We start from the raw sequence: 117,429 nt of genomic DNA, 5'->3' as shown, positions 1-117,429 counted from the left end.
CTTGGGCAGAGAACACTCCCAGCATGTCGTATAACAAAAGCGAAGCGTACATGTGTCGAAATCAGAATGGTTGCAGAAAAAATCTAGACTATATTTTCAAACGTATATAAACCTTGCAGAAATGTAATAGCTTTTGTGGCGCATCTAAGTCTATAATCTTGCTCCAGTTATTCAATGGTTGCAAACAAAAATGACAAGAAAATACAATTTCTAGTTTAACTTCTATTTGGTAACATCACAGGGCCTTAAGCTCCAAACACAGCAACACTGCATATCTTATCTCTATGCTTTACACAGGCACACGTGAACATACGGAGAGAGAAACATAAGCAGGAAGAAAGTGAGACAAAACACTGTGCCCCCTCTAACCTTTTCTTAAAGCTTTCCATCTCTGGGTATTTAGGCATCACAAACACAGAAGAGAGCAGTGTGCAAACAGGGAGGCTGCCCCGGTCTGACCTCACTAGAAATGGGATGACTTTGATATTCCCCAGGCACACGACACAAGGTACTCAGATTAAAAGCCTTTTATTCACCATGACCTTTCGCTTGCCGTCTTTCCTCAGAGAAATCTTCCCTCCTTCTACTGCCATCTCAGTGACAGGCCATCCCCACCAAAACAAAAGGCCAAGTGGTAGGGTGACACAAAGTCAATACGGGCGACTTGTTCGTGTTTGAACACATCACACAGTAACCTCAGTGTTATTGTTGTTTATACACCAAACTTGTTGGGGGAGAGAATGCAACCTGAGATGCTGATTAATCGGCATTGTTCAGCGCCTGATGCGTTTCGGGCAAAATGTAGATTAACGGTATTCATTAACGTCAAGTGTTGACGTAGTACCATTTGTGTTCATCGGATTTTTCATCTACTCGCTTAAAACTTTAAATTAACATTTTTGGTCTTTCTGTTTCTTGGTTTTGTTTTAATCAGTTACATTTAACAACAGGTTCTCTATCATCCAGTGGTTGACAGGACTCGGTGTGACATGTACCTGATTGGGTTCCAGTCTCCATCTTTGTCCCAAGCATTGGTCATTATCACCTTCTCTATGTGGACGTGACCCCTCACCCTCGATATGTCCTGTCTGTGGGTGGACATGGAGCTGATGCATTCCTTAATCCTATTTTTTGACACATTATGGAGCTCCTACGAGGTTTTGACAGCCCAACTGAGTCAAAAGTTTGTGAGTGTTGTTGTTGACTGCTGGACTAACAAAATGTAACAAAAACAGAATATCATGTCTCAGCTTTTTAGATTGATTGATTAAATCCTACGGTGTTAGACTGTTTAAAGAGAAAGGGGACAAATGAAGAGAAACCCTGGTAAACATAAGGAACCTCTAGTAATGTTTAATGGCACTGCCACAAATGAAGGTTATGTTTTGACAGTTCCCTTTCATATAAAAGTTACTGAAGTCAAGCACACTTAGGGCAACAGATAAAGAATCACTACCCGCCACCATAACTCTGCCTTAAGGAGAATAAACACATAATGCATCATTTTCTCTGTTTTTACTTGCATGACTATGAATAAATCCCATTAAGTCGGCTTTAAGCCTTTGGAGGTGTTCTTAGAACCACTGAGGAAACATATAGAGACACACCCAGTTGGGCGAATGGATAGATTGACCAAGCAGCAACCCCTTGGGCTGAAAAATGAAGTGCGGAAGTACCAATGACTGAAGTTACTTGAATGTCCACTTGAGGCTCCTAAATAGAGTCAATCACCATAGCCCCTCATGTTAAAATGCCCAGTTGTGCAGCAGAGATTCAGTATGTCAATATGTTTACAGCCTGGTACAAACATATATATATATATATATATATTATCCAGAGGTCACCTCCTCTCCAAAACAAACAGACCAGGTGATTTAAACAGGTAAAAGAACAGAAAGAAAAGTAGTTTCTCATTACAAATCCGTGTTCATACTGCACTGTCTGGCACGGCCCAGAAAGGCTACTAGCTCAGCACCCACTAATCTGTGCTCACCATTTATTTTTCCTGATAACGTCATTTGTGCTCATCTTATATTTGATCCAGATATTCAGGAGGTTTCTACCATGAGCTGCATGATCTACAGAAGTCTCCTCCTCTCCAAAACAAACACACCTGATGATTCAAACCAGTTAAAACAATGAAAAAGCAGTTTCACATTAAGCCACTACAGTGGCTGATGTGAAAACATGAATACACAAAAGACATTTTTTGCTGAATTCATTCTAGGCTACTTTAGAAAAATGGTAGCTTAACATGGTGATCTCCATGGATTAGGACCCACTCCCTATGTAGGTATAAACAGCTCATGCTAAGGTAAGGAAGACGCACCAGTATTTATATATATTTATATAGGGACTTCGTCCGTCATGGTGATACAGTTTATGGCAGCACCCCACATATCTGGAGCTGTGCTGATGACATCATACACTCACTTACAACCCAACTTGACCCTAGCTTAGAAGACGTACAGAACAAACCAATAAAGGATTTATTATAATGCAAATTTTTGCATTTAGTAAAAGATTTCACAGCCTGGAAATTTCCCTGTGATTGGTCATTTTTGTGTTAAAATGTAATCTCCATTCGACTGGTATCAAAAAGTATTATGAACAAAAATCTGTTCTTGCTAGTGAAGTGCCTCTGTGGGACTTAAATGCCAAATATCAGTCTGCAAAAACAAATCACAACTGCAAATGCACGCTTCCACACACATACAACCATTATCTATCTTCCACCGACACACACTTTTGCTTTCTTTGATGTATGATATGTGATAAAAGATGGAATATAATCAGAATAATTCAATTTGAGCACGCATTAACATGTATGTTGTTCCCCTAAATTCATTACGGCTGCACTTTTGGCTGGAGGCTTTGTTTGTCATTGTCCAATTGGTCCGTGCCACCCGCTAGTAACTTTATCTCTCAGTCCAGCTTTCCCTCCGCCATGGCCAATTCCTCTCTCCCTCCACCCACAAAAAACTGTCCTCTTTGCGCAAGCCCCCCTCATTCATTCTAATTAAGCCAACTGAAACTAAATAGCAGAAGCTTTGTTTACAAGGGGCTCGCTGTGCTCAGCATTCTGTGCACGGAGGCACTTGTCTTTACAGCCAGTCAGGGGGTTTATCTAGAGCTACACTTAGTGCTTACACTAATTTACATTTGTGTTTTCCTTTCCACTTATTTCCATATCTGCCACTGTGGGGCTAGGTTGCCTTCGCACATGGAATTTATCAATCACATTTAAACTATAACTAACACAGGCTGTTCCAGCACCACAAAAGCAATGGCACACACACTCAGCTTAGAGAGACTGAAGGTTGATGCAATAACATCATCGCCGGCAAGGAAAGCTAATGTCAGATGAGGTCAATAATGATTTTGGTCTTCAGAAAAAAAATAAGCAAAAAAAAAATTGCTAAGAAAAAAGATTTAAGGACTGCCAGCCGAGTTCAAAGAAAACATCAAATCCTGAAAATCGCCTTGACGACTTCACATGGTTGATAAGAGATCAAACACTCAACAGCATGGCACCATGCGTTCTGTGCCACCCTGCATTGATGTGGTAAGCGAGGACTCGGTGAAGGGTTACGAAAACAGAAAACTAAGATGAGTGAGAAGATGATATCATCATCTCTCAACATTTCATCTGACGAACAAGAGACGCAACTGTCAAATAATGTCTTCACATAATTAAGCCTTGAAATTATGCCATGCTGGAATGCCAGGCTTCAGAACATCATGAGTCCTTGTACATACCATTGATAAAAATGTATGCAAATATTTTCTTATAGCATTTACAGGCTATGTAGCTGTTATTAATAAGCTAGTTAGCCACCGTGCTGAAATAACTTCATCTTTTATGCTGTGCCTGGTTTCAGCCGACAGTGACGAGTCTACTGTATGACCTCCCCAGTGTATCCTGTTCCCACCCAGGTACATTTTTGCTTGTTGCTGTATTTTGTTATGCAGGGCCGTGTCTAGGGAGTGACCTGGGGTGGCACCCCCGACATCTGATTGGCCACCCCAGCTGCCACCCCATTAGGACTGGTTCTCTGCCCAGTCTGCTTGAACTGTTAGTTGAGTAAAATGAATTTTCGTTTATAGGTGCAATTCAGTCTTAAACCTGAGAGGCAGTAATGTGCCAGAGTAGTGCCTAGCCTGACTAATTTTTCATACAAATAAACTGATACAACTTTTAAAAAGTTTGTTCACACAGGCTTATTCATTACATTTTTTTGTTGGTACTGTATACTTGCTATTGTACTATTTACTTTCAGATGAACGCTTTCTTGAAAAAATGTATGGAGGCTTTATTTTACATTTGTGTGGTGTCACTCTGTTGTGTTGTGATCGGTAGGTCTATTTATCTTTTAAAACTTCAGGTCACCCCCGCATTTGTCAGTGCCCCACTTGGGTCATCCCAGGAAAAAAAAGTCTGGTCGCACCCCTGTTATGTTGGTTTGGCTGTGTAACTTTGCCAGCTCATGAGAGATATGCCCAAGTCTGCGCCGAACATCCATCTTTCCTGTACCCAACAAAACACAGTGCAGAGTCGAGAGGGTGTGAAAGGAAGACACCCCAGGTTTATAAGTTAAAATTTTAAAGTCACAGAAACCACCATGAAACTTCCCTAGTTAATTAAAAAATAGTGAGACAACACAGACAATTTTTATATTACAAGTTTTCTGAAATGCTATGTTTAAACATGCAAATAAGGCATTATCTGACTAAACATGCACAAATTTGCAAACATTTCCAGAAAAAAATTGAACATTGAACAAAGTCACTTTCAGAATTGTTGTTTCACTTTGTTGACAATCAAAACTCAAAAGTTTATACAAAGGGAATTTGGCCATCTCTTCTTATTACTATAAATAAGAATAAATGGGCATTATGGTGAATATCAGTGTTATCAGATTTTTAGTTTTAGTTGTAGACCCCCTAATAATGCATTACAGGTGAATGGTGTAAAAAAAAAAAAAAAAAGAAAAACCTAATAGATATCCCAATGAAACTTCCTAAGTTGAAAACTTACTGCCACACATTTTTTTAATGACAGGTTTTTTTTAAATTTCATGGTTAAATATGCAAATATCTATATAGAAATGCATTCATTTTAGGATGGATCTTCCCAAGTTAAATACATTAAGAAAATTATTTCTGTATTACAAGTTTTCTAAAATTGTATGTTTAAATATGCAAATGACACATCATTAAATATATGTTTTTGCACATTTCCAGAACAAAAAAAAGAACTAAATGTGTATTTTTGAGGTTTATTTCCACTAGTCTGAAAGAGGGAAGTCAAAAATCTCCAAATAGACCAATACATGAAAAAACTGTTTTCACTTGCCCCCCCAATTTCAGTGGTGTCCAGCTGAAATTCAATTAGTCATGTATGACAGGCAGACACAGCTCCTTGACTATACGTTGCAGTAATTCTTGCACTGCACTCGGCCCAGTGAAAGCTGCACACGTGAAAAGTTCCCTCTGAGAGAGCAGCATTTGCAGTTAAAGGAGAAAGCAACGGGATGAGAAAAACTATAATCTGTTGTGGCAGTAAGCAAAGAGCCAACCCAGAAGAGAAAACAAAGCCCAATACCTGTGAGGCATTTAGCTGTGGCCAATTACACATCAACTGGATCACCAGGAAAGAAGCTCCAGGAAAAATGTTCACCCTCCGTTTCACACCAACAGAAGACTTAAAAAGGAAAAACATTACTCTTGTATGAATACGAAGGCGAGGGTGGGGCGGGGTTGTGGAACAGCAGTGCTCACCTTGCTTAAATTTAGGAGTTAAATTTACACACAATTCAACCATATTTACTAAAAATGACATTTGTTTATCAATAAATTGCCTCATAGTTACGTTGTGATGAGAATGTAATTGCTGCCTGGACTTAAGGGAGTTTTCTTTGACTTTATGAAACGCTACACCTACGTACCATGCTAGTATTGCAGAGAGGTGTCCAGGGTGGATGGTGGACCAGCGAAATGCAGCACTGTGACAAAAAAAAAAAAGCTGTCATCATTCATCATCAACTTTTTTTCACTATCTGATTTCTTTACACCATCTTTTTTTTTTACACCTTCAATTTTTTTTCACCTTTTTCTTCCACCATCTTATTTTTTAAATTCGCCACAGAGTTTTTTTTTCCCCACCATCTATGTATTTTCTCCAATAAGGTTGCTTATTTTGAAGTAAAATAAAGTACAAACATTGCCAGTGAATATTTTGCATATATATCCTTTATCAATATTTCTGCGACTTGCCAGAAATGTTCATTAGAAACATTGCCTCATTATGTTAATAGAAAGTTTAACTTTCTCTGCAGTACCTCAGATGTAAACGCTGCTTCAAATTAGTTGCCAACATAATTCAAGGAGAAGTTTTGCTTAAGTGCCAAAAAAAACCCTGCAAATCACTGAATGGCCACTTGACTCTGACTTCAAAACAAAGTGAATCCCAGTAGATCTCCATTTTAAAATGCCCAACTTTACAGCAAAAAAAGGGTTTTAAAAAAATCACCTTTAGTCTTTAAACCTAATTTGCTAATCTGGCAACTGAAGGGTGAAAACACTTGGCTTTAAATACACAAGGGCTGATTGCTAACTACACACAGGTGAGCAAAACAAGTCACAGGTGAAACACGAGGCAATCAAAAAAGGAAGTAGAGGTTGCACTAAACATGATAAGAACAAAGTTTCAAGATAAAACAGGAAGTGGACGCAAAGACATGAGCAGAGAGTTGACAGAATACAACAGAGGGTGAATTTTCTTTTACAATTCACCCATTTACATTTTATTTAGGCCCAAACCTATGCATATTTAAGGGTGGGGTCACTTGAGAGACAGGCTGTCTGCCAATAGTGTCCTCTGCTTTCAGTCAGTCACCCCTCGCTCTTTCACAGCTCCAGACTTTTGTCCAAATCAGTCACTTCTTGCCCCATAAAAGTAAAATGACAATTGCTGAAATACCAAGCTTTAGGATTCAAAATGACAGCACTCAATCCAGTGGGTGATGTTAAGGTGGCTTCATCCAATATTTTTTTTTTTTTTTTTACAATCTATGGGACTGACGTGTATGCAGGAGCGTGCATTGACAGGAGTATGCATAAAAGACACAAAAGGGATTTATGTGATTTTGAAAGTAATTGTTGTTTCGCCAATTACAACTACAAAAACAAAATATTTGTTTAAAAAATAATTTTAAATTTAAAATATAAGCACACACACACACACACACACACACACACACACACACACACAAAAGCCTAGAAAAAAAAGGAAATGGGCAAGAAAACCACCCCCTGCTCATGAAGTGTAATTTTCTCGATCTGTATCCTAATGGTCATGGTTTTCTTCAAATTTGTGGGAACTGTAATGCACTAAATTGTTCTCTCCATTACAAATCTGCATGAAATGAATGTATGAATTTACAGTAAGTCCTGTGTAGTGTTACCAGTTAACAATGAACAGCCACATCTCCAGCCTGCAAAAGCGGGTTTATGATAACACATTTCTTTTTCTATTTAATGATACATGTTCAGTAGTTATTGGGAGTCGAGCAAAGGGAGCAAACATAAAAGAAGACAAAGCTGTGTTGCATCACCTCGGAGGTGTTTGGGCCACAGCTCCAGAGGTGTCTGCATTCTGAAGGAATGGGATTTGCTTCAAGCACAGCACTGCCTATAAGTTAGAGGATTACTCCGGTCCAGGCTGTGGCTGCTCAGCGAGGTGTGGGCAAGTGTATGGTTGCATGTGAGAGAGTGAATGTCTGAGTGTGGGTGAGAGCAGGGGAGAGAGTCTGAGCCTGTACACAGTGTCGGTGTCTGTAAACAACCTTGTGTGCAGCACATCGCCTCGGGGTGTGAAACTCTGAGGGAGAGGCGGCTTACTCGGAGCAGCTTCAGTTATGCTCTCATGTAGCTTCCTGAATTCAACATGCCCTGCAGGCTTTATAGGCTTCATGTCAGGATCAGTCACAGATTTGTTAACCTGATTCTGAGAAAGGATTTTTAAATGTAGATACACAATAATGTGGACCGCAGACGAGTAAAAACAGAAATCAGATCATTTCCGTAGCATTGTGTTATATGCTGTGGCCAAAATGTGTTTTATGAAGGCAGCAGCATGATAAATGCAATATTTTCATTGCTTGTACACTGCATTGCTTCAAAATTTCAATTATTGTAAATGTGTATGGTACTTTGCTTGACAATGAGGCTCATTGTCTTCTTCTGTTCATAGGCTTTATAATCTGTGTATTCAAAGAGAGAAAAATATAGCACCATCTGCTGGTGGTCAGTAGTAATCCATTTATCAGAGTAATTAAATGTAATGGGATGTTTCCCCGCAGCCACTCATTACAGAGCGTAACCGGCATATCTGACACTATAATGAAAGCTATGCAGGAATAGTTTATCTTCTTAATTTCATTATAGGCGCAGGTCAACTCTACACCATTGACAGTTTGTGGAGTACTTACGCAGTGCTTGGGGACATGCAATTATACACTTGACCTTTACTGTCTAAAATCATATTCGGGTCACTGTTAAATTCAGAAAATGTTAAGACTCACATTTTGTACCATTTGGATATTCTTACTGATTTTTTATTCCATTTTTTTTATGTCTTTTTTTTTGTTTGTTTCCAAAGCACTTTCAATTTTTGTTTTTGAAATATCCCTCCAAAAATTAAAGGATGTTATTGCACAGAAGGTTTACAGAGGTTGTTTATTGGTAATCCAGTGATAGGTTAATTTGCTCGATTATCAACAATAAAGGCAGTCAATTAAAAACATAATCAAATTAATTTGACTTTAAAGTTGGAAATGAACAAAATAAAAGACAAAAATAATAATATTAAAAACATTCTTATATAACAATGTTTTGACTTTATGTTATGAGACATCAGACATTACCTTTCCTTTTTCTTCTTTATGTGAGGTGTGAAGGTTACAGAAAAATACCACATTTTTGTTTCCATTCATCTCCCAACAATCAGTCTAGTCAAACTAATTCAGAACAGGGTTACTCTTTATTTGATCCGCTTTTTCCAGTCGCTTTCTCTACAGAGGCATTTTTCAGTAGTAGCCATTTTCTGTTCGTTAAAACTGAAATCTCCAAAGATACAGCGTGCCTGTTTTCACCTTTATCAGTGGCAAGAAGTTATCTGAATGATGTTGAAGCTACTTAAAAAGATGCAATAGTTAAATGAAAATACAAACACTATAATTGTGTCCTGGTTCCAAACGACATAATAATTAACATTTTTGATTTATAAAGGGCTGACAGGGAAGTTACAAATTAAAAGTACCTAAAGATGGCAGCATTCATAGGCTGTAGCCTAGTTGCTGAAATAGATTTTGGCATTGTACATTTCTGCAAAACATGGATATCTTACATTTGTACTTTTATGTTAAACGTGTTTAATATGTAATGGGTATGTTGAAAATATCTTTTTTAAAATGTATTTTATTATTTTTTTTCAATTCTATGTTGTGACAATTCTGTAGTTAACACCTTAGGTTTAGCTACAAGAAAGTCACCATAAACTCAGCTGGAAATGTCCTGAACTGTCATCCAAACCATTAGGTGATGTCAAAGTAGCTTCGTCCATTACTAATACAGTCTATGACTGCAATTTGTCCATTGATCTAAGTTGAATTTTTTCATCAGTAGGTAAGGCTACACGCTAACCAAATCCATCAGCAGTTACACTCCTGTGTTACTGACTCTGCTGCCTATAAGAGCCTAGCAACACACTGATGCACATGGGCACATTAGGAAGCCACTTCCTGGCAACAACAACACAGCAGGCTACTCTTTTTCCCCTTTTCTTTGGTAAATATCTTTCACATTCAATTTGAAAAGACAGAAGGTTTATAGAATAAATATCCTTAAAGCTCACAGTACCATACAACCCTAATGTCTGTTTATTCATATATAAAAACACAGACTGTATGACGGCATCGAGAGAAAAAGAAAATCCTTTTCTCCTATCGACTCACACCTTAATTTTTTTAGAACAGAGCTGTGAAGCCTGGTTCTGCCCTGAGGTCATTGTCGCATGCTTTATGCACAGATAACAAACACATTTCAGCAGGCACGATTTTGCAGAAAAGAACAGATTTGTCCTGAGACGTAAACAACCTGAATTGGCAAGCGAGCAAGTGAGCACACATACATAGCAGCACACACATAGACACACACGTCACATAATGTATCCTGTGCAAGGCCAAATGGTGCCATGGTCATATTTGGAGATGACGGCAGCCCATAAACATGTATTGTGTGCCTTGGCTCCAGTAGTGAAAAGCAAGATTGAATTTGTATATAAGAGGGAAGATTTGAAACCTGAGGAATGGCCACAGATGGAAAAAACACCATTATTTTCATCATTTCGCCCAACAATAAAGGTTATATATGACTCATAACACCATTATAGTCTGATGTTTTCAATTCCTTAAGCTCATTGTGTTTCAGGTCAGTCATAAGGCAAGCCCTGCTGAATCAGATGGATGTAATACTAAGACATAAAGATATATTTTTCTGCTTTTTTTAAAAACTTTTTTCCTGCTTTTTTTTTTTAAAACATAATTTGACAAGACAGAGTAGGTGCCACAGTCAGTTTTTAACAATTCATCATTGAGAAAAAAAATTAGAAAATTGACAAATAAATAAATAAATAAAACATGTGGTACTCAGTGTTGGGATGCAAGTATATAAACTGTAATGTACTTAAGTAAAATTTTAAATACTTCTATTTTATACTACACTATACTTCTATTTCACTACACCTCAGAGAAAAATACTGCAATTTTTGCATCAACAGACACAGTTATTTACTATGCAGATGATGCTGTTATATCAATTTAGACCCAACTCAGCCAGCTCCAAAACAAAATCCAGCAATAATATTTTATAATATACATTACAATACACAGCTTACAGGTATACGTTAGTACGTAAGTGTTGCATTTAAGGAATATGTTTACTGCTGTACTTATGTTTGTCCATTAAATGCAGGAGTGTTACTTGTCTTGATTGTGGTTTGCTAAGTTTATATATAAAGGATCTGAATACGTCTTCCACCATTGATGAAACAAGTTGATGATGTGAAACAAATGCTGCAATATATGATTTCTACTTTAGGTAAGGTTGTGATTTCTATGCAGGTTTAAATGTCTAATGTTGGAGAAAAGGTTAGCCTGCACACTTTTTTCCCACATGAATGTTGTTTTTTGATAGCCTTGCACCGGGATGTGCGTGTAACTATCTATTTTTCAACGTAACTATCTAATGTGCAAGATTTAGTGGCATCTACTTTGTGAGGTTGCAGAACTGAAACGTCTCCCATTTACCAAGCGTGTAGGAGAGCTATGGTGACCGGCGAGAAAATGAGAATTACCCTATCTAGAGCTGGTTCTGTCAAAACGCTCCATATGAAGATAGTAAATGACTCATTGTATGATGACAAAAACACAACAGTTTCTTCTTATCAGTTTCTGCCATAAATACCCCTATACTACACACTGGACCTTTAAGCACATGTAAACATTTCATAATTATTTTGGAGTCTTTGTTTCGAGATCTTAAAATCTCATCTTTTGAGTTGGAAACACTTCTTAATCTTGTCTCCCTCGGGCTACACACTGTGGCATAAAATGTGGATTTTACTTTGAGATCCTTTGATAGTAGTCATCATGCCAAACCAGACGTGTACTTGAGAGAGACTTTTTCTCTCTGTCGCTAATTTTGTCTCCTCACAATGACACTGCAAATGTGGATGTGTCATGAAGTCAGTAACAGAGTATTCAACAGAGGAAACTCACACCTACTGTAGAAGCTGCGACAAGTCGCCAAGTGACAATGTCACAACAACCGTAGCAGACAAGACCAGTTGAATAACTGGGCATTTTTACCGCCTACATAGAGCATGTTCAACAATATTTCAATTAAACCCCAAGGCTGATTCAGCTTTAATTAAGAATATCCTTCATTGTTCCTTTTGTCACTGTTAATATGTTTTAGAGTGTGTGTGTAGTATTTCTGTCTCTTTATTCTTTGTGAGTGCTCTGCCAAGTGTGCTGTATTATTACTCTATGATATTACTGGGATGAGTTCTCTAACAGTACAGACTACATTACATGCGCTAGTTCTACCCACTGCAATGTAAGAAAGACATCTAAAAACGCAACTAATATTTGTCATATTCATTTTATTATGATAATTTCAGACAAAAAATACTGTATATTTCTTTAGAGACAACATAGTAGTGACATCAGCTAAGTACTGTCTCAAGAAATGGACCCATTTTAAATGGTGCAAAAGTAACACTGCATTTAATACTCGAAAAAAAAAATCAAAGCAGACACCCTGACGTGTTGTTAAGGTTTCAGATTCTTTGGTACAAATTCAGAATTTGGACATTGTTAACAGACTGGAGGAAGGATCCGCTCACATAAATGAAGGCACAGTTTCTATTGTACACCTACACGCAGACACACATACAGTACACATACTGCCTACACGCACGCACAGACACGCACATATTTCGGTAACTGTGTAGAGTGTCTGAGGAGGAGGAAGCTGTTGTCAGAGGTAACGAAGGGAACTGCAGGGTTAACAAGGGAATTAGCTGGCAGCCTGTCTGATTTTACCGTCAGTGCTCAGACAGAAGCTGTCCATCACTGGGGCCGGTTTAGCACAGATACAGAATAACTGACATTTAAAAAAAAAACTAAAAAAAAAAAACTAAAATTAAATATAAAAGTTCTCACTAACCAGAGCATTTTCACTGTTTTAAGTTTGAATGTTCCCTGCAAACGACAAGTTCGTGAGTGCTGAATATTTTGCTGGGATGCTTCTCCGCGGTGAGACATTCTGTCTTTCAGAATGTACTTCCCCATCACACCCACTGAAGATAGTACAATGAGCGCAATACAATGTCAGGATGTCAGTATCGGCAGAGATATGCCATGTTTTTTGGACAGGAGGGGAATCTTAGAGCAAAAGTCAAACAGGGGTTAAAACAGCGAACCAAATGTACTGTCTTTGATATGTGAGGTGACACGCACTGTCTGCGACTACAATGTAATCTGAAAGCATATTTATACGAGAATACGAAACAACGAATACAAAACAAATCTTATGCATTTGATAAGTGCCTTAATTAGGAATTGTCCCAGTTCTCCAAAATATAAAGAACAAAGCATGATAAGAAAATGATTCAAAGAAAATAATACAACACTTACAAAAAATAAAACATGGTAGAAAATAACTACATATGGACATGACATCATATTGCACAAATACTCAAGTGGCAATTTGTACTGGCCCTCTTTGTTCTCTGCCTCTACACAAATACACAAAGAAAATCAGGCATGCACAGAGACATGTACATGCACACACACGCTGAGTTAGAGAGGGGGAGGGAGGGGTTAATAAGCTACACAGCTCACATACAATGAGGAGACATTTTACAAATGCAGCTAGTTTGGAACATATTTTTGAGATTAGGTTCGAAGGTGAATAAATTATTTTTAACCAAATCAGAAGGTGAGTAACTACTGGGAGTGTGAATAAATATGCATGTAAATCGGTGTGTCAAACGTATATAAAGGTTTAACGTCACAATTTTGGTGGCTTTGTCAAAGCAAAGTGGATACAAATTGCTCACTTTGCACCACAGGACTTGACGTGCGATGGGAGTATTTTCAAAGAGGTAAAAGAGTGGCGATAAAAAATATAAAATACATTTACATTTGTACATTGAAACAAATTCACTGGGTTCACGGATCAACCGTCACTCTACAGCTGCAGCCCTCATGAGTCCCCATCATGCATCTGTGCAGCTTCTGTCTAGCATTAGCACTGCAGTGGCTGATGCAGCCCATCAAATGTAGAGAGCAGAAGTTACTAATCTGAACAAGAAACTCATCCGCCTCAAGTGACAGTTTCCATATGCTTAGACGTGTCATGTGACAGCTGGAAATAAAGCTAGAGCTGAATTTTGAAAGTCCTCACGAGGTTACAGCAAAACTGGTTGTCAAATGTGCTTTTATTACTATTGATTATACTATATCTTCCAAATAGGCTGTATTCAGAGCTGGTGATTTATGTGGGAAGTTTAAGTTCAAGAGGAGGGTAGGGGAGCTTGCAGGCTTTTAACTTAGTTTTAGACAAATAGATACATGTATATCAAAAATACCTATTTACAGTCCACATCTCTGTTTGCCATGGGGTTTTATGGAGTTTTCAAGCTTGTCCGTTTAAAACAAACTTTTACCTCAAATCTCACATGGAATTTCGTTTTACAAAAGAAATTCTGACTGAATTTCATTATGGAATATTTTTAGCCTATTGATTGGACCTAAAGTAGGGCTGGCCCGATATCAAAATTTCATTACTTGATTACTGTGTTCAAAAATGCTTACGATAACAATATTATCACAATGTCAATAAACACTTTTTGGATGATACAATAATATCTAGACACGTACATCACTATCTTAAAATATCCCCTACAAGGAATAGAAGTATAAATAACCTGGATTTGAAAATCCCATGTTTTGCTTTCCAGGATCATCTTATCCATTTTACTTTTGTGCCGTTTTCAACGATGACCAAATACACCCAATCCAATCCAGTGCTCTACAATGAGCAATGTAGGAAGAACAGCTAGAATAATCAGTGTGGTTTCACTTTCAGTGTTTTTCATTTGAAGAGACAGAACACAGCAAGGAGAATAAAACTGCTATGAACTTTTTTTGATTGTGTCATTAAAATGAATATCAAGTAATGATAAAAGTTCAAATTAAATAACTTTTGTTTGATATTGACTGCTATTTGGGGGATTGTTTCTGGGGAAAAATCTTTTTTCTATTGTACTGAAATGTTTTGACTAATTTAAAACTTTTATTACATTTTTTTGAAAATGTCAACGAAATCTAACTTGAATCCACCTTCCTGCTGGGATCAGGATAATTCAAATTTTGGGGGATTAAAGGTATCCCATTGCTACTATAAGTTTCAAACAACACTTATTTATGGTTTGATCCAGATCATGATCCAAACTGGATTGAGTGATTCAATCCAATTTCAGAATCCCTTTTGAAAAAACTCATTTATATTTTAATAAAAATCCAATCTGATCAGATTGCTCCTGAACAACTTGAACCAAGAGTTTGGTCACACTGATCCATAATATCCATAAGAGCTCTAAAAACTATTTCCTTTCTGTGCAGTCATCTCCAATCACAAGGGAGCAAATTAGCTAGCTACATTTTGAATGACAAGACACTGAATATGAGCCAGCAGGTTTGACACTTGATAATATCTTGATCTTTAAAGATAGGAAGTTACGGTTTATACATAATAAACTTCTGGTTCTTCCAGGTTATGCTTAGGCCTGCCTGAAAACACTTTATTGCTATAGATATTCAAAAAAGGTGTTTTTGTATGTATGTATTAATGTCAATTATGACATTATCTGGGAATGGTGATGGACAGAGAATGGACAATGTGCAAAGGAAAAGTACTGGAATTTCACCTCCAGACAGACTATTTTGGGGAAACTCCACCCTGTGGGTGTAGCTGCATGAGTGGTGCTTAAGTCCATATAAAAGTCTGAAGACTGATGTGCAGAGTTTTGGAAATGATTCCTCATTATGGGCCCATTACTCAGCTCTGAATACAGCCATGTATCTCTGCATGCTGTGCTGTACATTAGAAAAGTGATTATTCCTCAGCTCACATAAATAAAAGCACATTTTTTTCTCCTTAATGATTCATAATTTATAGCTACCTTTGGGCCATAAATATGATTTTAGGATTGGTTTTGTTGAGTAATTAGGAAATCAAGTAGTCTCCTCTGAAACTTTCAGAAAACACAGAAACACTTGACTTTGGTAAGAAGGCCCTGACACGGCTATTGGATAGCATGAAAATGGCACCATGACTTTGTTTCGTGAGCTACACATGACCCAGAGGGTCAAAAATAAGATTCACTTAAAGTGACACAGAATAAAAACAAAGGCAGAAAATAAGATCAATTCACCAGAGAAGTCTAGTGTTAAGTTTAAACTCACCTACTGACTTCTAAATAATAGGAGGTAGCTGTTAACTATTGACCTCGAACTCCAATTAAGACAAACACCCCTTGAAGTGAGCATTTCATTGACTGGTATGAGATCCTGACATTTTGAGCTTGTCCGCCCCCAAGATGTCGTTGATAACTTTTTGGGACTGACCTAGCCAAAAGCCCTTCTTATTTTTGTAGCTTAGATGTGAATGCAAAACAGCTTTTCATCTGTTTTTCAAAGTCGGTCTTTTGACTGGTCTGTCTCCTGTCTAACTATTATTGTGCTGCCATCACACAAGCACAATTCATCGAAAGGAATGCAGTGAATTTCCTGTTAGCTCTTGGGGGATATGGTTTGTTTTTCCTGTTGCTGGGAGCCAATTTATTTTTTTTTCTCTTGCCCTCTTTAACTTCCTGTCTAGGAGCTTGACTTTACAGAGAGGCTGCAGAGGTGAGCGTCAGAGGCCATTGATTACACTTCTGTTATCCGTCACCCAGCTCCCCCCCCGATCCACCATTACAAACTCCCAGATCACATCCATTTCAGGCTTGGTGAGTCTCAGACGTGGGTTGTGCTTTTTAATGAGAATTTGATGGGGGCGGGGAAGGGAGAAATGCTTTTTAAGCATTATTAAAGAAAACAAAAGCACAAAACCCGTATAGGTGACTTTGAAGGGAGACGGTGGCTCTGCTGGTGGTGGAGATTACCATAATCTCATGCCATGCTGCTGGTCGGTGTGCTTTGAGTGCTTCCAATGCTTGCGTTGGCGCTGCTGTTCTCAGAGGGGGAAGGGTTGGTAGAGACAGGTTGTCGTTTTGCTCCTGAGCAGGGGCATCCTGAAGAAGGATGAGAGGGAAGCCAATAAGAACCTGATGAAAACGAAAGAAAGGACCAATAAAAAGACAAGAAAAATGCCTTACCAGGAAGATTTGCTGCAGTTGAGCTTATGTCCAGGCTAGTAGGGTACCCTGAAATAAGCAGACGAGACTATTTGAAATCCAGACAACTCAGATCTTTATTCAACCAAAAGCAGCATATTGTTAGTCATACATACCTGTTTTTATTTTGATGAACCACAGCGCTCCAATAAGTAAAACTCCAATCAGGAACCCTCCAAAAGCAATGCCCAGAACACCAGGTAGACCAAAATCAAAGCATGGTGGGGCTGAAACATATAAGAAAAACAACAATGTATGCAAGCTTCAGGTAAACAACAAGAATCACAACAATAAGTCAGAACTACAGACTGTATATAAAGATCGACAACAAGACAGCTCCCTAAAAGTGAATCTAAAACATCTTATCACCCCCTTGGTGGTTGGCTGCAGTATAGGTGAGATCCTGCACCCTCCATGTTAGGAGATGGGACAAGGGCCAAACTAAAAACTCAAAGTACATGTGAAATACATTTTTCCCCACAGAGGGTTTCTGTAATTTTAGGTGGGTCATATCATGCTGATGTTTTTTTTTAAGTTTCATATTTCCGCTAAGTTTTAAGTAGTTATTTGATGCTATAAAAAGGTGGTTTGACGTCATGATCGAAAGCTGTTTGTGCCAGTTCGTGTTCTTGCAATCAATGGCACTGCTCGCCGTTGTTTGGGTGTGTGTATGGGCAGGAACTTAATACTGCGAAGATTGTCACTGCACAGATTGTTACTACACAGTGGGAGGAATTTGAGACATGTCCTCTATCTTATATACAGTCTCGGTCAGAACTGATGGTTATTATTCAGGCCAGCATGAAAAAAGAAAAATTGAGATTTGAAATGTTCTTGGTATACAGTAGGTGGTCAGTCACAGCAAGCATTCTGATATTGTTTGTTTTGTCATCAGACAGACTTTATTTTCATGTGAAGTTATAGTTGCAAGTTGTCAATGCAACATTTAAAATTCAGAGATATAATATCATGTATTTGAATATCATTATGTTTCACTTGGGAACAGCAAAAAGTTCAAGGATTTCAACAACCTTATCAGATTGGCTGATTTCTCCAGAGAACTGTAACTAACAAGAAGTACCAGTTGCCAAAACCAAATTTTCTTGCAGTCTAACAGAACGCCCACGCAGTAATTGTACTGGCATGTCAAGTGAATACTATGTTTTTAGGCAACAAAGTCCTGAATTCAAAATGTAGGAGTTTCCTGGCATGCACCAATACAAGTGTGTGTGTGTGTGTGTGTGTGTGTGTGTTTTAATCGTGCTTTGAAGTACATAATCATGCAAGAACAATTATTTTTTGCCAAAAAAGTATTTCTAATTCCTAACTATGATGGAAAGATAACTTACAAGTTTTAAGTCTCTACAAGATAATTTTCATCCCACCAACAGCTGCCTCAAAGGTCAATTTACAGACTGATGGCATAGATTCTAAAACGACTAGCAGTAATATGGTCCTTTAATGCAACCCTTTTCTCTTTCCTAGTTGCCATGGCAATAAAAGCAAAATGCAGTAAATACAACCGTCATTACTTTTGCACTGGTAGACAACAAAGTGGAATGAAAAAGTAAATGTGTGCTCATTGTCTCTGTCCTAATTTAATGATACAAATTTCAATATACAATCAAGTTTGGCATTAGTGATGTTCTGTATGCTGGCTTGAACCGCGCAACGTGCTTCACTGCTGACAAACTCAATATAAGGCATAAAAAGCAGAGCCAGCAGCAATAAAAAAATAATTTTGCTTTGAATCGGTTCTGAAAGGGAAAAGAGCACAGGCAAACACTGAAACTCGCTCCAGCACATGACATACAGCACTGTGGCACAGACATCCGGCGCGAACCCGGCAAGGCTGTCCTGCAGTTTTTCCTCGCTCATTGTAGTCTGGCAATGCAGTGAACGTATTACCTTGAGACGGACATTATTTTTCGAGAGGGCTGTACAAGAGATCATTGACGGTTTTCCCCTTCACTCAGATGTCACCTTAAACTCAGTTGTTATCTGATTTTGCTTCTGATATTTGTGCAGAAATAAAAACATGATATTCTGAAATTCCTGAAAAAAACTTATTGAAAAAATGTTCACTGAGATCAGTTTTTGACAAAGGAAGCAGTTTGAAGGTTTGGAACATCATATGATCTAAAATTCAGTATGCTTCGTATCTGACTAGGCCAAAACGACTGACCAAATTTTTCAATTTTGTAACAAAATCTTAATTTAGGAATGTAGTTTGACTCTACAAGGCCACACAAACACAAACACAAACACAAACACACACACACACACACACACACACACACCACTTTGTCTGAAACCATGCCAGTAAGCTGTCAAAAGTCCCTACTTGAACCTAACACAGCCAGAGTGTGCATGTTATGTGTTGCATATACAAAAAAAAAACAACAAAACACGTGCTTTTCCTTCTCTCCTTTCTTTTGCTACCTGAGGAGATCCTCCCACAAGTATCTAGAACATTTTGAAGAATCTAATCATCACCTTGGCACGAGTTCCTCTCACCTGCCTCTGCTGCCTCCTGTCTCCTGGTGGTGTGTGCTAGGCTAAGCACTATACTTGGCTTTATACAATACAGCTCCCCTTTCCTGAAGTACATTAAAGAGGAGACATGAAGAACGGGACACAGTGGATTTGTTTTGTAGAAAATTACCACCACTCTGTGCATCATTTGTATTTGAATATGTGTCTAATAATGTACAATGCAAATATGTGTCTAGTTTTGCTCATATCAGAACGTGCAACATTTTAAGTGAAGTACGTGGACATTAGGAAAGTACAAAGCCTGATACTGTGCATGTGGCTCTATATGGTTTCATTTATTTGTTTTTTTTTAATGTTGAAATTTGATTAAGCAACAGCATATATCAACTGAATTAAACATGACCCAGAGCACTGAAACAGTGACATCTTGTGGGCATTTGGACCGACTGCGTCCCAGACAGCCATCTCAGTTTGTTGATCTGTCATAACATTCCACGACCCCGAATGAGCCACAAACATCACAGCAACTCCAGCCGGCTTTCTCTCGAGACTTTTTTTTGTCTGCAATCAGTCACTGTGTTAGTTTGTACAAGTGAGGCTTTGACAGCAAAGCTGAATAAACAAGAGCAGGAAGCAGAAGCTCCAGTGCAGGTGGAGAGGAGGAGGCAGACAGCAGGCCTGCGCTGTGACTCCCTGGAGCCCTCTGGATGAAAACTACCAAACAGGAATGATCGCTGAATGGAGCTCTCAGTCCTGCCCAGTGAGGGGTCGCTCCAGTCCTGCTGATATAACCCTTGCATAGCTGACACTTGGTAATTAATGGAACAACATTAACGGACCTACCACACCACAATGTTAAAATGTGGGCTATTCCTGTACTCGTCTCCAGAAAAACATTTTTTAAGTGCGTAAGTTACAGCAAAACAGCAAAGCGGAGGACAAACAGGACACAGGAAAGCACGGATGAGTAGTTTAGTCTGACGTACCAACCTTTATCTTTCTCCTCTAAGAGGAAATTGAGGATAAAGGAAGCTTAAGGAATAAACAAATCCATTATCAGCCTCACAAAAGAGGTCCGACAACTCCAGGTGATTCCACATTCAATCAACATTGACTACCTTTTTTTTTAAAAGTGAATAATTCGAATTTTCCTAGAAATTAATCATCTCTCTGAGAACAATTCTGTCTTTGAGGAAAGACATCTCTCCATGTCTGCCTCCACTGCGTTGAATGGTCCGACAATAGCAGCAGGGCCAGTGGCTGTGTTTGGACAGCAACACAGTTAGACCCCCTTGGAAACACAAAGGACTTCACCTCCCTCCCCTGAGGGCCATTACTTCTGATTGTGGCCACAAGGTCAGCCTGCAGACCTTCCTAAAGGACGAGGCCCAGCCCCACAGCCCCTCTCTGGCTTCACTGCATATCCTGAGTTCACTGCTATGACAACCGCCTGCGCAGCGCTTGTTGTGCACTGAAAGCAACAATTGGAATGGAAATCATAGCAGCGAGCAGCAATACACTGGCTGGGCACAAGCCTAGCAATTAAGGCCTGAAGGCCAAAAAAGGTAATTCAAAAGCTTTAGTTTTTCTTCTGAGAGTTCATAAAGTTTATAGCCGTAGAATTGATTAAGAAACTTTCCTTTTTTACAGTAAGACTTTGTCAAGAAATAACACCTTTTTGGGACAACTTTTTTTGTGGATCAATGTGGAGACAGGAGCTTTCTGCATTTGTTGTGTGGGATGCTTTTTTAAATTAATTTGAAAGCAATTTGTTTCTTTTGTTTGTTGATTGCACTGTTGAAACAAACAAACAAACAAAGAAAAAAGATTAAACTTTCATGTGAACTTTCTTTTTTCACCGAACTGACTTTTTCTTATTCCGAGCATTATATAACATTTATATTATAATATTTATGCATTTATATGACAAAGTGACTAAAACATGTCACATTTGACTGCTTTGTAATGTTTTTTTTTGTCTTGGAAGTTTTAATGAGCAGGTTATTGCAGGAAAAGAAGAGAGAAAGAAGTCTACTCGGTCTAGTCACGTGATAAATTGGAATGCAGTCCAAAGGAGGCTTTAGCAGCATCTGATTTGGACTTTGAAAAAAGTTCATATTTTGGAGTTTAAACTGAACTCACATGGTGGTTGCAGACATGGCTGGGTAACCTCCAGATTCCTCTTCACTCTTCCTCCATCTCCACATTTCTAGTAAAATGGTGAAAGAAAATACTTATCAATATGTGTCAAAACTGCATTCATGCTTCAGTTTTCTGATCCTGCTAAATTTGAAGAGAGGCTGAGTCCTATCAAAATGCTCCCATCACAGCAGATCTTCAGACACTCGATACAAAATATTCGACACAACCAAAGGAAAGTCAAATACTGTGTAAAAGCCTACCTCACTGTAGCAGAGTTTGACGGAGCATTCGAGGTCCCATGTGGTAGACGTCAGCTCTTGGAGCTGATCTAAGGAGAAGCTGAGCCGGGTGCTGTTGGGACAAGAATTTAAGGAGCAGGCCTCTGGCATGAAGGGCAGCTTTTTCTCTACAGGGCATGAGCCCGTGGAGCGCACAAAGCAGCTGATCACCTTGATGGTCAAGACAATATCCCCTAAAGTGTGCCCTGAAATCTAAAGGAAACAGAGGGAAGATCAAATTAACCAAGAATCTGTTGAATGAGCATTATAGCAACAAACTTCAAGTGTAACAAAGTCAATTATACACCAGAAATATGTGTCACAAAGTAGTACATCTGTTAGTAATGGGGGTTAGGGTTAGACTCAGTTTCTGTACCCCTACGTTTACTTCCGGGGGTCCTCCCTATATATGCGTGTCCCGCCTTTACCTTTGCCCTTTTTGTTGATGTTCTCCATGGGAGAGGTGAACGACAGCGTGGTCACAGAAATTTCCTTGTTTTAGCCTTTCTGTTGTAGTCCATCAACTACATTTATGAGTTTACCTGCTAGCTTAAACCTATTATGTGGCACATTAAACGCATTCCTGTGTCATTTAATTTGTCTAGGGGCTCAAGTAACATAAAAGATGACTGGTGGAGGATTCTATTATTCACGTCATTTGTCAGAATTAACGCCTCCAAAGATGTCCTGGTGGCCTTTTCATCTAAACACAACACTAAACACTACCGGTTACACAAGTGCAGTAAGTTTGAGCTTTGATCTCCCCTCCCGAAACTGACTGGACCAGGCCCAACTCTGCAGGTTCCAGAGCTGCACTCAGCTGTGATTTCTCAACATTCCTCTGGGCTTTAAAGGGGTCAGGTTCTCAATAATTTCCCAGAGTTAAAGCACTGCATTTCTGTATGAATTGACAAACGGTTAAGTTTCATTTTCACTGTGTTTGATGTTCTGCTGCTTCGCGTCCAAACTACAATCTGCCGTTCCAAGAGTGTAGTTCTCTGATTCAAATGGTATATTCCAACAGTGCACCAAATTCACAAACACTCCAGTTATTGCCAGATTGCGCTATTTATGAATGTACCCCGTGAAACAAATGTCTGTTACCACACTTAAAAGATTCTGTTGACTGTAGTTTGTGATAAATATTTAAACAGGCTCGGGCACAAAGATGCTTCTGCAGTTCGGGCTCAGGCCTGGCTTGGACTGACACTGTGTGGGTTCATGTAGGGACAGGCAAGTTTGTTTTTGCACCCGATCAAAGTTCTGCAATCAGTATAAAACTATGAGCTGTGTGTCAGAACAAAACACAGAATTGGACAAAAGTGATTTTGAAATGTTTGTCACAAACTGATCAGTATTATATATCAGCTGCTAAACAAGTTTTTATTGGACATCGCCCACCATATTTAGCTGTTTTTAAGTAGGAGTTGAGTTAGGAAACGTGAAATACAGCCGAGTGAATGAATTATTTCTTACCTCTGCATAAATTCTCTTGTCGCTCTGCACCTTGGTGTTAGCATCCAGGGGGGAACGATAGTCTGGGGAGGTGTACAGCTGCATCTGCAGCGGCATCTGATGAGGGGCATTAGTTGTAATGGGAGGGATGGGTGGTGTTACTATTTCTAAAACGAGGAGAGAAATGGCTAAGGTTAAAAGAAAGATCAACGAAAGATAAATAATTTATATTGATTTTTTTCTTTTATCAATTTATAACTTTATACAGATACCACACTTAAGCTGCCCCAAGACAAAATCTTGTTTTTTTGTAGGATACAATGAAAAGGATAAGAACTTGAAGAAATCCAGACAGGTATTCAAACTGCAGCATTTGATATTATGTATGTGAATAATGTATTGAATGTACTACTGATGATGATGAACACTACTTTTATTATTATTAAAGCTGTCATTATCATTAAAATTTTCCATCTCACTGCTGGCATTGTGTAGCATGTATAATGTGTGGGCTTTGGCTTTTTGCAGGACTCCATCTACTCTGCTAAAAAAAATGCCTCAAAGTTGAAAACACTCTTTTTTTTTTTACTTTTTATCATCTTACCTGCAGCGCTGTCTTTTCTTCCGAGAACCAGTAAAACCATAGAGTCCTCTGATCTGAGTTCAGTGTAGCTGGTGAAAGTAGTGGCTTTGAAATGATCTAAAGCCTTCCTTTGCACATCCTCTGCATTGTCGCTGTTCAGTGTAAACAAAGGCTCAATCTTGTGTGTGATGGTGGGCAGCAGGATGTCATTGTTAGACTGTGGAAAGAGAAGACGAGTCAAAATAAATCAATAATGACTTGAAGATCTTGTATGATTAGTCACTAAATTACAGGTATGTTTTTACAAGCATCTTATGAGTGAGAAATGTAACTATTTTATTTCATGAGCTAAATCACTCAAATGACAACAAAGTAATCACACAGAGTGGAGGTAATAAATCGTATCTCATGGTTGTGAGGCAATACATACGCATACTCTCTGCTTTAACTACCAGAGTGTGTGTGTATGTGTGAGCTTACACCAAACTGGGTGTGTTGTGGGTTGAGGAAGGTCCATGTGGTGCCCTGAGGGCCTCTCAGGAGCACGCTGGTCTTCTTAGAGTCAACGCGAAGTGACACATTGCTGATTAAAAAGAAAAAATATTATAAGGGGAATTTTTGCCAATAAAGGCAATAAAAAAATGCATAAGACTACGTCTTATAATGCTCAAGGTTTACCGAATGTTGGCATTCTCTGGGATGTTTATGATGTGAAGCTCAGAATCATCACTGGGGTTCTGCTGCTGTGGGGAGCAAGACTTGAGCGAAGAAGCCAGGGGTGCTGTTTCAATCTTCATAAAGTGCTTCTCTAATGCATCTTCATTTCTGAGTATGCAATGGCCAGAGCCAGGTTTGGTTCCTGTAAAACCACAAACATTCATGTGCATCATTGTTCATTCATTGTTTGCGAAACAAAAAATGACATTTCAGGGGAAGTTGTGGGTAATAAAATGATTTCTGCATGCATAATCTCATATAATAAACAAGACAACTGCTCCAAAAGTGGACCAGCAGCAATTCTGTTTAAATGTTGAATTGTGGCAGAGGGCTTGTGGCAGCAATAAGCAATTACAATTAAAGCCTATTTTATTTAAATATTTATTCAACAGGGTAGTTTTACTTAGAGTGATGCTCTGAGAGGCTGTTTCCGTTCAGTGTGGCTAATAACAGAAGTTTACAGTGTTTTCCTCGGTGGACAGCACTGGGGAGCTGTAGCCCAGTTTGCAGCAGAACACCAAACACCAAACTGCTGGAGCAGGCACATTATCACCTCGCCTTTCTCACTGTGGGAGACGTTCCAGTGGCAGTCTCATGAGGGTACGCTATGCTCAGCCTTTGACCAAATAACAGTGACTGATGGATTACAGGTGCACCCTGGTGCAATGCTCAAATTGGTACAAACATTTTTTTTTTTTTTTCAAAATACTACAGTGGAAACGGGGGTGATATATCCCACAGCATCTCATATAACCTCATCACACCAAGTATGAAGAGCAGCACCAACACACAATGGCATATTTGTGCCACATTTTGACAAGAATGCCAGTGCTTGGAACAGTGGTGCCCACAAGGGGGGCCACCAACTGTCACTCATTGGCCCCCATTGTAGAGAAAATTGGGGGCTGACATTACTGTCTCAATTGGCTGTGGTACTCTCATTATTTAAGATAGAACAAAGTTACCTAGTTCGCAGTACAATACACTGGCGATTTTAAATGTTTTACAATACGTTGAGTATTGTGACAACACATATTGTGATTTACTGCAATTCATTAGCTTTTTTCATCCGCAAATTAAGGAAAAACTTTGTCACCATTTGTTTTATCTTGTAAAATAAAGTTTTAAGTCTGTTCGTGTGATTTTAGTCATTTTCATTGAGGCGACATTTCTGTATTGGACTGAAAAAATAATTGATTTTAAAAATTTAACTTTTATTTTTCAGTCCTTTTTCAAACTACCTACTCCAACCAGTAATGACTGCAAACGTATTTTTAAAGTTGATTTTAAATAATTTGAAATAAATATATGTATTTTATCTTTGCACATTTTGTCTGGACTTTTGCTATATGAATGATGATTTTTCTCAAACAATGGTATGTGATTCTTTAAACCCCCATACTAGCATTGTTTTCCACTAGTCTATAAACTATAACAGCATAACCAAATTCCTGAAACTCCTGAAACTTCCTGAAAGTTATGGCTGTGTCAACCCATGATTTTCAGTGGCCCCATTTGGCCACCCCTAGGAAAATTTCTGGGGGCACGACTGGTTTGAAACATACTGAGCAAATGTAAAAAGTAGAGAAAAAGTGTATGATGCTGCAAGCTTTTTTTTTGAGAGTTTTCCCCACTGTGAAAGTTTACTACCATTACAGTTAATTGATCGCTGAATTTAAGCCAAGCACTGCAATTCTCCATGCATATATGAAACCAGCTTTTAACCACCTCCTTTGAAGCCTAAAAGGGGGAAGCATTTGCGACTAGAAAGATTTCGGCTGCAACATCACTTCTACTTTCAGTTACTATAAGTCCTGCTGACTTGTAGCTGTTCAACAAGAATTTAAAAGAACCTTCTTTAACACTGTTTAACAAGCCTCTTTTGCACTAGCAATAGCGTGACCTGAATTTTTAAATCACATTGAAACATTCAAGAAACCTGAAGGACATTTACATATTTTCTTCTCAGCGAGCTTTCAACTTGGCAGTGCACTGTTGTGTAGTCATCACACAGACTTTTCAAACGCCTACGACAAGGCCTACGCAAGTTCACCTAACACCTCAATACGGGCCAAGGGATACAACAAAATAGCGATGTAAACCACTGCACTGCTTGAGTAATTTTAATGCCCTTGTGTGGTATGAGTCACTGAAAACACAAACTAAACTAACACTGGCTAAAAACACAGCATTTCATCACAATTTTAAAAACACATCCGTAATGGGAAAAGAGCAGTAAGCCATTGCCAGAATGTAACACCCTATAATTGATAGACCTGTAGGGGGACAGTCAGTCATGAAGAGAGGGGTTAAAACTAAATACTGTAAATGGCATGGCACATACGAGCAGCCACCACTATTCCAGCATCACCCGTTAAATCTCAAAACTCCTGTCAGAGCTCTGCTATGGCTCTGACCGCCTTAAAGAGGCTTTGTTAGGAAATAATTGTGCTTGCATGGAGCATCCTGCTGCTATTGCTGCTGGCAAGAGCAGCCAATAACATTCATAACGTCCATCCTTTAATCAGCCATGAATTCTCACTTCAAATCAGTGTTTTTGTGCATCTGTCTTTAGTATTGGTGGCTTGTCAATGTACAGGTATTTATGTTTTAAACATGCAGCAAAATCAATAGTAGTGCTGCCTATTACATAATTTCAAATGCAAAAAGCTTTATATATGTTATAGATTAAATGAGTGCAACTTTTTGTTTGGGAGGTTTGTTTAAGTCTACACAGATTCTCTCGTTATTAAATTCTGTTTGGCTGCTCTTATTGCTCATGCTGCTGTTTAGGTCACTGCTGTTTATGATAAAGGATTAGTAGGTACACATAGCACTCCCATGGAAATGTCAAGAAGGGACAAACATAAGACTTGTCCAAATTAGTATGGATAGTCTTCGTGTGTAATTATAAAACATGAAAAGTATGAGAGACAAGGTTTGATTTTTAGAATTGTATTCAGTGTGATGAAGTCATTATGATAAGAAACTTTTTCAAAAAAATTAAGAACTTTCTCAGAAACAAAAACGAAAGCTTCACATTATTTTAATTTAATTTATTAAGCTTATCACTAGTTTGAAATATAAAATCAGTATTTTGAGATACTAAGTCAATATTTTCATTATTTTTACAAAGCATCTCATTATTTGGAGATAATAAATCACCACTTTGAGCAAGGTTTTACTTATCTTTAGATATTAAGTCATGGTTTTAAAATAAATCATTATTTTGAGAAAAGTCAGTTTTTAAATTATCTTGAGATACTAAGTTAGAATTTTAACTTAATTAACTTAATTTTAAGGTTTCTCATTATTTGAGATATAAACTCATTTTGAGAAAGTGTTTCATTATGTTGAGAAACTAAGTCATTATTTTTTGTTATCAATCATTATTTTGAGATACCAAGTCATTCTTTTGTGACAAGTCATGATTTTAAGAAAATGGGTTATTATTTAATTATTTTGAGATATCAAGTCATTATCTTGTGATATATAAGTCATTATTTCTAGAAAGGTTTTTATAATGTTGAGCTATCAAGTTGCTATTTCGAGTCATTTTTGTGACAAGTAGGTCATTAATAATTTAATTTCACTATTTTGTTTCTCATTGTAATGACTTACAGGATTTAAAAAAAAAAAAAAAAAAAGAAACCAAAAGAAATGGGCTTCTACACTAAAAGATATACTATGCCGGATTTTCCTAAAAAATGTGTACAGAATCATACAGAACTAATCTCTCCCATTCATCACTTTCTAACACAGTTCAAGTTTGTGGCAGTGTGGTTTTTCTGCAGGGACTCTGTCCTTTGCCCATTTTCGTATTTTCTTCTATATTCTGTGTTGGGGATGTTTTGGGGGTGTAACCCCCACAGTGCTTTATAAAAAGCAAGCGACCAGGTGCCAGACTGTAAACAGCAGGCTTTGTAGTGTGCATTTAGAATACAGAACTGTGACACAGTATTATATTTGGGAGGACAATATATTCTCTTATTGGTTTAAGGTGCCTTTGTGGGAGAATGGCCATATGGCAGCTGGTGGTGGGCCCATACACCTTATTTAAAAACAGCATGGCATCTGGTTCTGAGAGTATTGTCAGTCAGCTCTCTACCGTCATCGTCTGATCCTTACAAATTTTCAGAAGTCAGAATCAAAAATGTGAGTATACAGAGCATGCAAGAATAATAGTATGCTTTTTTTCATGCTATGTGGTTTCATCAAAGCAGAATGTTTTCTCTGCGATGTACACTGGGACAGGATTTCACACACACACACACACTAATGATAACAGAAGATTCATGATTAATTTTATCGAGAGAGCTCTAGAAACAAACCCTGCATCCATCCCTGATTACTGTACCGCAGACTCACTGCTGAGTTATGTAAGTTGGGGCTGTGTGTTGTGCCTCCTGTAATTGCTTTGCTCTCTTCAGCACCAAAAATATTTTTTCAGACCAAAGATGCAGATAGCATATTTTAGATAAAAGTCATGGTGTAAGGGCTGATAAATCTTAAACTCTTCTAGGCAGGCAGAAAATCTTTTGCAGTATTTTGGCGATCTGATAGAATCTTATACAGCTGTCTTACATGCGTCCTCAGTTCATTACCAGACCTTGTAATCGACTCCCTCCAAACTAGCAGACACAGCCCACAAGTTATTACGCAAGAGAAACCCTGTTTGTTAATAAACTTTCAGCCAGAAAAAAAAATTCTCACCTTTTGTTCCTGTCGATGAGATTGTTTTCAGATTACGGACCGTGGTGAATGAAGTCACACCTCCAAACTTCTGTCTTGCCCACTTGACCAGCTCCTCTTCTTGAGTGGGGAAGTGTTGCTTGTGGACGTTGTCTTGTTGTTGATTAGCGAGTAGGGTAATTATGGAGTCATTGTTTATCTGAAAAGTAGAGCCCAAGGCATGCTTATGAGTCATTTAATACTATTTCCAGAAAGAACACAGTCAGACACACCTATATCCTAAAAGTCTGTCTGATACCATCACTACTGAACACAAAATTAAGTGAGCCAGCTTAATATATATTTATATTCTCCTCATGTCTGCTCACAATGTGTCATATCAAACATGTTTGCCCATCCTTCTCACTTCCCACTATTACTTTTTTTACCCTCCACCCAACTCTCCCTCTATTCTCTAAGCAGGGTGCTGTTAAAAAGAAATGTTTATTATGGTTAAGTGTCCACGAGCCCAGTTGCACAACCCTGTTGGAGCCATGGTCTTTCCTTTGCTTCCTGAGTGGGGCCAGGAAATGGGACCTTTTTTAGCTTTGTGCGTCACCACAGTCGGCTGGAATCTGGCTCCATACAAGGTATAAATATATACATCTATCCCATCGACTAGACACTGCTGTTTCCTCGTCTGGGCCAATGGGAAATAATGGAGTTTACATTAAGCTCTGCATGAATATGAAGCCGGGGGAGGGGCTTTGGGAATATAGTGCAGATTATCTACAGTCGGCTTCTTGACAGTTAGACTTTTTTTTTCTTTTTTTAAAATGTGTTCAATAAATAATGATTCAAGAAAGACAACATGTGCTCCAGGTTTATTTTGGGCTTGCCCTTCAACAGATTTTAATCGACACCAATTTGTCCTTCTTTTCTTCAGCGGACCAAAGGCCTAAGTGCTGTACAAGTACAGGGCCTCTTCATTTTGTAAATATTTCTCTTCACTGACACACAAGAATAGCTCTTTTCGCTCTATGTTTTTTTTAGGATGATACAATAAAATTGCAGAACAGAAATGTTGAAGATTTTTTTTTTCCAGGTGAAAATTCAAACTCAACTCAAATATACTGAGCTTCATTGACCATTTTATGTGCTTTATTTAAACCCTTTTCTTCATCATTTTCATTTCGTTTTCTTCATTTTTGAGCTACAAATGGCCACTAGAAAGTATTTTGAGGGATGCATTGCCAGAAATAATATACGTATATATATATATATATATTCATCTCGGGTCCTCATTCATGGCCGTCGCCATGTTGCACCGCCATGTTTCTACAGTAGCCCAAGACAGACAAACAAAACACTGGCTCTAGATAGAATCGTTTGCATTTTCGCATCGGCCACCGTAATAAGCAGCTCCTCCATGACAAGAGCATTGAAAGAAAAACAGAATTTTTTCCATGTGAAACTACTTAATTCTGTGTTTGCTGGTTTTAACCACCAGGTCTGATGTTTTTGAGAGGATGACATCAGTGCAGACTTGACCTCTTTTTAACCTCCTACAATCCTAGATTTTACTTTATAAGAGAAGAAAAGGTTCGAATATTAGCAGGTACTAGGCTAGAGGCCTGTGTGCGACATGCCAAACGGTGCAGCAGAAACATTTATTTTGTGTCTGATGTCTGTCTGATGTCATAATGATGTCTGCTGCCAGCTAGGATGGTCTAAGACTGGGGCTACAATAGTTTTACAGTTCACAGCATTTCACCAAAATTAGGTGAAAATGTAAAAAAAGACAATAGAAGAGTGTTGTTGTGTAGAACTGTTTTTTTTCTGTAAATCATCCTGTTCATGTTCATCAAGCATGCTTGTTTAAATGATAAAAAACCCCTTTCCTGGCCTGTCTAGTATGTGCGACTATTTATGTGTGTGTCCTTGCGTCACGAAGCGAGACAGAAACAAATGGTGAAAGCAGAGTAAGCCTGAGGGAGTCATTGGTCTTTCTACATTAATATTTGATTGACGCGCGATCAAATATAGCGTGAAGGGAAACTACTGAAATAAAAGAGGGAAAACTCGTCACGACAGAGCCAGGCAGAGGACAGGAAGAAAAAGGGAAATAACAATGGCTAACATTTTAATGATTACAGTGGAATTTAACTGAGATTAGTCTCTGTGAAATCGGTTTGATATTCTGCAGGCTCACAGTAAAGTTCAAGGAACTCCAATGTTTTGAGGGAGATGCACATTTCTATCTACCAGATATTACGGAAAATGCTGATGATACTTCATTCCCATCAGTCTGCCTTAGGATAAATACATGCTCTTTAGATTCTCCATTTTCTCAAATGATCAAAAATCTGTATCTTAGTTTTATATTTATATATGTGTGTGTATATTAAACACCGCATAATATGTGAAATGCAGAAAAAAAAACGGCTTTTGAGACAAACACAGTGTTAAGTAATATAATATATACTGAATGAAAAAAGTATGAAGACTTAACAGACAGAAATCTTGCTGTCTCCATGTTTTTTTTAACAACCCTGTGTACCGAGGCTAGCTTTTGAAGGCCAACAAGAGCTGTGATTGTGACACTGAGCCAAGCTGTCAAGCTGGTGACGTACTTTCTCAGACGCAGAACAGATGCTGTTTCTCTTACACTGCAATCTGCAGTAAAACACTATTATCCCCCAGTGATACTGCTCATCCCACGAAAACATCCTGTACTCACAGGCAATGTTGTCCAGGCTCTCGACAGGACATGATACAGGATGTGGGATCACACTGCTGTCAGCATATCAGTAACTGGTGACATTTCTGTAAATATGTCATCATTGTGACTGGTTAGCCCTGTTTTTTCCTTTATTTATTTATGTATTTTTTAACATGTATATCTGCCTATAATGTACAATCCTGCTGACCATTTCCGAGCATATCATAGATTTTGTTTTCGCCCGTCAACCAGTAGTTTAATTTCACGTCAGTATGACAAGTAAATTGACATATATGCTATGAACACGGCAACATTAAGTCATGTTTACTTTTTCTGTTAGAGTGAAATTGTTTTTGTGTGCTGAGGCAGATAAAAGAGATGGTTTTGACAAGTGATGCATTCGTGTGCAGGAGGAACGCTCTGACGTCAGCTGCCAAACAGATTTGCACTCATAAGTGCAAAAAATGGAAGACAAACAACCAGCTACAACATCAAGATAGAGGCAATGTGTGGCAGCCGACTGTCAAATCTCACATCTTTCCAAGATGACTTTTGCAAGCAATCTAAGATTACATAATTACAGTGTAGTGTTTGTGAAAAGAAAAAAAAACTTGTAAAATGTTTATTGCAATTCTCAAGGAAGCTTCTAATCGCAATTCAACTTTCATGCTGTAGTAATGTGAACTGACACCAGTGACTGTCTCTTAGTCAGCCCTCGGACCAATGGTGGCCCTCAGACACATTTTGCATGGCCACCAATGTGAAATGAACTGATGCATTATCTGCAGCCCATTTCAATACTTTCACTTTCAGTAGTTTACATGTCAGTGTATTAGTGTTCCACTATCAGTGCTAGTGCTGTTAGCTAAAGTTAGGAATATCTGTGGACATCTCGCAACTGCATTTTAATTGTACAGTCCTCAATCATTTCCAGGCTCCCTTAATTGTTTCTCAGTCATCAAAACCTTGTTCTGGGGTAAGAAAAACATATTAATTGTATTAATCAGAGGAATCAGATGCTCTAAAACAGACTTAATCCATTTAAATATAAGCCTCTGATTATTGTTGATATTGTGGTCAACGGATGTCTTAAAATCAACATCTGAAAACGTCCAAAACCTGCACTACTTTCACCCAACTTTGACAAAAGGAAACTGACAACAATATGTGCAATATGTCGTTGCAACAAAACCACACAAGAGGCTGAAATTGCTTTCTTCATGGACTGATAAGATTTGATAATGTTTGGCAAAAATGGAACCTATAGAACCGATAGACTATTTGCAGTTCTTTAACAACCCTAGATGCCTCATGCTTTAAATATTGGTTTGATCATAATTATGTAACATCTCTTGCGAATTAAGTCTACAGAAACTGGTAATCCATTTCTTGAGCACAACCGAGACTAATCAATATTTTTTTCATATGACATTAGGTCTTTCCATCAGTAACATATTGGAATTAATAGTTGACAGAAGAGTCCAATTTGAAGCGATCCCATTTAATTTGAAGCCCCAGTCCCTTTTAATATGATTCCTGGTTTAAGACTGGCTATTTAGTTTGATGATAAAAGGCTATGACATATTCTAAGAAGCCTTTTCTGTCAAAACCAAATGAAGGTATCAGGGGTTTATTTCAAAAACCATTTTGTTTCATTTTTTGTGTTTGATTTAGCTCCTTAGGTTTATCACCAATGCCAAATGAAACAGTAATGTAGTAATAACCAAAAAAAAAAAAAAACAACAAAAAACAGCCAACTGTAACAACCGTAGCAACACTTTGTCCTCATAACAGTAATATTCCTCTATTTAATTGGATACCCAGGCAGCTGAATAAAAGTTGTTTCCTGGGCTCCCAAAATTTAATTCTCAGATATAATTTGAGGACACTGTGTAAAAGTTGCAATGCCCAGTTTCATTGGGACATTAATTTTACAGCCGACGCCATCAGCCCCTCTCGTTGCCGACCACTCTAAAACTTCTCTTACCGATTTAGAGTGTGGATGATAAAAACACAAAAATACAAACTGCCTCTTGCAGAGCAGCCACTCGGGAATATCTATGGAAAACCAACATGGTTCATTGTCTCACTCAAGCTGCTATTTCCAGAGCTGCACAGCTGTGGCAGTTTGACTGTATGTAAAACAGCTGGCACTAGACAGAAGCTAAGTACATCTGGAGAAATTTGAAAATTATACAATACTGGAAAAATCACCACTTACACTTAATTTTTCATGATTAGTTAGTTCTTGTATACAATCTCTTATATCAATAGCAGGCTGAGTAATGGAATCATATACAACAGAATAGGACATGAATGAAATTTAGCGGCATGTTGCACGATCAGCATTTTGTTTTCCCTTCACAACAAGAGCGCCGCACACATCCACCCAGCCAGGCATAAGCACAACCTGAGTGTTGATGTAGAAAAGCAGAGACATCACTCACATAAATGTTTACGTCGTTGTTGATGGTGTGTAGGCCATAGACCGCATCTGTTGATGTGAGGATGAGGTTCATCGGCTTGGCATTAGTCATCTCAAGAGAGAACATCTTGGCATCCTAAGAGGAAACAAAAGCAAAAAACAACGTTACACGAAATGTTGCCTCACATGAGAACAAAAGTAGAAAACAACATATTCCGACGCAGTTACCTTTAAAATAATCCTAATTCAGTAATATTATTAAATTGTACTAAATATTCAGAGTTATACTTAAAGCTGGGGTACGCAGTTTTATTTTGTGTCATTGGGCAAAAATCCCATAATGACCTTTAAGTATATTGTAATTTAAGTGGTCTGGGAGAACATTGGACTTCTGTACATCCTCTTGGCTCTGTTTTCAGGCTTTAGAAAATCTAGCCTGTGATGGGACACTGGCCAATGACAGGTCATTTCAGAGAGAAGGAGTTTCTTTTGGCTCTTCTACAAATGCAGATGCATGTCCACGTCCTTTCGGATGTTGAAAGCCTGATTCAGTGGTGGAGAGCCTGCAAAAATTTTGCTATTCCAGCACTTGCAACGACTCCCTACACTATAAAGCAAAGCAAAAAGGAAGACAGACTTATCAAAATACAGTCGAAGGGCCAAGATGCACAAAACTGACATTGAAAAAAAACCCCTGCTGTGACGCCACACGTTGCTGTTTCAAAAAAAAAAAGGTTGCACACTAACATACCAAACCAACGGCTATCATATAAATTCTGCGCCTAGGAATGAGGAAATACCCCTCAATGCTTACAGAAGACAGTCGTCTGTAATGGACCGTTTTGACGCTAGTTAGTCAAGTAGCAGTATTAATAACATTAATAATAATATTAATCTCCTCCCGTGTGGTAAGCTGAACTGTCAATCAGAGTGATCTCATTCACCACTGGTTTTGCCATCACCAGATAAACATGCTGAATCAGCAAAAACAAGAGCCAACAAAGGTCGACAAGGGCCAATGGTACAGGACACATCACAGCGAGGAGGGCAATGGTAGCTCACCGATGACCCAACATAGATGGTCGGCTTGGCATGTCATGGTGAGTGTCCTACCATGAACACGATAAAAACACATTGGCTGAACATTTCATTTCTGCCTCACTCAGATTTAAGCAAGAGAATGAGTTAACAACTCCTAATTCTGTGTGAAAGCCGAAGACTTTGGAGTTCATTATTGTGTTTCAGACAGAAATAGTTTGGCAGTGGTGAAAATCTCCAGGTGGAACAGTGGGACTGATTAGGAAGACAAAGAAATCAAGTGACATAAATATTCACTCACACCATGAAGCCATTCATATGGGAACTACTGTGCCGCCTATAATGAGTTTTTTGGTAAAGGTACCACACTGAGTGTGTGCCATGTCAAACTAACAAAGAAGAGAAATCAATAAAGAAAAAAACTTTCATGAAGTACATCAAACAATGCCTTGTGGTGCTATTACATAATCATTATGTGTGTTATCACACAGCACAGTGTGGAGATAAATTTATCTGTGCAGTCTTGGAAACCGAGAACACATGACAGTCTCCATTAAAATGTTATATTTTTCTAAGATTCACGCTTTACTGCCAAGATTAAATAACAAAAACATAATACCTGTGATTTAAGCTTTTTACACAAAAGTGTGGGGACTTAAGAAAACTGAGCCAAACATTAGCAGTCATTTTTATGACCTTTTTCAACAGAATGAAAATCTGCCCAGATGCAGACTTCAAGCCAGCATTTGTTTTCTGTATATATGAGGATATAGCTTTGAGTCAATGTGCAAACCTCCCTATATGTGGCACACAGTGTCATTAAGTGAACAGAGCCCAAGTTGACGGAGTAGAAAGACATTTCGCTTGCGGCACTGAATTCAGAAATAGTTTTAACTATTGTATACAAGTTTGATTCCAATCCTAACCTATTGCAAATGTATATGGAGATATGACAGTTCTCCTTGTTTATTATGCAACTAAAATGCACATATACGTATACATACACATTTATCTCCTGTCATTTGAGGAGGACTCAAAGATAGACAGGATGCTGTTTTTGCTTCCTGCCTCCATGTTGACACAGACATTAATGAGGTAATGCAGCTTGGTTCTTTTCTTACACCTCCACACGGTGCAAGCCAACAAGGGAAAACAGTCAAATGCAAATCAAAAGCTATCAAAATCAATTATTTACCCAATGGGCATTGGGCTGCATATTTTTAATTAAGCTGTATGTCTTTTATAGCATTAAGAATGTGATATTACTCTATAAAAAAATATAAGAACAATACAGATGTGCTTGAATGTGAATAATCACACCTATGTTACTCAGAATTATTTTAGGTACAGTAGTCTTTTTTAACAATTTATGTATTTTGTATAACTTATGACCAAATGTCCTCCCACATGTGGCTGATCCTGCTACTCGTTTTGCACTGTATATAAAAAACACATTAACATAATTTAACACATAATGTGATATCTTACTAACCATATTTTCTGCTGAGCGTAACACAATGGTGATGTGATTCGCTAATCACCACCACAGTCACTCTATGAATCAGCCTTAATTACCATGCTCCACATGTGCATAGTGTAAAGCTAGTGCTGCAGAGCTTTATGGATGTAAGTGGAGGTGAGTAAACCTTTTCACTGTGGAATAATAAGTCTGAGTTTAGAGGGGGTTTTTTTTCCCCAAGACTGACTTAATTCCAATAAATCCTGGTCCTAATTACTTTTACTTCTGTAATGGCCTCGAGATAATTGGGTTTAGAAAAGCGAAAGAGTCATGGGTTTGAAATCGGTTCAATTTTATGACTTCATGCATTAGAAATGAACAACAGCTTTATAAGTCCTTGGAAATATCTTTTCATTTGAGGCTTTTGTGGGAATTTAACATTCATAAAAACAAATTTCTGCTTTCATCCACCTGTGATGCCTTTTGACACAGAATACTTTATTCTGTTTATTTGAAGGTAGATTGTTTTCAGAGCTGGGCCTGCTGGGGAGACAATGAGCATGCTGAGGGAACAGTGTGAATCCCTGATATTAAATTCATTTACTTGCTACCTGATATTGCCAGAGCTTGATCCAAGAGAATTGTGATGAGCTCAGGCCTGAGCTATGGAAATTTCCACACCCGTGCAGAGCAAATTAGGTCTGAGGAGACCATCAACAAATTGCCTTTGAGCAAAACACAGATGCATTTGAAAGAGAGGCTCGCACGCCGAGTGCAATGCATAACAGGATCTGTCATTCCCCCTCCCCACACACACACACACACACACACACACACCATATCACCAATGTCTTGTACATAGTGGGCTTTACATAATGACCTCCTGAACCTCACAAATGTGCTCAGTCTTCCTTTTCTTTTTTAATTGGTCAAAGGGGGCAATGCAGTCCCAGGTCAAAACATGCTGCCATTTGATACTGAACTGACCAGGAGTGAGGACCATATGTTGAAGAGGCAGTGTGTCGGATTTAGTGGCATCTAGTGGTGAGGATTGTAGATTGCAACCTGCTGAAACTTCTCCCATGTACTATGCATGAACTCCCGGTTTGGATTCCTTCAGTGTTCATTTTTCAGCCGGTTTTTATCATGAGCTGAATTATCCGAAACAAATGTGCCAGGTAATTAAAACCAGCGTTCCCACAGAATTTCATGGACAACATTTTTCTTTTCCATGACATTTCAGGGTACCATTTTTTTTTTCTGCACCAATTGCCTGGTGTTTGTCAAACACACCAAATTTAAACTTTATTCAAACATAATTTCAACTTGCTAGCATACATGAAGGGAGAGACGAAACAAAACATCACACATTGATATATATTAGAGCTCTGTTACATCAACAACTAGGTAAAATAAATTTCATGTTATGTTACGTTATGTTTTTCAACAGAAGATTATTGTAATAATTTCATTACATTTGTCAAAGTGTATTTTATGACCCTTTCAAAAGGTTTCAAAGATTTTTACTAATTCAATGATTTTTTTTTTAAATGTGACTGTGAAATTCCACGACTTTTTCAGGTTTTCCATGACCATGTGAATCATCTCAAACTAGTTTAAAAAAACAACAACAACAACAACTAAATAAGGCAGTTTGCATAACTAATCAGAATTTCTCCAAAGCTGTTCTGCTTGTTGCAGACGGGCCACTAGTGCAGAACCTGCATTTACTTTTTCTCTGATATTTCAGACCCAGAATTCAGGAGGTTTTGTGAAAATAATCCAGATGTTGTCTACCTGTCCAAAACGAATGGACTCAGTGATTTAAATCAACAAAACTCAACGGTGGCGAATGAGAGCAGTGTTTGGTTTGTCTGTTCTGGGCTACTAGAAAAACATGACAGTGCAACATGCCAGACTGCAAGGACAAGCATCCGCTCCCTATGTAGATATAAACATCTCATTCTAAGGTGACAGAAACAAGACAATTCTTATTTTCAGGTGGTTATACACCAAAGAAAAACATTATTTTATCTTTCATTTCTGCCAAAATATCTCCCTAAATCCTCCATATCCTATCTTAAAGAAACACTGCCTTGCTTTCAGTTATTAGTGATAAGACACTCGCTTTTAGATTGTAGAGCATTCTTCAATGATTAAAAAAAATACAGCTTGATTGTCCTGAAGACTGCAGGAACGCAAGAGGGACTGAGTCACTATATCATGAGTCCCCACTTGTCGAACGAACAGAGTCTGAGACTTACTTGAGTAACACGATATCTTCCGAGAAGAACCACTTTTTACCTGAACCGCGTAGCACGTACAGTAAATGAATGAATGGCATTTCCTGTGGAGTTCATTGTGCTTCATACAGAGATAACTCAGCGGTGTTTTCCTTAAATACTCTTTTCTAATGAGCTTCATTGTCTCTCTGTCTTGCCTCCCCTCCTTCATCCTTTTGTGACTCTCATTCTTTCATTTTGAACTCTGAATCATGACTGCTGCTGACCCTGATCACTCACCTTTCTACTTCTCTTCCTGTGCTTTCAAGATACAATTGTTTTCCTTTTCAGACTTCTCTTTTTTTTTTCTCGAGAGCATTTTTTGAAGGGCCTCTGCTGATGCAGTTTCCAGTTATTCTTTTGGCTCTCTCCCTTAACTTGAATTGGCTCCGTTGGTAGTCTCGGCCTCATGCCAAGGCCCCGACTACCCAAGCCAGTGTGTGACATCAATGGGCCCTGTGCAAGCAGCTCCTCCCTATGAATTCTCCTGGCCTATGCAGCCCCTTGATGCTCCCTCCATAATTCTCTGTGCGGTCAAACTGTGAGAGTCAACCGTCTCTGGCAGGTTGTAAATCAGTATGAAACACAAAAGAGATGGGGAAGAAGGTGATAAGAAAATGGAAAGGACAAAGAAAGGGGGAGGCAAGAGCAAACCTCCCCTCTGACTGGACAGTTTGGCAAGAGATGAAGACGTTCCCCTTCTTCAGTGTTTACAAGAAAAATCTGCTCTAAACAGACAGTCGAGAGCAGATAAGGACTCTGTGTTAGTAGATCTTCTGTCCACTTTCTTCTTTCACTTGATAAAACATCCACTTATAGTCCCACAAGAGAACCGGATATGCAAACTCTGTACAACATCCATTGCATCACAACAGATCCTGAGCCAAATTCCTTTTGTAAACTCCCACAAACCCCCACTCCAATTTATAACATTTGGTGAAACAACTTCTTAGACCATCATTTATAAAAACTTTTTGCAGAAAATGTGTCTTTTCTTTTGCTCCCACAGATGTTAATGTGTCTGGTTTTACTCTTCAGGCCTAATAAGATGACTGAGGGAAGCAGTTCCCTCCTAATATGCTTTAAATCTGTTTTGTCATCAAACAGCTTTTTCCTTCTGATTTCTAGTCCATTAAATATTGCTGTAACACTGCAGCGCATTAAAACAAGACTAAAGACTTGGCAAAACAGTTCAGCAACATTTTTGCCAACAACCCAGTCTTGTTTTGGCAAAGTGTATCATCTGCTTGCACAATGTTTGCACACTTACTTAAAATGAAACAAAAGACAAAATCTTACACCCGTTGTCTGTGAGACCTGCGTTTATGTGTATGTGTAACACACACACACACAAAAAAAATCAGTATCCTTAAACATCAAATCAAAAAAAAAAATTCTGAAAGAAAAACACTTCCACTGTATAAACCAGCTTATCTCACTGCTGAAGGTTTCCCTTAAGAGAAAAAATATGACAGGATTCTTTATAACTTTCCTAAAGGCAACTGAAGGAAATGACCTTGAGAGCTTTTATTAATTTTAAAGGGGTGAGGGATTCAGGAAGGCTTAGTAATTAACATATCCTCATAGGACAGTTTGTATGATATCTTAAGAAAAAAAGCTATGCACATGGTTCATATATTATGAAATAGACCCCTCCTGGTTAGTTTACATTAATGGAGAGAAACATGGCTGGCGGTTCCATGTAACATAGTTAACGTGACGTGACGATGCTCAGCGATGATTCTTTTTTCTTTACATCAACACGACACATTGAGTATGTTTACATGCACAAAATAGTCCAGTTTTTGCCCGTATTCTGAGAAAGACAATGTTGCTACTAAGCTGTTTACCGTGTATACTCTGATTATGTGCAGTAACATGTCCTTTAAATGTCAAAATATACAAAATTAGAATAGAGCCCCTTGCCATTTTGCTTCTTTGGATCAAAAAGGATTTTTTCACAGTCTCCTACCCGTGTTGGACTTGCTGGACTCTCTCTTTCCTTACTTCAGCTTCTTAAAAGGGTCTGTGCTGTGATATTTGTGTACATCCAAACACCTATCAATATCTCAGTCTTTCACAAAGTTTAAAATCAGGAGTTTTTCTCCTTCCAACCAGAAATGTGCAATTTTCTTTTGCATGCAGATAAGAGGCCGTGTGTTGCACACTACGGTAAAACTCCAGCTAAGATGCATATTCCGGATTGGCTGTGTATATGCCAAAATAATGGTCCTAAAACCCCAAAAATACCAGCATATCCGACATGTCTAAATTGGAAAAAGCTAAATTTGGAAAACTGCTAATCCACAATATTTAAATGGAAGGTGCTATTTACATGACTGTATCGAATTTCAAATATTGTCCTATTCTGAATAATAGGAGAATATTGGTGTGCATGTCACCATAGCCATTTTCAGGTCAATAAGTGGGTTTTAGACAAATTACTAGTTAATTATTGTGTGGGAAATTTGGTTCAATAGCTACTTTTCATAGGTATACATGCGAATGGTGCATAAGAACAGCCTGCTTACTGATGTCACTTAAAATAACTCAAAATCGACTCTTGGTTTCACATAGGACACTAATCTTAGTCATCTGGGTCAAAGTCCTGTGTTTGTTTAACCCCTCCACCACCCTGACCTTCCTCCTCAGCAGACTTCTAACCTCTTTATACTTCTTCGCCTGACTTATTCCCTAGCTCCCGTGATATGCGCTGCCTCAAGAGCATAGGTCACTTTAACACAGCCTCCAGGCTCACAATTACTTGGGGTGATATTGGAAATACAGTGCATTACTTTTTGTAGGTCTAAGTTCGAACAGTGAATGAGAACATCCTGCTGTTTTGCACCATCCTGTGATGGTGCCTCAGCTAGACTGCACAGAGCACATCTGCTTCCCTCCTCATAATCACTACCAAATGGAAAAGAATGGCCAATGGAGTGAAAAATAAAAAGAGACAATAAATAAACAGCAGTTGCTTAACACAAGTTATGTGAAAGTACTACATAAAGAAGTCTAAGTGAGAACAAACAGAAGAGGCAAACAAACAGAGCATGCTGATAAAGAAATGACTAATGTGAACTGACCGACAATGTTGGACAGTGAAAAATGGAGTCTGGCAAAGCAATAACAACATATAGATTAAAAGTTTTCTGGAGGTTCCTCCCAGTGTCTGCTAAGCTAAAAGTTTCACAATCAAAATGACACAATACACTATCTGCAATTATGGTTTGTGTTTGTTAAGCTGAAAAAGGAATTCTTGAACACACAAACTTGCAGAGCTGGTTGTCATCGAGGCCTGTTTAGTGCAGGAAAAAAAAAAAAACTGTAGTATGTTGGGAAATTTTTCTGAGAGGTCTGCCATCTTTAGCTGGTTATTTGGCTGATAAAAGCTGGTGATGGATGTGTTGAGATTTTAAAGTGTGAGAAGAACGTTTTTGGAGCCTATTTTTTTAAGGGTTACAGTTAGAGTTTGCACAACGACAAATTAAAATGCACAACTCTATTATCAAACAAAGTAAAGCTAAAAGAGCACCAGACTACAGACGGTTTTTAAAAGGATGAAAATATTATTCTTTTACGCATTGATCTATCCTGTCAAAATCTGGGCCTACAATACCGTCAATGCAACTTGACCTCAGAAAGTTCAGAAAGAGATTCTGGTGCGTTACGATAGTAGCAGCTACTGCAGTCTTGAACAGCTAGCCTCAAGTAGAAGTGAAGAGCTAGCGATAGAGGTCTGGTGAGCTCACTTATTTCTTATTATTCACCAGATTATAAGATTTTTCACAGGCTTTTGTCGACTTCTTTGGTGCTATGCTGTTGTTCTGACAGCCTAAAATACCAAAGCCCTGTTAATCCGACAAAATGTCCCAATAGACCAAAAGTCAATTTCTTTGACAGCCTGATATCCCCAAAACAAACTGCCATTGACCCAAGGTCCTGTTTTCCCAAAAATGCACAATCCCTGCAGTTGGTTTCAGTTTACCAACAGCATTTAAGCCATCAGTCTAAATGTTTTTACCAACCCTTTGCGGCATTTCTCAGGGACGTTTTAGTCATTGATCAGAGTCTTCGCAGTGTTTCCCAGTAGGATTTCAGCCAGTCACCCCCTTTTTTTCACCAATCCATCCCTGCTTTTCAAGCAACTTTTATGCCACCTAACATGGGGTATAAAGTTAAAACATGATTTTTTCCCAACCACAACCGAGTGTTTTTTTTTTTTGCCCACACATTCACCATAGCACTGTTGACACATGTAACACATCTGTGATTTACAGAAATGTACAATGCAAACATTTTTTCAGGTGATCAGGTTGTTTAACTGCAGGAAGAGTGTATTTTTGGAAACATGGAACTTTGGAGCAATGGCAGTGTGGTTTAGGGATAATGGGCTCTTGCAGAAATGAGCTTTCAGTAAGTTTTTCAGACTAACAGCATCAGAATTTTGGGTCATCGGAACAATGGTCAGTCTCCTACTTTTTAACATATGCAATAATACTCTTTGACCTGTAAGCAGACTGTGATGTGTAATATCAGCGGAGTTACTCCTTGAATTATTGCCACTTCTGACTCTAGTGGATGTAATTAATCTCTATGCTGTGCACACCAACCTCCCATTAGGTCATTTTGAAGCTGCCATTTTTTCTCCTGCCTGCCGACCATCACTTTCCTGCCTCAGCTCATCACATGACCCACTCACCTGCCCACACATCTGCTCCTTGTTTGCAATTAGCCTCAGTATATACAGAGGGGAGCTATCAGTCAATCTCTGTCAGATCATCTGTGTTGCCTTAGCATTTCAGCTTTTGAACGCCTTTTCCACAGCAGCCATTATTTTTTACTTGTCAGAGTAAAAAAAGCAGTTTTAACCAACAACACTGAGCTCTGCTTAAATGTGTTAATAAGCTGTGAGTGAGCCAACATGCACAATACCAAGACCCTGTAACTACAGTAGCTAAATGCAGTTCAGCCATCATTCATTCTGTCATTTACACCTTTATTTTTACCACTCTGAATTAAAACTGATCCCTTTGTTTGTAACAATGACAGACTTATTTTGCAGTTTAAAAGGTGTACAACTCATACAATGTGTGAAATGGATAGACCAGCACACTGCTTCTTCATTTTAAGCGTGACATACTGTACTGTGCACTGAAAAGGACCTTTAATTACTGAATGATGACAAACCAATGACAGGCCAAGGTATTGGTTTTCAATGACAGGTGGTGCGTGGTGTCAGCTTGATGGATAGCTATACAGCTGATTGTGCTGCATTTTAACTCTCTACATTCTCTTGCAGTTCAGCTTTGCATATGTCATCTGGTCTACTGAGCAGGTTTCATTTGCCTGCTGAATATCACCTCCACTATACAAGTTAGTATTGTTTTTCAGTTATAATATTTCTATTTTTATAGCATAGCGTCTTACATTTTACTCGCTATCCCGCTGATTTTTCACCTCTTGACTTTTACATAATTAGCACTAGCTCCTCAGCATCTCATTTCTGCAACCATGACATGCTTACCGTGGCGGCAAAGTTCAGGTTAAGGATGTGGACCTCTGCCTTGTCCTCTGTGATGAAGCTAGTCCAACATCCAATTAGCATCTCGCTCACGTACACCCATGGGTTGTCATTAACCTCCGTTGGATCACATGTCTGACTTGAGGCTGAAAGAAATCAAGTGCAAACGGTTAAGCAGCATCAGCAGCATAAAATCAAGTTCCACTACATAATCCCTTGCCTCCAACATAATACCCAAATTCCTGTATTATGGAGTATGAAAATGCCAAATAGTGTGAGATTATGGCTCTTTCCACAACAATCCTGTCATATTTGGACATGCATAGCACATGAATGAAGACCACTATTTAAAAGATGGATGAACCCAGCGATGCCACAGATTTTTTGTCTGAAAGGGGCTAAATTTGTTATTAGTCATTCTGAAAGCTTCTCCCTGGTCTCAGAGTATGGATGTTAAATGTGTGGGTAGGACTACATTGTTTAAAAACGAATCTGCCGGTTCACGTTTATCAGACATGTCAGGATACCGGGCTGCAGTCATTCATCAAGCCTGCTCACTCTGCTCTCTGCTATGAGCCTGCTGTTTAACCTGGGGATCCATGTCTCTGGAGGCTGAATTAATCGAGCCGAGGCTGTGCGGTCATGGATGAGGTTGGGTATAAATGCCTGGTGTTTGACCTGGTCTATGAGTGTGTGTGTGTGTGTTCTATTGTGTTACATTTAGAGCATGTGCGTGCACAATCCTGCTTTAGCCTGAAGTTGGCAGGGACAAAATATTCTCCAGCAAACTTCCTCTTTCCTCAAGAACAGAGGAGAATATAGTGTAGAGGGTCAGATATCTTTTCCAACTCAATCAGGGATCTCTTTCCTGAACCATCTCCCTTTCGTTGATTAGAGATGAAAGGGTCTGACTGGGGCATTGTGGGAGTCCTGCAGCATTGCAGTCTTGGTGGCAACCATCATGGCTGACAGAAGTCGTATTTACACCGCATTTTCAAATAGTAGTCTCACTTCTAAGCCAGGAACAGAGGTAATAACAGCCCCAAAACGGGGTCAGAAATACGTTTCAAAGACGTATTTATGCATGCGACACGCCGCAAGAGATTTAAAAAGCAGCTGTTAGCACAGCAGTTAATACAAAGAAGAGGAACACCATGCGTAAATGTGCGCAAACTGGGAAAACAATGAGATTCGCAAGCTCCTAACCCCATCGAGCAGAGAACGACATCAGCCACCATATAACAGAGTGTAAATGACTGTGTTGCCGACTCACATGTTTTAGGTCCCGCAAGAGGCTCGTGTGTTAAACATTACACTCATCATGCCTCCTTTAATTGCAGGATGACACGATGCAGTGTATAATCACACACTAGAGTGCAATGATGCCGCCATCAGTTGGTTCTGTGTAAAAGTGCAGATGCAGTAAAAAGAGGGAACTTCATTGCAGCCCTGTAGCACGATCCCTGTGTAAAATGGGCTATGGTCTCCCATCTGGATTTGCTCAACACAGCCCACCTTTACTATGGAGTGAGCTCTCATGGCATGGGATCACAGTGTTTACCACAGAGAAACTGGGGGAGTGGGGGTGGGCAGATTAACAATACTTTCTGTTGTTCCTATTGCATGAGTCCATTTGTGTCCCCTCTCTGAATTTGTAGGTTTTTGTAAGTCTGAGGATACAGTGCAGGCAGAAGTTTTTTCTCAGCAGCAGTTTGTTGAGTTTGAGTCGCAGGGTGGAGAGCAGATCAATCAGTTTTTGGTCAGATTGATCAGAGATGTTACAAATCAGATCAATGAATTAGAGGAGCAGCTGCTGTAGAGGCAAGTGAAAGCAAACTTTTAGACCCAGTGCTAGACCATGGGTTGCACAGTTTCCATGGGTACATAGCTGGTTTCATTTAAAGTAGGTTATAAAAACAACGAACACTAAAATGAAATGAGTATTGTTGCTATAAGAAATAGAACTTTCTATTTCTTTATGAATAACATAAAAGTTAATTTTCATTTTTTTAGTGTGCCTGGCATTCTGCTCCTGCGTCCCAAAGTACAGTCTTTGCTCCAAGTATGCGATGCTCTGAATATTTGAATGATAAATATATATTACAACAGCGCTCCTAACCAATGGTCCAACTCCAAAAATAAAAAAATCCACATATGAACATAGAGGCTGATATTTTGGCCAGGCACTGCAAATAAACAAATGTGTTGGAAACCTTGGGATCAGTCAGAACTACTCTATCCTGTACCTAAGCCTTAGATAAGCATATCTACAGCAAGATGAATATAAGCAATATATGCCTAAGCATCCACTACTGTGTGCACGCCTCAATCACCCCCAAAACAGCTGGTGCTGAGGCATATAAGCGGGCAAGACTGATATCATAACAGAAACAACTAATTTAGTAAATGCTGCATGACATACCGCTCCACTGACTTTTATGATGTATTTGGTCTGTTTACCCAGGCGGCCATAATCCCTCAGAGAGGAGACGTAGAGTCAAACAAGTGAGATGAGAAAAAAAAAAGAGGAAAGGGTTAAAAGGAAATTGCAAAGTTTGAAAGGTCAACAGGATGTGCCGTATATAGAAGTAGCACTAATCAAAGACTTTGGTTGAGGCAATTTCATCACTGACGGTGGAGGAGAATGGACAGAGATAGAGAAAAAATGGGATAGAAAGTGATGAATGCAGTGGAAAAACAGCAAGAAAAGATGGAGCAAGAACATGTTACATAATCAGCTTTTTCTCCTGTTTTTGTTGTCCCCACAATGAAAGCCGGTTGGTATTATGAACTCTTAGTCATTTGTTCAATTCATTCATCTGTTCATAACAGCTCTGAACTGCATTATCACTGATGGAAAAAGAGCAGCTGATGAGATATTATTTTAATTTGATCACATTTTTAGAATTAGCTTGTCACTTCACAGTATCCAAGATACTTCTTAGTGTTGCAAATTTTGGAAATAATGCATCTTTTGTTTGTGTCCCATTAAAACCTTTTTTTTTTTTTTTTTACCCCTTTTTAGTTGTATTTTATTGTCAAATCAAGGACACATTTGGTACTAATCAGGGGAATTGAGGGGGGTGTATCATTCCTGGAACGACCTCTTCACTGTTTCTTAGTCTGCTCGGCTTTGGACTGCAGCTTTTCTAGCAAATCGAGATGGAGAGCCATCCATGCTCCCTTGCCATCTCTTTTTTCCCTCCCTCGCCCCAGAGGTCAAGGCTGGTTTCCTGTTATTTTGGCCCTCTGTGTTAATGTCTGTTGCTCAATATCCACATCCATAAAGTTATTTCTCTCTTGTTCTGCTGTGACAGAGTCAACGGCCCATGACTGTCGCCCAAGAGGTCTTGGTATAAATCACACTGACTGCGTAAGACTGTGCACGCGTGTGTGAGTGTGTGCGTACATGCGTGTGCCACTGGTCCCCTTTTTACGAGTCACCATAGGATATGAAGAACATTCATTTTGCTCTCTTGACCCCGGAAATGCCAATGGCCTCGCTAAGCGGTTTGCTGGTAAATGAGGTATAGAAGAGCCATTCCATTCCCTGTCCTCTTCATCTACTTATATCAGTCCCCTCCATTTCCCATTCCACGAGAAGACATGTTTATGGATGTTGATGATTTCCATTAAGATGTTAGGTATGAGGGGAAGATGTGAGTAGAAAACATGAGGGAACATTGAGAGGACAGAAAATGGGCTCATATCATGGAAAGTTCATGTAATCAGATTTGATCTTTGATCTTTCTTCATGCAAATTCTATTAAACAGGTATTACTGAATGTGTACACCTCAATAGATTCCTGCTAATACCCAAATTAACAACACTAAATGGCCAAATTACCAGACTTAATAGGCACTTTTAATTAACCGGATACATATTAAAAATATCATAGCAAACTAAGTGATCGAATGCTTACAAAATCGAGACCAGCGAGAATGCAGCCAAAATCGATGATGGCCAATATGCTGTTATTGCAGCAGCTTTTGGAGAAAACACATTTTGGTGGACTGAGCCAATATCTGGAAGCAATGAATAACTTACAATATGATGCACTTAAAACTGCCTTCAGCAATCTCCTGGTTATCTCCAGCATCCTTGAGCCAAAACTAACAAAAACAACAACAAAAAAACCCATCTGGTATCTTTGCATGTCCAGGGTCTCTCTGCTCTGTTTTCTAACCTCCATGGCATGAAAAAGATATGAGACTAGCTCACCAAATCAGAGACATCTGTTTTCCGCATGTGTTCAATTGTGCATAGCACCATTAAGGCAGCACCACTACTGTGACCATTTTAGGGCATCACAGGATCAGCTGGACATGAACTATTATCTGTTTCAATTAGGCTTTGGCCATGTCTGCTCAAGTTGCATATTACAATGTCCACAGTGATCATGATGGACAACAGGGTTTCACACACTCACACGGCTCACCAAAACATCTGCCACCACTTATCCATTTAATATTTTTGGAGCTGGACCATTCAATAGAAGCGCTATTGGAATATATATTTGGTTAGTCATTCAGTTCACTTGTACCCGCCTCTGCAGCAGCTGCTCTTCTCATCTATCCATCTAATCAGCTCTTAACAGATCATCAGATCAGTTATCCACCCCGAGACTCAAACTCCTAAAACTGCTGCTAAGGGAAAAAAAACACAAGTTCCACTGTGTTCACGGATCCGCAAAAATGTTTGAATTTACAGAGACCACATAGAACTGCAGTATATATAATTAAAGAATGTGGGTGGATATATATTGATCAATGACTGTGGCAAATCTTCACCACCGCAACAACTTGGTTGCTAAAAAGGGTGCCATTTCACCCATCTGGCAACAGCACCACTACAAACCAGTGCCCCAGTGTTGGTGAGGGGTGGATGGGGTACCATGTCCTGGACTATGGCATCATTCATCAGCCCAAACCTAGCTTCAATCAGCCTTTGGGTCTACTTTGTTGAGTTTAACTCACTTCTGATAACTTTGTGCTTCATGCTAATATGTTATCATGCTAACATTAGCACATGTGAACTACGCACAGCAGAATCTGAAGTGCATCTGAGTCTCGTGGTTGTGGAATGAATTAGAGCTCAGACTAAAAAGCAGATTCCAGTCTAGAGCTGAGCCTGACCAGTTGTGCTTGGGATGTGTCTCACATTTTATCATTGTGGTATTAATTATAGTCATTCCCATAGCTGGCTGGACAAAATCAACTAAAAGATTTATGGACTACAGCTCTGACAAGCATCATCCCGGTGAGCGACTGTCCATGTGTGCATTAAAGTGCTATCTCCACTGTCTCTAGATTTAAATTAAAACACTCTGTAAAAAAGTAATTAATTCAGGATGCCAACCTGAACTTCCTAAATGAAGTTTCACTGTCCACATAATTATGCAGAGCTTACCATAGCTGCACTGGGGTCAGTGGCTGTGCATGGGCGTTACTGGAGACTTTGAGGTGATTTATCATTATTAGGGATCAAAGTAGCCCCACACAGTGCTTACGTCCTGAATTTCTTCTTCTTCAGCTGCTTTTTTTTTTCCTCAGAAATGCTTGAAGACAAAAGCAACAAGTCCAAGCAACTGTCACGACATGCTAATGGGAGCACATGCACCACTTTACCAGTATACAAACCGTCTCCAAAAGACAATAATGAAACACTGCTCACTGATTGTCCAATCATCACTAAATTTGCAATAAATGTGAAGTAGCTTTCAAGTATGCAAAAACAGAACACGTAAATTTCTAAGTTGGGTGGACCAACTGGCATTTTATTGTTATGAATGCTCTAGGAAATAGGTTTTCATAACGTGGGCACTCATTGAGGCATCAGCGAGGCCAAAAATGCATTGTAGGATATGTGAGCAGTGCTCTCACAGCTCCAGCCCACAAGCATCACATTATGCTAACAGCCCATAATCCAACTTCAGGGTTGCAATCACGTCATTGTTACACTCTCTGTTAACATTATGGTGATAAGGAAAAAGAATCTGTTTTAACTCCTCCCGCAAAGCTGGAATGAGTTTTCTCTTTCTGTGAGTGGAGAGAAAGAGAGGAGCTGCAAGAAGAAAGAAAGCCTCGAGTGGCTGAGAGCGAAGTGGTGACAGAATGCCTTCACCAACAAGATGAAACTGCTGTCGCCCCTGTCACTTACATGAGCACTAAGTCAACACACAAGTTATATATGACAAAGTGAGACAATAATAATTGAGAAGTCACATCCTGTGTCTTTAAAATGGCACACTGTGGCTCCTGACTGTCTACAACTGCACGAAAAGCAGAAGCATGTACATGTAGAGGCAACGTTCATTTTTCATTCTTACGGTATATATAAGTATCTGATTATCACTTCTTGTTTTGAACATCTTCTAGAGTGTCAGCATGTGATTGGTCAGCAGACGTAAAAAACTACTAATTTTAACTAAAATTAAATCTAACACAAAGTCGCTTCTTGGAAAAAGGCCATTTCATCATTAGCTTGTTTGCAATCACGTGACTATTATGACACATGAAATTCAGACGGGGGGCAAGGAGTGATAAATCCATTTACTGTGTGAATAGGAAATGCAGGAGGGTGACTATGTAAAAGAGTTTTATAAACGTCTAGGCTGCCAATAAATACAACATAAACAAAAGTGATTTTTCCCACAGCTTGACCAATTTGCCTTGTATGGACACAATTTTCAATACACATTACATTACACATTACCTTGTCCTCCAGGCCTACTAACATTAGCAGCTGGGTCTACGACTGAAATGACTGCCGTCTTCTTTTTGACCAGATGAGTAAATGTACAAAGGCATTACTGTCCATTATAATTCAACTCTGTACATGTTATGTTTAACACAACGCTTTTACATAAACGTCTGACATTAGTCGATTCTGCTCCTCCAGACTGAAGCTGGCTTTAGGTGGCCCTTGTTTCTTTTCAGTTGGATCAATTGAAACAGCTTTGTACTGCATAAATGATATGTGCAGCGCTGGTATTCTTTGCATCCAGCTACCTGCCCTCCATCTGGACAGCGCACCAATGTATGGCGTCATTATTCAAGAGGCTATAGGCTTCTTAAAAATCTTGATACTACTGAAGTTAGATTTCTGCTGAGATTGTTTATGCTGTAATTTATGCTGTTTATGGTGGATGAGCTTTGAGGTTAGCGCTACTGCCGGTTGTCCTTCCGTTGGCAAGCTACTTCTGCCAGTAAATATAAGACCGGTCCGTATCACTGTTGCACCAACTTTGAGAATCAGTGCCGTGCCGACATTGTGGAGTACTGAAAAGCAGCAGTAAGGCCTTGAATTTTAAATTTCTATCACACCTTAACTAAATGTTGATTTAGATTCAAGGGATTGAGTACCTGCGGCCCAATAACAAGCTGCCTTTTCACTCACCTCAGGCGAGCAAGCAGGCAGACTTGATTTCATGCCCTGTCTTTCATGCCTTCCCTCATTGTAAGTCACTGTGGAAAAGAGCATCAGCTACTTGCCTGGAGTTTAGATGCAAAAGGGGGAGTTGCAGAACTTGAAGCTACAGTGCATGGCTGCAGTTGAAAGAAAGAATGAAAGAAGGGGAAAAAAAACAGGAGGGGAAATTCTGACAGCAGACAACGTCAAGACCAACTGTCTCCCTTGGTCCCTCGGGGTAGAGTAAACTGTTTGTGTCCAGGGTCGGGCGACGGAGTCATGATGGGGAAGGGGGTAGGGAGGGGTCAGCGGTCCTATCAGAGTTAGCCGGAGAGGGAAAGGGGAGCTTCAAGGCTGGCTCGAGTCTCTCTTGACTCCACATACACGCACACACATATACACACACACCTATTGTCCCGGCGTTTCCGCGACTGCAGATTGAGGCCTGACCATCCACAGGAAGGTAAACAAGCCCTTATCAGTGCTCTGCAGGGGCCTGCACTGTCCCCTGGCCTCTCACCCCTGCATACTACACATAACACACTCCATACAACACACAAGCTTCCTGACCATCTCACCTCCCTCTCCTAAGTCCTGAAATTCTGTTCCAAAAAATTTTGCTGATTAGTCTTGTCAGTTTAATGGCTGACGACTTTTTCGTGTGTGCCAAGTCCGGCGTCGAATGTTTGCTGGAGAGGAACTGAGGATGTGATAGCGGGTCTGGAGACAGCCTGTCTTCACACTAGTTCTGTTTACACCTCTGGGAGCCATTCGGCCGTCGTCTCATCGTTGTCGGAAGCCAGCGGAACAACAATTCCAACGGTGGCGCATGGAAGGTCTATGGCTCACTTCCTCCGTCGTTCGCTCACTCACTCTAAGCCCTGTCTGCTGCTATGGCAATTATGCATTCATAATTTTTTTGTTGCACGTAAATTTGATTGTATGGATTGTGGTTCTCTGTAAGCAAACAGAAGCTGCACGCATGGAAAATATACCATCACTTTTATGTTGACGCCTTGTGTGCATGTTCAGGTGATCTGTTATATGCCAGACAACATCAGTTACTGGGTATAGTGCATCTTTACCATTCATATATAAGTATAGTTTTTCCGTGAATACACTGAAAGAGCACTAGCAAAACACAATTAATCATCTCAGTGTTAATTGGTGGATAGACAGACTAATTTAGCAAGTTTCATGCTAACTGCGTGCAACTGGAGCAGATTGAAGCTTTAGAGATTCATTGCACAGTGGTTGCTCCCAATCATTCAAGATTGATGTAGCTTTGCACAACATATGCTTCGTGGAGAACCAACAGAGATTAGCTCGTTTTTCTTGACTGATTTTTGCCAGTAAATATTAATGCTTTCCGATACGAGGGCGGCATAGTAATGAAGGCTCTGTGATTTATTGGACATATTTAAAGTGAGTGAAGTCAAAAGTACAATACATGAGCCAAGTTTACACGAAAGAAAGAACGACAGAACTCCAAAATGCAATATGCCGGATCAGAGAGGCAATCACTAAATTGACTGACGGCTCTTTTATTATTCTCACACTCCAGAAAACAACCAAATATTGTTTTCTGATGCTGCTGACACCAGTATAAGAAGCCTATTTTCTATTACGATTAGTTGAGGTACCAAAAAATGTATATTTTCTATGCAGTTCAAAGAGTACAATTATATATATTAGAATTTATATGGTCACAAAAAACCTACCGGGCCTCTAAGAACATAAAGGTTTTTGAATTATCTCATAGAAAGATTGGAGACAGCTTCAAGTTTATGATTTCATTTTCACTATTTAACTAATGGAAGTGTCTGGACTTGGGAGAGTTCTCTGACAAGTAGAACTTCATCCCCTCCAGCGTCTGTGAAAAGATTAAGTATCCCGAGTTTGACTGTTGGATTTGTTGTAGTTACAGTGCATGAGCAGATTAAAATAACCTGTCAGATGTCCCAAGGCTTTTTCTTTGAGTCACAAAGTCTGCTTTCTAACATATCACAAAAAATACTCCAAATGGAAAAACCCAGTGTCCAAACTCAGCAAGGATTCTCTCATCGCATCAGACACGCACACACAGTGAGCGTGCACACACACACACACACACACACACACACACAGAGTCAGACAGACAGAGAAAGATTCCAGCTCTCTAAATACAGATTGACCGGTGTGGCACCTGAATCAACAGGAAAACTACCCACCCAGTGCTTGAATCAAGAGGCTCTGCCATTATACAACACTCAACTGCACACTACACAGGACTGACCACTTTAGCAATCTGAATATGTGTATGCAGAAAGACGTTTTCTGGAGGAAAAATGCTGTTTTTCTGAAGTACTTACAACAAAATTGCATTAGAATGCTCTAAAATGCTATTTTGAGGTTTGTTGGGATTTCCTTTAGGGCATGAGAAAAGTTCAAAGGCTTTAGTTTGTGCAAAAACATGACACGAAGCATTTGAGCTGACATTTTCGCTGAGAACATTTTGTCCGTAGCTATTCTGCCATGGACAGATTAAGGGGCTGATTCTGCCCTGCATAATAATACCCTCATTAGTTAAAGTCACTGGTGAATGAAGTTTCAATTAAATGAAGACATATGAGGTGAAATACTTTGTTTTGCCAGAGATCGGAAACCCTCCCTACTTTGAGCACCTTTGACTTAAAGTCTTAGGTGAGTCAGCTAATCCAGCAAGACTTTTCCCTCCAAATTCTGCCCAGGTACATTTCCTGTGTTTGTGCAGACCCCAGGGTCAACCATGGGTAGACAGACCTAGAGATAAGAGTACATAATGCCATGCCTTATCTGCGCAGACAGCGGGCATGTTGATATGAGCATAAGTGGCCGCCATGCTGACGAGGCGTTTATCTCGCCCACTACTAATGAGCCATTCAGTGCTCATGCGACTGCATAATGAAAAGTATTGGGCTGGAGGGTGCGAGACCTTGTAGTCACACAATGGTGATTTTCGGGAGACATTCAGACAAGATACAGCAAAAAGCCATAATGATCAAAAATGATGTGTATTATGGATCTCTAACCTCCTCATACATATTAAACCCTTTCTGTACTTACATTATTTAGAATCAGGCTTGACTATTAAAGCAATGCTGGAGTGCCCTTTAAAATAAGACCCAGTTATGTAACACAGAAGTTAAGACCACACTATATACAGGTTGGACTGTTTTCAGCTTTTCCCCTCCAACTTTTTTTTTTCTGTTTTCTGCACGAGGACACTGTTTAACACGATTTACAAAAACAGCAGTGTCCTCTCATGGCAAGGACAGCCTAAAATGTGTTTCTGGTAATAGAACGGGGAAAGAAAAATGGGTAGATAACAGAACAGAGCTGCTGAGTGTGCCGCAGATTAGCCAGAGTTCTTGGGAGAAATAAAAAATAATAATAATATTGGCTCTAGAGATTGCAGGATTTAATCATTTTTATCAGATTTTCAGCTGTGGTTTTATTACTTAAAACAAACACCCATAAATTTCTGGAATTATCTCCAAATTTTACTCAGGAAGAGAAATACAAACACTGAATGAAATACCCCCCGTAGCATTACCTATCATACATAATATATCGCCACTTAAAACTGAAAACAGACTTTCATGAAATGCCATTAAATCTTTTTTTTTTCTTCTCCTATCTCACAAAAATCCATATTTACATGCCACACAGCATGCTAGAACCATGTTGATAAACAGTCAGGTGTTGGCTGGTGAAAAATCATGTGGGAACGAGCAGAAGAGGGGAACACAGCGTTAGCGGCGCGCTCTCACACTGCATTCTGTTTTCAAACAGAGGAAAAGCACGGCAGTCAGAAATGGATTGTTATTTGGGAGGGGCATAACATTGGAGGAGATTGAAATCGGTCTGAGGCAGCGACAAGTGGTCGCGTCTCCCTGCCACCCAGTCTGACTGCAGGCAGAGCTGGCTCACTACAGTAAAACAGGGGAAGTGGACTGTTTTGACTCTCAACGCCATTTTTAACATGACGTTTTTTGTTTTTTTTTTCTTCTTTTTTTGCTCTTGGCTTATTCTACTACAGCACGCCTTCCGAGAAACCTTTTTCATCTCTTTCCATTTCTTTCCTTTCTTCCTTTTAAATACGTGACACCCTGTTGCTGTCGCTTCATTTCTTTGGTATTTTTCTTTGTCTTTTGTCTAATTACTCAGTCTTTCATTTTTACTTTTTCTTACTTATCATTTAACTGAGTCTCCATATCTCCCAGCCTTTATCTCTGCCATGTCCTTTTCCCTATCTGTGTTTTTTTAATCCCCTATTTACTTCTCTTTCCCCACATCTTCCCTCTGAACTACTTATCTGCTATTTGACAGTCACATAAATTTGACCCCCCACTCCCTTACTGTCTCCATGAATCAGTCTTTATGTATTCTGTTATCTCTGTTAGTCTGTCTGTCTGTCTGTCTTGCTGTCTTTCCCTCTCTATGATTCATTTTTCAGACGGCCCACCCTCCTCCCCGCCAGCGGCTTGCTAATCACTTTTGTGCTTTTCCTTCAGTCCATGGAGGAGACTCTGGGGTAGGCAGAAATACAGCAGGGGGTCTGGCAGTCAACATCATGATGCCGGGCTCCCACTGGGAAAGTCGTCGCAGAAAGGTGGCATATTCAACACTACTTCCCTGCCAGGAAACGCTGCGAACGCAGTGGATAAAAATCACTGAATACAAAGACTTCTGTCAGATGCGTAGATAATTGCGTATGTGTCCAACTGCTACATCCGGCTTAAGTGGAAGCTGTTATTGTGCTTGCAATAATGAAGTGGAATGGAAATAAAACATATAAAATCTTCTCCTAAGGTGGTCTTATGCAACTTATTCCCACATAATAAGCAGTTAGGCATACAGAATCTGATAACTTCAATTTCTGCAAAATAACATTTCTTAAAGGCCAATGAGCCTAACAATGTTAGAAAAATGCATATACCTGTATGCTCAATTTGTCAGATATAAAACCCATAAAGGGACATAAATCCACTTCACATATGAAGATTTGTTTACTCATCATGGGCAGTATTAATAATTAACGGGTTTTTCCACACATTCATTTATTTGTGGCAGCCTGCCATGATCAAGACATCTGCCGCCACAAATAAATTTTCTATTTTTGGTGCTAGACTGATCATTAAGAGCACTGTTGAAATATATGTAACGTTCTATTATTCATAGCATCACACTCTTGGAGCAGAGAGTGTACTCTGGGTACAGACGGAGCAGCAGTCTGTGAGGCACTTTGAAAGTGACACTTTACTGTTTATTGTACTGGGTCTAAAAGTTTGCATTTACTCGCAGCAGCTGATCCTCCCATCCATCAATCTGATCAGCTCTGAACTGATCGACAGATCAATTATCCACCCTGTTAGTCACAAACTGCTACTGATGAAATAAAGACCTCAGGGAGAGCTCTGCCTGTGTGGCATTCACAGACCCGCAAAAACCTCAGAATTTAGAAAGGGGACACAGAATGATGTAAATGGGCACTCATGCATTTAAAACACACACACACACACACACACACACACACACACACACACACACACACACACACACACACACAAACCCAAAGGTCTGCTGTCATCATTATCAAACTGAGGGTAAATCATGGGCATTTTGTTGCATTGTGGGAAAGTCAGCCGTTTCTGGAGCGGTTTTGGGGCTTGAATCATAATGTACTACAAGTCAGAATTTCTCAGCCTCTTTTGCTCCAACTTTGACTATTCTTCTCCATCTGCCACCCGCAACTTTAAAGAAGAGAAAAACTAAATTGGTAGTTACTTTTTAAGAGATACGTAAAAATGTATTTAGAAGTAAATTATGTACATTGTCCTTTCTGAAGCAGATGTTTCCACATCCGTGAGGAAAGATGCAAAATTAAACACTTTATCTCATGCCTTTTATGTTCTCTAAAAAAGAATGTACTCAGATGACCGCATATAGAGGCAGAATTAATTCCACTATTGCAAAGCCATCACCGCCTCCACGATTTTGGCACAAACAAATATCCCAGTTAAATGACTAAAGGGATTGAGACGAACTGCGCTCATAGATAAACCCGTAGGCTGGACCATGGAAGGCCTTCAAAACAAACAGCAAAAATTTTAAACACAATTAACCTCACAGGGAGGCAGTGTAGTGAAACTAAGACTGGTGTGATGTTGTCTGTTTTATTGGAGCCTGACAGAAGCCTGTCCAGAGATTGTGGATGAGCTGTGAACAAAAAAAAAAAGGCCTGACTGATCCCAGCACATAGGGAATTTTAATAATCAAGGTGTAAGGTGAAAGCAAAGATGATCTTTTCAAGTTCTGAAAGAAAAAGGCAGTGGTTGATTTTATAAATAATCCAGAGCTGATGAAACCACGATCTCATGTCAGATTCCAGGGTAAAATCGCTTTAGTCTGTGGTTTTAGAAAATCAGTGTTGGAATTTAACAGGTTGACTCTGGTGGGTTTAATCACATAACCGGAGTTTTTCTCTGATATCGCAGGATAAGGCTGTGAACCATCAACTTCCATCAAGTATAGTCTTTAAATTTTGCAAAATTGGTCACATTAAAAGTAGACATATTTCAATTGTTTGGCATTAAGACAATTAGAGATGATTCAGTACCATTTTTTCCTTCTCAACTGCAATCAGATCACTGAACTCGCATATCGGGTGAAATATTATTTGAATTCCACCGCATTAAAAGACAAAAATTACAAGCTGTATACTACTAATCCTGTACAGATGTTAAATCATTGTTATCATTTTTGTATGCCATAGCTCCAGTTAATCCCTTTTAATCCGATGTAAAATATTACATTGCTGACATTTCCTCTCCCAAAAAATTGCTATGTTGTTTCTCCAGTTGCCCAGAATGGACAAACTATACACAGACTCTAGAAAGGGCCACTCGTGTCAGTCACCGTAGTTCTCCTACACGCTTGGCACATGGGAAAAGTTTCAGTCTTGCAACCTCAATGCTAGATGCCACAAAATCCCACACACCTTTAAAGTTTATGAATAAAAGGGTGGTTTTGGATTGGTGCAGACTTGATGACCAATTCAGTATTTCAGGTAGTATCGGAGGCTTTTCAGGCAGAACGTCAGGCGAAACTTCATGTTCATGTTCAACGTTCATTCTGCTGGGTCTAAAAGTGTACTTTTTCTTGACAAACTGCTCCTCTCATCCATCCATGTGATCTGATCAGCTGTGAACCAATCGACATATCAATTATCAACCCCGCGAGTGACAAGCTGCTGCTGAGGGGAAAAAAAGAACTCATGGAGAGCTCTGCCTGCTGAGCTGCACTCATGTACCAAAACCATCCGAATTTAGAGAAAGTTGATACAAAGGGACACACAAGACCCCCCCCCACCAACGCCGCCGTCATTCCATGGGAAAAACTGCACTGCATTTTAAGTGTTGGCATTGGAACAACCCTCCACTTCACTGTATTGCAGCCTTTAAAATAAAGAAAATACAACATGGTTTTATGACATCCAGAATCTAAGATATCTAGTCTCATATCACAATATTGTTTTAATATTGATATATACTACCCAGCCCCGATGCTGCTCCTTGACCACAACACCAGTGTTTCCCAGTGGGAACATTAAAATTGTGCAACAGTCTATAGCCATGTAAGAATTACATCACTGAAACTACTGCCAAGTAATGTGATAGTGTTGAAACTGCACAACACTCGCTCTTTCACTAAATGGTCAGTCGTCATACTAAAATAAATAAATGCACGACAACAAAAAACAGGGCGGGGGAGAGGCTAAGGACGTATTACGTTTACAGTTTCAAAAACTTCTAATTTTATTTAGACATCATTCTTTGCCTTTACTGGATCACTTGTCAAGGCCACATACATACATACATTATTTATCTAGGATATCTATAGATACAGTATATATGGCCAAGAAGTGTTTGGGTTACTTAAGTGCAAATGCTGTTGTATATTCAGTCTATTAAATGTATATATATATATAAGTTTTAAAAAGCTACAGCAAAACTGAGCTCAAATAAGACACTCTAGTTCATTGCCTGAAACTGGCCAAGAGTGTCAAGGGATTTGTTGCAGGCTGCAGGCTATTCGTGATTTACTTTTACTTTTTCTGTGTTTACTTCTTCTTTTGAGGAACTTTCACATCGTGTCTGCTCCCACAGTGACTCGCAGCTGGCGAGGACTCTATGAAACAAGCAGACCTCAAATCCCAGTGAATATATAGGTGCTGTTTTATTTCGCAGCACCTTACTCAGTCTGGGAATGTGCAAATTTAATTTCGCACAGAGTACACTCTTGGCCTTGGTGTGTCACAACTGATGTTTGTGCTTGAGTTGTTCAACAACAACACAGTACTAAGCCCAGGAGACTGTGTCAGAGAAAATTTCAAATTAATATGACAATACTGGACTTTATAACGACGACTAAACAATGCCCGAGTTAGAGGGACTCATACATGTCACACCAATGTTTTGATTAACGCTTCAGCATTCAGTGCACAGGGTCAGAGTACCCTGCCGTCTGAGAACAGTGTCACAGCTCCCTCTGGGACTTCTCTTAAAGCTGCTGGAGCCGAAAAAATAAGAGGAAGAGAGGAAGAAAAATCCTTGGAACCTCTTTCAAGAGAGAAATAAAATGATAGTGAATCCAGGACTATGTGTCACAGAGGCAATTAAAGCTGAGCTAAACAGCTCCTTGCAGACTCCACCAGCAGACAGTGTGACTGATCCTCCGCAGTGGAAGCTACACAAGGTCAACTCTCCGCAGGTCCGCCAGTTGGCCAAAAAAATACCTCTGTATCCCCGCCACCAGCACCCCTGCTGAGACGGTGTTTAGCACTTGTGGCAATATTGTGATTTGTCATACAGTAAGTCAACGCTGAAGGCAGATTCTGCAAACAGGCTTGTTTTTTCTGGCACTAAATCTTAACAGTGATGTATGCTTGCCAGCGCCAATTTGCCTTATTTAAAAAGCAAGTTGGAAATGCCAGTTTGTTTTTCTCGTGTATGTTTATAGACACAGACAGAGTGTGGAAAAATAAAGGTTATTTGGCACTTGAGTTTTTGTTTCACCTTCAAGTGCATGGTTGAAAAATGAACGTGTACGACCTTATTTTGCTGAGTTCATGTTTAAAACTGTATTACAAAACAGCAGGGTGCATTGTGCTTTCTTTCCTGGTATTTAGTCTGATCAAAATTGTACTATATAAAAAGCTACTCCTTACATGGAGTTTGTAAAAATTTGTCACAACTTAGTACTTTCAGATAGTGTCACAGTTCATTTGATCTTGAATAGATTTAAAACTATATCCTCTACCCTGGAAAAATATATAAGCTTAACTAAAACTGCGTGGCATAATGCACTTTTGACACTGATTTTTAAAATCAGATCAGTTCATTTGAGACATAATGTTGGGGGCATTTGCACAAAAAGGAATAATAATCAAAAGAATAAATTCAATAACATTCTTTTATTAATTGAAAGCCATGTGGTTGTGTGGCCCCCCCTAAACGCCAGATCGCTGCAGGGAAGCCAGACCAAACACCCCGTAGCAGCAGTGCCGAGCTCTGGTAAGAGTGTGAGGCTGGATTATGGCCTGCAGGCACAGGGAGGGCTTCAGATCCCTTTGCCACCTTGTAGGGATTACATGTTTGAATTTGATATGGGCAGCCACAGGCAACCAGTGGAGGGGAGTGTTAGAGGGGGGGCAGCAGAGGAGGATGACATAAAATCTATGAGCAGCCCACATGTTTTCTTGTTTCCTGTGCCTGCATGGACTGTCTTTAAATAAAATATTGTTTATCACTAAAACCCACACAAACAAATGCTTCCCAAGAGTACTCAGTAATTCAATAGTCTGAATACAATTTGGAGTTGCATAGGTTTTATGTCATCACATTTATCTCCCTACTCTTTTAAAATATGCTATATAATCTGAGTCGTTGTAAAGATAAACCATCATTCAAGCCAAAAGACTAAACAGCAACTGTTTTGCTTTTAACCTCTCTCTGCAGACTGGTTGTAAAATCCTGATTTAGTGTGCAAGAAAAAAAACCAGCTATCACAATGAAGTTATGTGAGAAAACGGGCCAGGGCAAGACTAATATCTGCCTTGACTTTAGGTTGAAAAATACGCCCTGAAGGCTCCAAATCCAGTACATCCAGCGGCCTTCAGTCTGCTGTCTGAGGTTATACACTTATCAATACATGCATTTTTAGCCTGAAACCCAATAACATAAGCTCTAAAAGCTGAAAACTCGTAATATCAGCTGGTAAACTTACCAGAGGCTGCAACAGCGACGCACAGAAGAAGGGCAAACCATGCCACATAAGCCTTCATCTCTGTAAAGTTCAAGTTTGAGGTGTTGGTGGAAGCTGAGTCTGGGTCTCTGGGGTGTAAAGAAACTCGGACTGAGGTCGAAGTGTCCTTGTCGAGTGGCAGAGCGGCAGTGACTGTGGCAGCGGAGGCGCAGACAACTCCAGTCTTTGAAAGGTTGAAAGGTCAGGAAAAAGAGAAGCCGGAAATCAATGAGGAGATATGACGGTTGATGAGGATGTGATCATGTAATGCATGTCGCTCACATACTCAGCATACAACGTTAAAACAAGCATTGTGTGTAATCTGTCTCCTGGTAAAGGTTAACACACACATACATTCTCCAATGCTGAAACATATTGAAAGTGACACCTCTGAAATTTTTGATTAAACGCCAGCATGCAGCTACATCATGGAGAACATGAGGGCATGGGTCATTTACACAACCTATTCTACACTGACAGTGAAGGAAATGTTGCCTAAATGTCTTAAATTCCTTCAGAGGACAGGATTTTGCCCCCAGAGACAAACCCAAAATATGTCTGTCTGCCTTCCTGGTGCACAATGAGGGTCTGAACCCAGGGGTTATCTGCTGGTCACTAGCTTCTGGCCCACTGTTTTCAGGAAGCACTACGGCATCGCTTTCTTTAAATAATATCACAATGCCGAGATCAGATAAGGAGGAGACTGCTCTTGTTATATGATTCATATAGAGGGAAAGGAAGAGCCTGTGTAAACTGTTTATGCACTTCCAAAGGGAAACAGTCACGTTATTTCCCTGCACTTCTTACTGCAGGAGAAAAATGTCTCGGACTAGCAACATAGTTAGCTAAAAGGGAAAGTTACGAAAAAACAACAAACAAAAACGACGGCTTAAATGGTAAAAACAAGCAATTAAGACAACCTGTACACTAACAATGATACAATATATAAGGAAAATTATTGTTAATTAAAACGTAAAGTCATACGGCTATCCGCCTTTTTAGCCATAACTCTTTTTTTCCCAAATATTTAGCTATCACTTTCTACCGCTGTTTGAGCTTAGCATTGGCTAATCACTTCAAAACACACATGAAACGGACTGGTCGAGAATAAAGGAAAGAGTTAAGTTACTGCCCTCTGTCAGGGAACTAAAACAGACAACGCACTCCTGTGGAAACACGATATTAAAAAATAGAGTTATGAATTACAAAACTTACTTTTGAGGAAGGGTCGTTTTCTTTGAATAAAGCAGGTTTTGTAATCCAGGGGCGAGGATGTGGCCGCAGTCAGCGATATAACGATGTCAGGACTTTCCAAAGTTTGTGTGCTGCTGGGCGGTGCTGATTTACTTTTGTACCCCTCCCACCGCTGTTGTCCGGCCTTTCTTTTTTTCCCTTTTCCTTGTTAAATGTTAGTATGCTGCCCCTGTCATGGCATTGTCTGATCTGGTCAGCACTGTCCAATAAAACACGTGCAAAACTCAACTCGGTTTGTGTTGTGATTTTATAGCACTGGATTTTATTTTATAGGTTTACTATGTATAGATGGATTTGCCTTTTCTTTTCATTGAATTACTGTCCAATGTTACACCTACCAGTATTCAACATTTAGGTCTCAGGGTGATATTACACACACACACACACACACACACACACACACACACAATCTATGGCAAGAAGAGCTGCCTCAATAATGCTTTTTAAGCTCCTTTAAAGGAAAAGTTAACCCCACAATCAAAACTGCACATTTTGTCTCTTTCCTGTAGCACTAATTATGGGTCTAGATTGTTTTGGTGTGAGTTGTGGAATGTTGGAGATATCAGCAGTAGAGATGTCTGCCTTTTTTCAAAAATAATGGAATTAGATGGCACTCAATTTGTGGGGCTCAAAGTGTAAAACATAAATATATATATATATATATTTAAAGGTATAGAATTTTAATTTGAAAAACTCAACAGCAATATTTCTTTCAAGAAAGCATGACTTGATAAATCTCTGCAAAAAAAATGTAAACTTAAGGAAATTCTTGGATTAAAACAGAAATCAAATGTCAAACATTTAATGTTTAGGCTAGAATTGACCCACATAGTGATTATAATAATGATGGGTGAAAATAATAATAATTTATCTTGTTTCCAATGAATACATTGGCATGTGGAAAGTAATAGTTCTTTCTGAAGTGGTGTAATATCAGGATTTTTGGACAAAGGGTGGATACAGTAACTTGGGTTTCCCCACAAAGGACATGGATTTTGAGGAAGCACCTCATGAGTCATGGTTTATTTTGGCATCAAACCGTTTCCAACAGAACATCAGTCACCTATATTAGTTATATCCTATCTCTGATGTCACAAATGTTGGATTCCTGTGAGGAAATGACAGAATTTAACATTTAAATGACTATATTGTTGTAGTTAGACTACACTAAACACACACACAAAATAAACAACAAGCAAACAAGAGAGAAATAATTCTCAATGTGAGAGATACGTTTCCAACACTGCAATGACAAGTGACAGTTGCATATTTTAAAAGTGTTAAACCCATTAAATTTTACAATGATTCAATAGTGCATTTGAGTCAGTTAAGTTATTATGGAACCATAAATATAAGATCTTCCACACTCATAGGTGTTTTTTAGATACTGTTCTAATGAACTGTTCATACGAATAAAGACAAAAAGTAATTCACCAGAATTTGTAAAACTCACATAATCATGAGCTAATAGTTCATATACAACCCACATAAACGAGAAGGTTACGACCACGTGACCAACGCACTGACAAGAGAAGTAAATAATATGAAAAGCAAAAGCATGCGTAATCAGGCAGGTTGGAGTGGTGAATGGGTCAAAACATAGGACTGTCCCCCAGGAGACTGGTGTCTGTGTCCCACGTGAAACCAGCTGAACTTTGAGTTATTTTAAGATATGTCGCTATCATGATTCTTCTCCTAAACCTAATCTAACTTATCATGAACTACATAACTTTATATTGACCACATAATGTGTCAATGCTTTCCACCATGTTTCCTAACCCAATACATACCTTCACTTCACTAAACCTAAATTACAGAACTTTAATTGCCTAAATCTTTCGTATATATAACCCTCCATTAAGTAAGTAATGTGACCACACCCAAACATGTTTCTTCTCCTAAACGTAAATTATGTAACTTTAATCGCCTAACTCTAACATAGATAATGTTACTTTAGGTGTGTAACTTTACGATGCCCAAAAATGTCCTAAATTCTAAAATTTATGTAACTTAATTTGCCTTAATCTAACCTAAGTAACTTAACATTAAGCATACGTTATAATGGCCGTCATGAGGCTTAAATTCATTAGATATCATACATCATCTGAGGTATCATATGAACCGTTGTATAAAAATGTATTGTTTGATTAGATGTATGCCTCAGTCTAACTTGTACAGAGCTACACAGGGATCTTACACATGCATCTTAACACTGCTTGGTCATCAGCATAAAAGTAGATTAGCGCAATAGGCGACCAGTTGGACATCAAGGTCACCATGGGTTCCAGTGACCAGAGTAAAAGGAGACAGAAACAACAGAAATGGATGTTGAGAATTTTAAATTTTGAAGAAAGGGAACTTCAGAAAAGAGAAATAAACTGAAAGTGGATTCATTGTAAGAGGGAACAGGATAAAGAAACCTGCGTGGTGGGAATAAATCCAGGGTTTGAAAGAGGGAGCTGGATGTGGAGCTTTGTCAGGAAAGCACATTATGGCAAGATGGATTAAGAACAAAGTGAAAGAAGATAAACAGATTGATATAAAATGATCTGGCTTGATAGTCATCGAGGGCATGTCAAAGAGTCAGATGGAAAATGTCTTGAAAGTCACACTTCTGGGGGTTGAGATGGATATGTACCCAGTGGTTTTCCACTTAGCGAGAGAGCTTCAATAAAAGGTTTAGTTGATGGAGTCTCAAGCAGAGTGGATGCGAGGAGATTTAAGGAGTGTAAAGGGGTGACAGACAGCTTTAGAATGAAGAGTTTTGACAAAATAAGTAATGAAAAGTTTGAGACTAAGTCTTTTATGCTTCACTTAGATTTGGAGTACTTGCTGGATAGAGTTTTGGGATTGTGTGTTGTATTGAGTAAGGTGGCTGCATGATTCTTGCAAAGGGAATCATGCAGCATAGGAAGCTAACTGTCCAAAGAGAGTAAGGAAGACAGAAGTAATCAAGGCTTGATCTAAGAACACACATACGTGTAAGGAAGAAGGAAAAACAAGGTATGGTGTGAGACAGGAAGCTAAGGCAAACAAATCAGTCAGGGAGCATGAGGAATTTTACTTTTGTCAGGATCAGGAGATGTTTTTTGACCTTTTTGTGTAATGGTAATTAACTAGAGTTGAGAGGATTTCCAAGCAAAAGCGCCCCTTTTCTCTGTTTTCTCTGGTTATGTAGCACCGACTTCAAAAGTGTTTGCATCTTTCTACTGCAGAGATGGACCAGTTTTATGTGAGGCCCTTCTTTACAGCGATAAAATACTGCTTTGAGAGAGACTTTAAGGCTCTTTTTAAACACCAGGAAAATAGATAATTTATAGCAGGGTGAGAAATGGATGGAAAAGATCGCTTATATAAGTGTCTGAAGTGATTTTTTTTTTGTGCTCACTATAGAGTACATTTTTTAGTGTCTAAGATATTGGGAGCAGTGAAACAATGAACGAGGGAGTAATTTCAGAAACAGTTCAACAAATGATAAAGGTGTAAGTTTGACAACTGCAACAGGAGAGTGATCAAGAAGTCATTTGGTCTTTTTCTATGTCATACTAGAAAAGGGACAGGTTTTACTAATGGCATTAACAATGACTTTGCTCCATTCGAGTGTCCCAGTAAGTCACACTTTGTTCTCATTGACACAACAACTTTCCAGCTTCAGCCAAGTGAAAAAAATCTTTTTATGTGCAAATCGAAAATGCATGTAAAAACAGTTGGATGAAATACACTTTGTGAGCCAGCATGCACGATGGGACTTTAAATGGCAGACGTTTTGACTTAAAGGAATACTTCACTCACAAAATAATCTTTTGTATATCAAGTACGCACCTCGTGTCATGTTGAAATGTTTTTTTTTCTCACCAGCCTCCACTGTCAACGAAGAATGCAAACACAGAGAAAAAGTTTTTCATCTCCTGCATTGATTTCCTAAATGTTTCCCCTGAAACTGGTCTATCAGGCCCATGCTCACAACCCTGAGAGGTCAAATCAGCCCAAAGTGAAATCACCTGTGTGGATGTGCTATGAGTGTGTGGGCCTTATATTCAAAGTCAGAGCTACAATTGTAAACTGGATCTGTATATAAACTGTGACCTCACAAGCTGTAACTAGTGGTATGTGTTGTGAATTGAACAATCTGCCTAATAACCTCTCACTGGCATTACTGGGAGATCTAGACATTTATTTATTTATTTATTTTTAATCAACATTTTGGTAAATTAATTCATCCTAATGTACGTGAAGTGGGGAAGAAGCAAAGGCTCCTCTTGAAAGAATAACATTTATCTTTGTCTACTGCACAACTAGTACTTTGTGGGGGGAAAACAGACTGGAACAAAGAGTAGACACAACATCCTTTCTGTACTGAATAGACTCAGAGGAGTCATCATCCCGTCAAATCAACTCTCCACACAAAGTCTACTGGCAGGAGCGGCAGAAAAGAAAAACAGACATATGGACCAGACTTTAACAATGCTACAAAAGCATTTGGAATAATTACAAAACTGCTGCAGCAAACAAATTTTCACACACTGCAACTCTATCGATTTCTTCTGTTTCTCACTGTGTTTTGGCTCCATATGTGTTATGTGTTGTACTTATTAACAGTTACATTGTTACACAGCAGAAGAGCAGAAATAAGCTCTATCTCAGTCCATTAACATTCCCAACTCTGCCAGACAAACAAGTCAAGCTATTTTTGGCCAAATATGTTCCTTATCCTGATATTTGGAGGAAAAAAATAATGTTGAAAGGAATGTTTGAAGTGATCTCTTCTATGTGGAATTTGTGATTCAGGAAGTGCAGTTGAAGGACAAAACAAAAACAGCTTTGTATTTAGTGGAGATCATACATATGGTTAAAATAAATCTTGATGGTGCAAAGTCAGTCTGGCCTCACTCCCAGGGCATCAAAATCTGCTGCTTGGGCTGTGGCCCTCAGAATCAGTGTACGATGCACCCTTAAGCATCTGAGTATGATGCACCTGGCTTTCAGCCATTCCTAAACCCATCCACATCACTATTGGACAGTCAGAGCAACTTACATATAAAGAGCAAAAAGTCTATTTAGCTGGATGGCACCAATAAGTACGGGACTTTGACCCAGGAGACTGGTATCTGTGTCCTGTGTGAAACTATAAGTCAACATTGATTTGTTGTTGATTTATTTTTTTCAACCATCATGTTGGCAAATTAATGTGATAAGTTGTCACAACCATCGTCATGAGTCTGATATTAATTATTTAGTAGCAGCAGCAACCAGCACAGGTGTCACCTGACAAACTGATCAATATTTTCTTAGTAGGAAAAACTTTCAGCTACTGTTAGTTAAACATAATTGATGTTAGAGAGTGCTAAAATCCCATGCCTTAAAGCAGTTATACATTGAGCCCTGTTCTCTGAGACTAGTTGATATTCTGCTTATTGACTCTGTGAACTTGCCTCAACCTCATTCCTTCAGGCAGCACTGACAAAGAAATGCACATGGGATACAACACTAAGTAGAGACAATTTGCCTCTACTTGTACTCTGTGTTACTTAAATTATTGCAATCCTCTAGTAGTTGACATGACTTGGATTTACTTGCTGAGGCATATGTCACAGTTGGCAGTCATTTAAGATACTTTATCACATCTGAGGCTGGCCAAAGGACACTTCTACAGTAGCACTCTCCTTCAATGGCTTTCCTTTTTATTGGAGCCAACCCCCCCCCCAACTCTCCACCCCTGCCCATGAGTAGTGTTTCAATAACAGGAAACAATCGGCCACCGTCTTTCATCACAGGTTGACGTTGGTTCCCGCACGGTGCCACTGGGTCTCTGTGGTGCCAGCCAGCCAGCCAGCCCTTTGCAGTCTATAGCAGAGGAGAGAGAAAGAATAAAGTGCATGCGCCAGCTGACTCATTTCCTTATCGTCCTCCAAGGGGGGGATCTGACGCGTTCACTTGCAGCAGTAATATCCGAGTCTGACAGTCGATGAACAGAGCCTGTCTGCCTTACAAAGTAATTAATGTACATTTACAACCCCATACGGCAGTTAATTGAAAGGGTTTTCATTTTAGATATATTCCACTGCAAAAGCATATCTCAACTTGCATATCTGTGATTTGCATGCAACAAAGTGCCATTAGGATCTAAATGGGTGATCCTGGTTAATTTTACGCTGAAGCAATGCTGCATCTTACAGTCTGTGACAGTTTGAAAGGGATTGTTTTCTCACTCATCTGTAACAAAGGTATCATGTATGCATGGATGTATTATACATGCATGCATACAATATGTCTGTGACAAGATTTTATTCTTAGTCGCCATGTGCTGCAGTACATTTTCCATCTGATTTATTTTATTATCGCCAACCTCACTGAAAAATGACCTTTTTTTCCAAGTAAGTGATAACAAACTGGTATGTGATATTCACAGCTGATTGCACATTACTGTCCTTGTAATTATGTCCAACTCTGCAGCTAAAGTAAGTACACACAATTATATAGCGTGCACACTATTTTTAGGTTCTTATCTTCCTTGGCTATAGCCTCAAACAGGTTACATTTGCAGTTTGCTTAAAAAACTGTTTCTATGGACTTAAGCCTGTTTCAAAGTTCAGATCATTAGGTCTGCAGGTATGTGAACATGTTCTTTTAAAAAAATCTGTTGACACCTATATGGTAAATGAATAAATGTTGATTGAATGTAAGCTTTTTTTTACATATCGATAGTATCAATTACAGGTTGATTATTTCTTTTAAAACGGTTGAAAAGTGAATAAATCTTCCTTTATTGCACAGTCTTTGCAATTCTACCTTATTTGCATTTAATCATGCAGCATAGATGAGAAGATGTTTTGAGATAGTCAGAAATTTTTATCCTACACATATGGGCCTTAAAGGTAAAAGTTGCTTAATTTCAGACTGCACCATTTTTTGAACTATTTTTTAAATCAGTCCAGTATTGAGCAAGACTGCTGCAAACAGCAAATGCAAAACAGTCTGCATAACCACTAGGAGCAACCACCACACCTTTAAAGTATGCCCAACGACTGTGCTTGCTTTTGCCATTAACTGGCTCAGACTGTTAGTCCAAGTGTTTCACAATCTTATGAAAGGGATCACGAAAGAGAAACACGTTTTTCTTTACCTTTCACTTGATCCAATCTGTTTGTTACTGTCTTCCTGCAACAGCCCAACTCTTGAGACTCTCATGAGACCTCTCCTTGAAGGAGACTTGGTCCAAACAAACGTTACAGAAAAATAAACTGTCTTTCTTTAACTTTCACTTGATCTGGTCTGTTGGTCTGACCAAGCCTTGTTCAAGGACAAGTGCAAGAGAACAGTTTGGATTAATCAAAGGATAAGAAAAACATTTTTCTCTTGAAGGAGCCTTTCCATAACATTGTTTGACACTTAATAATAACAATCGGAGCCTCTCAGTGGCAAAAACAAGCAGTTTCAGTAGACGTATATTGACATTATGTTGTTGCCCCGATGGATTACATTGCAAAATCAAAAACTGTTGTTCCCATTAGTCACCTAGACCTAGAAAAACACGGGAAATAGGGTTTCAGTTGAAAAAAAAGCTTTCCTTTCAAGTAAATTTTCGTTCGAATACTCAGATTTTCTGTTCTTGGTACGAATTCATTATAACTTCATTATAACTAACTGGTGAGTCCACACACACAGCAAAACACATTTCCCTCTCCCCCACATTCACAGGCATGTGTCTCTTTCTCTGCTGTACGTGATAAATAACACTGCCACCTCCTTTCTTCACCTTTGTTTTTGTACCTTTATTAGGTAAGTACTGCATTCCTAGCATTCCAGCCGCATCCTCGATGGCTTTATGAAAGTGCTCACGGACGCCTTTTCTTGATTGACTTTCCAATGGATGCATCCTGTCCCCCTTCAGAAGCTGTTTTCCTCTTCCTCATCCCCACAGCGCAGTCATGATCAGAGCTCTCCTTGGAGGGTAGTCCGGATACCTGTTGCTATGTTTGCTTGGCCAGCTGTGTGTGTGTGTGTGTGTGTGTGTGTGTGTGTGTGTGTGTGTGTGTGTGTGTGTGTGTGTGTGTGTGTGTGTGTGTGTGTGTGTGAGAGGAAGGTGAGAGGTAAAGGAAGACCTGTTGGTCACCATGGGCTCAAAGGAACAGTTATAATAACAGGAGTGAAGTGCGGCTGAGGCAGCATGTCCTGTATCCTGTTGTGTCTACATGCTCCAGCACCTTGACCATGTTGTCTGAATAAAAAAGCGTTTCCTCTTTTTAAACCATGATGTATTGTCATAGTCCCTTCTTAGTGTGTGTGTGTGTGTGTGTGTGTGTGTGTGTGTGTGTGTGCGTGTGTGTGTGCGCGCGCATTTGTCCAGGATTACTCACAATGTCTGTCTATAAAAAGTAGTCATATAGATTGTGTGTCACTGGCATCTCTTAAATATTCAAACACAGTCACAGCTGATAAACTAATTCAATTGATTTTTCGTATACTTTAATTTTTTTGTTATTTTTTCTTTTCTTTTTTTTTTTTTACATATATCACTTTATAGACAGCTGTTACATGTGTGCATCTTGATGAAAAAAGTAGACCATTTCTGTGCTTTTAATATAGTTTTAAATGGATTAATATAAAATATGAGAAAAGTAATTTAAAAATTCTGTGTATGTACATGTATACAGAGTTTCACCAGTTTGTCCACAGTAGGTGATCCCTGCTACTGTTCAATGGCACAGTCATAAATGACTCTATTGTCATTTCCCATAAACTCTGCATTCTATATGGCAGGATTAAAGCAGAGGAAAATATTCTGTAAAGTGCACATAGTGGTGCCTTTAAGGTTAGGGGATGTAGCCTCCTGAAAACAACACCTTTTGTGGTGCCACTTGGACGCATCCACATACATGTTCAGCACAGAATGGAAGTGAGACTCACATAAAGAAATTGATTTCCAGATGCTACTTTTGGCCGTTTCATTGTTGTGTGAGCCTTAAACTTGTAGATTCCTATTGCTGGAGTTGGAGTAGAGTTAAGGCATCTTTGATCCTTAATGGCCTTGACTTTTCTTTTAACCAAGATGAGTGGGAAGGGCTTTCTTTAGTTGCTCATGTTATTTCCCTATGAAATTCATACTGATAAAATAACATTTAAAAAATAAAATAAAACAACAACAACCAGACACAGCTAATCTAGTTATGTTGTTTACTACAGTGCATCAATAGCCTTGGAGACTTGGGTGAAGACCTCATCCACTGGCAGCTCAGAGTCAACCTAGGGTAAATAGAATATATGTTAGATTTTACACACAATTTACATTTTATTTAAAGGTCCAGTGTGTAGGATTTAAGGGGATATATTGGCCAAAATGGATTATGAGATAATACGTGAGTTTTCTTTACTGTATTAATGCCTGAAACTGCGTCATTCAGTGTTTTTATCAGTTTAAAATCGCCTGGTCTGTTTGTTTTGGAGAGGAGGAGACCTCTGCAAATTATTCAGCTCCAAGTAAAAACCTCCTGAAAGTCTGAATCTTTAGTTATCAGAGAAAAAAAGATGAGCACACGCTAGCAGGTGCTGAGCTTGCAGCCTCTCTGCGAAGTGCTGAACACTATCTGAGAAACACTGATTTGTAACATAAAACTTCTTTTTACTGTGTTTTTACTGGTTTTAATAAACTCGTCTGTCTGTTTTGGAAAGGAAGAGACCTTTGCGGATATTTCAGCTCCCGGCAAAAACCTCCTAAACACTGAAGTAATTCTAACTGGGAGAAGGTTTAGCTGGTTGCAATCTGCAATCTTCACCACTAGATGCCCCCAAATCCTTCACACTGCTCCATTAAAACACTCACTATCATCACAGTCATACGCACCTTCCTGACGATGCCACGGCCCTCGTAAAAGGCAATGACTGGCTCAGTTGCTTTGTAATACAAGTCCAGACGCTTCTTGATGGTCTCCTCATTGTCGTCAGAACGGCCGCTAGTCTCGCCACGCTTCATAAGCCTCTTGACCATGGTCTCTCCTTTGGCATCAACGTACAGCAGCATGCAGGGTTTGCCGATCTGGAATCAGAAATAGTTTGCTCATTTAACTTTTTTTTTGTCTTAGTATGTTGCCGGGATGAGTCATAGATCAACAGCTCATGCCCTCTCCTACCTTCTTCTCAAACTCCTCACCCTGCTTCACCTCACGGGGGTAGCCATCAATAAGGAAGCCCTTGGAGACTTCAGCCTTGGCGATCATGGCATCCTTAATCATGTCTAAGACTGTGTCCTGAAAGCACACCCGAGATATTATGATCAACCTTCACAATGACATGGCACTTCTGATAGAAAATACACTCAGTTGGCAGTTTATTATGCTGACAGGTCTTTATTAATGTGTCCTCCCCGTTAATATCAGTGAGAGTAGGCTAAATAGCAGATACACCTCGCTGTATAATGCAGAACCGTTACACAGCACCAAAGCTACCTCCTCTAAAATGATCATAAAGTTGAAGTAACACCTCTCTAAGACAGTTTGGACTGTCTTACCAGGGGCACAAGCTCTCCCTTCTGCATGATGGCCTGGAGCTGCTTGCCCCTCTCAGAGCCAGAAGCCACCTCAGCACGGAGCAGATCTCCAGAGGACAGGTGAGTGTAGCCGTACTTTGCTACTATCTTCTCACACTGGGTGCCCTTTCCAGAGCCAGGCCCACCTGAAAAAGAAAGAGAAAAAAAAAGTATAGCACAAGAGAGAAAAAAGGCTTCCTTTTTTTTTATTTATTTTTTTTTAGTTTTTTAGTATTTAAGTCAAACCTTTGGAACATGAGCAACTTGGCTTAATTTCTTTCAAAAATGTGGGAAAAAAGGCAATGAGAGGGGATAACATTATCCAAAACTTAGCAAGAAATTAGCAAAAGGTATTTTTATAAGTTTAGTGACATAATTTAAGTATGTAAATATAAATATAGTCTTTCCCTAACTTTTTGCTTTTTTACATTAGACAATTTTTCCTAGCTTTTTAAAATAGTCATTAAATCTTCAAAATTCTTTCATATTGTTGAACATGTAAGTTGCCTATTGTCTTCTATTGCCTGAACGCAGCATAAGGAAAGTGATGTTGCTCCAGGTTTTAAAGGGTTAAATTTGTTGCGTTCCAAAATGAGGCAATACTCACCCACAACAAAGATGATCTTGGCATCTTTGATTTTATCTGGAATGAGCGAGCACAAAAAGACGTTATGAGTCTGTACATGGCAAAACTTCCCTCTAACCAAAACAATGATTTTTAAAAAGTTAAATTCACAAGGAAATTGGAACAAACCAGCTTGACAGCCAGATGTGGAGGAAAGGCCTTCAGTGGAATCAGCAATACACGTATTTCCCATGTTTCAATTGCAGGGCACTGTGTTGCCTGGACCACTTGTAGCCTGTTTTGACTGTGCTTGCTTTGCTTTAGGTTTGTGCTATGACTCAAACAGTGTTGCTATGACAACTGTTGTCACCAGAAAATGTTATTTAGCCAGCTATAACTGCTCACAGGGGGACTACAGGAAAAACTATATTGTGTGTTAATGTGAGCAACTATATCATGAGATAACTGTAGTATTACACAGGTCTGTGATGTTCATTGAATTTAATATAACAATAATATTTAAGTGCAGTATCCTCAAATATATAATGCAAGCCCTCCAGTGTATTCTCAAAAATCCCCAGAAGAGGGCAGTAGAGTCTAACAAAAACACCTCGAGTCTGCCTCTGCTTCATTGTAACTCACATCATCCATCATCTTCAATCACTCTCTCACATGATATATTATTTACCTGCCATTGTGTTGCGTTAGATGAGTGTATTCCTTCAACTGAAAGACAGAAAAGGACACAGAAGGAGAAGTAAATAACTTCACTTCAGCATATTTTTGACAAATGCAGACAGTCAAATAGAATTTGTGCAGATTACACTTTATTTATTGCCTGATATCAGACTCTTGATACTCATTTCTATTCATGTCACAATTCCAAACAAATCAGCCACCTCAGTGGAGTCAGGGGTTTCAAGGTCTGGACCCAAGCAGCTTAAATTTGGGGAGTTCAATGTTTTATGGTAAACTAACATTTTGTGAACAAAGTAACACTACGTTAACCATGTTTTCACATTAATATATATATACAATTCACTTTGTACTCTACAAATAAAGGACTTTGGTATTCCAAAAAGAAGTATTCAGATCCTTTACTTAAGTAAAAGAACTAATACCACACTGTAAAAATACTCTGCTACAAGTAAAATTAAAAGTAGGGTACTCAATCTAGACAAAAACCTAATAACATAAAAATAGAAGTAAATTAGAAAACAACTTAAATATTCATAAAACAATATACCAAAAAAATTTCTGTTAAGTGTCTAATTGATGAATGGACTAACTGTTTCAGCTTTACTAAAACATACTTAATAATTTGTGAAGTAACTGGTAACTAAAGCTTTCAGATAAATGTAGTAAAGTAAAAAGTACAATATTTTCCTCTGGAATGTAGCGGAGTATAAGTATTAAGTAACATGAAAACACCACACTAGAGTAAAGTAGTAGTACCTTGAAATCATACTTAAGTACAGTACTTGAGTAAATATGCTTAATTGCGTTCCACCACTGAGCTATACTGGTAACAGTATTAATATTGCTGGTGATGTTATTGTCAGTGTACATATATGCATCCTTCAAAGTATTTCAAGGATGTGCAATTGGAGCAGTAAGAAACTTTTTTTTCATTTATAGAGAATTTGCAATATGGCAATACTTAACTTACACAAAGCATAACAATGAAAAGTAACTTTTACAGTTTGTCTCATCACTGATAAAATGTTTCAGTTCTTCAACATTTATTCGAGACAGGAAGTGCCTAATGACTCTATCGTGACATTACTGTATTTATGGACAGAAGACAACAGCCGTTTCCTCTCTTTTAGCTGACTTACAGATACAAGAATGAGGAAGTAGGCTGATCGAGTCATCAGGGCTGGCATGTGTAAAAAGATATCTCCAAGTAGCTGCATGCCTGTGTCATGTGCCTTGCGTCTGAAAACGAGTGTGTTTGAAAGAACTGACTCAACAGGTGCTGCCTGTGCCAAAATACCCACACAGGTCTGCATCTGCTTCCAAGTTCTCCTGCAAAATGCGACAATTTTCAAAAAATTCAGCTCTACATTTTGAATATACTTTAAATACATTTGATATCTTTAATGCAGCTACTTCCCACTTATGTTTACAAAGAATTTGGAGTGAAAATGTCCCCTTTTGCCACATGTATATGTGCAAAAAATAGATTATGTGAATAATACTATTACATCACAGTGATTTTCAACTTTCCATGCAGTATATATAGTTATAGAGCTACTTGCATCACACACGTGCGCACCATGTTCTTCAAGTAACCTGAGAAGTCACTGGCCTGAGTTTAGTGAAACCAGATTTATGATAAGGTGCTGACTTCTAAGGTTACATGGTGAGATAAATGCTTGGATCTAAGTATTTTGGCACAGTCACCAGGGAGAAAGAACATACTGCACACAAATACATCATAGCTACAAAAAGCTTTATGGGTGGGGAATTAACTATCTTGAATATAATCATAGAATTTTAGACTTATTCTCTAAGTTTTGATTGGTATACTAAACCTTATGTGTTATGAGGGAGGCATTAGATTAGATTTAACAGGACTTGAATTTGACTTTGGGACAATGTGGCTGTTTGCTTACTGCCATATGCCTGCTACTCAAACAAATCTGTCACTATAGCGCCAGATTGATAATAAGCCTTAAGGAATGTGGGGCATTAGAAAGGTTATATGAGCTGTGTCATTGTTGCCGGACTGCAGCAGAGGAAAAAAATATGTGCTGAACAAAAATTTAAACATAACACCCCTGATTTTGCTGCTTTTTTCACAGGTTGAAATAAAATGTTGTTTCCCTCAATTTGGCAGTACATCCAACCGGCCACACAACTGTAGATCACATGTAACCACACCATCTGAGGACCTCCACATCCAGCGTCTTCACCTGCAAGACTGTCCAAGACAAGCCACCCAATCAGCTGATACAGCAACCGGTTTGCACAACCAAATATTTTCTGCACAAATTGTCAAAAAACGGTCTTATAGAAGTTCATCTGGATGCTCATCATCCTCACCAAGGTCTTGACCTGACAGCAGTTTGTCATCTTAACCAGCTTGTGTGGTTGTGAGGTCGATTGGATGTACTGTCAAATTTATGGAAAGGACATTGGAGACGGCTTCTGGTAGAACATTCAGTTCATGGGCAACAGCTCTGGTTGACATTCTTGCAGTCCTCTCACAGCTTGGGACATCTGCAGCATTATGCTGTGTGATCAAACTGCTTATTTTTAGTGGCTTTTTATTGTGACCAGCTCAAGGCTGATATTGGTGACTTATCTTGATATGCCACAACTGTCAGGTGGATGGGATATCTTTGACAAGGAGAAATGCTCACTATTGCATATTTTAACATTTTTTTTGCCCAAATTCTGACAGAAAGACACATATCTCTTGGGTGCATGAAAAAGGTTGTTATATCTAACTTAAACCTGTGAAAAATGGAAGCAAAAATAAAAGTTTCACATTTACAATTCTGTTGAGATAAGTTATATGTTACTGTACATAGGCAAATTAAAGATTTGTATATTTCTACAGCTGACGTGTTTCCTGGTTCACCATTGAGATATACTTTAGCAGAGGATCCACCAAAGCTCCAATTGCAACAAGCTTGTTCTCTGATTCTCACATGCAACACTTCTCAGCACTGGTGGTGCTGCTTCTCAGGTGTCCAGTTTTATGTCAGCCGCCGTTAACCCTGTGGTCAGTGTAAATGTCACTTGGATGCTTGCATCTGAGTCAGCAGAGTGCCTATTTGGGAATCCCTCTTTGGCCTATTATGGTACCTTCCTCTGGGTCCCCTGCTTCTTTGGCACGTCAGATGTGTTCTGGTTCTGATACAGTGCAAATAACATTGCATGGGTCTCAGTGTGTGGCCCTCCATTCTGCCAGGAATTGTGGAATGGAAACAGACTACAGCAGTGTGATTGAGCCGATATATTTCTCAACAGAGGCTATATCAGAACTGGAGATAAATGTGGCAAGACTGAACTGGACTTTATCAAATGTAGACAAAAGAATGTGAATGTGCTGCAGGATTGAATCTATATTCTTTCTCTTTACATGCATGAACTCTCTTACAACTGCACAAATAATTTAACACCATGCAGCTGAATGTGCTGTTAAGCTGAATGTAACCTGATATCTGCGGACACATTTGAACATGGGATTTTTGTAATCATATCCTTGAATTGAAATAGAGATACTAGACTTACACAACCCCACTCCAATGCTAGTGTCTCATCCCACCCTCATGTCTTATTACTGTTTTTTACTCTGCTAAAAAAAGACTCAGCTGTTAAGGGATAGCATGTCAACCATTCTCAAAAAGCACATGGCACTGAAGCTTTGACTGACTGCACTAAGAAGCAGGGGCGGAACCAGACACTGTATACATTTGGGGCTCTTACTCAAACCAAGGGGGTCCGGGGCATGCTTCCCCTGGGAGATTTTATTCCCTATCAACAACAACTTTATGCACTATTTTCTATCTGAGATAATACAACATCTAAGAAATCTGTACATCATTTGAGAAAATTTATTATAGTTACCAAGGTAAAAAAAATCATCCTGTATAGCCTACTACCCCTTTTGTATCTCATTCAACAGTTTTTATCATTCTGAAAACATAATACAAGAAATGATGAGGATGACCAACTTTACTCATGCCATCTAAAGAGAGGCAAAAACTGTGTGATGTTACATTTTTAACATTGCATAAGTAGGGTAGGAATTTGGTGTTACTTATCTTGAAACCTATTTTTGATATACTAGCAGGGGTGAAGATTTCGTTTCAACACCAGGTAGGGGGCTCTTGTAAAACAGGGGGTTATGGGGTCCTCTGTAAGAAAAGTTTGAGCATCTAACTCTTAATTTCCTGCATTCCTTGTGATTTTGTACCAATTTGAGCCCTTTCTGCACCATTTAGAGTATATGTCTTCAATTTTTCTACTTTTTTATTGTTATTGGTGGATGGGGCAACTGCATGTGTTCACAGAATGAATTATTAACAGTTACACTGAAATCCATGCCATAATAACATAATCTGGCCTACTAATTACAAATCAAGGATCCCTAACAATGACTAGTAAATGTTGTCTTTTATTCTCTGAATTGAACATCAGGCCACCAACAGCACATTCACACAATTATATCAGATTTCTTTCGGGGAGTAGCATCGACATGGACAAATATTATTACCTGAACGACACACAGTTAAAAAGGTATTTTAAAACCCTAGAGGCTTTGGGGCTTTTGATAAAACATTGGGGGCTGAAGCCCCAGAGGCCACCCCTCAGCTTCGCGTCTGCGTACAAGCAGCAGGAGTGAAAGCAAAGTACTGAGCACAAGCTCTATTAGTGCATTCTCTCAGTGTACCATTGGTTACTAAGGCACTCTACAAATTAATTGAGCGCACTGTCCCTTTAAGGGAGAACAGGGGACCCTTTGACGTCAGTGCAGTGGGAGATATTCCATGATGTTTGTGAAAGGATGGAGCGAGATCATTTCTGTGTTAGCTGTGGCTGCCGTGGACGTGTTTGTGTTCCAGAGTGCAAGCTTTGGCTCAGTTTAATGTGTTCAAACAAGAATCAATAGCACTCAGCCCTTAATCAGCTGTTAATGAGCATTACTGGGGCTAAAAGCATGGCAGTGGAATTAAAGGCTGGAGCAGCTTGTATGAAAATGTCCTTAAATGGATGTAGGTGGAGGGGAATGTTTGCATGTTATTATAGTGAAGGAAAATCATCTAGAAGGAAATGTCTGCAGGAAAAGATAGGAATCAATGATGGCTGATTTTGATTATTTTTTTAAGCAAAACAATTATGTCATCCAATAAGAGCCATCACTGTCAATGACACACAAGAGCTTCATGCCTTTGCACTATGCAGAAATGTCTGATCTCCTCACAATGTCAACCACTTAAACAGTGTGACTGACCAAAGTGTTGAGAAAGCAGATGACAGTTCACCATTACAGCCTCTGTTTTTCTCACTCTCCATCCTAACATACAGCCCTGCCCACTCTCCTTCTCTCTGAAATCTCTGTATCCGTCACTCCCTCTGAGTAAGTTAGACCCACTCCCTGTCATTTCATGCTTCCTCTATGGAGCCTTTGTCCTCTGTACTGACCTCTCTTTGCGCGCTGTGGCTCTAGATCCCAGTGCAAGGGGCTGCTGTCCCTGGATCCCCGTGTGTGTGTGTCTGCACAGTTCCTACTGCACGGCAGCCCTCCCTCCCCCTTGCTATGCCTTTTTATAGCTCAGCTGAGCCTGCTCAGCCCATACTGCATTCTGGGTAAGAGGGAGGAAGTACAGAGAAGGAAAGAGAGGGAGGGAGGGAGGGAGGGAGAGACAGAATGATGGACAGGAGGAGGCAGGAGCAGTGGAGGGGAGGGCTGTGACAGAATGCCCCACTGTGAGTAGTTCAAGTCATTCTGTTCAGCATTTCAACTTAAAATTTTGTGCCTTTCTTATTATTTGGGTGCAGCAGAACAGTGGAAAATGAAAATATGATGTCATGGAATGGGTGTTGGTGTCATAATCATAATAGTGGGAATGTTGCCATTATTTACATCAATAAAACTGGAATTTAACAACCTACTACTATTTTTATGGTAGAAATGAGCTAGATTAGATGTAACCAGCATGCGCTTGGTTTATGACTTAATCTAAGGATTGCAAATACATATCTTTGTGTTTTAATAAATGATTTATATTAATACTGAGTCTTGGTGATGCAACCTGAACTGAAAGTTAACCAACAGGCTTGCTCAGCCCTTTGTTCTTTGTACCAGCAAAGATTAGAGATTGGGAAATCCAATCCATTGATTGTGTCCTCAGTAGGGACTTATTTTCCAATGCACTGACTGTAAGGATATTTCTGTCCTGTGGAGGTCAGTGTTAGTCATGCAATTTGAATTAATCTGTTCAAACTTTACAAGAAAGCTACCCATTATTTTACCAAAACTATATACAAATAGAGCCCAAATAAACATCTGCAACATTTTATTAAAAGCATGAGGGGACATATTCATGTCCTCAAATGGAACATAAATACAAAATATATTTATATGTACAAATTATGGCAAAGACAAATAGAAGCGTACCAGGTACTTCCTAAAAATGTTAATTCACAAAAAACTGAAACAAGAAAATATTAACTTTAGCTCCCAATGTGTTGTTTATCAAAGGTAGATGAATCAAACATAGCCACTATGAACTTGGTCAGTGATCCATCTCAGTTCAACTTCTCTAAGGTCCATGAGCTTTGAGGTACAAAAATGAGGTATGCACTACTTGATTAAAAAGCAAGCCCATGATAAAGTCTTTTTTTTTTGTTCAGTACCTTTATACAGATTCTCTGTACAGCTAAACTCCTAGCTGATTAAAATTTCCTTTTCGCAGTTTGTACCTCTAATGTTAATTCTGGAACTTTACAGGCAACAAATTGTTAGAAATGTAGCTGAGCTGAAATAACACACTGTAACCTTTATGAAATGACTTGCAAAAATCTCCCAATTTATGGTACAAGTTGGCAAAACTTTGTTGCTGAAAACAGAGGAAAGTTATCAGAATGGTCATAATTGTACTGCTAATACTATTATTATCATGTTTTCCTCCAAATATTCAGGAGTAGGGAATGCCTTTTATCCCTAAGAGATTACACCTGTATTTTACAATGGTAATACAAGTGTTTGACCACAGGGAGGCAGTACATCAGCAGCACAACCCACAATAAGTGTCTCAGTGTTGTTCGTGGTATTATTTTTCTCAAAATGACACAACCATCTCATCCATCTGTCTCTATCTCTATGTTAAGTAATAATAAAAAATGGCAGTAAGCAGTAGTCTGTTATCAGATGTTGAGAACAGTATGGGCAGCAGATAGCATTACTTTCAAAAGCTAAGCAGAACAGTTAATTGGAGCTTGAATTATCACACAACTCTAATCTTGAATCTATAAAAGCAGCAGGTATTTCATATCTTTTGCTCAGTAACCTGTGTTACTGCATTTTGTGTGTAGAGATGCATTTTTATAAATGCAGAAACGCACATAAACTACATTTACGTGGAAAATCTTATCCCACTCAGTCAGTCAATTGTAAATGAATTGCATTAATTTGTTTGAGTCAAAAAATAAAATAAAAATAAAAATATGCGTGGTTATCAATCAGTGGAAAGTTTAAACTGACCTAAGCAGTTTGTTTAACACTGGATGATGATCCCTAATACTGTTACTGCACAAATAACACCAGTATTCTATGAGCAGCGGGAACCACAAAAATTCAATGATAAAAGCAGCATTGATCAGAGTACAACTGAAGCAATGTATTGTTGTTAAAGACTGTTGGTATATAGATTATTATCCGCGTCTTTCTGATTTCAGTGCAAATCTGTCATTTCTGTCATGTTTTCATCAACTCTGTTCCTATCATTCAAGGTCCAGTGTGTAAGATTTAGGGGGATTTAGTGATCTAGTGGTCAAGTGGTGAAGATTTCAGGTTGCAAACAGCTTATACTTCTCCCGGTTAGAATTTTCTTTAGCATTCACTGTTTGGCAGGTTTTATACCGGGAGCAAAATTATCCAGAGAGGTCTCTTCTGCTCCAAAACAAACCGACCAGGTGATTAAAACTGGTAAAACCACTGAAAACAGCAGTTTCCTGTTACAAAACAGCATTTCTGCTGTGCTGTCTGGAATATTGCAAATGGGCTACTAGCCCAGTGCCTGCTATTGTGTGCTCACCTTTTTTCTCTGATAAGATCCAGGCGTTCAGGAGGTTTTTACTGGGAGCTGAGTTATCCACAGAGGTCTCTTCCTATCCAAAACAAATGGACCTTGTGATTTAAGCCAGTAAAAACACTGAATAAAAAAATTCATGTTACATATTGGTGTTTCTCCTATGCTGTTTTACAGTAGAAACATGGCAGTGCAACATAGCTATCTCCACGGTGAAGAAACCACTGTCTATGCACAATCACAGCTAATTCTAAGGTCACAAAAAATCATTCTTATATTCAGATGATTAAACACAAAAGAAAATGTCATTGTTATATCCCATTTCTGCCAATACATCCCTCTAAATCCTACACACTGGAACTTTAAATCTTTGTCATTCCCACAACTCATGCTTTAGATGTCCGCATTAATCAGCCATATTACGCTGTATGCCCCTCATGTGCATCTACAGAACACATCTGACACCAGGGAATACAATCTTGAGTCTGAGAAGAGAGAATGCTGATTAAGGCATTAGATTGAGTACATATTACGTTTGCTTCCTGTTACCCCAAATATACTTTATTCCTCCTCACAACGCCGAGCTTAAATTCTGTTTGTTTTCTTGTTATATTAACACACATTTAGAACATAATACATTGAGCAACATTTAACAGGGCACCGCCTATTGCACATTGATTTTGACTTGTTATTAGAGATCTTGTTAGTTCACCCTTCAGTGCCGTCTTTAAACGTTGGCTCATCTCTCTTTAATTTCTTCTGCTTTTTTATTTTCTTTGTCATGAAGTTGTGCAGCATTATTCACCGAGTCCTAGCTAGAAAAACCACCTGGCGGCTCTGGATCGGGGGACTGAGGGTCGTCCTGGTCGTCTGAGGGCAGCTGGACGCGCTGCTCGTCCATACGCTTGGCCTGCACCCTCTGGATTAGACTGAAGAAGTCTTCATCAGGCACTGTGGGCGCATGCGGGCCGGCTTCTGGCGGGGAGCACCGCTGATCATCAATCCTAGAGGACTACAGCCAGAAAGATTGATACATTTAGGGTGTAGAGGCAACTGTGACGCAATGTGGTGTAAAGACACTAAAGGAATACATCATCCCCTCAAATTTATTCACCCTGTTTTATGTTGAATTTGTAAAGAAATCTTTGTTATTTTCACATGCCTTCGCTAAACGAAGAATCCAAAACTGGTTGAAGTTCTTGTTAAATTTAAGTTGTACTTGACTGCATATAACCACTGGAAAATCCAAACTAAAGCGTCAAAACACCAAAGTCGCACAATTACACAAATAAACTACGAATTGAGGCAGTAGTAGAGCAGCAGCGCCTGCGTTTGGTAATGTAAAATTACTGTTTTTGTATGTACGTTTCATTTTTTGTTCTCACAGATATTTCGAAATAGTTTAGCTGTTGTTAAATAGGGACCCCTATGATTTCAATTCATTAAGATTTTTCTCCATATTCAGATTCTTCTTTCACTGCAGGCTAGAGCTGCACCTATCAATTATTTTAATCATTTTCTCTATTGATCTGGCAATTATATTTTGGATTAGTTGACTTATCTAACGACTAGTTTATTGATTATTATAGAGATGATTTTTTTTATAACTCAATTAATATTACATCTAATTTACCCCCAAAAATATCAAAAACTTGTCTTACTGTTTTTTAAATAATTTACTTCAATAATCTTCTCTTAAAAACAATAAAGTAAATGGAAAATATAAAATGTACGAATAACATCGTTGACATTAGTGGCGGTGCACAAAGTTAAAGTGACTACTACTAACAGAAACATATTTTGTATGTAATATAATAAGTAATAATATATAATCGTAATATATTATGCTTGGGTGGGGACAAAAAGTAAACAGGTGTTGAAGTATTCTTTTAAACAAATTTATCTGAGCAACTTCTTCTCTTCCCTGAACAAAGATCTGCACTGTCTATAAGACTAATTTTTAAGAAATCTAGGAGGATTAAACCCTTGAGTTCCTGTCATGTGTGAATTGTGGTCTTACCTGGCACTTAATAAGCATGTTGAAGAAGTCATCGCTGGGTTCTTGATGATCTCCCTCGCCAACCAGGTGTCCCAGATTGTTATGGGTAATCCTCAAGCCCGGAAGGTTGCCAACATTAACCCGCTGGTCATCTAGACGGCGGCTCTGGGAGCTCGCAATCAAATCAAACAGCTCCTCAGTCTGAGGGGAAGTGGTAATTGCAGGATCTAGTAGACAAGGGAAGCATTCAGTTATTAAAAAGGAGTTCATGCATCCTTAAAATAGCCCGTGAAAGACTTAACAGGCATGCAAACACTGTTTTCAACAAACCTATCATGTCGTTCAGGGAAGGCACGGAGTTTGCAGCACCTTCTCCGTTGTCTCCGTTCTGTGGCTCGTCAAGATGGCAGCGCTGGTCATCCATGCGGCTGCTCTGGAACTTGCTGAGGAGGTCGAAGAAGCAGTCTTCATCGGAGGGGTCACGACCCAGCTTCTGAAAAAGAGAATATGGTTCGATAAGTTTTTAATGGAATATCTGATTCTGTTGAAGAATTCCTGGATTATGGGCATACGATTTTATATTAAATAATGATATTATCTGTTATGATCATGATAGAGTTAGACTTGGTATTTGTCTTTGCATTTGTGTAATGGATGTACATCTCAAGTTTCATCATGATACAATATATTGATTCTTTGGACAACAATAATATATTTGCTGATATCACAAAGTCTGCCACCTACAATCTCAGTTCAGTTCAATTCTGGGATGATACATTTTCTTTTTCTTGTCTACTTACCATCCTCTGCCTGGCGCTAAGTCACTAGCATTTTTTGAATGTTTAAGAAGGTGTGGTGACACAGTGGTGCCACGAGAATTTTAAAATAAAGGTGCATCCTAAAGGTGACGATACATATCAATGTTTTCACTTTGCATCAATGATATTGGATCATATATCAATATATCGATATCGATCCACGCTAAAGTATCGTAACATTGCTAGTTTTTGCCATTTAAAATGTGTCAACTGTTATTGTTTAATTCACAGTAAACATGTATTACCATGTGTTATGGTAGTGTATTGTGATGTTTAGTGTGAATGTGTATTTCTCACGATGCTCACTGTGTGGAGTGCAGGAAAATTTGCTGCTGCAATGCAAAAGCTAACGGTAATAAACAAACAAACATAATCTTTAGATGAAATAATTGAACTCAATGGCATTGTGAGTGGCAGGGGGATTTTCAAGGCGGCCAGCTTGTGGAAAAGAAAAATAATCAGATTAACTCCCATGGGACGGCCGTCCTGGTGAGACTACCTTGGCCTAGATACTGAAGGTGGTACAATATTATGAAATGTGTAAAAATAAACAACCCATTCGTTTTTTTAAGTAAAACCGCCAAACATACAGCTTTAGCTGCCATAGACCAGAAGGCAGATATAACTTGAATGTGACTGAATATTTATATATGTAGCATCACTTTGTAATAGTTGTGTTTTTTTTTAAATTTAGTTTCTTGAACTAAAAAGGCAGAAGTATCAGTGAGTTAATTAAAACGTTTTCATTGGATTAAACTCGCACACAAGGAGTTGAAATGAAAGACTGTCCTTGGTTTCAGCGCCAGAAATTAGCATATAGCTCCAATCAATGATCTACCAACGAATAATCTAATCACAGACTTAACTGAATGCTATTTAGGTGTTACATCCACATGGCTAGTCGGCCTCTGAGGTTGCCACTTGTTTGCTTTGTTTGCAGCCAGATGTGCTCTCTGACATCACACTGCTGATCCTCTCTCGACCACTGTCACAGTCGAGCTGATGTGTTTAAACTTTGCAACTGAATTGGATAACATATGCATGAAAAATGTTTTAGCTACAAATACTCTGAGCTACCAAAGCAGATGTGGAAGTTATTATGCTTGACCAGCCCCAGTCAAATATTCTGGCAATCAGACTGTGATGTTTTGATACCGAATTAGACATTATCTGCTGGACAGCAGCGTTATAAATATATAACTTTGTGCAAAAATAATAAGCTGTTGTCCTACTGTGAGATTATTTAAGAGCATATAAAACTGCCAACACACTGATTCAAATGATCAGATGAAGTGAAAACAATATAATTTAAAACTTTTCATCTGTATTAAACAAAATAAATGAAAAGTTCTACAACAGGCTGAACTCCTCCGTCTTATCCTTCCACTTCCAAGTGCTCTACTTAGAGATGCCTGGGGTCTGTAAAACTTACTTTTTGAACCTCACCAGACAAATACTTAAAACAGAGAATCATAATTACCTGATGGTGCTTTGTTTTTGCTTTCACGTAATGCATCCCAAAATATGGACTTTTAATGTCCATAATGTTAGTTGTGGCTAAAACTTTAAGGGAATCTTTAAAATCTCAAAATCAATTTTCAAATGACTACAATAAAGCTACCTATGCTGAAGTTGATGCAATAAAGCAACACTTCACCCTCTAAATGTTCATTTGTATATCAATTCACTCACCCTGTGTTACACTGAATTCATAAAGAAAACTTTGTTTTTCTCGTATGCCTCTGGTGAACTATGAATCTAATCATGGAGAACATTCTTGATGAATTGAAGTCATAGGAGTCAACGTTTAAGAACAGCAAAAACTATTTTCAAAACATTCTTAAAAAACTCTCACAGAAATTGTGAGGTAACTTAACTTATCTTTGCTCTCTTCAAAAGCTGACTCCGTTGACAAAAACAGTAATTTTACCTCACGGAACTTGAAAGTTGCTGGCTAAACACTGCCTCAAATGCTAGTTTCTTTGTGTTATTGTGTAACTTTCATGTGCTCAAGTTTTAGTTTGGATTCAAAGGGGTTAAATGTGGAACCCTTTGATTTCAGTTTATCAAGAATTCTGACCGTTTTTGGATTCTTCGTTCACCAGAGGCATGCAAGAAAAACTTTTCTTTACAAATTCAACATAACAGTGGGCGGGTAACTGATATAAGTCCTTGATTCCTTTACTAATAACTAATCAACTGACATAATATACTATGGGAAATATAGGTATGATAAATATAATTAATCGTGTAAGTCTTAAAGTAGGCATTCTTGAAATACAAAAAAATATTGAACTACACAATGCAGATCAGGTGACAGTGAAATATCATTAATACAGTGGCGAATTGTTTTGTAATGTTGGCTTGTAATCTTAAACTAAGCCAAAATGTTAACTAAAAATTACCAAAACTAACAGCAAATTAATACTATTTTAACTACTCACATAAAATAAAAAAATGGACAAAACTTACTACTTTTGAAAACTTTGTGTGATACCCAAACATCAACAAAATGTCTAAAAACAGGTTAATAGGAGACGAGGTGAAAGTGAGCATCACAGATCGAAAACAATCTGATAGTGTCCCCATTACAAAAGCCTCTAGACTTCCCTCCCCCGCTTTAACAAACTAACCCCAATAACACTCACGATAACAAGTATTCCAATGTAACACAGAGCCATTATAAGTTTGACATCTTCAACACCGACTGGTGGACACGGTTAAAACCACTTTGCCTTACAGCAAGATGTGAAGTAGGTCAGCGTCAGCAGACACCTGATTTCACTCAGCTCTATTCCAGGAATGTTTTCTCTTCTATTTCAACTTTTGTATTGGAAAATTAAACTATGCTCCGGACAAAGACCTTTAACTTTATATTATAAAAAGTAATTTTCTTACACTGCATCTTCTTCACTGGAAGTAAAATATCAATACATACAGAAAACACACAAAAAAAATGCAAATACATACGCAATAACAAGTTAAAAATTTGATGGAAAAAAAGTGAATAACCTCTGGTATCCTATGCACCATGTTGTTGTTCAAGCTGCAAAACATAAATGAAACATCTTACCAGCAGCACCTCTCCTTTGTCCTCTATCTATCCCTCCCTCTCTCTCTTACCCCTCTCGCTCTGTCCACACGCTTGGCTCACACCTCCTTCTCCCCTACTTTCACCCACCACTTTACTCTCTCTCTCTCTCTCTCTGCTCCCCTGCTGGACTCCCTTCATCTAATTTCCTCTCCTCCTCTATCCCTCTATTCCAGCCTCCTTTTTATCTCTACCATCCACTCTCTGTCTCTCTCTCTCTGCAGCTCTCCTGCAGGCCATTTTGGTCCCGTTCACCCACTGTGGGAAAACAACTCATTATGGGAAGCAGGGTTGGTTGACCCTGTGGGGAGGGGAGCAGCTCTGCGATCAAGGTCACATTATCAGGCGAGGGGTAGAGCTCGGGGTGGGGGGGGGGGCAAATGGGAGGAAGAGAGAAAAGGGGGTGGAAAGATGGGTGCAGGGGTACGATTATGAGTAAATTCCATGCCACTGGCAGCCAGCAGAGATCAAGTGCTCTCAAATGGCAAGAACCACCAATGTCAGCACTAAATTCTCGCATGACAAAGTTCAAGTACCCTTCAAAACCAAGGATTTTTTCTGACATGTACATAAATAAAATTTCCATGGGATTTTTATCTTCTTGCACTTTGCAGACTAATCAGCTGTGACTTATTGTAGTTTCTTTCCTCTGTCCTCGGCCCCATGGTCACTATGTGGATCTCCTCACTTCGCTCTCTGTATTGTCCAATTAATCAAGTAGGCCAGAGGGACAGAACAAGAGAGAAAGGAACACGTGATTATGATGAGATGGAGAAAAAAAGGGGGGGAATGAAGTTGGGAGAGTGACTGTGTTAACGGAGCATAAAAGACAAAGGAGGTTCCTGGATTGTGCTCTCTAACCTCATATGTTTAACAGCAACAAAAACTCAAAGACATGGCTTAACCAATGGTCAATTTTGAATCTATTATTATACCCTTTATAGGCGCAAATCAATAACTGAAACTAAAAACCAGTCGATCAAAATTTGGAAACAAAAGATTGAACCTCTATCACCCCCGTAGAATACGTCCTTATACATCTCGTCCTCAAGCAGGACTTCACACATTGAAAAACAATGCATATATTAATACGAAATTTACTTTTGTCAAACTTTTATGCTGTATATTCTGCAGCTGAAGACCATGTGATAAGGCCAAAAGCTCCAGAACAAGCAAGGAAAGTAGTAGATTGTTTTGTCAAGTGCAGTTTCCGAGGTCAAGGATAAAGTGTCAAGTTCAACTTTCAAGCAAACATGGATGAAAAGTCAATGAAAAGTTTGGAGAAAAAATAACACTTGGGGAGTAACCCTCAGCGTCAGACAGGGACACACAATGCATCCTTTTGCGTCTGTGTAAGAAGCACCGGGCTTTCAACCAACTTCATTGTAAACCCAACGAAAAAGGCTGCTTCTGCCCAAGCGTTAAAATAGGACAAGTAGTGATGACTTAATGTCTTGTGGTCACATGCTCCAAAGTAATGGAGGGCAGCATTTTCAACTCCAAGCCAACAAATAACCATCATCAAGCCAAAAATAACAATGCTTTTCAACAATCTTTGTCCCAAAATAATATTTTCAGACATCGGATTATCTGGTTCTAGACATATTTTGGCTCTGACCAACGCTTGATCAATCTAAGATCATGGAATTAAACATGACAAACGGTAAGCTTGCAAGTTAACTTTGCCTAGCTAAGTGGCTGAACACGCCACACACCAGTACCATGGATTTCAGACCTCATTTTGCCTGCACGAAGATATATTCTTGGTTACGCCTTGATCACAAATACTGACCTTGGCCAACCAAAGCCGGCAACCCTGCAGGCTAGCGTAGCCATGTTAACACATGTTGCAACTGTGATCTTTGTACTTTCTGCAGACACTGTTTGGTCTACTATAAGCACATTGCATTGAAAAAGCAAGATTGGACCACAGAAAGCTTTTCCAAAGAAAGCTGAGGTTAGAAAAGGTCACTAAGATCATTAAACTTGGGGAGAGGTTGCAGGTATCTTAAAACAACAAAAAATAATACTTGACTCGACTTCTTTGTCCTCTGTGTGCCTTGTGAGGTACAAGTGGTATTACAAGACAGGAATCTATTGACAAAACGGAGCAGTGACATTGCTGTTGACCAAAAAGATGTTTGTAGGTTGTTGCAGCCCAACATGATGTTTCAAAAGAAATTGCTTTGCTAGATTGTGAACGATACATCCCACAGAAATCACAAGTTCTAGCTCCAGGAAACAGTGTTTCACAGAAACACAGCTGGCTTTAAAATACTGGCAGATTTGAAAAGGAGCAGTCTTCAATGTCATCAAGATTACCAACATTTAACCTTCTGCTCCCTCGTGATGAACTATCATCATGCAGCTCAGTAATTTACACTCTTTTCTAGCATGTCAGCTTGCTGATTACAACAATTAGTATTGTCACAGAAGCAAGGCATGATTTGGTGCTGTGGGGCGCAACATTTCAGGGATACAGCTGCGAAATGGCATATTCATTAAGAATCTAGTTCACAGCAAATGGAGCACTGTTAGCATTTAATGAGAAGACACCTTTACACTGTATCTGACTTCTAACATAATATCATATAACCTCATGGGAAATTAAGGGAAATGTTCCCGATTTAATCTCTCTAATTTCTCTCTTTTTTTCTTTAAAGCAGAGGCCCGGAACACATTTCGGACATGGGATGAACAGAAAAAATGGGGAAAAGTAGTGCCGTACACCAAGCAGTCAGCATTTTAGGTCCCCTTAATTCTTTCTAAGAAAAAAAGTAAATCCATCATCTCTTAGGTGGCTTTCTTAATGATTGAATTAAAAGGCTAGCATAGCTTAGATTTACGGCAAATGCGAACCAGATAAATTAACTGCATTTACAAACAATCTATCAACTATGGAGCCTCTCAAAACTAGTACTTAGCACATTAAATGCCCAAAGTCCAAAAACCTTCAAATTCACCCTGTTAACTGTTTTAAGTACAGAAGTGTGCAGAGTCAGGAAGTGTGAAACTAACAATTTATAATCAGCTCAAAATTCTAAAACAATATGGAAAAGTCTTTTAAGAATGGGCTTAAATGCAACAATCCTCGTAAAAAAAAAAAAAAAGAGGCTAAATAGAAGTAACAAAAATCTTTACAGGTATAGTTTTACATTTTGGGAAATATACTTGCTGAGAGTAAGATGAGGAAATTGTAAACATTCATATCTGTATGGTAAATATGAGGCCTATTCCACCAGGCGGCTTAGCTTAGTTCAGCATTGAGTGAAACCAAGAGTAAACAGTTAGCCTGACTGTCCCATGGATGTATGAAAAGAAATGGACACAGCGTTGGATGTGAGGCCCAAATCATTCATATTAAAGCTGCTCAGTGAAGCCAAAAAAACAGATTTTCATAGTATAAAATTACCTGCATCTTTTGCATTATGGGGCCCATTGAGCATGTGCACCAGGGACAGCTGCCAAGCAGCTAACTACCACCGGTCGAGTGGCTTACTTTCTCTCTCCTAACTTGAATGGGGATACAGAGATTTAAAGGTCCTGTGTGTAGAATTTAGGGGCACCTAATGGCAGCAATGGTATAAAATATTCATTACTATGTTTTCGTTTGGGTATAATCAACTGAAACTAAATTTCCGTTACCTTAGAATGAGCTGTTTATACAGAGCAGGCCCCCTTTCCAGGCTGTTTGTTGTTCCTACTGTAGCTCAAAATGAACAAAACAAACACTGGGTCTAGATAGGGTGATTTGCGTTTTGCACATGGGTCACTATAGCTCTCCTACACGCTTGGCACACGAAAGAAGTTTCAGCTCTGCAACCTCAACCTCAACCTCATCACTAGATGCCTCTAAATTCTACACACCGTGCTTTAAAATGAAATATTGAAATCGGCCAACATGCTGATATCTGCCAATATCACCAACTAATATATATTTTTTTTTATTTTTCATTGACAGAGTGAACGTGTACAAAACATCAAACCTAAGTTAAAGTATTTTTCTAAATTCGCACAATGACTTAATATTGCATACACTGAAAAAGACTAAATCTTAATTCTACTACAGAAAAGATCTGTTGATCCCTAAAATTCGGTGGGGAAAAAAGTGGATATATCGATATCAGAATCAGCAAAATGAGTTGCTATATATCAGCATATCGGATATTGGCAAAAAATACTATAACATGCATCCCTAGTTGTGATGCTGAAAAAAAATATCTACTGATATAAAGACAAAGTCTTTTAGGAACCTATGGTATCACGTGTGATCCGTGTGTTGTAATTGCGTGTATTGTCACAATTTAAAACTGGCTTTAAACCCGAGCTCTGGTCCTATTCAAGGCTTGCTCTGTCCGCAACATACTTGGGTCTTTGTAAGAAGTTATTAAGAAAACAAAGCTACAGCTACTCACTGCCACTGGAGGCGGGACTTGCACAGTGATGTCATCAGTGTCCACAGGAGAGTCCAACCACGGCCTTTCATCTGATGACTGACTGTCAGGATAACCTTTCCTTTTGCCTGGCTGCGACAGCTGACTCTTGGATCTCCTGGGTATACTTTCCAACTCTTGGTTCTCACCATTCTGCAGTAAACAAACATAATGCTAGAGGTGGGGGGATTGAAAACTGTTTGGGGAGAGATGTATGGGCCACATTTACAGGCACATTTCTCTCCGTTGTTTGGTACTGAAATGTGAGACACAAAGATTACCTTATCTGAGGAGTACTTCCACAGTTCTACACTGTCCATGCTGTTTCTCTTGGTGAATTTGGGTCTTGCTCCTACAAAAAAAAGAAAAAGAAAAATGTTGCATATTAATAATTACATGACATTAAAGATTTATCTCACAGCTGTAGAATCTCTCAAATACTTGAGTCTAAAATTAAAGCAAGCATGCAAGGAACTCTTTGTCTTTACTCATGTCAGCATTGGTCTCATGATGCTCGGTGTGGATGTGAGGCTTAGGCAGACAACCAAACAATCTGAATAGGAGACTGTTTGCCAGCTACACACCAGAGAGGGAAATGTAGGACATGGGTGTGAGTTTCTGCCCGGAGGAGGGTTCATGAAAGCAAACACCACACAAAAGCCAGACTGACTGTGCAAATAAAGATTGTACACTTTCTCTACGCTTCATTTTACATTTCAAATACTCCTAATAATGTGAGCTGAGGGGAATCTACAATAATAATCATCAACTTTATTATTACTTGGGGATAACTTAAGCTAAAGACTGTACTTTGGGATCAAATTATCTTCCGCAGACTGGGGGTAAAGCCAAAAATGTTAATCTCACCCCAAAAATGTACACACCCTTTGATTTCTCTCATATTTAGCCACTGTCCAGACATAACACACACACTGTCTGCCTGTTATGTCTGTCTTACCTTAAGTTAGTTTTACATTTAAATGGCCACCTTGTGTACACACACACTCCAGTTATTCCAGTAAGTTTATTCAAGCCCACAAACATTTAACTTTAAAAAGCAGACTCAAAAATAAAATCTATTTAAAAATAGCTTTTAAAAGTCTGTAAAATCGGTAAATCGGCATTTAGAAATCACACCGATTTATAAATGCAGATTTACTTAATCTGTTGGTTAAATTCCGCTATTTAAAATCCTTGATACAATCACCACAAGCCCGATGGACATTAGAGCGTTTTTTCACAGATGGTTAAGTACGACACCATGACAGCGTCTCCTAACCACAGTTTGCAGAGTCAAAGCAGATGGGTCTTGGTTTTAGCACTGACTTTTAGACACACGAACAAACACACACAAATACAAGCACAGATCTGCTTTTTCATCTGCCATTCCCTGTCCCTTGCCATGACTGAGTAACTTGCTTGTACTTGGCCTGTCACGATAACTACTTTTGTTTAGTGATCTAACTTTTTAGAAGTATTTGCCATTATGGGTATTACTGTCAGTTTAATATCATTTAATGCCAATGATAAAATGATAATCTACTGGCATAACAATGCGGTTAAACCCTTTCAAAGAACAATGAACTTTTAATTTGACCAGTTTAGGCGCAGTGAAAAAATACTCCACGTCTTTTAATGGTAAGGAAAATCCATTTGTTTGTTTGAGCATCGTGTCGGCTAAAATGTGACATTCTTATGTTCGGCTCTGTTTGGAGAAAACAAAATCTGCCTATTAGCACCTCTAGAGCTCACTAATTTACACAATATCTCACATAAAAGGTAAAAAAAAAAAAAAAGTTTTATTGTCACCTTGCATCTCAAACTCTGAACTGGAGGGTGAAAGGTCACTTTCATTTACCCCCAGGGACTCCATCAGCTGTTCCACATTCATTCTGGCTGTCAGTTCCCCATTTCTGTCTCCAATCTGGGGAAGAGATGAATAAGCAGGACAAACAGAACCAGTTAGGTCAAAGAAGCCTTCACTTTACCAACAGTTTTTCTTATTTTGTTTAGATCGACTGTTTGTAAAAAAAAAATAAAAAATTTTTTAAAAAAGTCTCACTTCTTTAGAGATGTCCAAGTGCTTTCGGGCATAGTGAAGAGCTTGTTTGTGGTTCCCTAAAGACACATATGCATTTCCCAGACTCCAGCAGGCACGACCCTCACCAACTCTGATAAGCCATGAACATACGGACAAATTTCAAAAACTACTCCTTTGCTCATGCTTGCTTGTGCATATGCATTAGATATTGCTCATTCTACCTGTCAGTGAGCTCCTGAGCTATGTACAGGTGTTTCAGGTGGTAGTCTATGGCCCTCTCATACTGCTGCAAAAGAGTGTAGGTGTTTCCGAGGCTGTAACAGGCCTGAGCCTCCATCACCTGATCCCTCAGCTGCCTGGACAGCTGCAAAGTTTTCCTAAACAAGAAGAGACAAATTGAGAAATGGAATAAGGAAAACATTAAAGATGGAGGAGATGAGTGAGATGAATGAGAGAGTTCTAGTGTTTTACATCAGAATCATGGTTTTAAATTAAATTTGTACTCCGGACATACAGTATTTTCACTTTTTCAGAAACGGGTTCACTTCGCCTTCTCTCCACTAGATGTCAGACTCCCCTCTCTCCTGTCTCACCTGTAGTATTCAGTGGCTGTGTTGAACTGACCCAGGAATATCAGGGCATTGCCAAGGTTACTGTAGGCTCGCCGTTCTGCTGCTTTGTCTCCAAATTCTTTGGCTATCGATAATCGCTGTGAATGACAAAGCAGAAAGGTCAAGTCAGACTAAGTTAATGTAATATATTCAACCTGACTCTTAATTTTAGTAGGTTAATGACATCAAATTTTCACTTCTGATGTCACGTTTACTCCACTTTTCCCTTTTTTGGACTCAATGTACAAGCAGAGACAATTACACAAGTTCAGAAGCTCTGTTAGGCACATGATTCTACAAAAAGATGTGCTGCAGCAGCTGCGGTGAATCACATCAGCTCCTCTGATTCCCTTTAAAGGCAGTGTGCTCTCCTTCATGGCACACTGATAGATGTGTAACAGGAAGAAGAGGAGAGGCTGGCTTCTCCCAGGAGGAGGCAAGTGGTTTACAATGGAGAGTGATGGGAAACATGGAGAGAGAGAGCATGAAGCCGTGATTCACCAAGAAACCAATTTCCTCCACTTTTTCCCCAAAGAGAGGTCATCAATCTCTGCACACTGTGTGTTGGTACAGGAAGAGGTGGCTCATCAACCACTGAAAAACTCACTGAGGTGATAATTAGTCACAGAGAAGCTAGGACGAACATGCCCGGCCATCTCAAACTAGCATTCCACAAGAAAATAACACAAACTTTGCTCGAACATTATTGTGTAGACATGCTGTCCCTAGCCTTGCACTCACTCCACTGTACTCTATGACATGTATTTAATCAGACTGTAACAAATATAATGCAAGGGCCAGGGTAACCACACATTTTCATAAATAAAATTGAAAAACTTTCCCATTACTGTTCAAAGACCCATAAAAAAAGGATTTCTTGTCCCACTTGCCCAGCGTTTTTTCTCTGATATCATCTTAAAACTCTATTTAAACATAATTTCAGTTAGCTGGTCAACATAAAAAGAAAGTGAAAATGTGGGGGGAAAAATTAACAAACGTAAGTGATGGTAAAGCTACAGAGAATACATTTTCCCTGATGTTACATTACATGAAAGGTTATCCATGGAAGATTACTATAATAATTTCATTACAACAAAATATCATGAATTTTCCAAAGCTTTTAATGATTTTTGTTGATAATCATTTGACCTGATGAAGATCCAAGCAGGACTGAAACATCGAAAGAAATAAACTTGTGCAGGTGTTACCTTTTTCCTCATGTACGCTGATTTCTGATAGCCTTGCATCGATGTGATGTGCACATAACTATCCTCTTTCAGTTTTTTTTACTAATTCCATGACTTTTCCAGGCTTGGAAAATGTGGTTGTGAAATTCTATGACTTTTTCTCGGTTTTCCATGACTGTGGGAACCCCGAATGACAAAAGTCTCTCCTTCACTCTCAAACTGGCTATGCGAGTGTTGCTATTTTGCATGAAAAATTTCAGTCAGACTGAAGTCTGTGCAAAGCAAATGATTTGTGCTTAACAAGAATCAACTGCATATAGCTCGCTTTTTCACTGAAATGAACAGCAGTGTCATGTGACTGCACCTTTAAGCTAAAAGTCAAGCAAACATGTCTGATCATAATGCAACAGTGCATCAAATTTTGTGGTAACTGCTTGTTTGCTTCTGGGCTGCACATTACAGAGGCGCGTGCAAGAGGCAGAACATGGATAGTTTATGAGTCTGTGGTGGCCGGTTCTATCCTGTTTGCTGTTGTGTGCTGGGTCAGCAGGCCTCTGGCGGTCTTGTCAGAGGAGGATGCTGTCTGAGTTACGTGCCATCTGGGACAGTATCTCCCACCCACTCCATCACATGCTGGTCAAGTACAGGAGTACATTTGGTGTAAGACTCATTCCTCTGAGATGCACCACAGGAAGTCATTTAACTCCTCCCTCAGAGCATCAAACACTCCGGGTCAATAGACTGGCCCTTGGGCTTTTTCACTGTCAGCAACTATAACCCCATGATTTATTTACTGTTTATATTTTCGGTGGTGCAGAACTGACTTAACTGTACAATATTCCATGCAATAATTCAGTTGTGCAACAAGCTGGAATTAAAACTACATTTTTACTTTACATTTTTGCTTATTTAATTCTTATTTATGGTATTGCGTTTATATATAATGTACTTATATTTCCCATTTCTCAGCATTCTAGTTTTATTTATATTGTATATCATAATATAATGCATATATTCAGTACACACTTTCTGTATTTCTGATTTATATGTTTTATTTCTCTCTATAAGCTGTGTTATATATTGTTGCATAATGAACATTTTTTCACATACCTTTAATTTTATTTTTCTATTATCCATTTTTTTATAGTGACATGCACAGAGTTAAAAATGCGCACATCCATAAAAACATTGAAGGTGGTGGAACCACATTTAAATGCAAACATTGAACAGAGGAAGGTCTGCACACTTCAGCTCCCCTTACAGCTTTTTTTTTACATTATATATATTTTTTTTATTAATTATTAATATTTGTGAGTATCTCCATTAAAAAGGGGGGTAAAGGGAGCTGAATTGTGCGGATCTTCCTCTGTTCCATTTTTTATTGCCTAATTTCTCTATTTGCATATAAGAGCAACTGTTGCATCCCTGAATTTCCCTCTTGGGATCAGTAGAGTATGATTCTGATTCTGGACATGATGATGACCACAGTCTGCAAATCTGTCATGTGTCAGTGTGGTTTCAGGATGGACTTCTCCAACATCCCTGGCTGAGACGTCACAGCCACTCAGCATGTGCACAAGACAACCAAAACAACCTCATTTGTGTTAACAAGGCAAACCAAACACACTGTGCCTAAATCAGTATTTGTGAGACCTAGTCTAATGAAGAGATGACAGAATTGTATCATTTCTATATAATAAAAAAACTGCACTTTGTGTCATCATTGGAATTTCCAATCCAGTGTTTGTCAGTGCAATATCATGGCAAGCCAGGAAGTTACTGAATAGCTGCAGGGTGAATGACCTTGTGTCAAAAGGAAAGTGCTGTTGCTCTGGCAACACAAGGTCACTGTTCTGCTTTGGCACAAAACAAGACTGATATAAATCTTATCTATGCACTACTGGTATTAATATGATGCTGGTAAACATGTTGAATTTCTCACCTGACGGTGGAACTTGATCGCTTCGACAAAGTTTCCCAGCAGATAGTGGGTGTTGCCCAGGTTCCCATAGGCCCTCCCCTGAGCAGCTCGGTCTCCAAGTTCTTTGACCAAACACAAGTTCATCCTACAGAGATAAGGACACACCAATTTAGTAGCAGCAAGTAGCGGCATGTTAATGGCATTTAAGAACATTACCATTACATGACAGCTAAATATAAGTCTGCACTAGAGACCACTTTGCAATAGGGTCACACCAGCCGAGATGCCGACTATAAACAACTTTTAAGATTCCATCTTACCACTGACTTACACATAATCAACACAACCAGAGTGTAATATATTTGTTACAATTATTCCTGATATATTATTTATTCAATACGAGTCTACCTGTGACCAATTCAACTGGAATTTAGAAAAAAAAATGTCATTTATCCAGATAAACTTGCATGTCAGTGTAGAAACTTTAGAATGAAATTCAATGAACTGCACACCGAATCCAGATAATGATGTGGAAATAAAATATGTGTATAATATTTTAAGTGGTCAGAATCAAAACATTCATTGCAAAAGTCTGTCTAGCCAATCTCGACAACCTAGGAGACAAATCTGACAATGAACTGCAGAGCTCTTTATCTGTGAGGACAGATTTTGTCAAAAGAACAGTAGTCAGTGTAGTATTTCACAAAACTGGGTTATGAGGCAGATTGGCCTGAAGCAACTACTTAAACGAAGAGGCAAACATGAGCCTGGAGTTCGCTAGAAGGCATATGAAATACTGAGAGCATGAAGTGCATTATTCTGTGGTCTGATGAAAATAAATGGAAATCTTCAGCAACATTGTAGAGTATCATTCTGCTGAAAACTGCCAAACCGAATAAGCAATTCTCACAGCATCCAGTTGTAAAGTGGCAGTAAGTTCGCTTTTAAGCTACTGTATGTTCATGCCAGTCGCAGTGTCCCCAGCATGAGAGTGCTCAAGCCAAAAATGAGGTCATCAAGTATTGTGCGTAAGCGCAAGGCTCCAAATGTTGTCGCAGTGCTTGGACATGTACCTCCAACTCTTTGTGAATAAGCCCAGGCTACATGCACACAGCTTTTCAGACATGACTGACACAAATACTGAGAAAAGCATTTAAATTAAATGAAGAAGTAAAATAAAGAATTGATTTTCACTATTAATATGCCTCAGGACTTAAGAAAGGCACACACATTGTTTTTAATGCTTTTAAAATGGGAGATTGAAAAAAATCTATATTTGAGTAAATATTTTACCCGACGAATCAAACTGTTTACAAGATATTCAACCTTTTTAACCTTCATATGATTATATTACATTTGTTGTTTAGAAAAGAAATGTTGACTCCCTTCCCTCTAGAGATTGTATAAAAAGCGATTAAGTATGTTCATCTTGAATATTTGACATGAGATGTAAGTTTACAGTTAATTACAATTCCTCCTCGGCACTGAAGGGTTGCAAGTTTGGTCTTTGGCGTTTTGTCCCATGTTAAATATGAAAACAAATCAAGAAGTGCCAGAGGTGAGTCAAAGTGGGATCAAAGCAGTGACGTGCCAATTTAAACAAGATTTCTGCATGTAATTTTGGAAAACCAAAATATACTCAATGTATGAATGTTTTAGTTTTCTTCTTTATATTCATTTTGATGCCACAAATACAGTTAAATGCACTTATCTAGGCTACTAATCTGATTTAGGTTTTCTATTGTATACATAAATCTGTTGACAGAGTTCATTCCAAAAAATACATACTCATAAAAGCCAGTAGCCCTTTGCAGAGTGTCTCTGACATCAGCAGGCAGGTCCCCAGGTTCCTGGGTGCAGCCCCATAACTGCTGTTTGCCCTTTGCATGAAACACGTTCCCTATGTTATACAGTGCTCTGGCCTCTCCAACCTGCAATTATATGATAAAGAGAGACAAATAAAAGGTTAAAAAAATGTGAAAATTGATGCAAAAAAGATCTCCTCACAGACATGTGTGTATATTGATTAGAAATAGTCTTTTTAATTTTATATTACAGATTACATAGGACAGGTTTGCTGTGACTGAAGGAGCAAATCAACAACACAGGAAGCAAACTGAATGATCATTCAAAGGATACTATTAAAAATGTTATGTTACCTTGTCTCCCTGCTCTTGAGAAATATCCAGATGTCTCTGACAGCACACAACAGCCTCATCAAAGCGCCCCAAAACTTTTAATGTGTTACCAAGGTTGCCGCTGGCTTTTCCTTCTCCAATTCTGTCTCCTATCGTTCTGAGGAAGCAAAGAAATGCATTTGGTGTTCAGCAGTGGGAGCAAACATCACAGGCTTTCTATGGTAATGCAATTTAGTTAAACAATATCCATTAAGGTACTGTAAGGAGATTTAATTGCTCAGATGCTATATAGTGCCTTTATAATTGGTTGCTTACTACCTAGGAAGAGGTCCCAGCGGCCCTGGTGAGACTGTAATGTAACAAGGTAAATCTCTCTGGGGTCTTTGATGAGTTCCCTGCTGAAGTACCAGCTGCACTCACTGCAGGGGAGCGGATTACTCATATAAGCTAAATACCCTGCTGGTAGTTGTCGACTGTTACTATATGAAAGTCCCCTCACTTTTTCTTGGAATTTTCATTGTCTAACTAAATAGAAACATATTGAAATACTTTTATTGGTATGCATTTGATAAAGTTAATAACATTTGTCAGGGATGGTGATCTGAATCCTTCTTTTCCAAGACTATCTGTTTAATGAATGGCAGAATAATTAGCATATCTCTACTATATAAATATAGAGCTCATATTGAATAAATGAGCTGACTGTACTGATATGACTCAGCTTCAAAGCTTTCTTTACTGGCCAGAATGACCGAAATGATTGTAAGAAAATAACTAAAAGGATTCATTTTTGATTGTATTGCAATTAGGCTTAAGAGACGGCCAAAGCAGAATTTATATGTTTTTATGAGTTATAAATTTCAATGTTTCATCTGCAGCAGTCATTGATGTATCAAAAACATTTTAAAACAAGAAAAATGTTTTTCCAGCTTTGCAGACTGTCCTCAATTACGCCAGATAAAAACTCACAATGAGAGGCTCCTCTCGTTTTATAACAGTTATAACAGTTATAGTCAGTTTATAACAGTGGAAACTCCTAATAGCAATCACAGTTAAAGTGAAGACCCACTTATATGAATAAAAAAGCTTTGACAGAAGACAGAATTAGCCTGATACAAATGCTGTTTAAATAATACGCTTGTAGTAATCAAGTGGTCTTGCTTACAGTGTTCATTTTGGGTCTTTTCATACATGACACCTCGCCGGGAAACGATTTAAAACTACAGTAATTATGATATTTACAACTTTATTCCCATGACACTTTGCCTCACAGTAACCTGTAAGCTTCGAGTTGGCAAACTGAGGCCGGTGCTGTGTGCACATTGAAATCATGACAGTTAAACGAAAAAAAATATATATATCTTTATGTAAAACACTCTCCTCGGTTTGTGGCTGCTAGCCATAGCTGCTAGTCTTGTAGACAGGAAACACGTGCGGATGGAGAGAGCACCTGTGGTCTCGTCAGATGGACTGATAATGCTTGGTCACATAATGACTGTTTGAAACAGATGCACTGTGAACAGTCAATCAAATTCAGTAAACAGCAAAGCCTGTTTCATTATTTCATATTCATGCAATTAGTATACTAATGTCAATTAGGTAGTTATCTCCATGAGAAATGAGGAGAGGCAAATTGTGATATTGGCCCTGCACAGAAGTGATCACTATAAGCACTTTCCACTGTATTATTAATATAAAGTCAAAAAAGATTGATTTTAAACATAAAATACATAGAGATTAACACTGTTGATCATACAGACAAATTTCGGGCAAAGTGCAGGCAATTTTCCTGCCACCTAGGCTAAGATCTGCTTGGATAAATACCTCTCTCAAATTCAAACATATACAGTGGTTAGTAAACTGCGTAACTCACTTCCTCCTTTGGTTAAAGAAAGTTTCACAAAACTCAAAACACATCACAACAAGCTGTGGCAACTTGATGCTGATTTTTGACTATGGATTACCTAGGAAAAAAACACAATGTTGCAGATTTGGTATCCTGGAAAAGTGGGTTTTTTTATGATTATTTGGGCGATTTAAGGACAGGGAGTTATCATCAAGGTCTACATTTCAAAATCTAGACTTTTTAACAGTAATAGTTCCAGAAATTGATCTCACTCACCATCACAACCTAAGATGACAGGTTGCAACTATCAAAAAAGAGTCAATGCTCACCTGGCCAAAGTCAGGTCGTGTTTATGGTATTCTAGGGCTTTGCCATATTCTTTAAGGTAGAAGTAGGCATTGCCCAGCTGGCTGTAGATGGCACTAAGGGTCTTCAGGTCTTCTGTGCCGACCTGCACGGCTGCCTCAAAAAACGCTGTACCCCCTTTAAAGTCCCCAGCCTTGCACAGCCGCTCTCCTTCCAAGGCCAACTCCAAGCAGGAGGCCTCCATCCTAAATGGTGCACAGACAGATTTACATACAAACAGGGAAAGACAGAAAACAGTGTTAGCATGAGCACTATCAGAGATAGAACAATGTATAATAACATGGACACTTATTACATTGGCAGAGCAATATCTTCTCAGGGTGAAGGATAAAATGCCAGTATCACCATGACAACAAGATCTGTAGCCATATCTGATGACTGTTGCCTTAGCAACTGACTCCAAGTCTCAGGGATGAGCACCTTGAAAAGGTGTTGCACTTCACTGTTCGTTCATTACTGCTCATGTCAACTTTTTTCTAGAGTCTGATTTATAGAGATGTGGAGTTATCCTATTGGTTGACAATCTCAAGCTAATTGCTAAAGACATTCGAGTAATTTATTTACTGATATTGTTCATAATTCATGTGAACACTGAAAACAACAACAAATTAAAAGCCTGGTGTTGGTCATTCCTGTGTCAGCACATGGCCATCCAAATGCACCTCTGCTCCACTATACTGCTGAGCTGAAATATAACAGAAGCAACATCTTTAAGAAATCAAAATCTACGTCAAGAGGAGTCTTCCTACCGCCTCTACAATGCCTTCGTTACCATGGAAACTGCTGGTTCAATGACGCTGACTCAGAAAATGAAAAAGAATTGTGAACTTTGTGAACGTAGTGTCTATTGACAACTTCCTCATTGTTCATGGGACACTTTAATCATTCTTAGGCATTTGATGTAACCTGTTAATGATCTGAACAGCAAGCCTCTTCAGGCTCTAAGATGCTGTGTACAGAACACATAAATATACTATTTCGGGGTTGCATGGTAAAAATAAAATCCTGATGATGTGGAAAATGAATGATGACAACAGCAGTAAACTTTTTTTTTAATTTATGTATTCTTTTGTTTTTTTAAATGCTTGTGTGTGTCCCTTCATATTGTTCAATGTCCCCTCTCTAAATTCTGCATTTTTTGCAGGTTCGTGACAAGGTGCAGGCAGAACTCTCCATTAGTGCTTCCTCAGCAGTTTTTTGTAACTCGCAGGGTGTATAACTGATCTGTCGATCCATTTCCAACTGATCCGATCAGTGGAGGAGAGGAGGAGCTGATGCAAGTGAATGCAAACTTTTAGACGTTTTGAACAATTTCTGAACAAGTTTTCACTCTCAATGCACCTGATGTACTGCTGCTCCATCTGTTCCCAAAGTAAGCTCTTCTCTCTGAGAGTGTGGTGCTATATATATAGCATAGTGCTTCTAGTGAACACTCCAGCTCCATAAACAGAAAATTACATGTAAAACCCTGAAATCAGGAACCTGGTGTTATGTGAGAGGAATTTCAAAAGATAAAATAATCAAAATATTCTCAAGCTGAAAGTGAGTGTCTGTGTGGTCAAAAGACAGGCAAGTGTGCTACCATATTTCCCACACACAGCACTAAGTCACATAATTCACAACAAGGCCTTGTCAGTGAGTCGTATCCAGAAAGTATACACCCCAGATTCCTTGTATAATCCAGGATAAACCAAAGACCAGCAGATTTGGTGCAGCTCTAAATTCTAGATAAGGTACTAGAATGTAGACTTAAGCAAGGATTATCCTCAAATTTAATCTTTTTTAAAAGTATGGCAAAGAGACCATATAGAGTTTCACCTCCAGCTTTAGTAGAAGAATCAAAGTATTTTTTTGTTTCATGGGTGTACTCTCTTTTTACACTTGTCCAGACCCCATCTCATTTTTATAATGTTATTTAATCTGCCTGTTCTCCTTTTCTTCATAATGTCAAGTTGCAATCCACCAGCAATAAAAATGTCATGGGAATTAAACTACTATTTTGATTCCTTGTCTTGGATTTAATTAAGCACAATTTACTCAGTGCAAGCCTGTTTATATTTTGTACGCCTTGTCAAAGGAAAATGAAGATGCAAATGTCTCCTTGGTTTTTCTGCTTGCCAAAAATCAGGGCTGGACACTATATCAACATTATATTGTTATCCTGGTGTAAGACTAGATATTGTTTTAGATATTGGATATTGTAACATTGTATGTGTTGTGTGCCAAAATGTTCAAGATGCTCTATTATTTACCTTTAACCATTGAGACATGTTTAAAAATCTTAATGTGTAAATATTTCGTGAAAGCACCAGTAGCCAGCCCTACAATATCAATGCAATATCGAGATCAAGGTATTTGGTCAAAAACATTGTAAAAGGGTGAGATGCAGTATTCTGCAGTATAGGGTTAGTTTGATTTTCTCTATATTGGATATCCCTACCAAACACCTTACCAATGTGATCTTCTGGTTAAAATTTCTCAACTTATCCTGATCTACAATCAGTGTTCTCAACATCTGTTATTTGGCTTGCAAAACCTTGCTTCTCAAGCAGCAAAAATCACCACAGAAATGGTTCTTTGAATGTTCAAGCAGTACCTGTGTTTTTGCTTGGTTCGTGTTTTTTCCACATACACCTGCAGCTCCAAGTGTAATGGCCTTAGCATAGCTTGGGGTCGGGGTCCACAGTGGACCAGTCTACATACAGCTTTCTCTGCTCCAGTCAAAGGACAAGGCTCAGATGCCATGAGGGCAAGGGTTAACAAGACAAGCTTAGTGATAACAGCTGTTCAGCTATTTGAGATGAAATTTCCAGCTAGTAGTTTCTCTCTTTTACAGTCCATATTGTCCACTCAATTGCTCCAAATACTCCAAAATGTCAGCAATGTTGCAGAAAACCTGAACGCAATCCAAATGGAATTTCTACACTCAGTCCTGGACCAGCCAAGAATCACATCTGCTTTTCAAGTCCTCAAGAACGTTCCAGAAACTCCACGATGAACTCTCTACTCCCATAGCCGAACCAGTCAGGAGGGGACTGTAGAAAATTCCACGAAAGAGAAGTTCCACTTACATTTAGTATTCATTAGCAAAAGCATGCTGATTTACAACTGGGCTACAGCCAGCACGTTTCACTAATCAAGAAGTTGAGTTGCCTTGGCTCATTCAGGTCATTCAGCTCTTACAATCCACAAAAGAAATGTGTCCTCTCTTTTCATCCTCTTCAACCTGTCCTCAGTTGTGATGGCAAGATTCATAGTTCTACTGTGCCATTACAAGCCACGCTTTTAAAGAGGGAGTGCGCAACGTAAAGAACAATTTGGTTGAGATCAGGGGTACGATCAGTGACGAGAAGTGAGTGCAGTACTCCTAAGCTTGATCACCGCCCCAGTGACAGACAAAGAGGAGGGATGACAAAGAGAGAGAGACAGAAGACAATTGCTAATCCAGTGACCTGCACCTTGTTGGTAGACACCACACAGCGCACTGATTGGCTAAGACTAATCCAACTATCTGCTGACACAGGCAGAAACGTTATTAGATCACCAGCCAAGACAAATAAGACTGTGTGTAAAGGGGAGGTAAGGTAAAGGGACCTATAAATATATCAAGACTGGGAGTGCATACATTTTCAATTACTTTCACTAAAAATATACAAGCGTTACATTTTCTGTTTTTTTGCTAAAAAAATCTCCAGATGCTGTATTTTGATTCTTACTCCTTATACAACAATCAAAGTAGCAACTACTACATTAGCATTTTTTTTACTTCTAAATAATAAAAATTCTAATTAACAGGTACATACTGCAAGCAATTTCTTAATTGCCTAAATTGCTTGATTACTTTCACCCATGCTAAATGCAAGTAAATGCAACCTTAAGCATAATTTTACACTGCCAAATTGCAGCTGACCTACACTCAATGTTGTACCTGACTGCATCCTGTGTGCACACACACGGAGCACTAGTCCCGTGTTGACACAGTATAAGGCCACGGAAACCTCATATAACCTTGCCAGAGGTAACTAATAACATTAACAATGGCTCAGTTCCATTTAGGTACTCAGTAAGTTCTTCAACTGGGACACCTTTATACCAATAACCACGATTCATATTATTAACCTGTGTGTTTCATGCTGAAATATAAATACCTGACAGGAAAAAGGTCTATTTAACTAGAGTGGTATGCCATCAAAATCTGGACATATTGACTAGTACATACTATGTGTGAAAACTAGAATTACTGCCTTGTGGTGGTTTGCCTCCACCAACCAGTCAAGTTGCAGTTAATGTCCATGTCTGTCCTGACTCAATGCATGACTATGCAGTAAAGACTTGAATGAATTTGATAAAAGGGTTGTTTTTTTTGTTTGTTTGGGTTTTTTTTAAAATTGAAGTTATTAATTTTTTGCAATAACACATTAGGGCCATTGTAGGTCAAATTTAAAAACAAATGCTCAACATATGCAGTTTATTCTCATATTGTAACACACCCTCCCCCAGCACTATTTTTATTTTCTTCACCTACAACGACCCTAATATGCTATCATACAGTATGGAATAAATAATGTTCCTTTGAGAACATGCTGTCATTACTTACAGATTATTTTACGAAGGACTGATACGGAGTTTGATCACATGGTGCAATGACAATCCCCTGAAGCTCGATATCAGCAAAACTAGTGATCTTGTGATGAACTACCAGAGAACGAGAAATGCACACAAAAATGTAGCCATGACAACAGACAGTGATTCAAAAATGGATGTTGCCAGAAAGAAGCTACACATTCTATTCATGAATGCCTCACACACAACTTTGACCAGGAAGCACAGAATATCTAGTATACAGTCATCACAGTTCCTTATATTTTTTTTAATCAGGTATACTACCAAGTCATGACAGTGTGCCAGTACGCACACTACCAAGGCCCTGAAACCAAAGCTAACCTCTCAAGAACAGAGGCCATTTCTGCAGGCAAAAAAAAAAAAAAAGGATCGTTCGACCTTGGGTGTAACTCAAAATGGCAGTGTCCAACAGATGGCTTAAATCCCTCTCTAGCAGTGCGTGAAAAAACCTTATAAATGTTGTGGTATATCAGCACATATTCTGTAGAAAACTTTCTGAAAGAAAGAATGATTTGAAAAACTGCTGTTGAATCATGTAACCAGAAAGAAATGTCTGTTATTAAACATCTAAACTTTCATGGTTACCCACACATTCTTTTGTTTGTGGCAGCCCACCACGATTAAAACATCCGCCGCCACATATCGATTTTCTATATTTTGAGCTGGACCATCAATAGGAGTGCTATTAAAATACTATATATGTCATTCTGATATTCGATGCACTCTTGGACTCTGGTTGTACTCTGGACACCGATTGAGCAAAAGAACATCAGGCACAGTGATAGTGTAACTTAATCCTTGATTGAGCTGAGATTAAAAGTTTCAATCCACTCACCTCTGCAGCAGCTGCTCCTCTCTGTTAATCTGAACGGATCAGCTGCGATCAGATCGATTGATCAATTATCCTACCCATGACTAAAACCAATAACTTTCTTGTATCTTGTAATGGTATATTATCAGTCTGGTTTTGCATAGCTTTGTCTGACAACCTTACAAAAACAAACATTTAAAACAGATGAAACTACAACTGGAGCCACTGAATTACAAGTGGCCAAGAGGAGGCCGTCTGAACCATTCAGCCTCTTCATTCAAAGGTTAAACAACCTGTCTTCCTTGCGCATAAGTTATAAGGCATAAATATGGCTGTTGCTGGAGCAACAGACCCAAGCCCAAGGGTGAAAGTAGAAAACTTTTTTTTCACATTTTTTAGATGGGCTGGCAATAACAGACCAAAGCCACTGTTGAAAGTGGAAGGAAATGGTAACCACTGCAGATAACAGTCCTTTAAAATGTGCAAGGTCATATCCTTGGCGTAAAATACAACAGACTTAAAGCAGCAACAATTACTTCTGTAGCAGTGAGGGAAACCCTCCAGTACTAAAATCCCTTAGTGGGAAAAAGGCCAAAAATGTTGATATTCAAAGTTACCAGATCTGAACAAGTCATCAAAAGAGGGCCCACACAGTTGAGAATTGAACCAAGGCTACTCTTCAGTGCAAACAGGAAAGTGGAGCTGGCACTGATAACAGTAGCCAGAAGGATAAAAGGTACAAGGTCAATGCAGTTACAAAAGATTACAGAGAGAATGTTTAGAATTGAGTGATCATATCCATGATGCAAATGTAGTAACCAATCAGCTAAAGACTCTGGCGTGCCCAGTAGTATAAGCCCTGAGAAACTCTCAACTGTTTCTGATGCTGCAGTCAGGGATTGAGCATGTCCTCAGGAGGTTAACAGACAGTAACAGAGGCAAAAAGGATGCTGCTTTCCTTTGTCTCATTTCCATCTCATACAATCAGCACAGTCTGACAAAAGCATGGAGGTAAAAACAAATGAGGAGAATTTCCATGATTGGCAAGGACATAAGGTTGGTTTCATCATCGTTGATACCGTGACAAGTTTTTCATACATTAGTAAACTACAGCTATGTAATGAAAGGATGTTTTACAGCCTCTAGCACCAACTGTAGACTGAGAAAAAATTAATTCACTGGGCAGACCGCTGGTAACTTTTAAGGTGGAACAATTACTTGTGATGTTATTCAATACATGAGATGATAACATGAATCCTTAAATACATCTTAAATTTCAACATGACAACCTTCACCACTCTATCTGCTGTTCATTTATTTATTTTATTGTCTCTCTTGGATGACATATACTTTTAGAGATGAGTGGATTTTCAAGCATTTTAAAATGTATATTAATTATGACCTGATTATTAGGGAAAAAAACGTGTCGTAGCATCGTTCCTGTGTGCTCGGGCAGCACTAAACAACTGCTCTTGCCTGACAAGGAGTCAATGCACAAACACGCTATTTATAAATATCCCCTAGAAAGAGACTCACACATCACATCCAGCCTGCTATTTTTCATTATGAAAATATTGCCATGCATATCCACTCTGTGAACTTGACTTGTATCAGCAGTAAACAAGGAAGTACAGCAAGTGCTGCTGGATGGAGCAGCAGGTGACAGCACCCCCAGCCACATGCGGTGGAAACACTAAACAGATAACAGGTCTAGATACCAGTTCATAAGTGTTGCTTTTAGTTCCAAAGGTACTATACTGAAAGCTTTTGCTGGAAACGCAACTATTGAAACCTTGCATCTATCCAACCAAGGATATTGCAAGGACATCAGTGCAGTGTCGTCATGGAAGCATGATAAGGACAGAGGAAGCTGAATCAGAGATGCTGTTATAGAGGAAAGTTAAAGATGAGCAGGAAGACATAAGTATACTGAGTCCGGCAGCAGATGGTGCAGGGGCCTCTATGAACCACAACCAAGTTGTAAAACCCTGAATTGTAAAACAGATTGTGGAAAAAGGGTGTAGCCATAAGAATGTTAGGCCACGCGGTTAAAAACTTACAGCTATACAGTTGTAAAGTTAAAGGGCTATATAGCATAATTTTGATCAAAGTCAGTTAACTAAAAGTGCTGTGTGAGAGCTAGCTTGAGGGCTAACTGGCAGACAGAAAAAGGGATAAAAGAAAAAGAGACCATGACTAAGAGGAAGGCATTTATGGACATATAAAGAAAGGCAAAACAAAGCAACAAGAAGACAAAGACAAAAAGGATTATTCACCACGCGAGGATTTTCACAAAGTGACATTCTTGTCATCTTTGTGGTTGGAGTGGGAATGGATCTGCGCAGTACAGTCTGCTATTCCCTCCTCTGATTACCACTCTAATTGGTCTGTTTGGGAGACACTCATCCCATAATAGCCTGCCTGTGGTCTGAGAGAGACAGTCTCCCAGTGCCGTTACCATGGCGGCACAAAGTACATGTACCATATTGGACAGGTTTCAGGGAGTAAGTTGGGGGGAGTAAAAGTGAGGTTTGTGTGTAAGCTGAACTATGACATGTGTTGTTCTTTCTGTGGGAAACAGCATGATCATCTTTGTCATATAGTAGAGTGAATATCTTTGGGTTTTGTACTGTTGGTTGAACAAGATATTAAAATATATCACCTTGGGGGGTGGTACATTTGACAGGCATTGCCCTAATTTTAGACATCATTAGACAAAATCATTATTGATAAATGGTGAACATAATTGGCCGGTTAATCTGTCATGAATAATATTGTTAGTTGCAACCCTACTCTTCTTTACAGCAGATTATTAGATAATAAAAATAATCATTATTTACACCCTTTGATGTAAGTTTTACAAACTAAATGGTAAGGGTTTAACGGCACATCAGTCTTGTCGATCAACGATCCAATATTATAGATGAACAGTGAAAACTTTGATGAATATCATCTTTAAAATACGCCATTATTTTGAAATTTCCGTGGCACGTCTGAGTCACAATTTCCATCAAAGCACACCTCCCATAAATATTTAAATGGTGCAAGCGCACTAGCACCAGTCAGACAATGTTGAGCAGCCATGAAAAACACAATGAGGACATTTACTGATATTATCTTATATCGCTCACTGAATCGAAATTGTATCGTGGCAGACCTTCTGAAATCAGCAAATATTATAATGTTGTCCAAAGAGAGGATTTAACGCTATTTGGTGAAGAAATTTGTGATTTACACCCCCAATAAGTAGTTGTAAATAAATACTGCGATTTACACCTGCTGCATACTGTGCATCACCTACTGCATTATATTTTATATGAATAAAAATCTTATGACGTCTCATAGTCCTAAGTCCAATATGCACATTAAAGGTACGTCACGTTTACTAAATAGCACAGTTTTCAATAGTTCCAAGATATAGCCACAACCTGAATATGAAATTTGACAGGATTAAATCCTCATCATGTAATTTCATAGAAATGTATTTCTTAATAAAAATAAGCAAATTTTCATTTCATGTTTTTTCTTGGAGCTCTTCCTATATTCATGGATTCCTATTCTATATTCAGGGTTCTACATTACTGTCCCGATTATTCTTGGCTTAGCTAAGAAACTCTGTGCTCGGAGTAGTAATCCAGCCATAATTACAGAGTGCCACGGCTAGTTGTCAGGGAAACCAAAGAGAAACTCTCTAGGAATGTTTTTTCCTCTTGCAGCGCATGTCTCTTTCAGTTAGAGCCGAGCTGTCTCCTTCTTTCTTCTTTTGTCTGATTCTCTAGTAAAATTGATTTTTTTTTCTCCTTGATTCAGTTTGTCTTAACCCTGTTTTGTCAGTAGCAATGTTAACAGGGCGGTTTCGTGTACTTTGGCCCTGGAAAACACTGAAAGAACATAAGACATTCAGGGAAGAATAGTTGTAATCTCATAACATAGGCAGTAATTCCTATGATCTCTGGTTTCTGTGAGGAACATGACTGAATGACACGTCCATTTCCATGTCAAACATTTATCCTTTCACAATGAGTTGATGTTTAAGGACAACGCTCTCCGATTGAAAATTGTTCCGTTCTGTAGCCAATTGTATGGCTAAGTGAAGACTAGATGGCGCTCCATATTATATCCCTTTTGTTATCCAACTAGATATCGTCTTAGATTTTGGATCATAAGTGTTGTCTCTTTCTGGTTTCAAAGGCTCCATTACAGTAAAGTGCTATAGTCATCTGAACCTACGAGACTGGTCTAGCTGATTTTCCGTCACTTAGTTATTATATCCACATTGCTGACGATTATTTATTAGAAATCTTATTGTGTAAAAATGTTGTGAAACCACCAAAAGCCAACCCTACAACTTTACTACAATACTGACAGTCAGAACAGAGGTCAAATGAAGAATAAAGTCTAAGTTTTTAGTCCACAGATTACCATCTAATTTAACAGAATCAGTTATCTAATGTAAGTAGACATATGAGCTTTGGAATACTACTATCCACAGACATTAATTGCCTGTGGACATAAAAAAAGTGTCTGTTTAATTTTAATATCCAACAAAAAAGAATTAGTGTCTAGAACCAAAAGTCTAACAAACCAAAATTATTTTACAGGATATGTTTGTTGACAAACATCCCACATATAATGTTTTTGTGTCCTAACTGTGTTTCATTAGCAGCTACAGACAAAAAAGCACACACAAGCACATACATACACAGACATATCCACAGCCCTCATTGTAAAAAGGTCATGTATTGACTTAATCTGTTTGTAAAATAGAGAGAGCAAGCGATCACTGAGGGTAGACCTGGCTATATGATCGTGTGTTTCAGTCTGTGTGTGTGTGTGTGTGTGTGTGTGTGTGTGTGTGTGTGTCGGGTACATGGACAACCTTGCAGACTCAACAAATGTCACTCCACAACTCTGAAGTTATTAACATTCCCAGGCATCTGCTCTGTGTCACAGACACTGCAATGTAATGTTCAAAGCAGGAAATGTGCTTCCTAAAAGTACATTACACAATATTACCTTGACAAGACTTGCAGCACTCCCCTCTGATCACCACTCCTTTGGTAAGTTTCTGCATAACCCGTGGGTGGAACATCAAACAAAGACGTGGAGGCAGACTAATACAGTGTAATCAGTGTTATGATGATTAGCAATTTCCAAAATGTCAAACTATATAACAGAGACACGTCATTTTCACAGGTTTTAGCACAAATCTGATCGAGTCTGTCGAAGATATGACTTGACACAGAGACAAAGAAATAGATAAACTGAGCAAGATCATTTATTGTTGTCAGTGACAACCATGCAGAGAGGGGAAGTACTAGAAGTGGCGCTTAAACTTAGTTAAGTGTCGTTTAATTCAGTTTCAACAGGGCTGCTCGAAATATTCTTCTCCTGATCTGCACTTCTCTTTCTAATGGTTCCCACTGGGAGCCATAAGTGCAGAATTTTCATTAATTTACCTCCACTTACTATATTGCCCTCACAGTTTGGCTTGGGACTAATCACAAACTTAGGTGCTTGCTATGTTTAAGAACATGAAGATGTAGCAGGCTGATGTTGAAATAAAAAATAACAGGAAAGGCAAAACTAAGTTAGATTTCAGGTATTTCAACCCAGCTGGCACCAGACACCAATATGACGTCAGTAAGACATTGGACTCTTATGTTGGACAGATGTTAAATTTGGTTGGAATGAAATTCATGTTGATGGCAAATGTTAAATAATGTCAGAATGTATATTTTGTGGACGTTAATATTATGACGTTTTGCAGATGTTGGGCTTTGGTCTTCTTATCTTACGACTAAATGTCCTCATTCTACAGAGACGATGTTGGCATGAGACATTTGGAAGATGTTGGAAGATGTAAATAATGACAATGGTGGCCTGCTGGGATAGATAAAGTATTTTCATTCAAAATGTTTTGGTATTTTCCTGTGCGTACCATTAAAAGAAGTTTGTGTATCACCATTGCTGCATGTGCCATAGTTTGGGAACCAATGGATTAGCTGACTTAGAGAAAATGTATTAGCAACTTTTTTGCACAAACATCATGTGCTCTCAGCTTCTCAAAAGTGATGATTTGCTGCTTTTTTGGTAATATCAGATAGTAAACTGATATCTTTGGTCACTGGACTCTTGGTTAGATAAAACAATTTTTTTTTAACCATAGGTATTTTTCACATTTTTCACAGTTTACGGGCAAATTAGTGTGTCAGTTAATTGAGATAATACTGATAATGAAAATAATAATAGTTGCAGCCCCAGTATGTTTTGTCAAAACTGAATAACCGCAGAGTGAATTATTACCTAACTACTGATTAAAGGTGGGGGGGAGGGTCAATACACCACAGTAAGACCATATAGACACACTGATGCCAAGTATTGATTTTGTTATTATATCAATTGTTAATATTACAAAAACAAATGTAACTCTTAATAGTCTAGTAGAATAATTAAGGCCATTGTTTTTTTTAGTCCAATAGATATGTGCTACCACATTAAAAAAGCTTGAAGTGAGATGAACAGACTGAAAAGTGTATCTTAAAAGACACATGTTATAAAAGTTTTCTTCTGAGACATTATTTGCAGTTGAAAAACGAATATAAATCACACAATAAAGCCTATGTTATGGCAATACTCTGAACATCCCAACACGTTTAAAATTATACCAATCATTTTTTAATGTGACTTCGTGATAAAATCGTTTATCATGGGGAGTCTGGTGATTCCCACCCCTGCTATTAATGCTATGCAATTGGGACTAAATCTGTTTTATGACACAGCAGACAGCACTGAGGCAAGAAAATACAAAAGAGAAAACTTGCAATATGAGTTGGAACATGGTCACCACACACACCAAAAATGCAAATACAGGGCAAAACAGGTAACATTTTTGACAGTAAACAAATGTATCTCCCCACACACTCATCACAGTGCACCTCTGCTTCATCCATGTGGTCTCCTGACTTTGCACATATGTTGTGATATTGCACCCACATGGCAAACCAAAGCCATGTGTGCTGTCAATGTGTCCAACCTGGACAAACACACTCCTGTCTACATCCCTACACCGTCCACATCTTCTGAGGCTCCTCTCAGTCTGCACATTCCAGCCACAGCAGCTCACTGACCCGAGCCAGGAATGAGGCTTGGAAACGGGCTCTGGCTGCAGCTGTGGCTGGGTCTTAAGCTTTAAATCAGTGAAAGCTGGCTGGTCAAGTTCCGCCTGCCTGGCTCCTCCTCAGAAAGCGAAGCCGTGAGCTGGCAGCCTTTGTTATTCTCCCTTTCAGCCGCTCCCTCTTGTCTCTTTTCTCCTGACTCACGTTCAAGGACAGACCACAAAGCTGACCCCCCTCTGTTTGCCGGTGTACCCCCCCCCCAGAGTCCTACCTTGAGTGCAGCCTCTTGCTGGCCAGATCCTGGTCCACACCGTTAGCAGCCGACTGAGCCATAGAGCCGCTGCTAATCTGCCTCCTAGCTCGCTCTCTTCCGCTATGAGGCCCCCCCTCACTATTATTTCCTCCAGAGGCTTCTACCCTTCTCTTCTTTCTGTCGTTCCGCCTCCCTCCCCTCTTTTTTCTCTCGTTCTTCACCACTGTCTCTGTCTCTTTCCCTCCCCTCTTTCCTTCATTCACCACAGACAGCAATGGCAGCTGCTGAGGAAGTGAGGTATTGTGCAAATAAACCATAAAAACACACAGTCCCGCCCCCTAAATGACGTCACAGGCCGGGGAGTCGATTATGCGTTGAAAGTGCTGGCTGGAGCACACTGTGTGTGTTTCACATGTGTAAAAACACGAACCATGCACTGACATGTTACAGGTGTTTTATTTTTACTTTGTTTTGTTGTTGTTTTCTCCTCTGCAAAATGTTTCAAG

At 38.9% G+C, this 117,429-nt stretch overlaps 3 protein-coding genes and 1 long non-coding RNA gene across 9 annotated transcripts; all 4 read right to left on the bottom strand.

Moving 5' to 3' along the window:
- Positions 1-4,332: 4,332 nt before the first annotated feature.
- On the bottom strand, positions 4,333-6,545 carry LOC148186186 (uncharacterized). Its single transcript, XR_015775087.1, has 4 exons — positions 6,342-6,545; positions 5,949-6,005; positions 5,606-5,704; positions 4,333-4,528 (listed from the first exon to the last, which is right to left on the bottom strand). It is a non-coding gene; the product is annotated as an uncharacterized LOC148186186 (long non-coding RNA).
- A 5,661-nt stretch (positions 6,546-12,206) lies between these two features.
- eng (endoglin) lies at positions 12,207-63,930 on the bottom strand. Of its 3 annotated transcripts, XM_042509604.2 has the most exons (14): positions 63,774-63,930; positions 62,541-62,742; positions 44,825-44,967; positions 34,541-34,654; positions 29,414-29,591; positions 24,662-24,842; positions 24,464-24,566; positions 24,005-24,200; positions 23,422-23,567; positions 21,928-22,158; positions 21,668-21,734; positions 17,146-17,256; positions 17,012-17,059; positions 12,207-16,927 (listed from the first exon to the last, which is right to left on the bottom strand). In XM_042509604.2, exons 2-14 carry the CDS (start codon positions 62,596-62,598, stop codon positions 16,806-16,808), a joined length of 1,698 nt encoding a protein of 565 aa, XP_042365538.1. In that variant the 5' UTR covers positions 62,599-62,742; positions 63,774-63,930; the 3' UTR covers positions 12,207-16,805. The 3 variants fall into 3 exon arrangements, with proteins under 3 accessions (XP_042365538.1, XP_042365537.1, XP_042365539.1); XM_042509603.2 differs by having other exon boundaries at positions 12,207-17,059; XM_042509605.2 differs by lacking the exon at positions 17,012-17,059 and having other exon boundaries at positions 12,207-16,960.
- A 9,042-nt stretch (positions 63,931-72,972) lies between these two features.
- On the bottom strand, positions 72,973-81,196 carry ak1 (adenylate kinase 1). Its single transcript, XM_042508697.2, has 7 exons — positions 81,059-81,196; positions 75,588-75,625; positions 74,942-74,977; positions 74,317-74,480; positions 73,940-74,056; positions 73,654-73,845; positions 72,973-73,055 (listed from the first exon to the last, which is right to left on the bottom strand). The coding sequence occupies exons 2-7, from the start codon at positions 75,592-75,594 to the stop codon at positions 72,990-72,992; spliced, it is 582 nt and encodes a 193-aa protein (XP_042364631.2). The 5' UTR covers positions 75,595-75,625; positions 81,059-81,196; the 3' UTR covers positions 72,973-72,989.
- A 720-nt stretch (positions 81,197-81,916) lies between these two features.
- Positions 81,917-117,205, bottom strand: gpsm1b (G protein signaling modulator 1b). 4 transcript variants are annotated; one of them, XM_088070643.1, is made up of 15 exons: positions 116,942-117,205; positions 104,082-104,303; positions 101,928-102,063; positions 101,557-101,699; positions 99,790-99,913; positions 96,643-96,758; positions 96,271-96,426; positions 96,071-96,179; positions 95,818-95,932; positions 94,290-94,360; positions 93,991-94,161; positions 85,997-86,159; positions 85,688-85,893; positions 84,496-84,679; positions 81,917-83,746 (listed from the first exon to the last, which is right to left on the bottom strand). In XM_088070643.1, exons 1-15 carry the CDS (start codon positions 117,001-117,003, stop codon positions 83,727-83,729), a joined length of 1,998 nt encoding a protein of 665 aa, XP_087926769.1. In that variant the 5' UTR covers positions 117,004-117,205; the 3' UTR covers positions 81,917-83,726. The 4 variants fall into 4 exon arrangements, with proteins under 4 accessions (XP_087926769.1, XP_087926766.1, XP_042365275.2 ...); XM_088070640.1 differs by lacking the exon at positions 116,942-117,205 and adding an exon at positions 106,715-107,512; XM_042509341.2 differs by having other exon boundaries at positions 81,917-84,679; positions 116,942-117,204.
- Positions 117,206-117,429: the final 224 nt, after the last annotated feature.

The sequence above is a fragment of the Plectropomus leopardus genome, chromosome 20, assembly GCF_026936395.1.
Source record: "Plectropomus leopardus strain MGB_pleo_1.0 chromosome 20, ASM2693639v1, whole genome shotgun sequence".
NCBI classification, from domain to species: domain Eukaryota; kingdom Metazoa; phylum Chordata; class Actinopteri; order Perciformes; family Serranidae; genus Plectropomus; species Plectropomus leopardus.
The sequence above is the reverse complement of the archived record's forward strand: the minus strand, read 5'-3'. Positions and strand labels throughout refer to the sequence as shown.

Bases quoted from the DNA above. Each gene is read 5' to 3' on its own strand.
- eng (XM_042509603.2), bottom strand. From the start codon at position 62,598: ATGAAGGCTTATGTGGCATGGTTTGCCCTTCTTCTGTGCGTCGCTGTT. The intron at 34,655-44,824 runs GTAAGCATGTCA...GTTTCCTCTTAG, and splicing joins ACCTGAACTTTGCCGCCACG to GATGCCAAGATGTTCTCTCT. The intron at 22,159-23,421 runs GTAAGAAATAAT...TGTTTCCTTTAG, and splicing joins ACAAGAGAATTTATGCAGAG to ATTTCAGGGCACACTTTAGG.
- ak1 (XM_042508697.2), bottom strand. The intron at 74,481-74,941 runs GTGAGTATTGCC...TTTCTTTTTCAG, and splicing joins CAAGATCATCTTTGTTGTGG to GTGGGCCTGGCTCTGGAAAG. The intron at 73,846-73,939 runs GTAGGAGAGGGC...TTCTGATTCCAG, and splicing joins GTGAGGAGTTTGAGAAGAAG to ATCGGCAAACCCTGCATGCT.
- gpsm1b (XM_088070640.1), bottom strand. From the start codon at position 106,863: ATGGCATCTGAGCCTTGTCCTTTGACTGGAGCAGAGAAAGCTGTATGT. The intron at 104,304-106,714 runs GTACTGCTTGAA...TGCACCATTTAG, and splicing joins CGAACCAAGCAAAAACACAG to GATGGAGGCCTCCTGCTTGG. The intron at 101,700-101,927 runs GTAACATAACAT...ATATAATTGCAG, and splicing joins CTCAAGAGCAGGGAGACAAG to GTTGGAGAGGCCAGAGCACT.